At 40.5% G+C, this 144,179-nt stretch overlaps 6 protein-coding genes across 16 annotated transcripts; 1 reads left to right on the top strand and 5 right to left on the bottom strand.

The window, feature by feature from the left end:
* Positions 1–14,957: 14,957 nt before the first annotated feature.
* pabpc1a (poly(A) binding protein, cytoplasmic 1a) lies at positions 14,958–22,988 on the bottom strand. The gene is made up of 15 exons (XM_062398743.1): positions 22,145–22,988; positions 21,676–21,869; positions 21,395–21,510; positions 20,314–20,453; positions 20,128–20,222; positions 19,828–19,965; positions 19,508–19,603; positions 19,124–19,396; positions 17,812–17,902; positions 17,289–17,411; positions 17,036–17,178; positions 16,002–16,086; positions 15,722–15,852; positions 15,389–15,479; positions 14,958–15,305 (listed from the first exon to the last, which is right to left on the bottom strand). Exons 1-14 carry the CDS (start codon positions 22,335–22,337, stop codon positions 15,390–15,392), a joined length of 1,908 nt encoding a protein of 635 aa, XP_062254727.1. The 5' UTR covers positions 22,338–22,988; the 3' UTR covers positions 14,958–15,305; position 15,389.
* A 3,538-nt stretch (positions 22,989–26,526) lies between these two features.
* LOC133964627 (14-3-3 protein zeta-like) lies at positions 26,527–33,901 on the bottom strand. The gene is made up of 6 exons (XM_062398815.1): positions 33,746–33,901; positions 30,402–30,708; positions 29,967–30,090; positions 28,461–28,624; positions 27,693–27,788; positions 26,527–27,509 (listed from the first exon to the last, which is right to left on the bottom strand). The coding sequence occupies exons 2-6, from the start codon at positions 30,690–30,692 to the stop codon at positions 27,465–27,467; spliced, it is 720 nt and encodes a 239-aa protein (XP_062254799.1). The 5' UTR covers positions 30,693–30,708; positions 33,746–33,901; the 3' UTR covers positions 26,527–27,464.
* Positions 33,902–41,332: 7,431 nt separating this feature from the next.
* On the bottom strand, positions 41,333–51,965 carry tbc1d31 (TBC1 domain family, member 31). The gene is given in 23 exon segments (XM_062399103.1): positions 41,333–41,742; positions 42,020–42,081; positions 42,083–42,215; positions 42,305–42,374; positions 42,537–42,731; positions 43,297–43,389; positions 43,924–44,059; positions 44,161–44,240; positions 44,398–44,470; positions 44,606–44,838; positions 44,963–45,142; positions 45,273–45,406; positions 45,583–45,716; positions 46,137–46,283; positions 46,444–46,523; positions 46,720–46,884; positions 47,125–47,325; positions 47,530–47,689; positions 47,826–47,977; positions 48,110–48,288; positions 48,569–48,684; positions 50,713–50,853; positions 51,589–51,965. Coding segments are annotated over 23 exon segments (3,090 nt in total). The 5' UTR covers positions 51,660–51,965; the 3' UTR covers positions 41,333–41,587.
* Positions 51,966–53,972: 2,007 nt separating this feature from the next.
* On the top strand, positions 53,973–66,995 carry LOC133964834 (grainyhead-like protein 2 homolog). Of its 3 annotated transcripts, none has more exons than XM_062399105.1 (15): positions 53,973–54,042; positions 54,491–54,677; positions 54,780–55,217; positions 55,330–55,382; positions 57,397–57,547; positions 57,783–57,894; positions 59,143–59,237; positions 62,553–62,711; positions 62,841–62,898; positions 63,106–63,245; positions 63,351–63,388; positions 64,451–64,536; positions 64,636–64,721; positions 64,869–64,933; positions 65,941–66,995. In XM_062399105.1, the coding sequence occupies exons 1-15, from the start codon at positions 54,029–54,031 to the stop codon at positions 66,053–66,055; spliced, it is 1,797 nt and encodes a 598-aa protein (XP_062255089.1). In that variant the 5' UTR covers positions 53,973–54,028; the 3' UTR covers positions 66,056–66,995. The 3 variants fall into 3 exon arrangements, with proteins under 3 accessions (XP_062255089.1, XP_062255088.1, XP_062255090.1); XM_062399104.1 differs by having other exon boundaries at positions 57,397–57,649; XM_062399106.1 differs by lacking the exons at positions 64,451–64,536; positions 64,636–64,721; positions 64,869–64,933; positions 65,941–66,995 and adding an exon at positions 64,146–64,404 and having other exon boundaries at positions 57,397–57,649.
* A 5,822-nt stretch (positions 66,996–72,817) lies between these two features.
* Positions 72,818–78,969, bottom strand: LOC133964835 (uncharacterized). Its single transcript, XM_062399107.1, has 2 exons — positions 78,502–78,969; positions 72,818–76,436 (listed from the first exon to the last, which is right to left on the bottom strand). Exon 2 carries the CDS (start codon positions 75,604–75,606, stop codon positions 74,185–74,187), a length of 1,422 nt encoding a protein of 473 aa, XP_062255091.1. The 5' UTR covers positions 75,607–76,436; positions 78,502–78,969; the 3' UTR covers positions 72,818–74,184.
* A 454-nt stretch (positions 78,970–79,423) lies between these two features.
* ncalda (neurocalcin delta a) lies at positions 79,424–141,991 on the bottom strand. 9 transcript variants are annotated; one of them, XR_009923823.1, is made up of 9 exons: positions 141,824–141,991; positions 139,583–139,710; positions 98,531–98,941; positions 88,038–88,143; positions 86,605–86,736; positions 84,230–84,724; positions 82,028–82,132; positions 81,723–81,854; positions 79,424–80,231 (listed from the first exon to the last, which is right to left on the bottom strand). XR_009923823.1 is itself a non-coding variant. In XM_062399109.1 (6 exons), exons 3-5 carry the CDS (start codon positions 98,906–98,908, stop codon positions 86,639–86,641), a joined length of 582 nt encoding a protein of 193 aa, XP_062255093.1. In that variant the 5' UTR covers positions 98,909–98,941; positions 139,583–139,710; positions 141,824–141,991; the 3' UTR covers positions 82,597–84,724; positions 86,605–86,638. The 9 variants fall into 9 exon arrangements, 2 of the variants coding, with proteins under 2 accessions (XP_062255093.1, XP_062255094.1); XR_009923821.1 differs by lacking the exon at positions 79,424–80,231 and adding an exon at positions 120,254–120,311 and having other exon boundaries at positions 81,416–81,854; XR_009923820.1 differs by lacking the exon at positions 79,424–80,231 and having other exon boundaries at positions 81,416–81,854.
* Between the last annotated feature and the right edge of the window lie 2,188 nt (positions 141,992–144,179).

The raw sequence follows: 144,179 nt of genomic DNA, 5'->3' as shown, positions 1-144,179 counted from the left end.
CCTCTGTTTGGACCTGTTCCCAGCCCAGCACCATGCAGCTTGATTGATTTGGAATCACCTGCATTTATGCATAACAATTATGGTCAGGTCTTCGTCGAACGGTCATCAATCTAATATATCTCATAATAATTAACAAGGATAATAATAACATATACTTGCCATCCTCAAAGGGAAAATGTATCTCTAATTAATTTATCAATGTGTATCTGTATAAATCTGTACAGCTGTCTGTAAAGTGAAAATCTGTAGAAATTGAGTGAGTGTAACAACCTTAAAAATCCAATTAAATCTGGGACAAAGTTAGGGCTGCATGACATTAGGAAAACATGCGATGATGAATACTGATGATGATATGACAGCTGCTAAAACCTTTATCTTGATTATGTTTCCTCTACACTTGACATCTATTGCACTTATGTCCGTCCTGGGAGAGGGATCCCTCACACATGGCTCTCTCTGAGGTTTCTACGTATTTTAACCCTGTTAAAAGGATTTTTAGTCGTTTTTCCTTACTCTAGTTGAGGGTTAAGGACAGAGGATGTCACACCATGTTAAAGCCCTATGAGACAAATTGTGATTTGTGAATATGGGCTATACAAATAAAATTTGATTGATTGATTTATCTTAAACTTTAATTTAATTACACCATTTCTGAGGTTTCAAGTATAACTAAGGTATGTTCTTGTTTAAAAGTAGTCCTGTGTACTTAAATAGATATCACTCCTATACAGTATAAAGCTGTTCATCTTTCGCGCCTGCAAATATTTCAAAATAAAACTCTTTTAAAAACAAATTAATGAATGCAGTCAATATAAATGCTGGAGTGCTCTTATTCTGAAAATGGTGGAAGTGTTACACCATTTATGTTTGTGACATATTTGACAGCAATATTGAAACTTTTGACGTCACTGTAGCATGAAAACAAACAAGAAAACGCTCAAACTACAATTTTATTGAGCATGAAAATAATGTGTAAATGACTCTGTATGTCTGACATTTCATGTTGATGAAGCTAAAAACCCAGGATTAGCTTGCACACTACTGGTAGTCTCACAAACTAAATAGGCCCTCTACCATGACAAATTTATCACCAAAATCTAGAGCCTGGCCTATTTAAAAGTTGGCTAATTAGAATTGATTAGATGGCTTTCAGAGACATTTAACGTTATTGTAATTTCTGCCGACATGTGATTAGGACTGGGCAATATGGAAAGTTGTATGGATATTTTTTTTCATATCCGTCATTAAATAAATAAAATCCCTATTTGTCATTTCTGCTTCAGATGGTAAAGCAGAAATGACAAATAGGGATTTGTCGTCCCTAAATTCTCTAAAAGTAGAGTAGGAGCCAGAGCTTTTAGCCATCAAGCCCCTCGGCTGTGGAATAATCTACCACTTTCAGTTCGGGAGGCAGTCACCATCTGTTCGTTTAAAAGTAGGCTCAAAACCTTTCTTTTTGATAAATCTTATAGTTAGAGCTAATTAGTGCGCCAGAACGTTACTTGTTCTATTTTATGACACATGACACACGGAGCTTCTCTTTCCAGCTTCTCCTTCCTCTTCTCCATCCCTATCCCCCTTCCCCGGAATCCCTTTGCTTTATCACCCGCAGATCCAGGGCCTCTGTGGCCGCACCATGGATTACGGTTTGTGGATCGCGCACCGGGGGTCGCGGTGTTGGATCCAGTGTGGCGGATTCTGAGTCATGTGGGCTGATCGTGGTGCTGGTGGCGGACCCTGTGTCGCGTTGGCATTGGGCACGGGCGGTGGACCAGGACCGCAGTGGTGGCTTGTGATGGGTCCTCCTGGTGGGCGGCGGTGGACGGTGACTGAGGACTGAAGTGGCGTCTGGTCTGGATGGTGGATCGTGGTCTAGATGGTTGCTGAGCATGGACTGTGCTTCATCAATGCTGCTAGAGACTTTGATTATTGCTGATGTTCTCCTGCACGTGGCATCTATTGCACTTCTGTCCGTCCTGGGAGAGGGATCCCTCACATGTGGCTCTCTCTGAGGTTTCTACATATTTTTACCCTGTTAAAAGGGTTTTTTGTAGTTTTTCCTTACTCTTGCTGAGGGTTAAGGACAGAGGATGTCACACCCTGTTAAAGCCCTATGAGATGAATTGTAATTTGTGAATATGGGCTATACAAATAAAATTTGATTGATTGATTGAAATAAAATTGCGGTTTTACGTGTCTTTGCAGGAACATGCTTGAGACACAATTTGCAGTACACACTACTCTGCTTCTTGTCTGAATTTAAATAGTAGTAATAACACTAGTATGCATTGCAAGGCATTATTCCACAACAAATAATAACTCACAATTTCAGGAATGGCAGCAGGCAGGTGTGAGCGCATCTGCACGCACAGTGAGTGGAAGACTTTTGGAGGATTCTCTCCAGGAAAAACATCAGGGACAGACTGATATTCTGCCAAAGGTACAGGGATTGGACTGCTGAGGACTGGGGTAAAGTAATTTTCTCTGATGAATCCCCTTACAGATTGTTTGGGGCATCTGGACGAAAGCTTATCCGGAGAAGAAAAGGTGAGCCCTGTGTCTCGCAAACAGCAGAGCATCCCGAGACCAATCATGTGTGGGGTTGCTTCTCAGCCAAGGGAGTGGGCTCACTAACAATTTTGCCTAAGAACACCGCCATGAATAAAGAATGGTACCAAAACATTAGGGCTGAACGATTAATTGCATTTGCGATTTAATCGCGATTTGATAAAACGCGATTTTCTAATCGCAGCGTGCGCGATTAATACGTGCGAAAGAGAGTAGGGCACTGGGCTGCTTTCCTCACCCGCAGCAAGAGTGCCGCAGGACCACAAAACTCCTCTGATCAAGACGACAGCGAGGCAAGCCTTCATCACCTACAGGGTCCTAAAGTCTTCCTCACAGAGCGAGCTCATGCCGCTGCTGACCGCGGTGCGGGGCGGCGGACCTGAAAATCGCTACCCGGAAAAGGAAGCCATGCTCCGGGGCGGCGGGGCTCCAGAGCCCCCCGGTCACCTACATGCACATCTGCGAGACTGTGGTGTTCAGCATGGGGGTGTTCCTGCTGAGGCCCGGCGCCTCCATACCGCTGCACGACCACCCGGACATGAAAGGGAATCTACGGAGCTGCTGATCCGCAAGCTGCCCTTCCAGCGCATCCAGCTGGCCCGCCGCATCCGCGGACACATAGCTTAAACTGCTTCTGCTCCACTAACTATAACAACGCCGCTTTCAAACACTTATAAAATTAAATTCAATGTTGAAGTAATCCAAGTATTCAGAATACGTTACTCAAATTGGTTGGGCATGTATTCTGTAACGGAATACGTTTTCAAAGTATCCTTCCCAACACTGGAAATGTTACTGACTTGGGAGCAGTAAGACACCTACAATTAAAAAAAAAATCTCAAGATGGTAAATTTTGCACACAGGTTATAAAAAGTGCATGCCTTGTGTTTATACTTAGAATTACTTTGATTAAATTAATTAAATGCACACTGATTTGTTGTTCTTGTTTCAGTAATGAGCAGTTAAATAAAAATGTGGGAAAGAATATTGTACAGTAAATGTATCTAATATTGTGGATAAAATAAAAAAAATCGCATATTAAATCGCAGTATTTGTGAAAAAAAATCGCAATTAGATTATTTTCCCAAATCGTTCAGCCCTACAAAACATCCTCCGAGAGCAACTTCTCTCAACCATCCAAGAACAGTTTGGTGACGAACAATGCCTTTTCCAGCATGATGGAGCACCTTGCCATACGACAAAAGTGATAATTAAGTGGCTCAGGGAACAAAACATCAACATTTTGGGTCCATGGCCAGGAAACTGCCCAGACCTTTATCACACTGAGAACTTGTGGTCAATCCTCAAGCGGGGGTTGGACAAACAAAAACCCACAAATTCTGACAAACTCCAAGCATCGATTATGCAAGAATGACCTGCCATCAGTCAGGATGCGGCACAGAAGTTAATTGACAGCATGCCAGGTTGAATTGCAGAGGTCTTGAAAAAGAAGGGTCAACACTGCAAATATTGACTCTTTGCATGAACTCAATGTAATTGTCAATACAATATTATGACACTTGCCTGTAATTATATTTCAGAATACCATGCCATCCTACAAAGATCTAGTACACTGAAGCAACACACTTTCTGAAAACCAATACTTGTCACTCAAAACTTTTGGTCACGGCTGTACACAAGTAGTGCAAATAAAGGAAAATGATACAGAAGGTGATATAGATGCACCTAGGAATAAACAAGACACAATAGACCGAAAGACGGACTGACAGATGTAAAGATATACAGACAGGGAGACAACAGTGATGAAAGGCACACAGACAACTGTGACCAGTGAAACATGCAGCAGCTGAGCCAGTGTAGTCAGTCAGTCAGTATCACTTCAGCTGAATTCCTGACCTGCCTCTCTCCTGTGTAATGTTGCCTCTATGCACATTCCTAGGCCTCTATGGGGCTGGGGACAGCCACTGCATCATGTGCAGACAGTGGACATCTGTCTGGCAGGGAAACTGATCAGCTAATGACTGTTATGGGTTGAAACACTCTCCCGTCCTGCTCACCAAAGTGTGAAAGAAAGCAGAAACCTTTGTGCTAGTGTGGTCAGTGAAGACTTTCAAAACATATCAGTATTATTAAATGAATATCTCCTCTTTTTCCTGGAAAAAAAATGTCAGTATTCAAAAAAGAAGAAAAATATATAAAACCTATATTTCAAACAATCAAAAACTTTGCCATGCAGTATGTTTTGCATCTGACCCTTAAACATGCTAAGAATTAAAAACAGTGAAAACATCAGTGCTAGCAGGGAAACAATGCTGTACAAAGAGAGACACGGTAGGCCAATAGTGGGAAGAAAATGAACAGTTTCCAACCCCAACAATGCCAGTACAGTTTCCAAATGCACCCTCCTCCCAGACTTCCCCTCTTTCCTCCCTCGCTTCAATCAAGAAGGGAGGAAATGAGGTAAGTTTCCTGGCATTTCTGCTCAGCTGAGAGAGCCAACAGCTCAGGAAAAGGGTGTGAAAACTAATGAAAGGAACTGATAAATTTAGAGTATGTGATAAATTTCCCCCGGTGACACTGAAAAAAAGAGACAAATAAATTATTTAAGTATGTAACAGAAGGGTCGGTGATAAAATGATGAGCACATGAGCATTGTTAACCAGTAGAAATGTTGTATTATTGTCTCTTTTCAAAAGACCAATTGAACTGTACTATGCTAAAACACAAGTATCTGTCCCTTGAATAGAGTAATCCCAGCTGTGACCACACTGTATTTGGTAGGTTAGGGGGTATGTCAAAAAATATTTTCGCAAAGATGGTGACCAATATCATTTATTAACAGTAAATATTTGATACAACTGAGGCTTAAACATATTTGTTACAACACAAGAGTACATACAATGTGGTATGGTGAGTAAAGATTTGTTTTTAGCATTAACAACTTCTACATGTTACCTATAAATTTAAAGGGTGTAGAATTCCCATAAAATACAATATTTGTTATTGTTCTAAATATTAATTCATATATTTGTATCAATAATTCACCTCTTATTAAATGGGTAAAAGATGTATGGCCATTAGATTCATGTGAGCCTGTGTTGAGCAGTTAGACCACAAGTTGGTAGTGGTGGCAAATTATACCTGCAGTGAACCACTTTCATCGGATGATTCCATGCTTATTAGAATTAGGTTTTATTGCCAATTAGTAGAGATGAGCCGGATACTCGGCTGAAACGAGTATCCGGTACGGATAAAGCACTTTTGCCGAGCACGAGTATTATACGAGTAATACGAGTCAATATCTGTGCTCGGACTGAATGAAAATCCTCACACACAGCGTCACAGCGCTCCTCCCCTTCACACACCGCTCTGCTCACTCACTCACAGAACAGCTCTCTGTCTCTAAGTCACTCAGGTTTGCGGGTCTTTAAGTTTGTTTTTATTTCAGTTCGTACTTACTTATTAACCAGTAGAGGTCTGTTAAACGTGGGTTCGTTCAGACGTGGTGCTGGTAGAAAGTCTCTCTCTCTCTCTCTCTCTCTCTCTCTCTCTCTCTCTCTCTCTCTCTCTCTCTCTCTCTCTCTCTCTCTCTCTCTCTCTCTCTCTCTCTCTCTCTCTCTCTCTCTCTCTCTCTCTCTCTCTCTCTCTCTCTCTCTCTCTCTCTCTCTCTCTCTCTCTCTCTCTCTCTCTCTCTCTCTCTCTCTCTCTCTCTCTCTCTCTCTCTCTCTCTCTCATCACAGCCCAATGGAGCGGTCTCAGACTCACATTCTGACTAGAATTCTAAATTCATTAGAATTTGACATTAGAAATATGTAGTGCTGAGCAAATTATTAAGACTCAGAAGGGTACCTGTAAAAGTTTAAAAAAAACATTAGCTAAGCACATTTTACCGACCAAACTAATATGCAACAAAATATATTGATCTATTGTTAATAATTCATTGAATTCAAATTTGAAATTAAGTCTACGAAACAAAACTCAAGAAATAAGTGTTAAAATTCTACTGAATTTTTTCCCCCTACTATCACCACATTAGAATGTTGAGAACACACTTGATTATGTTTTAACTCGTTTCCCGGATTAATGCAAGACCCTCCCTCCAGCCCCTTTTGACAAATCAGATCATGTCTCAGTTCTGCTGCTGCCTTCCTATAGGAAAAAACTCAAAAATGAATGACCGGTGAGTTATACCATTCAGCGATGGTTCGACCAATCAGAATGGGTCTACGTGACTGCTTCAGCACTACGGAGTGGTGTGTGTTCCAAAGCAACAACATTAACACACACAGACATCTTTTACATAAGCAAATGCATTGATGACGTCAAACTGAGGATTACTGTACGGACATTGCCAAACCAGAAGCCCTGGATTAATGGTAACATCCATGCCAAGCTTAAAGCACAGAACGACGCCTACAACTCAGGTGATCTGGAGGAGTACAGGAAGTCCAGGCATGGGCTATTAGCAGTGGTAAGAGACAGTACAGGGACAAAGCGGAGTCCCACTACCAGGGCTCCAACACGACGAACATGTGGGCTGGACTAAAAACTATCACAGACTACAAATGAAGACCAGCAGTGCTGAGTAGGGTTTGGTACCGAGAACCGGTTCCAATATGGCACCGGTTACAATACAACCTGTACCTACCCGGACTGAAATACAACGCAGATGTCAGTGCTTCATTTCGGTGCCTGAGCCAATTTAAATGAATATCAGCAACAAATCATGCAGCTTAATGAACAAACCTTACGTAAAATGTTGTCTTATAAACAGGACTTATACACCTTCACCCTCTGCCTTTCCAAGCCGACCCAGAACCGGTCGCTGCGCACCGCCACGGAGGAAATGCTCCCGGCGCCTGATCGTGGTATTGGCACCGACTACTGAATTTTGGTATTGTGACACCCCTAATCAGTAAGGACCTGACCTGGTCTCACCACACAGACTCCATCACAGAGACAGCCAGACAGCGGCTCTTCTTCCTCCGCAGGCTGCAAAGGCTCAACACGGAATCCAGGATTCTCTGCAACTTCTTCAGGTGCAGCACCGCCTGGTATGGCAGCTGCACTGCCCTGGGGTCTCATTTATAAAAGAGTGCGTAGGATTCATACTAAAAGAGTACGTACAAAAGCCGAAATGGCGTACGCAAAAGAAAGTTAAGATTTATGCCTGCATCTGGTTCAAAACATTATTACTTGCCTACCATGCTGTGAATGGATCAGGTCCAGTCTACATCCAGGACATGGTCAAACGTTAAACCCCAGCACGTTCCCTCCAATCTGCTTCGGCCAATCGGCTTGCTGCTCCCTCACTACGAGCTAAACATTCATCAAAATCGCGACTGTTTGCTGTCCTGGCTCCTAAATGGTGGAACCAGGACAGCAAATGCAGCTCCAGAAGGGATGTAGAGCAGACCAATCACAGCCTTGCGGGCTGAGTGAGCTTGCGGAGCTTTGCCGTAAATTTTAGAAAAGGGGGTCGACACCCGTCAGCACGTAAGGAGGGATACATAAGCACGTAAGGGACCCGGAAGGGCTCTTGCGCTTACGGGCCCGTGAAAACGCAGAAGCATGTTTCAGGCTTAACGCGGGTAGCGTAGAGACAAGAGTTTGTCCACCGGCAGCCGCGCCCAACTCATGTGGGGGCCCGACGGGAGGCGCCCCTTCCAGTGAAGGAAGGAGTGGAAGTTTGAGGAGGCGGGAGGAACGAAGACCTCAGTCTTTAATTGGCTCAGGCACCGAAATCAGGCACCGAAATCTGCATTGCATCTCGGTCCGGATAGGAACCAGTTGTATTGGAACCGGTTCTTGGTACCCAACACTAGTCTGCTGTATGTAATTGTTGTGCACATGATAAAGATAATGATAAAGTCTTGAATCTTGAAAACAAAGATGTCAGGAGAGTTTTTGGTTTTAAGAGCTGACGACGGTGTCTGGCTGCTAAACACACGTGATTTCGGCAGCAGAGTTAATATGACACTTCCTACCTCTGTCTGCTGCACCTGGCTGCCACTTGCTTGAATAACACAGAGGATTTAATGCAGTAGTGATCGTGCCTGTGCAGAAAACCTACCGGTGTTGTGCATGTGTGAAAGGCAGACTACGGGTGAACTCAGTAGCAAATTCCCTGGATTTTAGGTCATGTCTGAAAACGGATGTAGTCTAACCACACTCAGTGCTGTATACTGACAGACGTGGCTAGTATGGTATATAACATAATTAGGAAAGGTAAATGAGCTTATATTTTTTCTTGATTAGTTCATCTGCATACTGAATGGCCTAACTTAGACTCCAAGACCAAGATTTAGGCATGGTGCTGATAAAAAGCAGCAGAGTGGCAGCTTCATTAATATACATTAGTCCCTGGCATACAAATATCTAAGATATACCATAGGGGAGATCATGTTGACCAAAGGATCATGGCAGTTTTCTACTGCTCTAAGTTATCAGTTGCTAATTCAAAGCAAATGGTGAGGTCTAGTCAAATTCACATATCCATGTGTGTTTTTAATTGTTGAAATTGAGCAGTTGGGTCCATCTAAATCTCAGTCTGGAAGCTTTCACAAGAAGTAAACTCATATCAACTCTGACTTTCTTAAATACAATTATAATTATTCATAATAATAAAAATGAGAAACATTAAGCACTCAGACAAATCTGAGACATGTATCAAGTCTATCTGACATATAGCGCTGGTTTACATGTAAGTTGACAGTGTATGTAAACAACGTAACAAAACCATGTAAAATCCCAGCTTTATTCTTACGGCTGCTTGCTGTTTTATGGTGTCATGGCAGTCATTAGCAAACCAGTCCTGCTGCCCAAGTTGGACACACTGGTGAAATACTTAGTTGGTTTGACGCTAGTTCAAAACTCAGCGTTTATAATTGTCTACATTCTAAAAGTATACCAAGTCAAATACTACCAAGCATTCGATATGATTCATAAGTTGATGATAGTACCACGCGTGCCGTTTTATATTGCGATTTGACTTCATAATAGTTTGGTTAAACCGATAGCTAGGTTAGCTTCATAGTTAATTGTGTTAAATGCCACTTCACGTTACCTCATAATTTACCAAAATTAGAAACACATGACATTATAAAAATGTTACGACGTTGCATTGGTCTAAGCTTGGCTGGTTCAAAGGTATCTAGAATGCCTACAAGCTAACTAACAAAGATCGAGTGTTAGCGGCTGGCTAGCAAAGTTAGCTCCAAACGATGAGAACGTACCGTCTGTTGCTAGTGACACTTGTTCCGAAGACAGCAACAAAGATGAAAGGACTCGTTGTGCTTTCCAAAGGCGAGTTTAACTTCAGTAGTGACTTGTTCCGCTGGAATGCCGTGAATTATGTCCTCTCTGCCAGTCACACTTCTTTTCCTCAGTCTTAGGTTCCACCTATCTGTTCCGTTCCGAGCGACATCTCCGAAGCTTCCTCTGTTGTTCACTGTTCTCGTTGTCGCTCACAAATTCAAATGATATCGCGAGATTTACATCATAGCTGCATGGGCCTGAAGGTCTGGCAGATTTCTTTGGAGCTTACATGTCACCTACAAAGAATAAATACTAATATTATTAGGTCAAAATCAAGGACCTAGCTTCCCAGGGAAGCCTTGAGAAGCTGGTCACCTAATGTAACATTGAACTACTACGGCGTGCATTTCGATGGAACGCCAACAAACAGGGAGTGGTTTTAATGTCATTGCACAGGTTCCAATCTCCCTCAAAATGGGCATGTACAATGACAGTCACAATGTAAACACAAGGACAATATTTGGCAGCTCAGGAAGAATGGCTCAACAGCTCCACTTAGTGGAACCTGCAAGTAGTCCCTGTGGTTCAAACGCTTTTGGAATAACCTCAATTTTTCACAGCCGACTCACGACCCCTGCTGAAGATTAAGATTAAGATTAAGATATGTTTATTCATACCAAACACATGCACAGACATGCACAACACACCCATGCAATGGCAGGCAAATTCAACCTCTGCATTTAACCCATCTGTGTGCAGGACACAGCGACCATGTACGGCGCTCGGGGAGCAGATGTTGGGGGAGTAAGGTGCCTTGCTCAGGGGCACTAGACAGGGTATGGAGACTCTTGGATTTTTGGACAGATCAATCCAGGTTCGTCTTTTGTTGTCTCTCCGTGGAGTTGAACCAGAGATGAACCAGAGACCTGAATCGTGACATTCATGAAATATCTGGTATTGGCGAAGATACCTAAATAATACATATATTTCAGACATTTGTATTCTATTTATATTATAGTTAGCATAAATTATTAAATTATAATATAAAATAAGTATAAAGTAAGATTTCATAAAAGAAGTATTTGACGATAGCTGGTTCTTTGTAAATGTTTCCTTGAATGAATAATGAATCTTGTTCAGATGAACACATCATTGACCATTAGGTTTTCAAAAATATCACAAATTAACAGATTTTTAGCAGGCAATGGTTCTGTCACAGTTTCAGCTTTATTTCTATTTTTTGATGGATGAAAAATATTGTAAAATTCTACAACTTTAAGACTGACCAGGGTATAAATTGTTTTTTTTGGATAGACCTTGTGAACATATTCAAACTACTTTTGACTATAAAATGAATTAAATTTAGAAAAGATGTTGAGAGTACGAAACAAGATTCATGAAGTTTTTTTTTTAAATCATCATTGTCAACATATCTTCAGTAAAAAATTTCTGATCATCAAAATGAAGTGAGGTACCATGACATAATGAATCATAGCATAGGAGAACAACATGAGAGAGGTGTGGGATGGCATGAAAACCATCACAGGCTGCAAGAAGAGCAGCGGCACGGTTGAGGGGGATGTGGTGAGAGCAAACCAGTTAAACCAATTCTACAATAGGTTTGACAATCCGGCTACAGGGGGAAATGACTGTTGTACACCCAGTCCTCACCCCCCCTCCCCGTCAGCCCCATCAGCTGCTGTTACCTGCTCATTGCATGCCTCTACCCCCTTACCCTCATGTCCCAGAGATCCCCCTCTCCCCCCTGCTCGGACTACAGCCAGTGGGGCCCCACTCCCTCCAGCTTCCAGCCCTCTGCCATTCCACACAGCTGCACCCCTCCCTCAGGCGATCACCCAGAGCTCCCCCCCACCATCACTGCGGAGCAGGTCACAGGAGAACTGAGGAGACTGCGCCCTAGGAAAGCAGCCGGCCCTGATGGGGTCTGTCCAAGACTTCTCAAGACATGTGCTATGGAACTGGGTGAGCCGCTGCAGCATATTTTCAATCTGAGCCTCCAACTGGGGAAGGTCCCTGCACTGTGGAAAACATCCTGCCTCATCCCTGTTCCAAAGAAGCCACACCCCAGTGTGCTGAATGACTTCCGGCCAGTCGAATTGACATCACACATCTCAAAGACTATGGAACGACTGCTTCTTCACATCCTCAGACCCCAGGTTCGCCATGCACTCGACCCGCTGCAGTTTGCCTACCAGGAGAAGGTGGGCGTGGAGGATGCCATCATCTACCTCATGCACAGGGCACACTCCTATCTAGGCAAGGGGAAATGTGGTGTGAGAATCATGTTCTTTGATTTCTCCAGTGCTTTCAACACCATCCAGCCCCTTCGACTGAGTGACAAGCTCCTGCAGATGGGTGTGAACGTCCACCTGGTATCCTGGATCACTGACTACCTGACAGAGAGACCACAGTTCGTCAGGCTGAAAGACTGTGTCTCTGAGACTGTGTTGTGCAGCACCGGCGCTCCACAGGGGACTGTGCTCTCACCAGTCCTGTTCACCCTGTACACATCTGACTTTAACTACAACTCGGAGTCATGCCACATCCAGAAGTTCTCTGACGACTCTGCTATTGTGGGATGTATCAGAGATGGCCAGGAGAGGGAGTACAGAAGCCAGGTGGATAACTCTGTGCAGTGGTGTACACTCAACAACCTGCAGCTGAACACCACTAAGACCAAGGAGATGATGGTAGACTTTAGGAGGTCTCAGCCTCGTCTGCTCCCCGTCTCCATCGAGGGGGTCGGTGTGGAGGTGGTCAACACCTTAAAATATTTAGGAGTCCATATGGACAATAAACTGGACTGGTCAGCAAATGTGGACGCAATCTACAAGAAGGGTCAGAGCCGGCTCTACTTCTAGAGGAGGTTGAGGTCGTTCAACATCTGCAACAAACTCCTGCGTATGTTCTACCATTCTGTTGTTGCCAGCGTCCTTTTTTATGCTGTTGTGTGCTGGGGAGGCAGTATAAATAAGAGGGATGCAGGGCGACTGGATAGGCTGGTGAGGAAGGCGGGAGCTGTCGTTGGCTCTGAACTGGACTGCCTCACAACAGTGGCAGAGAGCAGGACCCTGAGTAGGTTGCGGTCTATCTTGAACAATGAGCACCACCCACTTCACAAAACTCTCCCTTTGTCCCCAGAGCCATTCGGCTTCATAACACCACACAGAGGGAGAGTGGGGGGGAGAGATCTTCCCGGCATGAGTCGACCATATTCGTGGCACCTATTGCACTTCTGTCCGTCCTGGGAGAGGGATCCCTCACATCTGGCTCTCTCTGAGGTTTCTATGTATTTTTACCCTGTTAAAGGTTTTTTTTTGTAGTTTTCCTTACTCTTGTTGAGGGTTAAGGACAGAGGGTGTCACGCCATGTTATAGCCCATGAGAAGAATTGTAACTTGTGAATATGGGCTATACAGGTAAAAATTTGATTGATTGATATTCCTATATATTTATATATACATATATATTTCTGCTGTTTTTATAAATATAAATACAGTTTATATTTTGTTGTACTATCCACTCCAGCACAAAATCACTTTAATACTGGACACTGACACAATCACATCATTGCATTCCATACCTGTATCTGTATATATGCTCTCCGTATGTGATATATGTGATGTATGTGATTTATGTATATTTGTCAGTGATGTGTTAAGTGTACAAGCTACTGGATGATCTGAATTTCCCTCGGGATTAATAAAGTATCCATCTATCTATCTGTCTATCTAGCTATCTAGCTTGTAAGGTTCTAAAATAGTCTTCCATGAATTTTATGAAACATGCCTAAAACTAAATGCCTTAAAGATCAAGTTAAATCACAACCAATCATTTTTTAAATTAACAAATAGATTGATGCTATTATCCTCATCTAATTCACATAATTATATTGTAAATGGGCAAGCATGATCCAAAATATGGTTGTCATTAATAAAGAAGACATTATCACAAAAGGTGATGTTTGTGCTGGACATTTTGGGAGGAATTATAGTTGATCACAAACTTTGATTAGAAGTTTCGTGATGGCATTTTTTTTGAATGTGTTATGATATACAACTGCCGCAACGCAATTGACTTCTCAGGTGTCACATGTTGCTGATTCATTCCGGTGATTGGCCTAGTCAAGGGACAGATGAGTTACAAGATGTTTCAAGTTCATAATTCAAGTCTTAGTTTCAGTGTTGCAATACTGTAGAAACAGTACACGAGTAAATACATAGTAACTGTATATACCACAAAGCACAATATTCAAAATATGCTTATAATACATTTTTTGATCGGGGTCTTTAGTCCTCAGCTATATCACGCCCCCCCCAGTAATAATCAAATTTTGTTTGTATAGCCATTATTCACAAATCACAACTTGTCTCATAGGGCTTTAAGATGGTGTGACATCCTCTGTCCTTAACCCTCAACAAGAGTAAGGAAAAACTACTAAATACCCTTTTACAGGGTAAAAATACGTAGAAACCTCAGAGAGCGAGGGTGTAAGGGATCCCTCTCCCAGGACGGACAGAAGTGCAATAGATGCCAGGTGTAGGAAAACATCAAGATTTATTGATGTTACTGCATTTATTAATATAATGCAGTACAACTTAAAATGTCTAATTACACAACCTTAGTCAACGGTGGATTTCTGACAAATAACTTTCCAAAAGTTCCCTTTTATAAATGACTGGCATAAGATAAGATTAGTTAGCCTTCACTGCAATGCACTCAGGATTAAGGAAAGAATACCGCTGGGATCTGGCATCAACATTTATAGATCCTGTGTATACAAGAGGCAGTTAAGTGACACCATGGTATAAGGTCCACAAAAATAATAGAACAGTGGTTTACTGTATTCCTGGATGTTGCCCTAACTTTAGCCCTTTGAAAGATTCATAATTAGTTGGTTGTAATAAGAAAAACCTGTGATCTGGTTGGACGGATTTACCAGCACCAAATGATAGCAACACCTAGTGGAAGACAGCTCTTCCTCTCTGTGAAGAAGTCTTCCACCAGGTGTCGGTGAGAATCATCTTAGTACACCAGACCATCTTGCTTTCAGATATGGCAAATATGACCAACACATGAATTCTATCAACTGGTGTAAATGTGTGCATTACTTTTACGGAGCATAATAATGGATATCATAAAACCGGCACATATTTTGAATGAGAATTTATTACAGCCTGTAGTTTACGATACAAATCACCTTTCAAAATCGCTCAGCTACCACTTTCGTGATAGCTGAGCTATCAGTAAATGACATAAAACAGAGGAATGCATTCAAATTCATAAATTCAATTTTCTCTATTTTGCTTTTTTTCTTCAACAAATTTTATGTATGATCAAGGTCTAGTCAAAACATCCCTAGACCTGGCAAAGTCAATTGTTTTCTTTTTTTATAAGAAATAATTTATCATTTTGCGGATGTTTTCAGAGTTTTAGGTTTTTCAATGTTTAATATTTTTTTCTCTTTTTCCATCGGTGAAGCAGGTTTCAAAATGCTCTCTGTAAGAAAGAATATTGATAATGAAGTTAACACTTTAATTAACTTGTGAATTTATAAAAACAGAATTCATCCTTGCACACACCTTAGACACTGGGAACACCAGCAGGGGTGGTGGACTTCTGAGCAGCCTCCTTGGCCTGGTGGGCCTGAAGCACAGCAACAGCCTCATCCACCTGAAACAAGTAAATATATACAAATACTGCATATGGAGCATTTCACATTTAACTCTTTCAAGTTAAATAATAAGCTCAAACTATATGCTGTCCATTCATGAGAATTGCTTTATGTAGATGCTTAATAGCAACCAGGCTAATGGTAATTCAAAGAAAAATATTTTAAAGATTATCAAAGTCTAATGACAATCGCAGCCAGCCAGCTTCAGGAGATAAATCGGACATATGAGCCATTAACTGACCTTTGAGCGCAGCGACTCGGGTGACTCAAGCATGTGAAGAAGCTCTGAGTTGTCAATTTCCAGTAGCATACCAGTGATCTTGCCCGCCAGACTGGGGTGCATGTTCTGGATCATGGGGAACAGACGCTCACCTGAAAGAACAGTTAGCAACAACTACTATGAATACTATTTAGGTCAATGTAAGCAACCAGACACAAGATGTCAAATAACTTATAATAATTTATTTATATTAGTAAAACCCCCGAAAATCTGTTGAAGTCAGAGCAGGTAAAGTACTAACCAAGCATCTGCTTCTGTTCCTGAGGAGGGGCAGCAGCCAGCATAGAGGCAGTCAGGGGCTCCTGTCCTTGGACATGGACAGCGGGCTATAGACAGAAAAAAAAAATCCAGAAAAAGTTAAAGAAAACTGAGCAGTTATTACAATTTAGTTCTAGACTCTATAAATGAATGAATGAGTAGTGTCGAGTATTGTTTTTCAATTGTTCTGATTCCTGTTTAAATTTAAAATTAGGTTTATTACCTCTGACAAGGAGCTCATGTTTTCGCCCGACCATTTGTTCATTTGTCAGCAGATTTACATAAAAGCTACTTAATATTTCCCAAAACAAAGAAAAATTAAGTGGAAGATCTGGTTAAAGGGGTAAATCCAGGATGGGTTTTTTTAATTCACTTTCTTGAACATGTATCTTGATGAAAAAAAAAAAAAAGAAGCATTTTGAGGGGACTAATATCTATGAATGGGTGAAATTTGGTGCAACTTCATTTGATTTATGGGAACTAGTGGGCTTGGGTGGAAATAGGAATGTTAATCTAGTTGGCACTGTTTGTTGTCAAATCCAGCACATACTAGATTCTTATCAGCCGATTCAGAATTGCAAATTGATAAATTAATTCGTTTTTTTATGTAAAGTAAGTCTAAATATTACATTGCAATACACAAGGCAAATTCTCAGTTTCAGTTCTTAAATTTAGTTGGCTATAACTAAGGCCGGTTCTAGAGTAAAACGACCATATGCAATTAAGTAATGCATCCTACGCCATCCAATATGAAAGCAACTGAATTTCAGCTTTTTATGTCTATTCAGCCCTGAGTAAGCCAGTTCTGATCTGCCACACTAAATACAGACCATGCTTAGCCAGCACCTCAAACAGAAAAAGTTTTTTAAATGTTGCTGTCATTAATCGCCAAGTATAGTAAAGTTTATTTAGTATTCAGAATACATGAAACCGGTGTTATCACCTTGTTTGGAAATGAAACTTTTTTTTCCTTCCGATTCCTCATATTGAGGCAATGAAAGGCATAGAGATTTTTACCTGCTGCATGGGGACCTGTGGCTGGGACGCCATGTGCTGCTGGGGGTTGCGCACACCAGCAGCATATTTGTACTGGGGCATGGCACGCACTGGGGCAGCAGTGGCTGAAGCACCGGCAGGGCGCTGGCTGAGGGCCTGGGTGGCTGAGTTAGGAGAGGAGGAAAAGAGGCAATTAACTATCTAGTGACAAAAACAAAGGGACAGAGGAACAAAATATAGCAGATTCTTGGGTTCCTTAAACTGAAATACTTACGCATGCGCTGAGAAGCCATCATGCGTGGCACCTGGGTGTTGGTGGTGGAGGTGGGACGGATGGTGTTAAAAGTCTGTGGCCTGGGAGCTGATGGGCGCATGGCACCTGGCATATTTTGGAAGTCTGAAGGAACAGAAAACAGAATAGAACCGCAATGTAGTTAGTATAGTTCTTTAGGTGTTAGGAGGTGGCTTCTTAACTATAGTTATCATTAACACATGCATCGAGGTTGAATCATAGTGGATGCTGACCTATCAAGTTTAATTTTCCAAAGTTGATTATCCTGTAAATAAATGCAGCTCTAGGCTAGAGACCTTTTTCTTAACTTAAAGTGATAGTGCTGCATGCATTATTTTGGGGTTATGTTCTCAAGTGGGTTCATAACACTATACAATACTGTACTCATTCATTTAATTGGCAAACAGTTAGTTCAGCAAAATAATAAAGAATAATAGCCAGAGATAGGCCAAACCCTTTGTCATTCTTGGAGTATTTTAAGACCCATTCAAGTGTGGTTACTTACGCTGGGGACGCACTCCCTGAGTGGCCCAACGGGGACTTGGGCGGAGCTGTGCAAGCTGGTTGGCAGAGTAGTAAGCAGCACGGTTCTGGGCCTGCAAGGTTGGAAGCAAAGATTCATCATTGTATGGTATTTTACTGACATGGACTTTTCCCAATTCCCCTACAACCATCTATGATTCATATAATGTACACAAGTACTAGGGCTGCATGATATTAGGAAAACATGCGATATCCGATAACGTTGTTTGATATTGCGATGACGATATCATTTGCAATAAATGAACAAACAGTCCCTTGTTACTGATGCAGAGACCACAGACAGCTCCACGGCCAGGCCGCAGGGCCACAAAGTCGGGCAGACATCCAGGAGTCATGCATAGCTCCACTATATCCACCTACAGAGTTAATATTGGGTGTTTTCATATATTTTTGGATGGTGAAAAATATATTTTCTTCAACAGTTTTTAGTGGCTGTCTGTAATTTACATCCTTGTGTGTCATTCACGCTGTGTGCTGCACCAACATCGACAAACCAAGCTGAGCACACAGCCATCTCCTCCAGCTCTACATACATTTACTAAGATTATAAAATTGTTACAACTAAATTGTTTCTAGTCAGGCTGATTTTACAAATGTTTCAGAGTTTACAGTTTAGAAAGAGCAAGCGAGCGGCGAATGAATGTGCTACTCTGAAGAAAGATTAAACACATTATAAAAGTACCAATCATTACGTGAAGGTCAGTGTTGATATTGTCGTGACAAACAAATCAACTTCAAACTATAGCGAATCATGTTAAACTTGGTAAGTTGAGCTGAGAGAGCGAGAGAGAGACTCAGTGTGTGCTCTCTTACTTTTCCCTTAGGTTCTGGGATCATAAATAAGCCTCATCATTATTTTATATAATAAAACGCACATAATGATGAATTTAACGCTGGACAAAAAGGGATCACTAGAAGTTTCCACAGTAGAGTTTAGTTGGAGGAGGCGAAGTGAGATTGACGTAACCGCGTTACTCAGTCAGAATTCTCTTTTTTCTCTCGATTCTCTTCTTCAGATAATGATTCCATGTCGCAAAACCTGTCATGATATCAATGCCTTTAAATCATCACCTAGGACAGCAGGGCCCCATCTGATTTGCCAAATATATTGACATGCAGAGTGTGAATGCTCGGCACATGACACCCCATTTATCGCAGTTTTTGCTGTCTCTGTTGATATACCCACAAAATGATATCAGGATGGCAATCGATTTACGATACATCATGCAGCTCTAACAAGTACATGATTGTTTTTTGCAAATGGACTGGCTCACCTGAGGTATAGCAGCCATGAAATAGCCTGAGGGTGGGGCAGGCTGGTATGGGTTGAGGACAGGGTTGGGCACAGCACGGACAGTGGCCATCCTCTGCATGTACTGATTGGTTAAATGGGCCTGACGCTCCTCTTTGCGCTGTGCCAGGGCCACATACAGAGGCTTTGTGGCAACAATACGACCATTCATCTCCGTTACAGCTTTAGTAGCCTCTTCTGGAGAAGAGAAGCAAACAAATCCAAAGCCTTTGCTGCGGCCACCTTCCATCATCACCTAGCAAAGGAGGGAATGATTAGCATCTATTCTGAAATATTTCGTCGCCTTGCCAATAAAAAGTTATAATGAAAATCAAAAACTCAATTAAGTAAGTAATGAAATATTTACCTTAGCGCTTGTAATGGTTCCAAATGGAGAGAACTCTTTACGCAGGCGCTCGTCATCCAGACCATCATCAAGGTTTTTTACATACAGATTGACACCCTGGTGTACATTTAATTGACAGTTAGACTCATTTCAAGAAGTCCAATCAACTATTATCTTTATAGCACCAACATTGTAGCACTTATATTTGCCACAAGATTTTTGAATGGCAGCAAAATGTGCCTTTGACATAGCTGTAATTTGGGGATTTGTTCCAATATTAAACCAGACACGTCCATTTAAACCACCTTTTTGATATACTGAATTTGAAAAGTTAAACAAACCTGGTATCTGGTCATGCGATCTTGTTTCATTTGCTCAAATTTGCGCTTGAGTTCGTTCTGGCGCTCCCCTTTCTTCTGTGCGCGGCCCACATACACTTGCCGGCCATTCAGTTCTTTACCATTCATGTCATCGACAGCCTACAATTAAATAAGAAGTTCACTAACAAGCTTTAAGAAGGGCCAAATCTATATTGATTCAAAGCCAAAAGCAGAGGTACAGTGACAGCATAGCTCATTTTATATTTTGCTGAGACAAAATACATAGGCCATGTCTCCAAAGAACATGGAGTAGATCCTAACCTTCTGTGCATCTTCGTGTCTCTCGAAACTAACAAAGCCAAATCCCTTGGATTTGCCACTTTCATCAGTCATAACACGGATACTGAGTGCCGGACCTACAACATACAACAGTGTATCAAAACTCAACACGCCAAATCACACTGGTAACATACTTAATCTGTTAACTTCCAAATGTCTTTGTCTTACCATATAAGCCGAACATCTCCTTTAGCTTCTCATCATTCATTTCCTCCCCAAAGTTCTTGATGTAAACATTGGTGAACTCTCTGGCACGTGCACCAAGCTCAGCCTCCCTTTCTTTACGGGATTTAAAGCGTCCAACAAATCTGTTGGTCAAACGGGAAAGTTAAAAACAAAATCACTCATGCGCTGACAACCTTTAGACTTTTCTTAACTCCTAAGTGATGCTAGTATCCCACTGTTGCTCAAATATCGAGATAGTCCAGTGTTGAAAACAATTATATAGTTTGACAAATCAGAATAGAATGAAAAGAGTGTCCTATTCTGATCATTTCAAATCAGAATAGGACACACTTGGCTTACTCCTGCTTAAAGGGGTTGTTCAAGGAAAAATGAGAATTAACTAGTTATCTACTCACCACTAGGCTGATGGAAGGTTGGATGAAGTGTTTGAGTCCACACCCTAACCCGTCAGTTTCAGGGGTACCACAGCATTGCAGCCTAATCCAATATAATGGAAGTAACTGGTGACCACGTCTTCAAACGTAAAAAGCCGCCTCCATACTGCTCCTGTGGTGTCATCAAGGTGTCCGTAAGCCGCGACACTGCAGAAACAGCGTCATTTACACCATGTTTATAGCCTATTTGAATGTCAGGCCTTACAAGGGTATTTTAAGCTGGGGTTTTTTTTTTAAGTTCGAAGACATGCTCACGTTACTTCCATTGGATTAGGCTGCAATGCCGTTAACCCGAAAACTCCAATTGTTTCACCCACCCCTCCATCGGCATAGAGGTGAGTAGATCACATATCAAAGAGCTTATAAAACAATATTATCCAAATAGATTACTTCGCTCCCAAAAAACTTCTCCCCTTCTGTCTCTCTAATTTATATGGCATGTTTGTCATTCTTAACTGGGTTGTGGTATGAAGACTCGAAAAACTATCTGGCATTAATGGTAGGTGAGTTTTTGGACAAGATGCGGTTCAACACAAAAAACAAACTTTGATTAGATATACAACTCATGTTAATCAGAGGGGCCCCAAAACACACACCTAAACATTGACTTTAAATGTAGTCCCACTTACACTTTTCTGTCATTGAGCAACATGCCATTCATTTTCTCTATGGCCCGCTCGGCTGCCTCGTGGGTCTCAAAGTGTACGAAGCCGTAACCCTTTGAGCCATTTTCATCACAAACCACCTTGGAAAAAGGAAGATTCAAGCATGTCAACAACCCTGAGCATCATGCAGTGTAAAAAATACACAGTCACCTTTCAAACCACAGCAATCTTTAGTCGTGCAATTAGTGGGGTTTTTAAATCTCTAAAAACACACAAGCAGACAAACTTAATCATGTATTGCCTACCTTGCAGGAAAGGATATTTCCAAATGCAGAGAAGGTGTCATAGAGCGCCTTGTTATCAATGGACTTGTCCAGGTTCTTGATGAAGATGTTGCCCACTCCACTCTTCCTCAGGGAGGGGTCACGCTGAGACCACATGATGCGGAGAGGTCTGCCTTTGATCACGTCAAAATTCATAGTGTCCAGGGCTCGCTCAGCTGAAACAGATGACAACACCTGACATTAGCTTCAGGGCTCGTTTATATTTTGCACAATGCAAAGACGTATATACCTCTCAAGTGGATCATTACAGATGCATGTCATTCATAACTTTATCTGACATTACACCACGTCACAACATATTGACAACAATAGTGCTAATAGAAACAAATGCTTTAACATGGCATGCATAGTCTGCTTTCAAAATGGAGTAGGACGTTGCCACATTCATCTCACTAGCTGTCCTTACTTTATTACGTGAAGGTATACCTACCATCTGCAGGCTGCTGGAAGTTGACATAGGCATAGCCGAGGGACCGACGGGTGATCATGTCTCGGCACACTCTGATGGAGAGAATTGGTCCAGCCGGGCTGAATTTCTCGTAAAGCATGGCCTCTGTAACGTCTGCATGCAGGTCGCCCACATAGAGGGAGGCCATTGGGTAGCTAGGCGCACTGGGATTCATATCTGACCACGAGTGCTCTTAACAAGACAAATGTGGGATTGTAATAGTTTGATATGTGTAAAAAAAAAACGTCAATCTTTGCCAACCCTCTATAAGAAGGGACTATTTGCTAAGTCTCTTGATGGCTTCACAAAAATAAATGGGAGTGCCAACACTAATGCTAGCTTTGTAAGAGTTAGCAACGTGGGCTAGTTAGCTTGATTAGCAAATGTTGGTGCGTGGCCTAATCAATGTGGCTCGAACACTTCACAATTCTGAATATGTTCTCCCCCGCAGTTAGTATACGACGCAATAGTCCTCGCTTATAATACTAACAGGGATGACAAAGCCCTAAAAGGGAAAAATAAGTGGTTAACAGTACAACCGGCTAACGTTAATCACACAGGTTTTCAACAATGACGCTAGCTGCTCAACGTGCTAACGTTCCTCTCGTTCCGTCTTTCGTTGTTTTTCGAAGGCAGTGTCTTCTTGGTGTTGCTTGGGTATGGCAAATTAAATCCTGCTTCACCGATTCTTATTTTTCTTATAAAAATATGTCTGCGTGTGCGCTCTAGCCTTTGGTTTGTTTCATAATAATAAAATGTGTGCAGAGACTAGCTCCAGAGCACACCCTTCGCAGACGGATTACGAGAATGAAAGGAAGGTCGGTAGAGGTTGTTTCACCAGTGCCATCGAAAACTGCTGCGCTTTCACCACCGAGAATGACGTCACACATCTCGCGATATTTGCCATTTGAAGGAACGTGTTTAGTTAACGGTCCATGGTCATTTTTCCATTTATATCTAATTCAATTGAACCTTTACACTATAATGTATTCCAATGTGAAGTATTTACTGCCAAATTCAGTGATTATTTTTTGTTACTTTAAGATAAAAAAAAATCTAATCCATAGTTGTCTTTATTATAATCGAGGGTTACATATTTATTGAATTCAGTCACTGTCCACTATGGATAAGGCATTTTCTAAATGTATCAAATGGCCTATTCTTCCAAAGGTTAACATCATTTACAAGGTTTACCCAGTGGCAGAATCCCTTAGAAAAGATTCAAGTTTGAGGTAGACTCTTTGGTAGTGAGTTAACCAAATATGAGAACACATATTTTTTTCTTGCTCTGTGTCTTGTAGATTTTGGGTAGATATTAGAATTTGGTTAAAACCTAAAGTAAACAACAGCTTTTACATTTCTCATATAGTTTTCTAAACTCAATTTTCTTTTTGACAGGGTAAAGGTGATAATCCTAATAATCAAATACCATATTCATTGTAGTAAATGCAGACATTCCACGTTTATGAATGATTTTCTTGTTTTTTCATCACTAAAGAGAATGCAACATGGTAAAGCAGGGAGGTTTTATGAGGATATATCTAAATTCTTGTTTTTATTCACATTGCCCTTTTTGAGGTAAGGTATTCATAAGCAGGCTTTTACAGGTATACACACTGAACCTTTAAGTCTTTATTTCTAGTGTCTTGTACTGTATGTGTCACGTCACCTATTGTTATATATGCTCCCTTTCATATGCTTGACAACATCTAAATTGCCTTAGTCTGTGTGCTCTCTGTGAGTGGTTTGTGCATGTTCAATAAAAAAACATCCGTGGTCCTTGTGTAACAGCTATCGCTGTGGTGTGCTCTCTTTATTTTTTGAACATATTATGTTCTCAATACCTTGTTTATTTGTCGCAGTAAAACTGTAACAATTTTATATTGTCTTAATAACCAGTGTGAACATCCAAGCGACGCTAGGGCGCGGCGCTTCGGCCATGGTCTGCGGAGGCATATCCTGAGGGTCGCACAGACCACCATGTCTCACTGCAGTCACTTTGTTTTCAGTGTGGTTTTGAATCCAGCTCTCAATAGGTTGACGGCTTTGGTTTCCATTGACCATTATGTCAATGCCTGGTTGGTTAAGTCAATCAATATTTCCTGGTTTACAGATGCACCAGGCGCATCTTGTCACATAATTACCTCTTATAGACTACATAATACAATTAAATGAAAAGTTACATTTCTTATCCAAGAGGCTGTTGTGCGATAACAGAATCTTATCTCCTGGCAACAAGTTATTTAACTATCCAACAATTTAATAAATTGTGGCTATAGGATTTAGCGGGGGACTCTGTACTGAAAGGATGTGGGTGGACTGCATGCAGTGACAAAATAGTTTCCCTCTTCACTGTAGGTCGTGCACTTCTTGGCGAACAGCAGGCATGTTGAGATAACAAACACAGGTGTTTACAGAGCCTTCATTTATGTGATAGTTCCATCCAGGCACGTGCACAGTTGGACCCCTAGTGGTGCTCAAGCACTGGCCCTTTTGCCCTTTTTTGGGGGGTTTGAGCACCTGCCCCCCAAAATGTCTGTGCACTTGCCTGGTTCCACCTATGTTAAGCAACTATTTCCAATCAAATGGCTGCCGGGAAAAGGGTCTGTAACTATAGGGGATCACAGGGAACGAAGAATATAACCTGAACGGCCATACTTTCTATGGATACAACCCTCTATCTGAGGACTTTGATATGGCCTAGGAAAATACATCATTCATTTATTAAATGGTAACTATGATCATTTAATTCACAATGGTTTTTTATTTTTATAGCGCTTTGGTAGTTTTGATGACCACTCAAAGCGCTTTACAGTGCAGTAGTTTACAATTTGCCATTCACATACACATTCATAGTGCATCTTTTAGCAGCACTTTTGTTTTCTATAGGGACAAGTGTATCGTATTGCCGACCTTCTGGTTGGAGGACGACCGCTCTACCCCTCAGCCACAGCCGCTCCCGTGCATGGTGTATCAATATGAATTTGAATGTTCATACAATTTTGTGCAGACTTGGTGAGGGCAAGGGCTCCTGGGAGTCCTGTGTTCACCATGTTCATGTCAGTTGTGTGGACACACAGAAATGTATTTTACCCCCTTCCCTACTCATTCAAGCAGATCCAATTAACCAAACTGTCTCATTGTAGAAAAAGACAAGACATACAACTCTCAACTAAGCCCTAGGAATAGTTGAAGTTGAATTAGTTAGCCCAAACCTTTTGGAAGTGAATGATATTTTACCAGGTCCAGTGTATTCAAGGACAAGGCCTGTGCATTTGTATCACCTTTTGTTTACATTACCTTAGTCAACGGAAATCTTTGATTATTCCTTCAAGATAGTGTGTATGTAGTCCGAAGAGGATGCATTACAAAGGAATTAAAGGCTTAATTTATGATGTTTCTGTGGGTCTCCCCTGCCCCTATACTACCAGGACTAATAGGCAACCACTAAAGCCAATCAGAGCATAGGATAGGGTTCTATTTTATTTGAATAGTGCAAAATATAGTGACATCTGGGAAAAAACATTAAGTTGTGACAACGATTATCTCAAAGAACTTTAGATAAGTCCACAACGAACCTGCACTTTAGAGTAGCACGATGGCAGAACTAACACCTGTTTAATTGTAAGAAACCTCAGGCAGAACCAAATACAATGTGGGCAGCCATCTGCCTCAACCATTTTGGGTGAGCAGATAAAAATGTGAATGAAAAGAGATGGGGAACATGAACAGTTACGAAAGCATTTTTTAACTCTGTCAGAATGGTTGTGATAAAAATAAGTGATTTATATAAGTTATCATATTTTTAATGATAGCAGTTTAATAAATGTTTGGATGTTGTGTCCGATTTGGATAGAGAGAACCAACAAAGGAAGAGGAAAATCAAAGTCAGTGAAAAGTAGTTAAATAGGCTCACCTTTTGTGATCAAATGTAGTTTGGAGACCAGACCCGTTGAAAAATTGGTGTGACCCCCTTATAGTGTGTATCTGAGAAAGTAAACGCCCCATTTTGAGCAATTGGACACAATTGTGACACCCCCCAGTAAACAATCTCTTAATACAATTACCAGCCTGCTGTAGTATGCCTCTGCCAACCATTGCTTTTTCTCATTTTACATACATTTATTCTAAAAATCTCAAATCAGTTAATCTTTTAGTCAAAAAGACAACTGTTAAAATCTTGAAAAACTCTATAAAGGCTGACTCAAGATATACTGGTCTACAGGCCAAAAGCATGTTTTGTAACTTTAATAATCAAGCAAGTTTCCAATTCATTAATGCAAATTATAGATTTAGGATCATATACAGTTTACAATCAAAAATCTATCCACTAAGGGCAAACAAAATGGATCAAAACAGACAAATCAACAGAAGTTTGTTTTGTTTATTTCACCTACATGAAATTACACATTTCTCCCAATAAAAATTCTCTAGGGTAATCCCTAAGACAAAAACCCTTCTTGCATCTCGAGAAACTACGTATCAACATGCAGTTTAGGCAAGTTCTGAAAGAAAAATTTGAAAAGGTAGAAACAAGATAAACATGTGGGATTTTCTTACTGCCATATTATACAAAACAGCAACAAGGTTGTGTGCTCTTTAGTTCAACATTTTCTATACCTCAAAAGTGAAAACAAAAATACAAGAGCAGTTCACCCAAAAACAGAACAAAATAAAGAGTATAAAGTTAAGCAACTGAAAATAAATGGAATGTAACCTTTGTATTCCAACAAATCCCTGCCTTCTTTCTACCAATCCCCATCATTTCCTTCACTGCCCTCAACTCATGTCATTTATCTTACAAATGAAACATTAAGTGACACCGTCTGCTCAGATGTGGCAAGTCATCATGTGACTTTGTGTACCCACAAGTTTGACCACCACAAAAATACTATTATTATGAATACATACAATATAACCTTTTGACCCTAAAAACTTCACCTGCATGTTTCATGAGTTGAAAACGTGCCTACTCCCCCACCACCTCAATAATACAATAGCTATGTTGTTACCACACACAAGGGGTCAGCAGACAGGCAATCAACCCATACATTTGAGCCCCGGATGTGGACCCACCCACCAAACAAATTACACTATACCCTTATTTCCAGTGCCCTTTTCGCACAGTTACTACAAAAAGGGAATCGTAAACAGATGAGAGATGAGTGTTGAGACTCCTAAATAGGAAAAAGATGGGAAGAGTTGGACAGTGATAGTGAGGTGGTCTCAGTGTTGAGGATCATGATACAGATGAGCCAGGATGATAGTAGGCAGACAGGGGATCACCTATGCCCCATCTGACTCAATTTTTGGTTTCTTCTTGATCTTCTGCATCAGAGTTCCACAGCTGAGGAAAGACAGAAGAACAAAAAGGAGAATAAGAGAAATTTCATTTAAAAATAATGAATGGATGAATGTGGCTCAGTTAAGCTCTTGGGGTGGTCGTTACAGGTAGAAAAACGAAATTCAATTGAATTTTAAAACTAGACTAACAATGAAAATAATTGGTTGTAGTTGAAATGAAACTTACTGTCAAGTTGTCTCTCAATAACTGCATGATGAGGGTACTGTCTTTGTACGAATCTTCACTCAGTGTATCGAGCTCTGCAATAGCATCATCAAAAGCCTACAGGAATTCAAACAAATTTGTGAGTTTAGCCGGAAACAGATGGTCTAGAACAGTGGTTGCCTGTGTCCGCTACTGGCGGGTGAGCTGCAGGTTTATCTACTGCTATCTATGGTATTTATTTGAGTACACAGGACTTATTTTATACAAGGAAACGTTTTATGGCCATATTCAAGGCAAAGCCTAGGTAAAAATGTTATCCTGCAGTAGCAGCTCCTCTATAGAACATATTGTCGAACTGAAGATAAATATTGTGCATTGAACAGAGGCTGCAAATATAAATTGATATTAATGTGAATATTATGCATCGAACCGATGCTGTAGAAATCGATATTGTGCATTAAATATAGTTGCACAACTACTTTTTTGTGTGTATATTTATGTTCGTACATCCAGCCTTTAACAGAAATGGCAAAGAATAATAAATAAGACCCAAGTGGGGATTTTGGAAGACATCAGGGTGGTAGATCTCGGGTTACACTTGGTATTGAATAGCGGGCTTGGGCTCGAAAAGGTTGGTGACCACTGGACTACAACAAGCTGTGCAGTTATGGATCAGTTGAATGTGTATGTATTTCAGGTTGGTGTTCACAAAATCAATGCAAGGTTTCATAAATGCATTTAAAATACTCCCAAATAAGAAAAGAAAGTTAAGTGGTGTCATGGACTCACTTGTTTGGCCAGACGGCAGGCATCTTGAGGTGACTGCATGATTTCGTAGTAGAAAACAGAGAAATTGAGCGCAAGACCAAGGCGGATTGGATGGGTGGGCTTTATATCGGTTTTGCTGATTTCAAACGCCTTCTCGTAGGCCTCCTTTGAGTTTGTAATGATTTCTGTAGGGAAACAAAGAATATAAGTACTGTGGACTCTAAACATTACAACAAATGGACTTGTAAAATGCTTAAGTGTATAAAAAGAGACCAAGAAGGATAGAAAAGTCTGAAACGGACACACCACACTTAAGGTATATTTGACTGAAAAATGAAAGTTCACTCATCTACTCACCAATATGCAGATTGAGGGATGGGTGAAGTGTTTGAGTCCACAAAACAATTTTGGGGTCGAGGGGAAACAAGGTTATTTACACTGAGTTTAAAGCCTAAATGATATCGTCCTTCAAGGTGCATACACGGATCCTAGGACACACTACATCTGCTAGTTTAGCCACTTCCAGTGGACATTTAGGCTTAAAACAAGGTGTAAACAACCTCGTTTTGAGTCAGATATGAAGATCGGGGCTTGCAGACACTTGGACAACACCACACAATCAGTATGGAAGCGTGTTATGTTTTTTCTGTTGTTTTAATACGTCTGAAGAAGTACTCACCATTCAACTGTATCGGATTCGGCTGCTACACAGTTTATCGCTGAGTCCCCAGAATTGTTTTGTGACCTCAAACATTTATTCTTTTTTCAGTGAACTATTCCTTTTATTTATTTTTAATGATGTACACCCAGCTCTAACCAATGCAATCAGAAATAGGTAAAATAGTAAGTCCTTTGTGAAGGCTGTGTTCAGTTTTTTAATTAAAGTGTTTCAGAGGGTTGTTATTTATACTCAAATGGTAATATTGGAGACTGTACTTGAACTGAATTCTACTCTGGGTTATGAAAATCCTATCCCACCAGATCACTCTCATCTGTAAAGTATACAATCATTTGTAGTTTAATGGGGGTTTATGTGGAGTTCCCTTCTGATGGCCCCTAATGGAGTAACTGCTGATTAGCTTTTTGGTCCTTACCTTTTAAATTAATCTGTAGTAGATTAACCCTAACCTTGGCCTAAGAACCTTTTAATTTTGTCTTTGTCAATCACCACACACAACCTAGCGATCACATGTATTTAGGTATTAATTAATTGTGTCAGTTCATGAATCTCTTCAACACTGATGTCCTGGCTGTGGTCATCTCTAGTTGTGTGTAGCAGGTGAAATGCGTACATATAAAATGTTCAATTTGTCTAATTGTGTGCCCCCTTAGCTTTGGAGCTAATCACACAAACACAAAGTAAACTTCAGTCCTGTTCAGGTCCTAAAAACTTTGGATGAGTGTTGGTGTTTATAGTTAACGTGTAAAGCGAGCGCAGGTCAGCAGGAGTTGGGGACAACAAATTAACAATGATTTTAAGCGTAAATAACCCTATAGTAGCCCACACACTTGGAACTTGGAGCTTACCTTCCCTCTCTTCTTTTGTAGCCACCTCAGCCAAGTAACGGTAGTAATCTCCTTTCATTTTCAGATAAAAGACTTTGCTTTGTGGTTTTGAGGCATTTTTAATGAGATGATTGTCCAAGAGATTCTGTGGCACAAAAAAAACAAAACAGATTGTAAGAAAAGAAAAAACACCACTGCCCTAATTAAAAAAAAAAAATTCTAAAAACAAAAGATGGATTTAAGAGATAAGTTTCAGTTCACTTAAAGGAATAGTTCACAAAAATGATAATTCAATCATTATCTACTCACCTCTATACCGATGAAGCATTGGTCAAAAACATGCTGTAAATGACACCAAAACTTTTTCGTGCTACTCTAAGTTAGAGGCACCTTTGTCGAAATGACAAAAATTACTCTTAGCAGATAGAGCCAATAATCAAATGTAAGCAGTCTCACCAACACGTCCTCGCAGATTTCTTTCAGCTCGCACTCAATCTTTTTCTTGTACTCTTCGACAATGAGCGCCTTCCTTTCGTTTTCTGGGTTTTTATCCTCGATGCTGGACACCACACGCCACGAGGAGCGTCGAGCACCCACCACATTCTTGTAGGCCACTGACAGCAGATTACGGGCATCATCACTCAGCTCTTCTTGACTTTCCACTGCAACCTTCTTCATTATAGCAGCCATATCATCATATCGCTCAGCCTGCTCGGCCAGCTTGGCCTTCGTTGCAAGACAGGTCATGACTGCACAGTGCTTACTGAAAGAAATAAAGGGGAAAAGATTCACAGATTTCATATTTGTGAGAAGCAAGGGGGTACTTTTTTATTTTTGACTGATTTAAATGAACACCCAAAATAAATCTGTGTTTCCCCTACCATTATATTAGGGGGGCACCCCCCAGATCTCAACGAAAGTAATTTAAGGTTACCTTTCCTATAAAACAGGTCTATACCTTGCTCTTTTTATCAATCAAACTAAATGGCCTTATGTTATTTTGTCATTTATACACTTTATACAGCATATTAAACGGCATGTCATTCCGTTTCCACATGGTTTGCGCGTTTAGATTTCCCCTCTGCTTTCTGTATCGCGCAGGGCGGAGTTCCATCCCAATGCGCACACATGAACACAGACATGTGCGCGCGCGCACACTCCCACCAGCGGACAGAGAGCATCCGCCGCTGCCGTTTGGACTACGAAAGATATGTTTGACAGTTTTTAGCAGCTCTGTCAGTGATTTACCGCTCCCATCTGTGATTATCAGGCCAAACCGAGCGCTGAAGAAAGATGTTATCAAGAAAATTATGAATCACTATGTGAGGATCAGTGTGATATTGTGGCATCATTCAAACAAATCAATATTTAAACTGTAGCGAGTAAGAGATGTCAGATGAGAGCGAGAAGCAGAGTCAGTGTGTGTGGCACTATCATAAATTAATAAAAAAGTCTGATAAACATGACATTATGTCAAAGATACGTGCCTGTCAGCGGTGCGTTTTTCAGAGGCTTTCAGTTCTATAAAAGCCTTTATTTTTTAAATGCAGATTATTTTGACATATCCTATTTGAGAGTTAATTTTTATTATTTCAATTATTTTGAAGGAGAAATTTCCAGCCTCCACCTAAAGTAGTTTGAAGGTTTCCGATGTACTTCAGCAAAAAACTAAACGAACACTCAGATCTGAGTCTTAATTATTTTTTCTGTGTTAACAATGAAAATTATTCATCCAAATTGTTTACTAAATTTTGCAATTTTACCCTCAGGTGTGCATAAACTACAGGCTATGAACTTCTTTGAGAAACGTGAAATTATTATTGTATCGGTCATGTAAAACATGTAATTATAAGGTATAGGACTGAAAAATCCTTACTGTGAATCCCTAGAAGATAGTGAGTGAATTGTAATAGTGTTTTCTGTTAACTATAGCTTTAATCTTTGAGTCTTAGTGAACCCTTAGTGACAACCTGAACACAAATACATATAAAACTGACAGAGAAAAAGTGTGTGGTGGCTTTAGTGTGAATAACAATAAATGCTTATACTTACTCCTAAGAGTAAGCACATGACGTAACTACTGTCTCTGAGGCTTGCTGCCCTCTCCAGGATGTACTTGTACAAGGAAATGTGATGTATACCAAGGCAGTTCAAGGATATTGGTGAAAACATAGCTAGCACAAAAGCAACACAGCACTATATTCAAAATATAAACGTTTTTTATTTTAAAAGTAGAAGGTGAAGTAGGTAAACATACAGTGGTATTCTAATTAAATCATGTCTCTAAGACCTATAAGCATAGGAATTGTAGAAAATGTGCTCTGGCTGTGCTATTTAGCAATGTTCAGTGCCACAGGGTTGTAAGAGGAGAAGTAATATACCAGCGGATATAATGCTCACCTCTAAACCATGACCTACATTCTTTTGACTTATCCAAAACAGCCAACAGGCTTCAACAAAATCAATCTCATTAGTTTCCAGAGAGCATGCAGTTTGACATGTTCAAGATCTGTCCCGAGATAAGGAAAAGAAAGCCAATTCTAACATAGTTGCAAACCTCTCACAAGCTGGGCAACCAGGTAAACTGAAAAAATAGCCAGGAAATGACCTAATGACAACCTGACAAATACCAGATGATTTGCTGTTTACACTGATCAAATATGGGATGATTCAGAAACTGCTTAAGGTACATTTATGGCTTTCACACATAAGGACTTATGTTAAAATACATTGCAGTTAACAAGTTCTGTTGAATAGTAACCCTAAAGACAAATGCTTTGTGTGTATTAAGTATTCCATTTATAATGCAGCATTGCTATGACCCCTGCTTTACAATTAGCTTTTGATGATAATTATAAGTCAAAATGATTTGGTAAATCAATAAAATATGTAACATTTTCGACAACGTGACACGTGAACAGGATTGAAGACTCACGGTTGTATTTCCATCAGTAAATAACTTGTGCAGAAAAAAGGATTCATAAGTAGTCACGTATTTGGAATACACTCGACAAAAGAATGTAGAAAACGACATTTTCTCCAAGGCAAACGTCCCCTTTCTTTCGCCAACGCACACACCACACCCAACCCTCTACCTGCGACTCGCCCAACAGGGAAGTGAGGAATTTATGAGCCTCAGACTTAGCCTGCTGTGACTATTAGCACTAAGCCTTACTAATATTTATATATCCAGAAAGCCCCATTACTTAAACAAATTTGGTTGTAACGAGGAGTACCATATATTACATTAAAATCAACCTAAACTGCTTTCCCATAGGCCCGCGTGACCACTTTCAAATATGGCGTTGACTATTTCCTGAAACGTAAGCATTCCTAGCCAAAAATCTTTTGTACATGTGTTCGGCGTTAGATTCCACAATGAGTCACCAATATATTGTTTCTCAACCGAAGAGTGTTACCTTGGTTTGATAGCGAGACACACAACCCATAAAAGGGTTGCAACTTCGCCTGTTAGGTAGCAGTATAACTCGTCTTTCTATATCTTTTTTAATAGACTGATAGACAGACACCATTAGCAAATACAGCCGATACCGTCTGCGAATTTGTAATATTAGAGACTCTAAACCTGATTAACTTTTGTCGTTAGTCGCAAAATGACACATTTAGCCAGAGCTGTCCGTTCGAATCCAGCCATTAGACATATCCCAAACTATAGCAAAGCTAGCCATTGTCCATTGAGCGGATATCTGTCGGGTCAAAGGCACATCAAATATTGCTATATTTTTTAAAAGGTCTTTCATAACTAATACAAACAAAAGAAATAATTTCAAAGCCCATACCGGAGTGCTAGCAGATAGCAGCGATGTCGGCGTAGCCAGCAACAGCTGATTCTCTCAGTTAGTCTGCGTGTGAGTGCTCAGTGTGGTCCACGGGGTCTCCCTCCAACCACTCCAGGCCAAGGCAAGGCCCGAGGGGAGGGGTTAGTGGTGACGTCAAACGTTACCGGAGCAACCGCGCATGAGCGCCTCTGGAAGTTGGAGTTAACCTGCGTGTCAGAGGCGAATGGCTGACAAGGGATTGCAAATAATGTAATTAATGTGAAGACATTTAGATTTTCATGATGCAATAATTGTTTGATAACAATTATGACATGGTGATATGGTGTTGCCTTCCAACAAGTAGAGATGCAAATGTATGAAAATCATGCATACCTTTCAACATCACAGCAATTTTAATATGGAAGTCATCACTGACAGATTCAAACATTTTTTTACTGCAGATCACCCATATCTTTCAAGACAGTCTTCTCACTGTAAAAAGTCTAAGACAGAAAGTAATTCTTGAATCTCGAATAGAGCCCGCTATATTGATCCTATGACAGAGATCATGGCTGTCTGCAGATAATATTTTATTCAGTTCTTAAAAAATGACTTTAACATGGACAGGTTAACTCAAAACGGCATAAATATATATTACAATTTATCACACATTTGTGGAATTGTCTAGAACAGCATTCGAATCACATCACAAAGTAGAACAAAGGTTATTTTTTTCTGAAGGGGAGAGAGAGCGTTATTTTTGCCTTGTCATGTTTACCTTATAGGGCCAAGAAGAATCCCAGCTTGAAACCACTTGAAACCTATTAAAGTTCAGATCAGATATAATTGACAACAAAAATGCAGTTAAAAAACAGTGTTCTTTGATTTGTCAAGATGTTGATGTGCCTATGGACGCCCATTTACGACACTGTGCTGAAGAAAATAAAAATCCTGTATTTCATAATTAGGAGATATTATCTCATAATACTTTGATCCTAAGTCATAATTATGAGATACAGGATTTGTATTTTCTTCATCACAGTAGCTACGAGAACGATTTCAAGTAAAGAGAAAAGTAAAGAAAAAAAGGGGATCTCCTAAAGATGTGTAACCGATTAGTCCTCTTCTTAAAAACCTTAACACACACAGAAATGTTTCTCACCAACATTCTTCTGCAATATTATTCACAGTAGTCATACTTCAATCAATCAATCAAATTTTATTTGTATAGCCCATATTCACAAATTACAATTCATCTCATAGGGCTTTAACAGGGTGTGACATCCTCTGTCCTTAACCCTCAGCAAGAGTAAGGAAAAACTACAAAAAACCCTTTTTAACAGGGTAAAAATATGTAGAAACCTCAGAGAGAGCCACATGTGAGGGATCCCTCTCCCATGACGGACAGAAGTGCAATAGATGCCACGTGCAGGAGAACATCATCAATAATCAAAGTCTCTAGCAGCATTGATGAAGCACAGTCCATGCTCAGCAACCATCTAGACCACGATCCACCATCCAGACCAGACGCCACTTCAGTCCTCAGTCACCGTCCACCGCCGCCCACCAGGAGGACCCATCACAAGCCACCACTGCGGTCCTGGTCCACCGCCCGTGCCCAATGCCAACGCGACACAGGGTCCGCCACCAGCACCACGATCAGCCCACATGACTCAGAATCCGCCACACTGGATCCAACACCGCGACCCCCGGTGCGCGATCCACAAACCGTAATCCATGGTGCGGCCACAGAGGCCCTGGATCTGCGGGTGATAAAGCAAAGGGATTCCGGGGAAGGGGGATAGGGATGGAGAAGAGGAAGGAGAAGCTGGAAAGAGAAGCTCTGTGTGTCATGTGTCATAAAATAGAACAAGTAACGTTCTGGCGCACTAATTAGCTCTAACTATAAGCTTTATCAAAAAGGAAGGTTTTGAGCCTACTTTTAAACGAACAGATGGTGACTGCCTCCCGAACTGAAAGTGGTAGATTATTCCACAGCCGAGGGGCTTGATGGCTAAAAGCTCTGGCTCCTACTCTACTTTTAGAGAATTTAGGGACGACAAGTAGGCTTGAATTCTGGGAGCGGAGTGCTCTAGTGGGTTTATAAGGTATTAACAGCTCTTTAAGGTATAAAGGCGCTATATTATTAAGGGCCTTGAAGGTGAGGAGGAGAATTTTAAATTCTATTCTAGATTTAACTGGAAGCCAGTGTAGCGATGCTAATATTGGAGAAATGTGCTCTCTTCTCTTTGTTCTCGTCAGGACACGTGCTGCAGCATTTTGGACAAGCTGTAGAGTCTTTAACGACTTCCTGCTGGAGCCTGATAATAATGAATTACAATAGTCCAGTCTCGATGTAACAAAGGCGTGGACTAGTTTTTCTGCATCTTTTTGTGAAAGGACATGTCTAATTTTTGAAATATTACGCAAGTGGAAAAAAGCGGTCGTAGAAATTTGTTTTAAGTGACTATTAAAGGATAAATCAGGATCGAAGATCACTCCCAAGTTCCTGACTGTTTCATTGGAAGCAAGGGCAATGTCGTCTAGCGCAGCTATATCATTAGATAATGCATCTCTAAGGTGTTTGGGGCCAAGTATTATAACCTCTGTTTTGTCTGAGTTTAATAAGAGAAAATTGCGGGTCATCCAGGTTTTTATGTCCTTGAGACATGTTCGAAGTTTAGTTAATTGATTACTTTGTTCAGGTTTTATTGACAAATATAACTGGGCGTCATCCGCATAGCAGTGGAAATTTACCGAGTGTGTCCTGATAATGTTTCCTAGTGGAAGCATATATAATGAGAATAAAATTGGGCCGAGCACAGAGCCCTGTGGAACACCATGATTAACTTTGGTGCGCACAGATGACTCATCATTAATTTGCACAAATTGGGAGCGATCAGAAAAATACGATTTAAACCAGTTAAGGGCGGTTCCATTAATGTTAATTAACTGTTTTAGTCTTTGTAATAAAATTTGATGGTCAATTGTGTCGAATGCTGCACTGAGATCTAACAGAACGAGGACAGACACAAGTCCCTGATCTGAGGATATTAAAAGGTCATTAGTGACTTTTGCCAAGGCTGTCTCTGTACTGTGATTGGCTCTAAACCCCGATTGAAAGTAAATACTTAAGCCTGTAAGATCCATTCAGTTTCTGTATGTTGTAATAGTCAAATAAACAGTGAACTAATTTAAATAAGCAGTACTTTAGTAGATTTCTAATGTAAAAACTCTAAATGGTCTGCGGATGTAACATATTGTCAAGTTTAACTTTTATAATAAAGATTCACTATGCTCCCAAAATGAATGCTAATATGCAACCATTCAATGGTTAGTAAGTGCACCTTATTATTATTTTATAAAACCTATATGGGATGAATTGGATGAACTCGGGAATGTGCTAAAATAAGTTTTGATATTATGCCTGTCGTTATAGTCACAGACTACTATTTTAGGGCATATATTTTTTGTATTTTGCCACGCTAACACTTATTCCCACCAACCTCATTCAAGCAACATCTCCCACCACTGTGCTAGCAAACACACATGTAATAGATGCTACATAGGCATTTACATCATATTCAAACAGATTCAGGATGATCTAAACAACTTCACTTCAACTGAAGTATCGGCTGGTCTCATTACTTCCATTCTTATCTAAAGCTATTGAAAGGGTAGTTTTCAAACATAGTTCAGAGTTCTTCTGAGAGAACATTGTCATTTCATCCAAATCAGTTGAGCTTTAGTTGCAGTGGAGTCCTCAGCTCTTAGTTTGGTATATATCAGCAGCCTTTGATACAGTAAACCTCCACATCTTCCTGCTAAACCCCCACATCTTCCTGCTATCTGTGCTCTCCATATTTAAAAATGAACCTACAAGCACATGAGTGCCACAAATTGGATATTTATCAGCCATGTCAAAAGATACCAGCCTTTAAAAGTTGCCTTTAACGATGAAAACTAGGCTCCAAGAGTCAGTGTTGTTTTTCTGTCCAGAAATTCTCTGATCGGAGTGAAGATCTGACAAACTCAGGAAGTTCCTGCAGAACAGGTACCTGTTTAGCAGGAGGTTGAAATAGTCTGCTTACAAATCTTTTAAAAGGGTAAAACACCTAATTAATTTCATAGCACTTTCATCCAATTGTAATGTTTTGTATTTATATTGTACTTTTCTAGTCTTGATTACCACCCAAAGCTCTTTACAGTACAGTTTTACATTCACCCATTCACAAACACATCCATTAAGTGCCTCTATTAGCAGCACTTTGTTCTTCTATTGGGGGCAATTCGGGGTTCAGCATTTTGCCCAAGGACAGTTCGGCATGCAGATGGATAAGATTGGGGATCGAACTGCCGACTGTCAGGTTGGAGGACAGCCGCCCCTTGTACTATAGACTATGCCTTTCATTCGCCTGGACACACACACACACAAATGCACACAAACAAAAACACACACACACACACACTCTCTCACACACACTCTCATACACACACACACACCGACGAGATGAATGGTTCTCCAGTACAGTCAAGTAATTTGCTCAGATTCCGCAGCATCGCAGAGGCTTGCTGTCTAGGCAAATGACTAGAGAGAATATCGTGTCATGGAAACTTACACTATGCCAAGGAATGGTCACAGTATAACAGCTTTGCTAGGTGACGGCTCTGCTCATGTGGATGATAAAAGGTAATGACACACAGATAATTAGAAGAGGGACTACATAATGATAAAACAAGCTTACAGAAGCTTACAAAATCATTATTTAGAACAGGTATTGTTAAAACCTGTTAGACCAGGGTTACTTTTCAAGGAGTTCCCTGAACAGAAAGTGGAACGACCTGTAGTTCTATACTCAGCTTATCAAAAGGTTGTCAGAGCCTGCTACCTGGCAAGGCTGTCTGAGGCCTTAGTAGCATCTTCCCCTAGGTCCTATTTGCACATATCTGGAGCTAGATTGTTCCTTTGTTATCTTGAGGTCTGTTAAAACTAGCTATCATATTAGTGCTTTTCAAAAATATGGTTGAAAACACAAACATATAGAAGATAGTGACAGTCAATATATAACCTTTATTAAAGGGCTATACATTACATTGTATTGTTAAAGGTATGGAAAATAAACATATAAGAACCAAAACTAACTCATTGTAATGTAGTTCAGAATTTAAATATAATGACAGAAGAAAATTAGACTGCATGCTCACATTTTGATCAGGAACAAGGTTCGTTCAAATGTTTTATGCAGTGCAACATTAGTCTATTAAGACAGGAGTTGAAGAAAGTGTCATGGAAGGGTTTACTAGGAGCAGACTTGCAGTTTCGTAATTCTCATCTTAGTGATACAACTTAGTTCAACTGAGTTGGTGAAAATTCATATTTTCTCTTGAACTCAAAGCTTGTCATGCAGCCGTTGGAACCCTGAGGTGGAGTAAAGGTGGTAGAGCCTGTGGATTTGGAAACATAATATTTTTTAAATTATCCGATAGAAATATTGCGTGCATGGGCAATATAATATAATGATATATGGTCTTTCACAACAAGATTAGTCAGCAGGTCAAAAGTATACATCCATGATGAAAAAAAGGCCAGAGTCTTAATACTCGGCCAGAGTAGCTTCAACAGCAAAAAAGGGTCTTTTCTCGAAGTGTACAAGGGGAATACAGGTTTGAAGATTTGGTTTTAGATCAGCTATGGTTTATCTTTCCATTTTATTACAATATTACTGTGAAGAGAGGATCTGCAGGAGCCCTATTTAAAAATGGATAAATATCAAAGTCAATGGAGCTTTTTAAATCAGTTGCTCTAGGCAGTGTAGCTATCTGCTAAAGGGCCAAAGCAAAACATTACATGAAGTGATCTGGTACAGGTGTTACATACATCATGCTTACACATAATATAAACTTTTTAATACATGCTTTCATTGAAAAGTCAAAAGCTTAAGAACAATTTCATGTTTCATGAGGACCCTTTACAGAGTGCAATCCTAAGGTCATGGGTAAATGACACCAAGGTCATTGGAGAAAAAATATTTCTTCACCTATGCACATCCCAACATGTATTCTAGCCATCGCTGCTGTTTTCTGGTCATGCCCTTTGATCTTCTTGATCTCTGACTGCTTTTTGGCATTCTTCTGCTGGGACTTGAACTTCTGGTGCCCGCGGGTCATATTTGATGCTACACCTGAAGAACTTGGACAGGAATTTGATCTTCACAATACCTCAAAGAAGGTGATGAATAATCAGCTGTGAGTGACTTAAAAAAACGTTGCCTGGAAAGAATGACTTCCAGGAAAATGGAATGCACCAAGGGACTGAAGGTTGCTCTTATATGAAATGCGACGCTTCTGCAGCAGATAAGGCTTCAGATAAAATAACCTTTATGATGATAGTTTAAAGAAAGCTGTGTCAAATACCACTTAGAGCTCTTAACATGTCTGAGACCGCAGTGGCCGAAAACAATCTTTTAAAACTAGGCTAAATGTCACATTTTGGGGTTAGAAGTAAAAGGCAATTAACTTTGATTTCCTAAAAGATATGGACAAAACACTAGAATTACGCCAGGGCTGTGGCTCTATAAACTATATTTCTGACTGATGGTGACTATAGGGGGACATTTTTTATCAGGCTCATAGTTCAAACCAAACTTAACACTACCTGGAAATGCTGGTTGTCAGGTACGTTAGGAACTTTACCGATAGTTTAGTTTAAGAGACAGACGGACTTACTGAGGAACAGAGCAGTCTTACACTCTGTTAGCCGGTGGCTATTATGGAAGCTAGCAAGGTAGAATACAGGTACACAGATTGTGATGGATAGTAACAGTCACAATACACTTTGTAAATGGCTATTGGTGGAGGCATCCGGCAAATTACTTTGAAGAATAGACCCGTTAACTTCTCTGGACCTTCCACCACTTGCTGTGATCGACTTCTTGTTAGTTGTCGTAGGTTTAAAGCGTTATACCGCCACCAAGCGTACTGTCATGACATAAGTTCATCTGAATTGATTGGTCTGGAAAAAGCACACACAGCAGCGATGGGATATAACATAACATTTACTATGTTACTGTACTTATGTACTCATTTTTCATGAGTCTGTTCTTTAACTAATTATATATTTTCCAGGTATTTTTTACTATAATTTCACTACATATATCAGCCAATATCTGCAATCCCTTCTCCACTACATTTTCACAATGCATTACTTTATACATATGTCAACATCGTATTTAATTAATAATTATTGAGAGGGGACTTCGCAGTGGGCAGGTAACAATAGACCCTGCCTCCTTTAATGAGCGCAAAGCTGCAGCACTCGCATTATTTGTCAAGAAACAGCTCAAATGGATTTGGAAGAGGCCACTGCTGAGACTTGGCCATTAATTAGTATGACAATGTAGTTCTTTTCACTAGGGACAGTTAAGAGCAAAGGCAGAACTGTCAGGTTATTAAGAGCTGCATTACAAATCGTCAGGGCTACACTCTACTGTTGATTACTAACAATTAAGGACAAAACTAAAGAAGCAATGAATGCATTACTTTAAAATTTACAACGAGACAGAGATAAAAAATACAATATTTGATCCACAACAGGTTTTAAGTAAGACAAATGATATGAAAACGTTTTATTAAAATCCAAAATGGATTACCAGCACATATAAAAATGTAATAGACAAAACTTTGTGAGTCAATATCCATGTAAATCAATGCTTAAATGAAAACCCTGAATATATGTAATATAACATTAAATAGAAGGCGGTGTGATAATAAAGTCAGAGCTTGATTCACTGTTTCTGTGTTGCCAGTTCGCTTGAAATGAGAATATGTTTTTCAGGCATAATACAGATGCAGAGCATTTTGCAGTCACTGGGAGACAGAGGACAGTGTGTGGACAGACTGTGAAGCGGCAGAGCTGCCATCTCTGACTCTGGCCGCTAGCTTCTCTATCAGGTCTCTGATTTCCTTTAGCAGTTCTCTCTCACTGCTGTCCAATTGGGCCTGGCCTCTGTCCAAGGAGACTTACAGAATAGAGAGAGAAATAAGGAAAAAAATATGTAAAATAATAACAGTCATGTTTTTCACATTTTGAATGAAACAAGCATTTTTTTTATGTGTTTGCTGTTTTAATCTATGGTGACTGATTAACATATCTTGCTACATTTATTTTATGGTCTCTGAAACTGACCATTATCTTGCTGTGATTGCACCAGGAAAACACAATAATATGACAAAAATCACAATTATAAAATACATTACCGTAGCATTAAAAACAAGAACATATATATAGTTACTTACAGTTGGTAGAAGTGCTCTCTGAAGGTGAGTTGCTGTTCAGACACACCATGTCAGTTCCTTGAAGTAGTGGTGGTGTTGAGTTTGAGGGCCTGACCAGCTCCGTTGATTTCAACATGAAGAGCAGTGGTGTTGCTGGTTCTAAGTGGAAGTCCTCTGATAAAACCTGGTGACCTCGTCCTCGTATGTCTCTGGTCATCTGATACAAAGCAAACACTGTCATACTACATCGAATTTCCACTACTCACTAGCCACAATCAACACGTGTGTGCACATATGTGTAAATACCTGCGTCTGCTGAAGACCAGGCCTTTCGCTGCTCCTGTAACTGGGCTCTTGCACTCGTCACTTCCTCCCACTGCAAATGAGTAAATGACACGCAGGGTGTTGCACAAAGCTACCAGGTCTGGTCTCAGGGTGGTACTGACAATATGTGATGGGACTGTAAGCTGCTGGCCAACATCATCCAATCTTTCCGTCTCATGTCTGTAAACCGCTAAACATACTCTTGTGTTCTCACCTTCCTTCCTGCCACATCTCTCATGGTGTCAGCCAGTCTCTCCTCCTCTGCCAGGGTTTGCCTGTGACGCTCTGCCAGCCTCTCCCTCTTCCTCTCCTTCTCAGCATTGACCTGCTGCAGACGGTCCACTATGTCTCTCTGCCAGTCTGACTCCAGGCCCAGCTGGCAAGCCTCCGGTAGGCATTCCTTCAGGATCTGCAAGCATAGAGGAGGAGATCAGGGATACTACAATATCATTGTGAGGCTTTTTGTAAAACCAGATATGGTATTGAGATCTATATTATATATATATTTTCAACTGATTTCACAGTGTCCATACTGGACAGTGTCATTAACCTGCATGTTTGTCTCTGGGCAATGCAGCAGCTCTGCGAGGCTCTCCACCTCTCTGACTACCTTCCTCATTCTTATCTGCACCTGATTTTCCACTTCCCGCCCCATGCGCCCCTACTCCTTCAGCGGGCAAATGATAATTTTTTGTTAAAACACGTCAAAATTTTCAAATAAAAGTCATTGCAATAATCTCAAAGTGCCTATTACATCAAGTCAACAGCTGCCACTTAACATCCTAAGCCTTACTGGTTGACGGCTACTACTGTTACACTATTTAATTTCTTCTATATCTAGTAGGAAAACGTATTACATTTCATGGTATTACAATTGCAAATAGGTTTCTTGGTTGATAAAAGATATTATTGAGGAGCAAAAGTAAATACAAGCTACGAAATAGAGAAGAGGTTACAAATGAGGCATTCATCACCTGTTCAAGTCTTTTCCTCTGAGCCTCTAGCTCCATCTGTTTTATCTCCAGATCCTGGACTGCTGCAGCTGATTCTTGCTCGCGGAGATCCATCTGTGGCAGAACATGGACGCTAGTGTTTGAATCTTTAGTAGGAAACAGCTGATTATTAGCTGACATTAATTTGTAATGTTATCACTTATTTATAGATAATTAAGGTTGAAATGAGGTAGCATCAAGTCACAGAGGGCGATCATAGATACACGGATTGGTAACAGTGTCCAACTTGGATTTCCAGTAAATAGCAGGATCCAGTGAATAGTTTTTAGCAGAAACTTCCAAACTACAAAAACTATGTTGAGGATAAAGAATACACTCTTATTACAGTTATGATTTGCTGGTGAATTTGGGAGCTCATATAATGAAATGCTGTCAATGTTAAACCCTACAATTTTGGTATGGTCACGGTGACCTTGACCTATGACCACCAAATTCCCAAAAGAAATAACTCAAGATATTCTTGAGATATTGTGTTCACGACAACCAGGGGACATATGGGCACACATATGTTGGTGCAGAGCCACATAAATATATAAACTACATGTTATTTCTACATGTTATTTTTTGACCACAGAACACTGTATTTACCTTTCTTCTGATCTCCTGGTCTAATTTTTGTATCTGTGAGGCTCTCAGGTCCTGCTGGTGTTTGAGGAAGCGTCTTCTGGACGTGTCCAGCAGCTGTAACTCCTTCACCTTCAGCTCTCTCTTCATGGCTGCCAACCTACAGAGGACAGAGCAGTTTCAACAACCAATTTCTAAACATCAACATCGTTTTGTTGCTCATAACTTAAGAATAGAATTGTCTGTGTCTTGTGCTTTTACTTTGCCTTCTGCTGTGTTAGTTTTTCCTCTTCTTGTGCAAGGTTGTTTCTGCGCTGTTCCTCCGCCTTTTGTAGCAGCTCCTGTGTTTAAACCAATGACGTACACTGATTCAGATTACCTCCTTTAGGTGCAAAGCCTGTGTTTCTTATACAGACACACTGTATGAGCAAGCCAACAACCTACACTACAGTAAAATCTACTTTTAGTGAATTTTGAAATGTTGCACAACCAATCAACCTGCTGCGTGTAATATGCCTCCTCTTCAGCTTGAAGACAAACGAAATCTGTCCGAAGCGCTGATACCTCCTGCCTGTTTAAACCACACATATGCACAACCATGTGATGCATCTTTGCACAGCATTCACTTTAAATGTTATTATCAAACATGAGCTTTAGTTAAATAAATAAAAATCATAAATGATCACCTCATCATCATTTATCTCACCTTTCACAGAGATACTCCATCTCCTGCAATCGCATCTTCTCCCTCTCCTGGCTCTGATATTCCACTATGAATTCTGGGTAGTGGTTGAATACGGGGTACTGGCCTTTGGTCAGTGGTGCGAAATAGGACAGCAGAGTCTTAGGATGGATGTCTGCAGGCGTGCTACTCAGCAGCCGGTAGGCTTCCCTTATCATGGCTCCCACATCAAGATTGTTTCGATGGTGAAAAAAATACTGATAAAGAGGTAAACAGGAGAGATGAGGGAAACTTTAATGCAGGAGGAGAAACCAAATATTTTGTTGAGTGACCTTAGGAAAAGAAGAAAGAAGTAGAAAAGAGAAGTGGGAGAGTTGTTACCGAAAAATCCTGTTTCTGTGAGCAGAGAAGCAGTGGCTCACGGCAGCGGGTGATGTAGGCCACACAGGCCATGATCAGGAATGACGGATGGTTTGAGAAAACGTTGTCAAAGAGTCTGAGCCACTCCTCTCGAGTCAAAACCTCTGAGAACAGGGTCTCCAGCAGGGGCCACACATAAAGCTGGGGGAGACACAAAATGCAAAATAATGTGTTTAAAATTAACCACTCAGAGATGTAGTCACAAAGATGTTCATCTGACCTCTCCTCCACGTTTCTATTCAACCCGCATGTAGCTGTCTGTTTAAGATACCTGGGAAGTAATGCCACAGTCAACCAGGTGTTGTAGCAGCTCCTTGTCATGATGAGCCAGTACGTTCTCCGCCATGTTCAGGATGTTCAGAGGAGGGTTAGGCAAGTACTCGAACCAGTGTTGGCACCAGTTCACTGCAAAACATCGCTGAGTGAACAAAACTCCAACTAGCATGTTTAATAAACTGACATAACTTGTCATTGCCACATTACATTCGTGGATCTCATAGACAACGATGAAAACTGTAGTTCAGAATTTCAAAAAGCTCTAAAAATTAGTTTAAAGCAACAGAATCTAAAATGACAAGTACCAATGACAGTTGCCACCACCTCGAAGCAGAGCATTGGGTTGTTCTCAAAGAGCTTCACAAAGGGGAATGCCACCAGGGGAAGGTACTCCACCTCTCCAAAGATGGCTGCCCAGTGACCTAAGGCAGACAAAACCCTGCGAAGTAGAGGCAAATTAGGTCAAAAAAATATTGGAAAATCTATATAGTGACCAACTTCTACAATAAAAAGGTTCAACTCTCTTTCTCTCTATATATAGCAGGTTTAGGTAAGAGTTAGGCATTCAGGCATTTGGAAGTGATTTTTAAAATAAGTTTAATCTTTACTGTTCCACTCTCCCTCTTTTACTGTGTGTTCCTGTACTTTGAGAGGACCATTTGAAGCATAGATCCTAGTTCTTTTTTTGGAAAGTGAGGTTATTCTGACCAGACTGTACTTTGGTTTTAGGGTTAGGCATTAAGTTGTGATATTTAAGGTTAGGGTAAGGGGCTGGGGAAAATATTATGTCAATGAGTGTCCTCACTAAGATAGAGATACAAACATGTATCTGTGTCTGAAGGAGAGAGAGAGAGCGTACCTCTCAAGTCCTCTCTGTAACTTGTGACCTTTGATGGGGTATTTATCGTGCAGGGTGATGTAGGCTGGATGCAGGCCTTTATCCGTCAGACTGCTGTATGCTGCATGGTTCTCTGGGAGACACAGCAAAGCCCGCCAAACAAACATCCTGCAACACACATGCACAAACACACACAACAGACACAAACAGACACAGATGCATCATAGAAATCTTTAATCTTTAAAATACATAAAGTATAAGAACAACTCTTAAAAAGGGAATGGTTTGCATTTTATGGTCATCAGACACAAGTAAATCCTACATTTACCTGTATTTAGCAGGATATTCTCCAAAGGCCTTGAGCAAAGGCACCAGTCTCCTCTTATTCAGACCAGCTGGTGGTTCATTCTGTTCAAAGAATGATACAGTCACTACACCTGGTCAGAGAGGGGTTGCTTTGTTTGTTAAGTGGAGATCATAATGTTGAAACAAAACATTGCCTTCCATAAAGAAAAATTGGAAAATATGAAAAAACACAAACAACACTTACAAAAGAAACCCAATGTGTCGGGACACCTAAGTACATATCTGTATGATCTCCTACCTCTTTATCATCAGTTGTAGGCACAGCAGGAGGTCTAAGTATCTTCACCCGTGTCCTACCTGAGCTCATGAATGGTCTTTGAACAACCTCTGACCTGACCGTGACCTTTGACAATTCCTGGTGAGCATCACCATCTGAAACTACTGCCACCCTGGAGGGAGGAGGCTGGTTGAGGGCCAGAGAAAAACGCACACACACACACACACACACACACACACACACACACACACACACACACACACACACACACACACACACACACACACACACACACACACACACACACACACACACACACACACACACACACACACACACACACACACACACACACACACTTAATTATCAGCAACATATCAGAAATCTCTTATAGATCATTCCACTGTTGTCACAACTGCCTCTCACCTTGTTTAATTTCTGTGTGAGACTCTGGACATTATAGATATTGATGCTGCCATTATCCATGATAGCCGCAACATGTCTTCCGTTGGGGCTGACTGCCGCTGTGGTAATGGCATTATCATGGGAACCAATGTGGAAGAGCAGCTTGCAGGTGTGAATGTTGATGAAACGCATTACACCATACTGGCTCAATACACCTATTGTCTACACAGACGGGGGGGGAAAGCAACAAAAGCATTACACATATAAACAGACTACAGGCTCACCCACAGACACACAAACAGAATCTCTTAATGGAGAATAATGTAAAATATTTGTGAAACTGATACAAATGTTAGAGACCCCATAGCAGAAGAATAGAGGAGATGAGAGAGGAAGTGAAGTTTACTGGTTGTGCTTTCTGTGTACCTGGCTGGCTCCTATGTCAAAGCTGTCTGGTAGAAATTCCAGCTGTCTGACTGTTCGGACCTGCGTGGGCATCTGTATCACCCTGACCAGCTGTTTACTGTCCAGACACCACAGGTGCAATAGGTTGGAGCGCCCACCTGCTACAAGTCTCTTTCCATCACTGTCAAAAAAGTCATTGTTAGGTGATCCCTTCTGATCCCTATTCACGCTAACTTTTAGTTTGCTTATGAAATGTGGTGTTATGTAGTCCGAAAAATACAGCAAAGAGCTCACTGGTTGTGAGCTTAGAGACCCACCGAGTGACAGCAAAAGCCTTGTAGGAGATTTGGGGGCAACAGTCAGGAACAGGGAGCTGGTATTTGCACAACAGTGTGTCACTCTCCCAAGCAAAGATGGAGTCATCACTGAAACAGCTGAGTATGGTGTTACTGTCAGGCAGAAAAAACACCTACAACACAAAGAACAGCGTACCATTACCATATAAAAAATGAAAAGAAATATTCCTTTAAACCATCAATGTTAAAAACTGCCTCTGACTATTCGTAATTATTGTTTTCACTTAGTATGTCTGAACATTCACCTTCTTTATGCAAAAAGACTGTCTGATGTTCAGCTTCCTCTTCCTCTGGAAGGTGTCCAGGTCCCAGAGCTGTGCCGTGTCTGAGGATGTGGTGATGGCATATCGGCCTGAGCTGTGGACAGAGATGGATGAAACTGCTCCCTCGTGACCTCCCATCCAACTGACCAGCTGCTTTGTGTCTGTGCAAACATACAGAGGTAAATTGTATTGAACACGTTTATTTTCAGTTAATTGTGTTGGTGTGGAATGGATGAAGTGAATGCATCGTGAATGCTGATTCCAAATATAATTAGATGGGGGGGGGGGGGGGAGAGAGAGAGCAGCAGAGAACAAAGAATAGAAACTTGGAGTTAATATGAACCATAAAAGTTGTGACTTGAAAACCTTAAAGCAGAAAATATCCCTTATATCAAAATAAAAATAAAGAAACAACGTGTTAGGTGTATGTGTCAATCATACCCTTGTCAAAGCACTTGATAGTGTAGTCAGCCAACGCCACAAGTAGCTCTGTGGTCCTGTGGAGGCTGAAAGCCAGAGCAGTGCAGGCCTGTCCTGTCTTCTGCACCAGACGAAATCTACCCACAGCAATAGAAGAACAAAACAAAGGAGTAGATAAATTGGAAAGCATGCTGGGTTTTAGGGTAATGGCTGCCCACGGATTGTGTCCTCTAAGTCAAAAGAAAAACTATTTATACTGACATTTAATTATTTGGCTGATACGTGAATCCACAGTTATTTACTACTGATGGACAACACTAAAACACAGTTTAGGATGCAAGAGGAGTTGCTGTCAGAGGAGATGAGTCCTTAAGTGGTTCTTGACGAAAAACAAAAATGTCCCTGTTCTGATTGCAATAAGTACAATAGTTTGTTTCCACCATTGCGGAACCACCAACCAGAATAGTCTGGACTGTGATTGACTTGAGTGCAAGGATGGCAAAAGCAAACAACGTTCTTTGAAGAAAGGCAGTGACTTTAATTTGGGTAGCCAGTGGAGGTCAATGAGCAGCTTAGCGATGTGCAGCTGTTTTTGGCTGATTGAAGACCAGCCACTACACTGCATTCTGGACAATGAGGTTGCATTATGAATGAGGCAAGGCTGGATTTTTCTTATGTTGTATAATGCAAAGTTGCATTATTGGGAGAAAAATAAAAAATGTTCAGAAAAGGAAAGCTGATCATCAAATATCGCACCAAGATTTCTCACAACCTTAGTAAGGGTGAGAGATGAATAGTTTAATGTTGAAATGGTGCTGGAGAGAGCAAGTAGAAGGGGCCTCTGCACTGAGCCTTGGGGGATCCCTGTGGCCATGACACATTAAGGGAATATCTGGTGATATGCAGTGTTGTGCATGAACGAACGCAAAAGAACGCGTTCATTGAACACGTTCACTTTTGCGAGAACGATGAACTGAACACACCTCAATTACAAATAATGAATTTGAACGGTGAACACGTTCATATTTCAGCGTCCTTGCTTATATATGACAGGAAACTTCTCTCTTTATGTGTAACTTTATTAAAGTCCAGCGAACATGACACACTTCTTGTTGTAACTCCGACACTCCTATCCTCCACCACTGTATTCTTCACTCCCCTTCCTCATTCACCCTTGACATGCCAAGTCATCAGCCAATGAGAGCCTGTCATGCCAGGTAACTCTCCAGCCAATGGTCTAGAACTGTCACTTGCCCCACCCCGATTGGTTCACTGACCCTCTGGAAATCCCAATACTTATTGACATGTTGTAGTTAGCTGAACATAAGTCATAACAAACACATAGCAGTCAAACAGAACATAAACCAAAATACCAGTTCGTTATAATATTATCTGAGGTCTAGCTAAAACGTTACGGAATGTTTTCCTTCTCCTGAGGAGAGACGCTGTCTAAATCGAATGCTTGCACCATGTCGTTGCTCAGTGCCCGTGAAATGTCCACGATGGAGCCTAACCTGAACCAAGTAACGCGACTTCGCACTACGTTACCCATGATTCATCGCACACACACATGCAGACCAAACAAGCAACGTATTCCAAGTGTTTTCTTCTCTGGCCAGTGTCTCGGAGTCCTTAGTCTGGAGTTCGGCTAACTGGTTATCTTTGCTCGCTGTCTGGCCGGTAACCAGCCATCCGGACCGCTCCGTGAATAAGGAGGAGGAGATGTTTCTTTACTTGGAATGCAGCCATTTTATTTCTCTGATATACAGCAGGAGCAACACTCGCATCACCTCCAGGTGGTCCGCCACTTCTCGTTATAAACCCACATTTAACGTCTCTTTCCACAATACCCAGGTGCACTACGTCACACACTACAAACTTTCCTTAAAGGGGCAGGCCATACCTGCAACACAACAGCTCTGGTCTCTTACAAAAATGGCTCACTTTCCACCTTAAACTATGAAATGAACTGAACTATGAACTAGTTCAGAATTTAAATGGTGAACTATGAACGTGAACTATTCATATTTACTTGTGTGAACTGAACTTTGAACTAGTTCATGAGAGGTGTGAACTTGCACAACACTGGTGATATGAATCATTGTCATGTTCATATAGATGAAATGAAAGTTTTTTTTGGTGGCATTAGCATGATTGTCAATCACCTGTTTCTGCTGATGTCAAAGACATAGATGTTTCCGTGGTGATCTCCAGCCAGAAAGGAATCTCCTTTGGAGTCAAAGGTCACATGGAGGAAACGCACAGTCTTGCCCCTCTGAGTTGTGCGAGCAACTGTCACTAAAACACTGAGGAAGACAAACAGCACATGCTAAAAACAGAAAGTGAGATTCAGACATCACTGAAAATTGAACTCAGTGCTTTTCAATTAATTGTTTGCTCTTTGTAGTTATAATTTAACCTGAAAAAAAGAAGCAGAAACGCTTAAGCAGCTTGTCTCATGAATAAACTTACTTTGAGTGCAACTCATCAGCATTTTGTAATTAAATATGGCCAAGACAATTCCTCCAATTATCAGTTATCATTTTTTACTATAAAATGTTCTCTTGCTATTGATTAACCAATACCAGTATAACTTGACAGTTACAGAATGGTTACAGCAAAACAATAACTATCTGAATACGTACCCATGCAATTTTGAGACACAGAAAAGGGTAATTTGATATTAGACCATACAACAGATGGGATCTGATTTAATCAGGATTCTATCTACACTCCACTATTTAGATTGGACTGCGTAACTGAAGACCTGTAGTTTTTAATGTGTTGTATACATAAATCGGACTTGACTATATGACATTATAGCATAGTAGTCTATTTTACCTTTTTATATCCGTATTACAATGTCCCCATGAATGCACAAGCAGTGCAACAAGTGTGAGTGAACAAACTCTCCACACAGTGATCATATGAATTCCCAACACGGTCCAGACAGAGCTGTTCCCATAGATATGGCTGTTCCCCCCTCGGCATCAGATAAAACAAGAGACCCATCTTGTGTCGTTCAGACATTTCAAACCCACCTCTTTCCTGCTGTTGGTTTCCGATGCCACACGTTCCCCTCTTCTTTGTTTCCTATGTCCGTCACCTCCATTTTACAACGCTTTGTAGCTACCCAGTGCAAACTTTTGGAAAGCAGAACAATTGGCACCTTGCTTTGTGTTTCCGCGACAGCCAAGAGCGGTGGGCTATCCGGCGAATCTCTGTTCTCGCGGAGTAAACAGCGGTAAATTTGAAAGAGCAGTATTTGCCGATAAATGATGACGAGAGAAGCCGCAGCGGTTATCGATTAAAAGCGTACCGATTACATCATATAATATGATTCAGAGTTCTACATCAACCCACAACTTCAGGGGACATTGTACTGACAATTTTCTTCAAACTACAGTTTCGTGTTTTTTTTTTTATGTTGATGGCGGTTATTGTGTCGCTTAAAGATGACGTAAGAGGTAAACAGAGCTGGGCATTATAGGAAACGAGGTTTTAAATCTTTCATTATAACTATAATTAATTGTCCAACCTTTAGGCATTTCTTAACGTAGCGAGATGTTTCATTTCAATATTTTGTTTTATTATTACATTATTCTTATGATTTTATCATTAGATGTAAACATGCTTAAAATGTGCTGATGGCTATGGTTTAATAGGAAAATGACAGCTGTCCCTTAAATATACCAGTGGATCAAACTATGATTTTTTTAAATCATAATTTAGCTTTCAGATAACTAATAAAGTGAATGTTGTGTGAGTATAGTATGTTATAAGAGTATAAGTTTCTTCAGATCACATATATACACAACAAATTCTATCATGTTGATGTTAAAAAGATAAAAGAGTGTGCTGTAGGTTTTTTGCTGCTCATTGAACTCCAGCAGCGTGGTGACTCCTCTTCTACATGAACATTTTAGATGTTGGTATGTGCAGAGCATCATCAGGTCAGATATCAAGAAAGTGGACACATACACACCTCTCATCAAGTACAAGGCCATGTTAAATTTGATGATTCCTTTATTAAGACTGACTATGTTTATAACTAATGTTAAAACATGCATTACTTATTTTATTGAAATAATGAGAATTTGCATCAACTCATTCATCCATCACTGTTTTTTGTTCAAAGTACAAACAATACTAGCAATCAAACTTTGATTTGATTTGGAATTGATACCAAAACAAAAATGAGCCTCACTTCCATCGAGAAGCCTCGAGGCCATTGACCAAACAAGCCTCAGAAAAAACATCTTTCCAAAACACAAAGCAGTCACAGTCGTGTCCTTTAAACATTCAAGAAAGCCTGCCGTGTGTGTAGTCCATTTATTAAAATATTGAGCCTATATTTTTGCAACCTGCATGGTGCAAAATGAAATGAAATATCTACCACAAGGTGTCAGTGTGGAGACAACGATGCAGAAACGCTGGCTAAGAACAGTTACTTTTGACCTAACAAATATGATAAAGAAATGAGATTTAGCCTGTGATATAAAAACTAATCATAGACACAGTCTCATCATCAAATGAGATGAATGGAATGTAGCTATTCATATCAGTAAACGTCACTTTGTCTCTGATAAATGCACCACTTTCAGTCAAAGTAAGTTACATTGCTGTTCTTGTAAAACCTGATTATAGATGTATTCTTTCTATACTTTCCTGCTTCCTTGACATGTTATATAAACTCAGTTGGTAAAGACAGAAACTAAATTGTAGCATTTTCTTTTCAACATTTCCCTCGTTTTATCTGCTGATTTTTAAAGTTTCATCAGATTAATACCAGTACTCAAAGTTATGGTTTTGTTTATGAACATTGTATATCTGAGTGCTTCAGAACACCTCTAATATTTGCCTAATTTGTATTAATTTACAACATCTATCTGAATTTTTTTCAATAATAACCATAAACTTAAAATGTATCTATATCCCCTCAGAATTTGGGGGAAATACTTGATAAAGTACAATACACACAATAAATGATTATCATCTCCCTTATAATGTTTTGTTTTAACTTTTTCTTTCGTATAAGAAATGAGTAATTTTCACAAAATGACAATGATATGTTTTCAGGAGGATGCCGTATGTGTTCGTAAGTGTGTTTACGTCAATAAACAAGAAAAACCCTGTCAGGTCACGCCTCCTCCTGTCAATGCCATCTGTGTAGAAACATTAAACCAATCAGCAAGGACACTTTTATTTTGTTGTTCGCGCCGCTTTTTCAGGTTCCGGTGTTCCCTTCTCTTTAATTTAACAACTTTTTTGACAACACATTCATCCATGGTACTCGACTATATTTAGTTGCGTAATGATTTCACTGAATGATTTCATTGGCTGTTTGAACCGAGACGTTAAATACGACCCGCCTCCTTTGGGCCCTGTTTCCTGAGTGTCCCACACGAACTCACCTGCTCCAACTAGAAAGTCCAGTTTCTCCAGTGAGTCTCAGACAACAGTGGAGCGTGGGGAGGCAGCATGGACATGGACAGGTAAGACACAAACACTCAACAGTTGCTCCGTGAGAGATAAAATGCCCTAAATGCATCATAAAAACAGAGTTTACTTGATTAATATAATGGTGATGCTACAGGTACTAAGCTTTGACTTCACTCTGCATATTAAAAACAGTGCCTTTCTGGGACTGAGAGCTTGTCTTATCTGTGCCGACGAATAACTTATAAATGACTTATTTACTTATTGATCTTATTTATTTATTGTGACTCACTTTCATTTTTCTGTTATTTAAATGTGATTAATGCAAGCAGTTGTTATTCAGTGACCTTATATAAACACACTTCACATGCAGCAGACAATTAGATGGAGGTTTGGTGAGAAACAGCCTGGGGCAGACTGCATGGCTTGGCAGAAGAGGCTTCGGGGAATGAGTAGTGACAACATGTCTTATTGTCTCTTCCCTTTGTTCTGCTGTCCTCTCAGTAAACGGCTGGTGCTGGTAGTACCAAACGAAGCGTCAACGACCTCGGGCAGGGTGTTTAGCGGTGATGATGAGGTATGGAGGGGCTACCTGGAGAACCCTCTGTCTGCTGCCACTAAGGCAATGATGAGCATCAACGGAGACGAGGACAGCACAGCTGCTCTGGGACTGCTCTATGACTACTACAAGGTGAGAAAAAAGTTACGTTACATAAAATAACAGCATAATGCACATAGTGCATAATGATTTGTTTATGATCCTATTTTTTTGTATCTGCTATAACCTTGTCAGGTTCCTAGGGAGAGGAGACTTGCAGCCAGTTGTGTAAAACCTGCAGACCCCTCTGCTCTTGGGCCCAATAACTGTGGTAACTTGGAAATACTAGATCAGCGTCTTCAGGCTCTTAGATGCATGCCTGTCAACCTCTCTCTAAACAACAGCACCACTATAGAACACCAGGGCTCCAAGTACGACTCTACTGGGCTTACAGGAGGCATTACAGGAGGAGATGGTAAAAGTGAAGGTGGGGTATATTTTGCTCTTGTCAAGACAGAGGGACAGAAGCCTATGGGAGAGTCCTCCTGTGGAGGTTCCTATCCAGCAGAGACCGGAGAGCAGAGAGAGATGGTTTACAAACAGAGCTGCTATGATTTTTCCTCGTCTGGATACTTGAAAGATGAACAGAGAAGCACTCCAGATAGCACATATGAGGAAGCTGTGGAAGGAGAGGTGAGTGGAGGTGATATTATGTCTTGCTTTACATTATTTGTACTTTTTGCTTGATGTGTCGTCGTTTACTGTTTTCCTCATGAAACGTAGTGTATATCTTCTTCTCTTACAGATGTACCAGAGAAGTCCCTCAGGACCTGATGAATTCCACTGTAGTGGATCTGGGTAAGTTAAATTTCAACATGAAGAAACTGGAAGTCCAAATTATTAACATTTTGTCTGTAGGCTCACAGAACACTCTGATACGTAAATATTAAAAGATAAGAAGGTAATCCACTATAATCACTATTTTTGTCAAGTTCCGTGAAAATAATACAATGCGATAAATACGGCTTCCTCTGCCTTCCTCTATGCATAACACAGGAGCACTGGCTGGGGGGGGGGGGACTCCCCCAGAACACCACTGTGTATTTCGCACACTCATTCAAAGACCCCTGTCAGACTTGTTGTCAACATTTGACCTGCATGTTCCAATCACAAGTGATAAGTTCAGGTCTCAAATCCCCCAAATAAGTCCTGAGATCCGATCACTCAGATGCCATTCGAACGTGGTCTAGGACACATGTGTCCACATTTTTTTTACTGTGTGAATACAAATAGCCTTTTTGGCCACATATGGACAGGCCAGTCAGCAGGTATCCTCTGACCCACTACAGTTTCATCTGCTCGTTGTCTGCAACTTATCATCAAACTAATATGGAAGACCTTTAAATGTCAATGGGATATTCACCATCTTGTCCTTTGCTTTAAAACATTGAATAAGAATAAAAAGTCCTTTGGGGACTAATAATGGACATGGATAGAACATGGACATGAATCAAACATATTTTTACTATCTCAGTGCCCATACATTATCAGTATCTACACTGACAGTGACATAATGATTTCAATTTTTTTGAAATGGGTGAAATCTTTTCATAGTAGCTGTCACAAAGCATTAATTATCCGACTCCCTCATGAATCTGCTCACTCTATTTCTCTCTTGCACTGACACACACCCAAACATTGTCATCAGACAAATCTGTAAACTCATACTGGGTAAAAAAACATAATTTGGTCTTTGCTGAAATGACGTATATGAAATGTAACCTCTTCCTCCTGTTCAACACAGCCATCATGAAAGCATACTCGTACATACAATCACAACTGTCCATGTAGATTTTTAGCAGTTTTTTCAGGCCTCCACACTGGACACAGCCACTGACCCGGACACATTATGTTTTGGGATTGTCTATCCGTACGTACATATACTGCACCACTCTCGAGGTAATCTCCTTTCATTTTGGTGCAAACATTCACTTGGGATGGATTTGGGTGCTTGGGGGTCGAAAGGTCAAGGTCACGACTACGTCACGTTCCTGTGAATGTGCGATATCAGCATGGCCTATAGGGAATTTCATTTTATTTCATCTGGCTAAATTTATTTGAACTCATTGATGATTTGATTAGATATTCGTAGTTAAAGATCACTGTCACTGGTACATGTGTTTTGCCTTTTGAAAGTGATATCTCAGGAATTTCTCAAATTTTGGATTAACTGAGTAGATTTTGGTAGGCAAAGGTCATGTTGGCCTCACCAAACACGTTTTTGGCCTCTTGAATGTGATATCTCAAGACCGCCTTGAGGAAGTTTCCATATTGATCAGTTGTGACTTGAATTTAAACATTAACTAATTAGATGTCAAAGGTAAAGGTCACAGTGACCTTTATTTGAATCTGGACTTTTTTTTTAAATGTAGCTGGTAACTGCACTGTTTGGGTAACGTATCCAACCGCAGTGCAATATTTCTACTTATGTTAATGAGCTGTTCCAGGCTTTGTCAAAAAACAGTTCTACCAGCTTGATTGTGTAGTCATTGATAAATTATTCTGATATGAATATATACATATATGGTTAACCTGACATTATCCTGTCCACTGGTGATAAAATGTCAGATCTGTGTTTTAAGACGTATTAATTGTTTGATAATTAGATAAATATAGAACCGTACTTGGGCTAAATCTTAAAAAATGTATTTGTGTACTTTTTATTTCTTATTAAAGGTGATAACGTTTATTCCCAATTTTAATTGCATTCTTGTCAATTATTTTATTTATTATTTTATCTGTGGAGATGTTCCAGATGTGCATCTTAATGATGGGTTGTCATATGGTTCCACACATGCTTGTGTTCTTACAGTGACAGTTTCCAGTACAGTCTCGAGGCCAGCATGTCGCTGCGGCAGGGAGAGGGACCCATGGCTTACCTGAATCGGGGACAGTTCTATGCTCTGACCCTGTCTGAGATCGCCTTCAGTTCAACCCAACGCCAGCACAGAGGCAAAGTGCGGGTGAGTCGACCTTCACCCTCACAGGGGCCTGATGGGAGCCCATGCAGTAGTGAGCAATGCACCATGGGAGGCTCTGAGCAACAGTGGGACAGTATTGTACAGGTGAGGGAGGGGAGACAGTGTAGAGGTATATTTCTGTTAGCTTCTTTATGGTTAGCGTGAAACCATGTCCTGCTTAGAAATGTTATATTTCTTTTAGATTTTTGGCCTAATGATCCTTTATCCTGCACCGCAGAGTGTTATCATGGTTGTCTTTGGGGAAGACAAGTGCAGAGACGATCAGCTGAAGAATTGGAAATACTGGCATTCCCGTCAGCACACTGCCAAACAGAGGGTCCTGGACATTGGTAAGATGATTGCTGTCGTGCTGACAGGATAGTCTCCCACAGACCGATCTGTACAGCACTGTGTCTTTGCTGGAGAATGGTCTGGCTGCAGACATATCATTTTGTTAAAGGAAAACAAATATTTTTTAGTTTCTTCAGACAAATCTCTGTCTTTGGTGGTGATAAGCTCAGGGTGCAGCCACAATGCCCCTGCAAAATTGTGTTTTTGGTGAGAGGGACTTGTTTCGGTATAACATTTGTACTTGGAGAGGCGAGGACAAATATGTGCCCAGATATAGATTACTCAGATATAGATATTTTGACACCTAAACTGCACAGAACCAGGTGTGAAAATAGACTATGCAGGTGGAAACTCCACAGGAAGGCTGCATATCCTGAAGTGTAACCCTACATAATTTGAATAACTGTCACTACTCAATCCTCCTAGCTCAGTGTCAAGGGAGTCAGTAGGTCTGCATTTGCATAGCTTTTAACTGGAGTAGTAGGCTGGGGCCTGGAGGAAGGCCATGTCCTCTCAGCAAGAGACAGGCCTCAACCTGTGGTTTCATACTCTAAGGAATGAACCACAGATTTCACATTGGTGACTTTGTCTGTGGCAAGTTAATTTCAACATGAACAGAGGTTGAGAGGAAATGGCAAAGGCATTATGGGAATCTGTATCTAGCGTTAGAATGTCAATTTGTTGGCATAGTTATTCTGGGAGAAAATGCCAGATTATTATCTGAAATCAGTATTTCAAATTTATACTACTTTACACCTCCATCCCAGTACATTTTGGAAGGAAATACTGCACCACAACATACATTTTAGAGCCATAGTTTCCTCACATATCATTTGTAAGCTTGACCCTGTGATACTTAAAAAAGCACGTTTCAGATTCCTCTCTTGGAAAGTAATTTGGACTAAACTAGTCAACTGTATCCAAAGTAGCCTGTATTAATATAGATGAATGTGTGTACTACTATATTTGTATGTAGTACTATATTATGGAAAACCTTCACATTCAGTAAAACTGCATTGATAAAGCAGTATTACAATCATATATATTCTCAGCAGAATCAAAATGATTATTTTTGACAATTGAAGTATAGTTGCTTCAATATTTGAATACTTTTAGTTAAGTGGGATTTTGAATAATGTCCTTATATATTGTTTTTATCATTGCTTGTGTCCTGCCATGTCATAAGGTTTGACACCAAACTTCCCTGAACCCAAAAGTGTTTCCTCTAATCTTCACTTCTCATGCAGCTGACTACATGGAGAGTTTCAGTACAATTGGGAATGTGGAGGAAATTGCCTACAATGCTGTCTCTTTCACATGGGACGTCAGTGACGAAGCCAAGGTAAATAACAAGCAAAAGAAGAATTGTGAGATTGTACTGTTATTAAAAAAACATGTTTTAATCTTCACTGGATAACCCATAATGACTAAGTTAAATGTATACAAAAAAAACTGAAATATATGATTTATCTATCTCTTGCTTATTTGCTGTGGCGCTCCAAATTATGGCGAGGTGCATCCCAAGCAATGAAGTCCAAGGATATCTCTGTCGAAATTTGCGATTAAAATAATGGCAAGCTATGAAGTATAAATCATTTCTAAGGCTCTGAGCGTTCTCAAAAGAACAATTATCATAATAATTAGTAAATTGAAGAAGTTTGGAAACACCAGAACTCTTCCTTGAGTTGATCATCCAGCCTAAGTGAGGACAAGAAGGACCCAATCGTTTTTCGACCCAATTTATCAGAGCAGAGATGGAAGAACATGCTGAATGGATGAGCACCAAAGCCACACCTCTTCAGTCACACATTGTATGCGGGAGTTAAAGAACTCGGAGAATGTATGGAAAATAAATATGTCTGGTGAACACCACGTACTGTTCATCACCTGGCTTATAGCCTCCCTGTGGTGAAGCATGCTGGTGGCAGTGTCAGACAGAGAGACTGGTCAGTATTGACTCTAACATGGGGTCAAATCCAAAAAACACATCTAGCACTTCCAATTAGAAATTCAATTTCATTTTTTCAACTGACCCTCTATATGGTTATCATCTTTGATATTAAGGTTTTGTATTTAGTTTCTGCACTACTAAACAATTTAGTACAGCCCTTCAATTCCCCCATAGTATGAATATTAGTGACTTTCCATTACTTTTTACCAGTACTAGAATACCTGCAAGATGTGTGTACCAATATCTGTAAAACATTCTCATTCTCATTAGCCTCTTTCTTGTTAACAAGTGACCGCATACTCACACTCTAAGGTTTGGATGTAAACATATAAACTTATGATTTGGTCTGTAAGTGTACCAAATTAGAGTCTTTATCACAGTATTTACCACTGATAGTCAAGATGATCTCTATCAGGCCTCTCTTAGCCATACAGACTAACACAGAACTAGGGCTCAATGTTAACATGTTTGTTATTGTGAGGAGGTGTGCAGGCTCACATGTCTGCACTGTCACTTCCCTTCTCTCTCTGTGCCACAGAGACATTTTGATTTCCATTATTATTAAATCAGAATCCAATTGGTTGACATATTCATTTTTTATCCCAATCATTTGTTTTGGCATGGCTTTGCTGTTGCCAGGCAACAGTCATCACCCTCACTGTAAATTAGTGTGAGATGTATTGATGGAGGAGATGAGCCACTTCCTGCAGGACCTCTCTGTTTTTGTTTTTTTGTTTGTGCCTGGTTGAGCGGAGAACATAAAACAGTCACCTCCCTCTGCCCTCATGAACATGAACACACACACACACACAGTTACACACACACACACACACATACCCACACACTGACTTGTAGCAATGCTTTTACCACTTGCTGAGATTTTTAAATGGCTTGGGTCTGTGGAGGTGTGGATTTGAGGAGGTGTGTTTGAGGCTTGATTGTGCTCTAGGCCTTCCCAGCGATCAGCCCTCTTCACTGCAGGTTCCAACATGATGATGTCGGTGCTTGCGTAGTGGGAAAATCGCTATTGTGCCAAGGCGAGGAATCTCTACCGTTATCTGTCTTCACCGACCTGTTGCTCAGGCGGTTGATCCTGTTTAACTGGAGGATTAATTTAGGTTTACATGAACTTAAAATAAAAAAAAAACATTGTCATCACTCTTTTGTATCCATTATGTAATTTAAAATGTGAGAATAACCATATGTGCTCGTGAAAGGTTTCAAGGTTCATTCATTAAAATGATCTTGATACATTAATAATTGGTGTTGACATGGTTGAAGTATTTTTAATACATGTCTATCATGTTTCAAATATATTTAAACCGTGTTCTTTGGGCTTTGTCATGTTATTTCAAGGGTTGTTTTTCCCTGAAAAACAGAACACATCTGCTTCAATGTGTAAACTTTACAGTGTGAAGTGGTTAAATACTTGTTTGTGATTTTGAAATTCAATTTCTCAGCAGCTCCACTCTGCTTCATTAGGTCAGGAAGAATATTAAACCACTGGCATTTCAGTTGGTTCAGTAACACAGTTACACTTTCCTCTCAGTCCATATTTCCATATTTCCAAATTTCAAGCTTGTATGTCGGCATGTAAAACATTTTCCAGAAGTAATGTGTTGAGAATTGGTGGAGTTCTCTCAGCTTAGAGTTAATTCTGGGGCTGCTGCTGTTGTGACTCAAGAGTCTATGACCCTTTAACTTGTCACTGCACATTTTATGAGTCAGGTCAAGTTTCACAACAACGGGTTTTAAAATTGTACATCAGCTGATATGAGGTGAATAATTGGTTTTAGTTGTTAGAAAAAAGAGTGATACCTTTTCAATATCAACTGTAATACACCAACTGCTATTGGGAGAAGATCAGAGCTCCCACAATACATCTCATTCAGACAATGACATCACTTTTTTATTCTTTACTTGTGATGAACTTGTAATGTAATTTAAGGTTTCAGATAATATAGACAGAAGTGTAATGCAATAATATTTTGTATCCTACCATCATGGGTAACTTTGAGAAACCTTTGTAAATGAATGTATTTAAAAAAAAAAAAAGTTGTCAGATGTACCCAGACAGATGATCTCATGTATGTTCATGTTCCATTGTTTATTTGTTTATTTAAACTATTTAAAAATGTATATGCTTCTCAATTTATGTTAAACACTGTCGTTTCTCATGAGTGTTTTATATATTCTTACCTTGTTGATGTGCTCTGTTAAACGCAACATCTATTGCCCTTCTGTCCATCCATAGACAGGGATCCCTCACTTGTGACCCACTCAGCGGTTTCTGTTATTCTCCTCCATGTTAAAAGGATTTTTGTTTTTGGTAGTTTTCCATACTCTAGTTGAGTGTTAAGGGCAGAGGAAATCCCACCTTATACAGATTGTTAAACCCTATGAGGCAAATTGTGATTTGTGAATATGGCCTTTACAAAGATTGTATGTGATATGCGTTCATTGCTATAAGCTATATATTAACTTACTGTGCAATTTACTAGGAGCATGTGTCCACTCATGCATTCATGCAATTATCCAATAGGCCAATTGTGTGCCAACAGTGCAATCCATCCAATTATGCAGATATGAGAGGTGCATTGATTCCCAACACCAATACATGATCACTGTGTGATACACATCTCTTCCACTGCTTGTAATCAAAGGCCCTCCAGAAATGAAGCCCTCTGTCTTATATTTGTTTCTCAGGTCTTTGTCTCTGTGAACTGTCTGAGCACAGACTTCTCCTCGCAGAAGGGCGTGAAGGGGATGCCTCTGATCATCCAGATCGACACCTACAGCTACAACAGCTGCAGCAGCAGACCCATCCACAGGGCCTTCTCCGAGATCAAGGTTTTCTGTGACAAGGTGTGGAAGGCTGCCGGCACAGTCCACTGCCTGGTCTGGTCAATGATTAGAGAATGGTTCAATTCTTTACTTTAACTCTTTGTAAGCAGTCTGCACTTTATGTAATTGTAAGCCGCTGTTGTTTTGCAGGGTGCTGAGAGGAAGCTTCGTGATGAGGAGAAGAAACATCTGAGAAAGAGGGTGAAAGGTAAAAAAAAAATTTCATTATGTTTATTGATGATTAGTCACCCAGCTTGATTTGAATTTTGACTAAATGAGGTTGTAAAGCCCTTTCTGGGAAATCATGAAATTGAATGGAGTAGAGAGGACAGTCAGTGAAATCAAACCTGATGGTGCCTTTACTTGGACTTGTTGCCCGGCAACAGTTGCTGAATTCACACTCTCTGGGCTTTAGGGAAAAATGGCAGCTCGGGGCCAACCTCTAACATTAAGAGGACTGACTGCACACTATTCAAAGCTATGACCGACCTGGAGGCCCAGCCTGTCCTCTTCATTCCTGACCTCCACTTTGGAAACCTGCAAAGAGCAGGGCAGGTGAGGTAACCCTTTATGTGTCTCTTTCTCTCACACACATACACACACACCACAGGAAATGTTCTGGTGCAGTGTGATTCATAATGGGTTTTCCGCTATTTGCAGGTATTTGCTTTTAACACAGAGGAGGTTGACAGAGATGGGTGAGTATCATCAGTGCTGTTATTTACACTGGTTTTCTCTAAATGTTCCTGTGTTGCACTTCACTGACCCATGAGAAACCTGTATAACAATGTTTTATTTTTATGATCCTTCTCCGCAGTCTCTGTATGCTTTGCATGGTTTAAAAAATTGTGATAGGGGACAATTACTTTTCTCTATTTCACATCTGATGAACAGAGGAGGAGATCAGCTAATTTACCTTTAAAATAACAGGTTCAGAATAATACAGATACACGTTGACTTGTAATGGGGCGAAAAGGCCATCTCTCCTTTCCACTGTCCGCAAAACACCTGTTCTTACACCATGTAACTTGTGAGAAGTGAATCACACTTTACAACACTGTCACACACAAGCACCTATGGCTCTTCAGACAGTTATCAGAAGAAGGTAGCTGTAGGGCCATCAAGATTATTTAGCATCACTTTTGGGGAGTTGTCATGTCGTCCATCTTTATCGATCGAATAAATCAATCAAATTTGATTTGTATAGCTCATACTCACAAATACTCTGCCGTTAACCCTCAACAAGAGTAAGGAAAAACGACTAAGAAAAACCCTTTTAACAGGGTAAAAATGCCACATGTACATCCCTCTACCAGGACGGACAGAAGTGTAATAGATGTAAAGTGTAGAGGAGAACATCAGAAAGATAAGGGTATTTGCAGCATTGAAAATTGATGGATTATTGTCAGTAATGGTCGAGTATCTGAGGAGAAATATTGTATCCACCACGATCAGGATCAACCATCACGATCAGATGCCACTATAGACAACATCATGATCCCCTACCGCCATCAGGATCCACCATCCGCTGCCACCTTGATCTTGGTCCACCATCACTATCACATGCCAACACGATACAGGATCCACCATCTGCTGCCACCTTGATCTTGGTCCACCATCACTATCACATGCCAACACGATACAGGATCCACCATTACTATCACCATCAGCCAGATTTATATCCACTTAATGATGCTGCTCAACAAACGTGAAATAGTGTGACTTTAAATGGTATGTGTATGTTTATGTACACATCTCAGGAGTGTTGTGGTGAAGAGGATTTCCTGTGTTGCTGAGGAGGCCGTCTGTCCCCCTAAGAAGTGCAGAGTAGACCATGGAAGGAAAGGTTTGTCTTTTGCGTTCTCAAAGTTTTTGATGCATTTTAGTAAAAAATATAACTCCTACTAAAATATTTTTTTGTCTTGTTTACCCTATACCCTATTAGTCCTCCTGTATGTGAGGAAGGAGTGTGATGAAGTGTTTGATGCCTTAATGCTGCACACCCCAACCCTCAATGCACTGATTGAGGCAGTGAGTATTAAAAGTTGTACTGTCATGAGGTTTTAACTGCAGCATAGAATGTTGTAAACATTAGATCTATTGTGTTTATTGTAGGATTATCTTATTTTTGGAAAACTAATATATTTTATTAAATAGTTCAACTTTGTTACTTCACAGATTTCAGAGAAATATGCACTGCCTGTTGACAAGAGGGCCAAAGTTTACCAAAAAAGCAAGAAAGGGTGAGTAAAACTGCCCAGAAACACCACGAACAGTCTGCAGTGCTAACTCAGCCTGCTAACATGGTCACTATGAATGCTCACACGCTGATGCTAAGTAGTAGTCTTGTTCATCCTCTTCGTTATCCTCTCAGACGATATAATGTTTGAACGATGAGGACTTTCACATTTCTTGTAGCAATACCATGATGAAGTCACAGGGGCAATGTAATTAAAGTAATTCATTTGATCCATTCAAACACAAAACAAATTCAATTTCCAGGTACTTAATTAAAAAACGTTAGCAAATATAATGATCAAATTGACAACAAGCCAATGTAAGACAAATGCCTGTCTGCAAAGCAATCCAAGTGTAGGTAGGCGCAGCCCAACTAGGTTATTATGTATTTATGTATGTCATAATAACTTCGCAACGTTAAACCAAAACTTGCTGCATGGGATGTGATCGATGTCACAGAGACATGGTCCTTGGTTTGGAATTTCATGTGTGTAATGCCCTGGTAACTGGTATAAATATCAATCATTGTTGAGACATTTCATTTTAAGCCACTAACTAGAGGGGGCGCAAGAAAATATTCAAAGGATCCCCAAAATGTCTCCGGTACATCATCTAAGAACCATGAATGTGGAAATTTTGGTGTCGATCCATCCAGTTGGTCTTTATTTATACAGCACTTTTCTAGTTATGGTGACCACTCAAATCACTTTACATTACAGTTTGCCATTCACACACACATTTCTACAGTGCATCCATGTTCAACACTTTCTCTATCACTAACACACTGCTTGCACAGCCATCAGGGCCAGTTTGAGTCATACTATGGTTCAGTTTCTCCTGTATAATGGGGGGGTATTGGATGACATGCTCTACCTCCTTAGCCACAGCCGATATTCTTGATTTTAATAGATAATTAGAATATCTGACAGCATCAACCCTGGAGTCACCTTATCAATATGACTGACTCTAAGAATCAACCAAGATATGTTAATGTGTGTGCTGTCTTCCTCAGGGTCCTAGTGAACATGGATGACAACATCATCCAACATTATTCCAACGAGGACACCTTTACCCTGGCCATCGAAAGCTCAGCAGACTCTTTGCGGGTGACTCTGTCTGAGATCTGACGGTTGCTTGTCACAGCTCTGTACTCATCAGTCAGAAAGAGGGTATCAGTGTTCGGTGAAGCCATGCCATGTGTAATAATTGTGAATAGTGATAAAAGTGTTAGATGACAGCGCTGTCATCATGGTAACAAACGTTTCTGCACTCTTCACCTGCTGGAGTGCGTGTCGACAACCTGCAGTAAAAAGACAGGTTGACTATTAAAAACTCATGGATCTGTTTTTAGGTGGGAAGAATCTTTTGATCTTTCCTTTACACGTGTTCACTATCTACACTTCCTGACACTTCTTGTCGGTCTGTGACTGAGATGAGATCACCATAAATCATCCATCCAGCCAATTTGCTGTAGTTTCACAGGAAGAGGACAGTTGTTTTTAAATTAACAACAGGGAGCTTTTTAATGACTTGACCCAAGCAGGTTTATTATTTGCTGAAAGTCAGCTGTTTAAGGTAACAGCTTATTGTTTTATATGTTCATAATTATTTCTCAACTTGTCCTGAAAGTGAAATATAATCTTTATTGGTTGTCCGTCTTTCTAATAATCCTTTTTTTATTCTTATATATGTTGATTAGTTTTCTTTCCATTTGCTGCCAGTGAAAAGAGGGTTTTCCCAGGTTGTGATTACATGCTGATCTCTCACAGTCCTTAAATTACATCAGGTATCATAAGGGAACGAGGTTGTAGGATGCTGTAAAATTGTTTAAATCCCACTGTGTGTTATGTTCATTGCTTTTTCTCTCACCGAAGAGGGTGCACACATGTTTATGAGATCTTGTAGCTATACACAACCTTGTCCAAGACGACTGTGAGACATCAGAGCTTCAGTCTTAATGGCTCTGTCCCTGTTTCCATCTGATCCACCCACAGTTTTTCCATCCTCCACATGCGTCATGCACTGTCTTGTATTTTATATGAACCAATAAATAGTTTTATATGTCAACTTTTTCTCTATTTTCTAACTATTATTTGCAGTTTTATTAAAAAGATTCAGCATCTAAGTTCCATTTTGCAGCTAATGTTATCTAATACGACGCCATCTATCAAGGCTTTTTAAGTGGCATTGAATGGCTTTTATAGATAAACTAGAAATACTGCACCGAGGTTCTATGCCTCTACCAAGGTTGTTAACCTTTCCCTTCAGTCTGGCTGTGTCCCACCTACTCTCAAGGTTGCTGTCATCCGTCCCCTTCTCAAGAAACCCACCCTGGACCCGGAGGTTCTAGCAAATTACAGGCCTATTTCCAACCTTGCCTTCCTGTCCAAGGTGTTAGAGAAGGTGGTCGCTTCTCAACTTCAGGACCACCTCAATCATAACAACTTGTTTGAAAAGTTTCAGTCAGGATTTCGTTCAGCCCACAGCACTGAAACGGCTTTGCTCAGGGTTACAAATTACCTGCTGATGACAGCCGATGCAGGATCACCCTCACTCCTCATCCTCCTGGACCTGACTGCTGCATTTGACACAGTGGATCACACTCTCCTCCTACAGCGCCTCTACAACGCTGTTGGACTATCAGACTCTGCACTCAAGTGGTTTCAGTCCTACCTCTCTGGCAGAACTGAATATGTCTCACTGGGAAGATGCAAGTCCAGACTGCTCCCTGTCTCCTGTGGTGTTCCGCAAGGGTCGGTCCTCGGCCCCATCCTCTTCATTATTTACATGCTTCCCCTCGGTCGTGTCATCAGCAAACATAGGATGTCCTTCCACTGTTATGCTGACGACACACAGCTTTACATCAAAACTGCCCCTAACCCCTCTGTAGCCATTTCATGTCTCACCGCCTGTCTTGGGGAGATAAAGACATGGATGAGCAGCAACTTTCTCCAGTTAAACAGTAGCAAAACTGAAGCCCTTCTTGTTGGCACTCCACACCAGGTTCAGTCATCCTCCATAAATCAGCTCACCTTCGACGGTCAGGTCATACCCCTCTCCTCCACAGTCACTAATCTGGGAGTTAGGTTTGATCCTCACCTGACCTTTAATGACCATATAAAACACCTGTGCAAAACCTCCTTTTACCATCTCAAAAACATCTCCAAACTCCGCCCCACTTTAACCCTGTCAGATGCAGAGACGCACGTCCACGCATTCATCTCCTCTAGACTGGACTACTGCAATTCACTTTTCACTGGGATCACTGGCAAGAACATCAAAAAACTGCAATACATCCAAAACAGCGCTGCCAGGATCCTGATGAGAGTCCGTTGTGGTGTCCTGTCATTCTAGTTTGTTAATTTCAGTCTGTGTGTTTTCTATTTCCTGTTTTATTTTGTAGCCTTGCTCTCACTGTCTTGTTTCAGCTTCTCGGTGTCTCACTTCCTGTCTTTGATTGTGCTCTCCAATCCTCATGTGTTTCACCTGGTGTAATTGCCCCGGCCTTCCTGCTCTGTATTTAAGCCTCTGTTTCCCTTTGTCTGGTGTCGGGTTGTACTCGTTGTTTTCTCCACACGTCGAGAGAGATGGTTTGTTTGTTCCTGCGGTTTCGACCAGCTCCTTCTGCTTCCTCATTCCTTGTTCTCAGTGTGCCTTGGCGCCAGTGTTACTTTTGTTAGTGTTCTTGTTTTGTTTTTGTCTTGTTAAAAACGTTTTTGTATATTAAATCCCCTTTTTGTTATAACCTTTGCATCCTGGGTCCATCTCCTCCCTCAAACCGTAACAGAACAACCCGACCAAACCATGGACCCAGCAGAGGTTAATTTATTTTTTGAAAAAGTTTATTATTTTGAGTTTCTGGTGTACGAGCTGGAGGAAGGATCCCCAGACCCTGCGGAGACCCTGAGGGAGATCTTGGTGGTGGAGGCCTGGCTGAAGGATCGGCCGTGGGTGAGCCACACCGTGCCATACCTCCCGGAGGTGCAGGAGAGATTGAGGAAGCTGCGCAGCCATGCTGTCCCATCCGCTAACCCGTTTTATGGAACTCGCCTGGCTTTTGGTGGACCCCGCAGCCTGCAGCAGAGGTCTGCGGTTGGTGGCAGAGGTCGGATCAGTGCCCCTGCATCTTTAAAGCCAGCTCGCAGGCACCACCCTCCAGCCCCAGCCGTAGTCCTTTACGCTGGAAGCGACGGGGTTTTTTGGGGACCCCGCAACCTCAAGGGGTTTCCTCTGGCGGGTTGCGGACGTGAGAGAGGGGGGACCCACAGCAGAAGCCAATCCCTCAAGCAGCATGCCCACAGGGACCAGCCACCTCCAGTCCCGACTGGGTCGCAGTCCCCTGCTCCGCGCCGAAGGCTCGCAGCTGATGTCACTCGTTCTCCGACTTCAGTGGTCCTCACAGCGGCGCCTGCTCCAGCACCTGCTCGGGTCCCAGCTCCACGTCGGAGGTTCCCAGCTGATGTCTCTCGCTCACCGACGTCAGTGGTCCTCACAGCGGCGTCTGCTGCAGCACCGGCTCCAGTCCCTGCTCCGTGCCGGAGGCTCCCAGCTGATGTCTCTCGTTCACCGACGTCAGTGGTCCTCACAGCGGTGTCTGCTGCAGCACCGGCTCCGGTCCCAGCTCCACGGCGGAGGCTCTCAGCTGATGTCTCGCGTTCTCCGACGTCGGTGGTCCTCACAGCGGCGTCTGCTCCAGCACCTGCTCCGGTCCCAGCTCCATGCCGGAGGCTCCCAGCTGATGTCTCTCGTTCTTCGACGTCACTGGTCCTCACAGCGGCGTCTGCTCCAGCATCGGCTCCAGTCCCTGCTCCCGTGCCTGCTCCGCGCCGGAGGCTCTCGGCTGACGTCCTCTGTGTTTCGGCATCGGAGATCCTCGCGGTGCCAGCTCCGCACCCAGCTCCAGTGCCTGCTCCGCGCCGGAGGTTCTCGGCTGACGTCCTCTGTTTTTCGGCGTCGGAGATCCTCGCGGTGCCAGCTCCGCACTCAGCTCCTGTGCCTGCTCCGCGCCGGAGGCTCTCGGCTGACGTCCTCTGTGTTTCGGCGTCGGAGATCCTCGCGGTGCCAGCTCTGCACCCAGCTCCGGTCCCTGCTCCAGTGCCTGCTCCGCGCCGGAGGTTCTCGGCTGACGTCCTCTGTTTTTCGGCGTCGGAGATCCTCGCGGTGCCAGCTCCGCACTCAGCTCCTGTGCCTGCTCTGCGCCGGAGGCTCTCGGCTGACGTCCTCTGTGTTTCGGCGTCGGAGATCCTCGCGGTGCCAGCTCCGCATCCGGCTCCGGTCCCGGCTCCGCGCCGGAGGCTCTCGGCTGACGTCCTCTGTGTTTCGGCGTCGGAGATCCTCGCGGTGCCAGCTCCGCACCCAGCAACAGTCCCTGCTCCGGTGCCAGCTCCGCACCCAGCTCCAGTCCCTGCTCCGCGGCGAAGGTTCCCGTCTGATGTCTCTCTTTCTCCGATGTCAGGGGTCCTCACAGCGGCGTCTACTCCAGCCCCTGCTACGCTCCGGAGGCTCTCCTCTGACGTCTCTTCTCTTCTGACGTCAGAGGTTCTCACAGCGTCGGCGTTCCCGGTCCCTGCTCCGCGCCGGCGGTTCCAACCTGACGTCTCCTGTGTTTCGGCGTCAGAGGTCTCCGCTGCACCTGCTCCGGTCCCTGCCCAGCGCCGGAGGCTTCCGGCTGGCGTCTCTCCTCTTCAGGCGTTGGAGGTCCTCGCTGCTCCTGTCCCTGTCCCGCGCCGGAGGGTCCCGACAGACGCCACTCTGGTTCCGGTGTCTGAGGTCCTCACGGTGCCAGCTCCAGTTCCTGCCCCACGCCCGGGGCTGAGGTCGGAGCTCTTGCCCTCTGCCCCTGACTGGTCTTCGGGCCACCTGCTCGAGGAGCTCCCGTGTTGGGCTCCTGACCGCCCTTCCGAGCCTCAGAACTCTGTCATTGAGCGGCCACGGCGCTGCCCTCCCGAGCTTCAGAACTCTGTCCCTGAGCGGCCACGGCGCCGCCCTCCCGTGCTTCATAACTCTCTCCCTGAGCGGCCACGGTGCTGCCCTCCCGTGCCTACAAACTCGGCCGTTGATCGGCCACGGCGCCGTCCTCCCGAGCTTCTGTGCTCAGCCACGGAGCCGTTGGCCTGAGACCCTGGGCACCTCCCGGATTCCCTCCTCCGGTTCCCCCCTCCTCCCACCCGTCTCGGTTATGGACCGTCTGGAATCCGGTCCTTGAGGGGGGGGTACCGTGGTGTCCTGTCATTCTAGTTTGTTAATTTCAGTCTGTGTGTTTTCTATTTCCTGTTTTATTTTGTAGCCTTGCTCTCACTGTCTTGTTTCAGCTTCTCGGTGTCTCACTTCCTGTCTTTGATTGTGCTCTCCAATCCTCATGTGTTTCACCTGGTGTAATTGCCCCGGCCTTCCTGCTCTGTATTTAAGCCTCTGTTTCCCTTTGTCTGGTGTCGGGTTGTACTCGTTGTTTTCTCCACACGTCGAGAGAGATGGTTTGTTTGTTCCTGCGGTTTCGACCAGCTCCTTCTGCTTCCTCATTCCTTGTTCTCAGTGTGCCTTGGCGCCAGTGTTACTTTTGTTAGTGTTCTTGTTTTGTTTTTGTCTTGTTAAAAACGTTTTTGTATATTAAATCCCCTTTTTGTTATAACCTTTGCATCCTGGGTCCATCTCCTCCCTCAAACCGTAACATCCGTAAATATAAGCACATAACACCAATTCTACACTCACTCCACTGGCTCCCTGTCTCAACCCGGATTGACTACAAAGTCCTACTCCTCACCCATAAATGCATAAATGGACATGCCCCTCCCTACCTACAAGAACTCATCACTCCCCAAACCTCCACCCGCACCCTCAGATCTACAAGTAGCTCGCTCCTTCGGGTTCCCAACACCAAGCTCTGCACCATGGGCGACCGGGCCTTTTGCTCAGCAGCGCCCGCCTATGGAACGGTCTCCCTGACCACCTGAGGGCAACACAGACCCTGGACTCTTTTAAGACTGGTCTAAAAACCTTTTTATTCAAAAAGGCGTTTTTTACTTTGAGTTTGAGTTTTTAGGACTTTCTTAAAGTGTTTTTGAGCAGATGCATTTGTTACAGTGACCTTGACCTCCAAGATGCTTCAAGACATTGGCTGTCGCTGGCCTTGAGGCATGAAAATATATCAGTTATAATCCAGTAAAAACACATAATATTGCAGTTATATTGGTATCCAATTATATTTAAATAATTATAAATATATATATATATATATATATATATTTATAATCTATTCCCATTAGTAAAAATAAGGTTTTCGTGCCCAGGCCCCATAAATGTTAGGGGTTAGTGGTTTAAATGGAACTGGTGCTGTGTGTGCATCGAGCTGTACACAGACAAATTTAGTTCTGAAATGCTGAAAAACAAAATTTTGTACTTTTCCCTCACAATTGGCACCATGTTTGGCATTCCTAAAAGCCAGTCTTTGTCTTGTCATCTTCCAAATTATCTGAGAAGTGCACAGCAACTACAGACAATCCTGGAAATGTGTATTTGGTAAAGTGACAGTCTGTCCCAAAACACAAACTCCTACAACATGAAAAAGTTCATGACCTGATGCGTTCAGAATAAATACATCCACATTTGTGTTTGTGTGACCCATCCTGATGTTCACATTTACCTTCAGTTTACTTACTGGAGCCTGCAGCTCATAGAAAGTAAGTGGTAGAACAGACTGTTTCCTGTGCCTTCTTGTATTAGAGGAACAAAATCATAGTATCAGTCTGACAGAGCACAGTGATCTTAGCAAAGTTTTCATCTGAGAAAAATGGGTCTGAATGTTATCGTATATTTGATGCGAGGTCAATGATGTTGTAGAAGTTGATGATGAAGGAAGGATTCCGAGGACCCAGTAGTTTCAGTGTAACAAGGTTTATTACAAGAAATTACAGGTCGGGACGGGCATCTAGATACCCAGAGACACACAGCCAATAGTGAAAGTCTGACTTGCAGGGGATGAAAGGACACATATATAGGGAGTTTGGTTCCACCCATGACTTCAGATATAACGCATCCCACATGGGATTTCTGACTAGATAAGGGCACATCTTTGTGTCCGAACATGAAGGCACACTGGTCAAGAACCTTCCTTCTGAGCCCATCTATTAACTGTTAAGAGATGGTTCCCTAGGTCAAAGGTCATCCCCCATAGGGTAAAGTAAATAAGACAAACATCTGGTGGGCTCTCTGAGAATGTCTTTGTGTTTTTAAGCATATATCCACATGTTTTACTCTAACGAATATACGACATTAACCCCCCTTCGAGACTAAACAAAGTCTCGAAACAATAAAAAGAATAAAACATACAGGTACATGATCATTACAAAAATAACAAACCGTCTACAGCATAATTTTAACAACATTGCAACAGCTATGGAGTTTTTAAGAGTAAGAGTGAAAAACCTGTCAGGCAGCTATCTTTTCTATAATATCCATCAAACAAACTAGACAGGGAAATTCTCTCACAACCCCTCTGCCCAGGCGGCCATACGTCATACTCCATGCTACTGAAATTAGAAATTTAGCAAATTACATAAGAAAAAGACTTTAAGCAAATACATATGAACTCTCAGCAAATAAAAACAAAATAATGTCCAAAGTCAGCCTGGCTGCCCCATTGGAGCTTTCAATGGACCTTTCCCTGCCTAACACCACTATCCTTAAAGATCACGAAAAATAAAACATCTGAGGTCCCAGTATATTTGCACAATACCAAAAACATCATTTTCTAAGTAATTAACACACAAAGTAAATATAGTTCACTTTTAATATCACTTCTACATCTACGGAGAAAACATAAAAATAAAGAACACTGCACGTTTCTCAGCAGTATTGACTCTCAGTTGTAGTATTGATGACATGTTGAATCTGGATATTTTTATCTTTGTCCAGAGTCCTTCAGTCAATCCGTATTTTCCATCTTTGAAGTGTCTGAGTCCCTGAACATCAATCACCCTCTCAGTGATCTTCCCACAATATGTTCTAGAATGAAAGAAAAGAAAACCAGTATCTTTGCACAACAAAACAGATACAAATTAAAACATAAAATACAGATTAACATTCTATAAGTAAATGTGAAATTATAAGTCCCATTTTCCATTTCCCCCCTGGAAACACATCACTAATATGAAAGGAACTGCTCCTATTGGTCCTAATTTCTCTTGCAACCAAGCATTTGCAGACCGTCCAGCATTTTCCGGCTGGGTCATGTAGCCCCCTTTCTTGTGAACTACTTTCTTCAGTATTCTCCTCCTCCATATTCTCTCCAGCTGTTACACTCACAGGCAAACTGTCCACAATCATAACATTCTTCTGAATGCTGTTCAAAATTTGGATCGAACCTTCCTCTCCAGTTCTGTGCTTGATCAAATGCTGACTCTTGGTAGGAGATGACTGGAACCACTGATGATGGCTGGAACAATTGGAGCTGAACCTGGTTCAGCTGTGATTGTAGTAGTGATTGTTCTAGTGGAGCCTGATTCTGTGTAACCAGAGCTTGCTTATTAATTTTCTTATTATCCACCAGTTGTATTTGATTGAGTTTTCTAAGAACATCCTTGTCATGTTCCTTCTGGTCATGTTCCTTCTGGTCATGTTCCTTTTTCCTGTACAGCACCACTTGATGGGCTATATGATCTGTATAAACACCTTTTTCCATGCTTCCCAGACCAACCACCTCTGCCAGTTTGCTCCTCACTGGCAGGGGCAACCCCTTCTGTATTTTGGCTCTCAAAATTGACTGTTCCATTTGATTCAAATCAGGGTCATTTCCTGTGACATTTCTCCACACTTGATGAGCTCTTGAAACATAGGCTCTCGGGTTTTCTTCCTGTCCCAGCGGTTCAATAAGAATGTTGTCAGGATGTACATTTGTCAGAAACGTCTCTTTCAGCGCTCTACACACTCGACCTCTATTTGCACAAAACAGCTCAGAATCATTCACAGCAGTTCCCACATATTGATTAAGTCCTGCTTTCTGTAGAATATCTCCCATAGCATGAACTCCAAGGAGATTAGCCAAGAGTCTCTTAATATCTCCCATGGCAAGTTGTTCTCCCACCATAATCTCTTCCAACTTTGAAATCCAAGAATGTGCTCCATCTTGAAGAATCGGTAACTTCTCAATTATGTTTGACATATCTGTAGTCTGCCAAGGCCTATACTCCAAATTCTGCCCTCGGACGACCACAGGAAGTATTTTATTGAGTGTCAACTGTTTTCTTGAGCGCAAAGCATTTTTCATGCATAATAGTTGATAGCCTTCTTTCTGCAACTCCTCTACCTGGTTCTTCAGTGTTATTTGTCTTTCTGTTTGTCTGGTATTTTCTATGTCCCTATCTTTCTTATCGTTTGCAGCTTTGATCAGTTTCTGTCCCTCAATTTCAAACAACTGGAGAATGCCAAGCTCCACTTGTTTCTTTTCTCTGCGTCCCTTTTTGCCAATCTTTTGCGCTGCCTTGTATGTGGATACAAGTACTCGCATTATTCTGATTACATCTGGGTTCATAGTTCCCTCTACCGGCCATGGTCGTTCAATATTAGCCCAGCGTTCATGCCATTTTTCCGATATTTTTGCAATGCCTTTAACTAAAGGATTATTCTTCTGTACTACATCAACAGGAGTAATTACTTTTGGACTTTTATTCTCCTTTTTCCCCATAGTAGCAGCTACCTTTTGCTCCCTTTTTGTAAATTTAAAAAGTAATTGCTAAGATTTAAAGCTACTTAAAGCTTTTTAGATTACTCCTCCCCCCTTTTAGGAATTGATTAATCAACAAATCAATCAAGCACTCAACAGCTCAACAAATTAATCAATTCATAAATCATGTAGTAAAACCACTAATTTACTGCAGCCAATAGAAATAAAGTTGACTTCCCAACTCCAAAGGAATCAAAAAGTTCATCAATGTAACATTACAACTCAAAATCTGCTTATAATGTTTGACAAAAAGATCCTGCGCTCCCACAAGTGACTGACTGTCACCAAATGTGCTCTTAATTGCAACAACAATCACCTATTTTATCTCAGATCATCAAAAAGTAACAATAGTGTATCACCAACATAGCTCAGATCAGAATAAACCAAACACAAACAGTGAAACTCACATTTGCAACTCTCAGCAGAGTTTAAACCAAATAATCCTATTCCATTACTTAATTAAATGTATTAACTGGTCAGTGCGTTGTCAATCCTCATATTTGACTGACTAAAGCATGTAGCTTTTCATGTGCTTGTAAGCAGATGAATGTGCTCTATCAATCTCCTATAATAGCTTATAAATGAAAGCAGGTTGAAATGGTTATCAGCAATAATAACTATAAATGAGAACAAATACAAATATGTAAGATGCAGGTTTTTGTTAAAGAGTTTGTGTATAGACTCTACCCGCCTTGATCAAAGTGGAGATAGAAGCAGCACACGCAGTGGTCAGCAAGCCTCAGGCCGTGACCTGTAACGGCCAGCTGTCTTTTCGGCTCTCCACCTCAATTCTCACCCATCGTAAGGGAAAGAAAAAGACAATGATTTAGTATCTTTACATCCTTTTAACAACAACACAAGCGATTCAGTATGATTTGCACACATTTGCACCCTTTATTTGTCAGCATTTAGGTCAACAGACTTTTTTTTTCCTTTAAACACCCATCATAATCTCATACCATGCATCATATGATTTAGCTTATTTCGGTCTAATAATATCTTTAAAGTTCTCAATAGTTAATTATTTATTCACGGCTGTATTCAAAAACTCAACAGTCCTTTCGTAAACAAATAATTTATTAATGGTTCTCCGTCTGTGCATTGCACATTTGTCACACCCAGTGAGGAAAAACAGATATGTTATTCTTATTTTATATCAGCCCATAGTGGAGATGTTAATACTCTTAATAAAAGCATATTTGCATTCTCTAGTCAATGCAAACAATCTCCTCACGTCATCACCTTAAAACAAATTCTGACTATCTCTCCTTCTATCAAAATTATCATTATCCAGCATTTAAAGCCCAAAATGTCAAATTAAACCCAATTTGTTCCCAAAGGTCACCCTTAACTAAGTATTGTCGAATTTATGAACCAAATGAAACAAGAAAGTTCAAACAGTGAAAGATTTTGTTTAGAACTACAGATGTATCAAATCTAGCTGAATCAAACAAACAACTTTATTTCCTAATATTGTCTGCACAATTTCGCTTTCCCACAAACAAACAAAGAAACAAATTGTCCTTTTTAGCTTTGTCTAAAAACCCCATTAAAGAATTGGTTTTAAACCACGTTGTGACTCTTTCCCTGTGTCTCACAGAAGGCTGTTATTACAATGAAAATCCCCCTCACGTTTCTACACGCAGAGTCATGTTCATGCACGAGAGACACACAGACACACACACACACACACACACTAGAAAGATGGGGGCTGTGAAGACAAGGGAAGACAGACTAATGCAATAGTTCCCTGAAAGGGGCTATTTGCTTTCTCTAATACAGAGAACAAAATATCTGTCCTTATAAGTTATCAAATTTCCCGTTTGTAACCATAACGTATATATATATTTAATCAATCATAAAACCTTTTGTTATTAACTTTAGATCACACAAACACCAGCACCTGCTGCATTTCTTACAAAGCTGAAACACAGCGATGTCCACAGTCATCACACACACACCAGCACATGGAAAAAATGTGCATCAGTTGGAAGGAATCAAAGGTGTGGTTATATTAATTAAGTCCTCCTAAGAAGATTCATTATTTCATTACGTCTGTTTTATAAGAACAGCTCATAGTTTCAAGTTCCCTTAAATAGAGGCTCATTGTGATATTACAAGGCTCATATTTTATCAGTCCTCTCATATATTTATCTCAGGTATATTGATTCAATCCCATCCAGGAAACAACACACACATCCAAAAACACTGCATATTCAAACTTACTACAAACTTTTCTTTTCTTATTCAAACTTACTACAAACTTTTCTTTTCTTCTTTCTCACACAGCTCAAACACTGTAATGATCCCATTCTTCACACACATACACAGACCACCTACAAAAACATCTCCAAAGCCCCCTGTACACAGACGCACACATTTTCTCTTAGCCAAGGCTCTCATTCACACCCCTAGCATGCTTTATGCCGCTATTTCTCTATTTCCATTAAAATTTGTGCTACCTTTATGAGATGTAAATCATCCAATGAGAGGCTGCATCAGACACTGTTCGTCAACAAATGTCAGAGTGGAAGGCCCGGTTCCAGAACAGAATGCCTTGGGGTGCATCTGAGATTACAGGGGGTGCACCAGTACTATACAAACCAGCTACCCAGCTTCAGTTCAGACTTCGCTTTTTTACACACAGGCCTTTCTACCATGGCGCCAGTTGTTGTAGCCAGCCATGGTGAAAGCATCGGTGCTGTTTTTATTTGACCCAAAGTTTCTGCAGGCATAGCAGAAAATTGAATCTTTCTCACACGAATACTCTAGCCATTCTCTAGCAGCAAACCACGAGCTGCAAAAGGACCGCTTTACCCCACTGTACAGGCGAGTCGGATATGTTTTAAGAAATACCTGGGTAGGCTGTGTTGATCCGAGATCCCCTGGCACTTGCGGGCCGCCAACGGGTGGCAGTGTCGAAGCCGAAGGCTGCTTGTCCGGGAGTGAGGGCGGCGCAGGCAAAGGCAGCGAGTCGGGCAGGATTGAGCTGGCGTTGCTAGTGCTAGCCTCCACAACGGTTATAGAGCTGACGTTGACAGAAGCCAAAGTAACGTCAACTGTTCCGGCTGCCGCGTGACCCACATTGTCTCCATCCTCCTCCCTTCTCCGGTTAATGTCTTCTGCTGTGTTCTTTTTTAACCATTTTCGGATATCCATTCCTAAATGGATATCCAACGGATATATAACTGTTGCTGCCGAAGAAGTTCAACGTCACTACCGTGCGCGCTATAGATATACTATGGGTGCGTGCATTTTGCAAACGACGCCGGCATGACACACGATGCCGGCCGGCGGCCAATCATATAGAGCGACAACATTGCGCCCTCGAGTGTGATATTGCTTTATACAACAGTATAAAGCAAAATATATACTAGTAAAATGTACTGTTAATAATAATAATTGACAATAGATTGTGATTTGTTTGTTTATTTAATCATATAAACGAATGAAATTGCTTCCGGCAACAAAAATAAATTCCCACTGAGCGGACTGTTGCCAAGCAACATATAAACAAAACACCATACATAAATGCGGAGTGATTTTGTCAGTTTGTTGAACAGTCAGAGTGATGTCGGATGCTCATATCTCAACGGTATTTAATGGAAATAGTCACAAGTTTCATTACAATTTGTTTTGTGAGCAAGTATTTTATTATTTTTATCATATTTATAAAAAAAAAAAATCTTTATTTTTTTTCAATTGAGGGTGCAAACAATTTTTTTGGGGGTGCAATGCATGCTTATGCACCCCCGTAGAACCGGACCTGCAGAGTGGGAACAGTCAATTGGATTTTTATTTTACAATCTCCAGTTATTAAACTGACCTGTGGTGAGGTTTTTACGGCCCATACTAATGCTCCTTCACTGAGGGCTTCCACTATCCAAATTTGCGGCTCTTCCTATGATCATTTCCTTACTCTTATTTTTCTCTTATTACTCTTTCTCTTATCACTTTACACTTATTTATTAATTCAAATTCCCTGGATCCAGGTTTATCCCAATTTTTCTCTTTAACTCAATTTCTGGCTATGCCTTAGCCAATTGAAACGCAGTGAGTTATACACACATGTCTTACCGTTAAAAAGTTGAGGTACCGTCTTTTATAATCTTGCACAATGTCATTTAACCACCTTATCATTACAATTAAGCTATTCTAAACTATGTCCTGTACCTTAAGTACTTTTCTTCCTTTTTTCACACTTATATCTGTTCTATATTACTCCCCCCTTTAATTGCGATGGCCACTTCGCAAATAAAATCCAATTTAGCACGGAGATTCCCTTCAAACCCCAACACAACAAGACATTTCCTTAAAAACAGGTTCTTTTAACGGTGCGACCTAGCAGCAGCCACTGAACAGCCTAGGGAGAAATGCTCACCCTGGTTGAAGTCATCTGGAGATGCAGCAGGCCTCAAATCGTCTCAGTTCGTGACGTCAAGTTATATCGTATATTTGATGCAGCCGAGAGGTCAATGATGTTGTAGAAGTTGTTGATGATGAAGGAAGGATTCCGAGGACCCAGTAGTTTCAGTGTAACAAGGTTTATTACAAGAAATTACAGGTCGGGAAGGGCATCTAGATACCTGGAGACACAGCCAATAGTGAAAGTCTGACTTGCAGGGGATGAAAGGACACATATATAGGGAGTTTGGTTCCACCCATGACTTCAGATATAACGCATCCCACATGGGATTTCTGACTAGATAAGGGCACATCTTTGTGTCCGAACATGAAGGCACACTGGTCAAGAACCTTCCTTCTGAGCCCATCTGTTAACTGTTAAGAGATGGTTCCCTAGGTCAAAGGTCATCCCCCAAAGGGTAAAGTAAATAAGACAAACATCTGGTGGACTCTCTGAGAATGTCTTTGTGTTTTTAAGCATATATCCACATGTTTTACTCTAACGAATATACGACAATGTAAAGGAGGGTTTGGCTTGATCAGGGCTGATGATAAGCCAAAATGCAGCAGCGTTGGCCAATCCACCACGTTGGTCCAGACATCTCAACAACTTTTGAATGGATTATATATTTGTATGATTTTTGTTTATGCTCCTACCAATTTGGTGATCCCATGACATAACCTCTAATGCCACAATTAGTATGACAGATATATTAATTAAACCTTTCTTAATGTGAAAGCTTTGATTTTCCCGACCTTCCAAACTCCAGTTCCTTTTTCATTTACAGATGTTGTCATTTTTGTTCCACAGTGAAAAACTGTCATAAGAATAGAAGTTTGTTAAGATTTTATTTTTGCCTTGTGCTATTCTCAGGTCAGAATCTAATCCAGAATTTTTGATTTTAGACAAATACCTAAAAAGCTTAAGATATTCCCATTAATTTGTTCTTGCAAAATGATGTGTTCATAGCAATCGAATGAATTTGTGGTATGTTTTCCTAATGTTAGCAAGCTCACATGGATTATGATGGTGGATCGCGAATCAGAGATCGGGATCATAATTGCGGATCCTGTATCCTGTTGGTTGATCATGATAATAATGAAAGATCCTGTATCGTGTTGGTATCTGATAGTGTTGGTGAACCATGATCAAGGTGGCAGCTGATGGTGGATCCTGATGGCTGATCCTGATGGCGGCAGTGGATCATAATTATAGACTGTCGAGGCATCCGATCTTGATAATGGATCCTGATCGTGGTGTCTACTGACCATGGACTATGATTAAACAAGACTGCTTGATATACAATATTTCCTCCTCAGATACTCGACCATTACTGACAATAATCCATCAATTCATTGACCTTCCATTATGCAAAAAAGTGTTTATTCTAATCAATGCTGTAAATACTTTTATATTTCTGATGTTCTCCATTACACGTGGCATCTTTTGCATTTAACTATAGGCTATAACCTCGGTTCACCAAACTGGGGTTCAGGGGGTACGCAGGGAGAAAATGTTAAAATTTTACAGTTAAAAACATGAAAAAAAAACGGGGAGGTACGTAGCTGGAGATTGAATGTCTGAAGGTGTACAAGACTGTAAAAAGTTTGGGAAACACTGGGCTATACATATACAACTGATTGATTAAAATTAGCATTCAGCTAATGCTTACACTCATTTGCAGCTTCGAAAAAGCTGCTAGCATGGCTGTAGCAAAGAGCTGTGAAATTAGGTTGCTGCCATGTGTAATCCAAGATTGCCCCCACCCTGGGTTAAATGAAGCCATCCAGGTATTAAAAAGAGACTGTAGGAGAAAGGAAAGAAAATTAAGAAAAACTGGTTTACATGTATCCTACGACATTTTATAAATCTGCAATGATAACCCGCCATGTGAAAGTTAAAGACGCAAAAGCATCCTTCTTTTTTTAACTTGTTCAATTAATCTAATTCCAAACTTTTATTTAAAGAATTACTGACCCCTTATGTGTCTGCGCGCAGCCTTAGATCCTCAGGTGGAGCCCTGCTCGCTGTTCCAAAGTTGAGGTTGTCCCATCAGGGCCCCTCGGCTTTGGAACGGCCTACCTGAGGAGATAAGGCTCGCAGATTCAGTGACTTCTTTTAAATCACTTCTTAAACCCACTTTTATAGACTTGCTTTAATGTGATAGTGATTTTATCATTTCTTTTTCTTTTTCACTTATTTTTAAGGTCAGTTTACTGCTTTTACGTTTTCAAGTTTGTTTTAAGTTTTTTTGCTTTGTTGTAAAAGCACTCTGTAAACTCTGTTTCAAAAAGTGCTATATAAATAATGTTTATTATTGATGCTATATAATGTATCGTACTGTATAAACTTTGACTGTATATAATATACAATTTAATACAATTCATATACATCCATGTTATCAAATGATAGCGTTTTTCTTCTGTTTTGATGTGATGCTCTAACACAAAAGCCTCTTCAACAGGAGTAATATGAAAAAATGTAACTACACTGCAGCTTGACCTGTGGTGGAAAGGAACTGAGAGCACATATGACAGTACAAATCGTAGGTACGATATCTGAATAATAACACTGGCCATGATTTATTTATCATGTTGGAAATGAAAACCACAATTGCACAACTAAACAAACATCATTTGAATAGTTGCACACAATCATTTGTAAATTTAATTCTAGCCTTTTAAAGTTGACAAAAAACAGAATCCTTATCAAAAAACTGCAGTCACTAAATACTGAATACCATACAAAACCTAAAAAATGTGACAATTACAAACATTTTGTTCAACAGATAACATTTGTACAGTATATATTTATACAATACTGATTTTTGTTTTTATTTGGCACAAGATGCTATTTTGTGTTTTTAAGTGGAAAAGCTTTTCCTGACACTGCTTACAAAGGAAGAAAATCATAAAAATACAGTAAAAGCAACACATTGTGACAGTGTCATTGCAGTAGTTGTGATCTCCGTGTGTTTATCTGCATCTTTTTTATTCTTTACAAAAAACAGCAGTTATTGAATAAAACATTCAAAGCTTTTCTAATCGGGAACCAATGTAAAAACTGAAACAACTTTGCTCAGGTACGTCCCCTGCTCCTGGCTGAAATTCCAAAAAGTATCTGAGGGGGGGAGTAAGGGAGCTTGCTCCTCTTTTTATATGTTTCTAGTTGCAGCTGAGCTAAGAAGGACGGCGTGAGGAAGTGAGAATACCTAAAATCAATGAGTTGTTGTAAGTGTTTTGTTAAGTGGGACACCAGCACTTAAGTTACCATTAATTTGATGTAATACTACAAATTGTGTAGATGCCATTTAGTTGATAATATATGCTTAGAATTGGGCAATTTTACAGATAATTACTGAGCTCCCTGCAGCACAAAACATATAATTTTGCTGAATAACCAGCATCTCTGCTGAACAGAGTGTAGTCTGGTGTGCATGGCCTTTGTCCTCTTTGCTTCCTTCCATAAAGTTATGAACCTTCAGATGTGTCATCTTTGGCAGTCCATTCACCAACAACACTGACTACTGGTCGTACTAATGATGACAATACCAACATACAGAAGTGACTACAGATCTGGGTGAACGAATGGTCGCCAATTACCATAAACACACATTAGAAACACACGCATGCGCACAAGCCACATGCATATGTTATTGAGTCTATGCACTGCTGTACCCAACTGTTCCAACCACTGATTCAACATGCAGCATTTACAGGCACCTGAACGTGACTGTGAAGAAATGTGTGTCTGTTCTTCACATAGTACATATCGAAAATAAAGATAATGAATAATGGTTTGCATGCTTGATATCCTGCAACAGCTTAAATACAGAGATCGATTTTTTCAAATTATCATTTCACAACATTTGTTATGAACAAGCATTCTGGACTATGTAAATTTGCTTTACAAATGTAGCTACACTATATCTACACTACTCTTTACTAATACTTTAATAACTAGTTTTCTATTTGCCTGAAGATAGAGCACAGTGCGACTGTAGCTCTATAATTGTCAAATTCTAACTGTCTCACAACAAAATATGAAACAAAATCTATCAAGTTTGCAAAAATACTCAAACAAGCATACACATTCTCACGGTAAAAAAGAGGAAACTAAAAGCAGTACTCATTCTGGGTGAAGGACAAATCGTCCCCTCTGTGGATTCAATCATCTCACCTACGTTAGGTGCTGTTGTTCAACACCATCATCTCTCTTCTGTTGTCATATGCACACAATCCATCTATGATACATGTTTGAGTGATGGAGGCTCTGTGTCACTCTGGCTGGAAGCTCAAGGGGCACAGAGAGCAAAGCAAAGTCACTGATACATATGCTCCAGTTTACACTGTATATATACAACCTACTGTAGACCTTCTTCACACTCTGACATGCCTAAAGGACAACTGAGGATTCCTGGTCAAATACAATCAACGGGTTTAGACAACCTGATAAGGGTGTGGGGAAGTCTTCAGGTTCTTTGTTGGAGTTTGGAAGTTTTAGAAAAAAAGATCTTTAGATGAAAAAACTTGAGGATGTGGCTCCTGTTTCTGTCTTTGAAGTCCTCAGTGCAAATTGATGGCCTCTCTGCATCATCATCATCATCACCATCAGCTCATCTTCCTTCATCATCAGTCTGCTCCATGGTGGAGAGTTAAGGACATTTCGAGTCACCTAAAGAAGCATTGCGAGGAGACAAGGTGAAAATGAACAGTCATACCAGCACTGAGACAACAGGTCAGTGGCTGCAAGGTCAACTAATGCTGTAGCCTGGCTCCGCCAAAAGTTAATAATAGTGCATCAATCAGCATCTCCATTAATTACAAGAAAAAAAAGCTGTGGATTTATGGAACAACATGCATCCGATAATGTTCTGTTACTGTTCCTTTAAATTATGAAATCAGTGTCTGGTTCCTTAAAATGTCTCTTTCCTTCTAGATCAGGGGTGTCTAAACTTTTTGTCCAGAGGGCCACATACAAAAAAAATTCAACCAATCAACCTTGTCGCTCTGGGTGGGGGGGCGTGGCGGCGTTCTGAGGGACCTGGCGGCATTCTGAGGGACAGCTGGCAAGACAGTGGGCCATAATCCATTATATTACATTACATTTAATTTAGCTGACGCTTTTATCCAAAGCATCTTACAATAAAGACCGCGCAGTTGTGTCGACGGACTCCAAGGGTTGCATCTGTTGCAAAGCAATTCACCGCCAGAACACTAGGTGGAGTAAAGATTTTTTGTCAATGACGACCTTAGAGAAGCCATCTTTATGTGTGGCAGTCGTCGTCGACTGTTTATTACTTTTTAAACCGGAAATGTGACTCCGGAAAAGATGTAGTTAGCGGACCAATCACAGCCTTGCGGGCGTGTAGCTTTGTCGTACAAAAATTGGGCAACGCACGCAAGCACGCAAGGGGCATGCAAGGGACTCTTGAGCGTACCCCTTCTTGCATGTCTCTAAAAACGCAGAAGCATGCGCCGGCCTTAAGTGCATCAACCCCGATGGTACAAACCCAGAACAACAAGAATCAAGAAAGTACAATTTCTTCAACAATAAAGCAAAACAAAGTGCTATAAGTAAGTGCCATTTAAGTGCTACTAAATTGTTAGTTACCAAAAGTTTTTTTATATATATTATATTTTAAGACATTGATGCCGGGCAATTCAAAATGGATGGCGGGCTGTGGTTTGGACACCCCTGTTCTCCATCATGTGTAAAAAGGCTACACAGGCACGCATAGATACAAACATACACACACACAGGACAAAATCATCATCTACTATAAAAAAAACACATGAACTAAAAATACTTAAATAAATCATTTCACAAGATTGATTTATACCTTTACAACATGGACATTTTACATCTCAGGTCGGTCTATAGTTTATCATTACTGGGGAAAATGTGGTAGTTCGAAGAAGAAAAAGTCCAAGTAAACTCTAAAAGACCTACTGGATTCTCCCCCAGGAGAGCAAGGGCTCTCACTGCTTCTCGTAGAAATAATAATCATAATTTTCATCATCGTCATCTTCATCATCTTGTTATTGAAACTCAGGATAAAGTAATCTCTCACTCATCAGAGCTCAGGGTTTCGGGAATACTGAGTTTTTTTTTTCTTTTTACCAGAGGTGCTCACAAAGACTGTTATTCAAAAATCCTACTCATGGCGGCTTTACAAAGAAGAACCTTCTCAAGCCTCTTCGATGTATTTTCAAAATACCAGGCCGCTTCCTATAAAGTCTCTCATATCGGACCATGAGCTACAAATAGTCACACAACCAGTGACACTGTGGATGACCCATCCCACAACCGGCACAGTGCACGCAACCTCTGAATAGCTTCCCTCCAGCAAGCCTCTTCACTGCCTGGGAGGCACAAGTTTTCAGGCACAAGTGCTGAACTTGAGCTTTCCAGTGGGCATGTCCTGTTACAACACCAGTGCACTTTAAGTAACCATCACCTCTCTGAAACTGCTGAGTGGAATTTTTTACATATCATTTTAAGTTCAGGTGAAAGTGACATATGGTCTATAATTTTGAGAGTGAGTTGCTTACTGTGAAACCTACAGGTTATGTCCGTGCCTCACGTTTAGAACTGTCCTGCACTGCTAGGGTCACACTGCAACAGGCGGACGATAGAGGGGTCGCTCTTAGCTCCTTTGATGAACTCCTCCAAAGACAGTTTACCTACAACACAGACAAGACCAGTGTGCAATAATCATTTTGTTATTTTTGTCATTAAATATATCAATAAAACTGATGGACAGTAAGGAGAAAAGTCTGCATTGATAACATGTAGGACTTCATGAGCTACACGTTTTTCAACAAAGATTCTGACAGTATGATGGTACCTTTGACGTCTTCATTAAAGCTAGGGCTGGATCCTGGAAAAGCTGCCTACACATTGCAGGCTACACTGACTGACAACTGCTAGAAGCCGACCTTATCATGTCTTGCTCTATATATTTTGGCTTTCATCTCTGCTTCAACGTTGAATGTCTCTCCACCTTCCCAGCTGAAGACTACGGTCATGTGCATTGAGAGCACTGGCAGGATGTGCACAGACCGGCAGATCTGTTGGTGACAGGCGAATACACCAGCCAATAATTTAATTCAATCCAAATGTAATGACTGGTCATGTTTATCACGGTCCTTCGAAGGCCTTCCTCAATGATACCTCATGCAGTGAGGAAGTACATGTCCATGTCAGTGCAATTCTCTGGACCGTGGAGGAGAAAGACCTTAACAACTTAAGACCCGTTTTCTGGATAATTGAAAATTTATTTAAATGTGAATCTTCTCTGTTCTCACTTGAGATTTTCTCACCAAAAGGTGGCAGTGTTGATGATGTTCTTCTTTCTCTTGACCACCCACCATTGTAACAGAGACACTCGAGCTTCCTCTCCCTGCATTTTGAGAGAGAGCGAGAGCGAGCTCCTTGCTAATGTTTTTATCAGAAAGAAAGATAAGACATTTCCATGTCCAGACCAACAATGTCTTTCTCACTGTTGCACTTCTGCTTCCTCCCATTTCCTCTTTTTCTCTCTCCACTCTCCTCCACTATGTCTCCTCCTCTTATTGTCCTTCGCTCTTGTGTGACTCAAATTTGTTGTATATATATTTGTAATGTCTGTAATGACTTAATTCACTCTATCACTCAATCACTCAATCACTCAAAGATTTCTTCCAGAATAAGGGATTTTCCACATCCTGATAGATAAACAATAGCAATATATAAGGAAAATATGTGCATGTCAATCCAGTTCACACGTTACAGAAATTCTCTAATACCTGATGATTTTTTTCAGCAGCAGAGTCAGTTTTAACTTGATGCAGAATGTTTTGGCTTTAAGCAGAGTGGTGACGCCAGTGGGTATTTTTATGATCTTAATACAACATAGTCTCGTCTTCAAAATGTTGTTTTACAATTATCAATGTGAAACTACCTCACTTAAAATTAGATAATTAGTAGATGGAGGTCAGCCTACCATCCCTGTTGGTGTCCATCTGCCTGAAGATCTTCTCTGTCCTCTTCTCAGGTGTAGACTCATCCTCAGGCATCTTCATCACTGAGGAAACCATCTTATAGATTGCCTACATGGAGACACAAGTGAGATAATTTAATCAAAAGAACTTTAGAAGGATATAAAGTGTACATGTATATCTGTGTATTTCCATCTGACTATATCTGACAAGATTTGTCAATTTAGGAATGCATTTACACCACAATACAACACAAGTTTTCCATAATGTTTTGAAATAGAAGAAAATAACATTAATAAAAGGTAAAAAGTATGTTCCTTATGTCCTCATGGACAGGACAGGTGACTTTCCAGTTTGGAACACTTTTGAAGAGTTCTTTCATGACATTAACTCTCTTTGTCTCTTAAATATTATCAATAAAAACAATGCTAACCATGGTTCTTTGTCAATTCAATCCCTACATCTGCACAGTTAAAAGATCTCACTCCTTAAAATTAGAAAATGTAAAATCTGTCTCTGTAATCAGTCATTCATATCCACTTGACATTTTAAGTTTAGTAAACTTAAGATTAACTCATGTTTAGTTAACTCTAGTTTTACATTTTCAAAGCTCATAAAGTAACATAAACTCAATTAATGCATACCTTTAACCTTTCAGTTTACTCACATTTTTAAGGCATCAAGGGAACTTGAAACTATTGTTTGGGTTTTTCTGTAAAGATATTTAGTATAAAAGATGCTCAACCACAACATGAATATTAACTTATTTTCTTCTGTGCTGAATAGGAAACCTTCCCCATACTTTCCTTTTCAGATCGCACAGTTGCTGCTGGGCTACAGTTTGTTGAACTGACGATTAATTCACTCTCACAAAAGGGGAGCAACACCGTTTTCATTTGTTTTTGAAAGAATTAAGAGAACGTATAACAAAGTGTGTAAAACAAACAGATGATAATTAATTTACTAAAACGAGTGACATTTATTATGCTCTTTCACAAAGACAAACACAGGTGCGTCATAAATAGATTCTCAGAGTTGCACCCACTGAGCACAGACAGGAATGTTTTCGTATATGTCAGCTCATAGCAGAGTTCACCGCTCTGTGATTACATTTTCTCAGTTTAGGTGGAGCGGTGGAGACAAACATGTGCACATACACAATCCCACACAGACTATTCATCAGTGTTGGGACTCCTCTGCTCTCTGTTGCATAACAGGCTGTTTGGCAGTAAACAGTGAAATCACAACCCTCTCTGTGTCTCTGATAAATAGGCAGGCTTAAGGGGAATGGGAGCTGACATGTGAACAGAGGATGTTTGATTGTAATTACAGTACGGTGGGAGCTGTAAATAGGTGCTGGCTATGCCTCCTATTAGAGACAGGGCGGCTAACCTTCTGGGTCAAAGTGGAGCCGAGAGACAAGCAGCATCCATGGTTAATATCAGCCTTCATTTCTATTTGGAGCTCGGTCAGTCATTATTCAAAATTCTTCAACCTGCTGATGAGTGTTTAGTACATTTAGCCAATACATCATCATGGGGATTTAGCTGCTTATCTAAAGCTATGCAGTGGAATGAGCTAAAAACTTAAAAATCCCAAAATTACAAGCAACAGATAAAAATGTTAATGATCTGCAGCTTATTGACACAATATTTCTGACTTTTTGGTCTCAACGCTCTGTATTCTACACTGACATCTAATGAATGATTCAAATACACAACAAACAAAGAAAGCTTGATTTAAAGTAAAAGTCTGTTGCTGCCTTTATCTAATCATTTATTTTGTGTGTATCCTACACTTCTGGGTAATGAGAGTGTAGAAAGAGAGAGCAAAATTAATGGAGACAAAATGGAGATCTAAAGTTATCAAAGAAACAACTTTTTGACACATCGTCTGACCGTGGCGTGGCGTCAAAGTGTGCAAAAAAACGCCATCAAAACACAAGCTTCTATATCTCAGACATATTTGGTCCCATCGACTCCAAAGTAGACATGTAAGACAAGAGTTGCTATCTGAAGACATCAACACAGTAATCTTGACTTAAAATCACAGCGCCCCCTGGTGGCAACAGGAAATGTCTTGTTTTTGGTACGTCTTACACTTGGATGTATTTCTCCTCATCCACTTTGCGAAACCATGTCAAACTGTGTCAAATGGATCTCAAGACATTGATAATGTAGCCACAAGATTACTTTGACTTTTCATCATGCAGATTATTAATGGCGTGCCATCAAAGTTCATCAACACGCCATGACACACAGAATCGCTATAACTTCGGTGTTCAAGGTTCATACTCCGTCAAAGTACATGTGTGTATAAACAGCCCCCCCTTGAAGATATTCAGATGATTTTTAGGAATGTGCGTGGCAAAATAACTGACTAGCACCCCCTAAAGGGCAGCCCCGGCACTTCCATTGGTCTACATCTACAAAAATCTATAGGGACATGTGTCTTGTCATAACGAAGAAATAAGTCTCTTGGACAGATATGCTAAACCACACAGGAAGCCCGCCATTTTGGAATTGGTGGCCATTTTTGCCATATTTCACACTTTTACTTTGAAGTTCTTGTCGTAGGGCTTTCATCAGATCGACTTAAAATTTAGCTGAGTGTCATCACAACAAGATGGAGATCTAAAGTTATTAAAAGATCGATTTCTACTCACATGGTGTGGCCGTGGCATGGCGCAAAAGTTTGATCATTAAATGAAGATAATTGAGCTGTACCTGCACTATTGCAATATTAAGTCACTAGAGGGCAGTGTAAGACCATGGTTTAAATCACTGTTTTCCGTCCTGGCTTCTAAATGGTGGACTGAGCTCCCCATTGACATCCGGACATCAGAAAGTCTACACATCTTCCGCCGAAAACTAAAAACATACCTCTTCCGACTTTACCTTGAATAAAAAAAAAAAAAAAAAAAAAAACACTAACAACTTTTTGAAACTAACACTTTAGTAGCACTTAAATGGCACTTACTTATAGCACTTTGTAGTTTTGCTTTATTTGAAGAAATTGTACTTTCTTGATTCTTGTCGTCCTTGGTATGTACCCTTGGGTTTGAATGCACTTATTGTAAGTCGCTTTGGATAAAAGCGTCAGCTAAATGAAATGTAATGTAATAATAAAATCAAGATGATTGAGCTGTACCTGCACTATTGCAAATTTAAGTCACTAGTTGGCAGTGCAAGACAATGGTTTGCCCAAGGACCAAATCTTCATTCCCAGGGCTTAAGAATTTCGTTCAGTTAGTTTTAATGTGTTTGAAACTAAATTACACTTATGGATGTTTGACAATTATTGTTGACAGATAACTTTAGTGTATGTTTGAGGGTAAAAGGAGAGTTTTTAACGTGAACGTTACACGGTGTGACCGTAGCTTGGTGTCAAAGTTTGATAACACGCCATCAAAACACAAGCTTCTGTATCTCAGACATATTTGGTCCGATCGAGTGCAAACTTGACATGTAAGACAAGAGTCGCGACCTGTGTTTATCCTTCCCGCAGAGCTTAAAATGCTCGCAACACGGAGACGTGCGCTTTGTCATCGATCGCTCACTCTTCACCGACCGCAACAGACTAAAAACCGCCTGTGCTCGGGCCCGTTAGTGCTACAACGTGAACCTATTTTTTTATTGATATTATATATTTTATTGACAGTTACAAAAATAGAAATAAATGCTGCAATATCATTTAGAGTCAGTTTTTAGATTGCATATTTAAGGCCGTTAAATTATCGTGCAGATTCATTTTCTTATATCTAAAGTAAAAACAGTGTTATTCCGGCTTCTTCTGGATCCACAGAACAGAATCTGTATTGAAACTGTTTGAAGCTTCCAATAAGGGGAAATTCCAAGGGACCAGCAAAGTCAGGGGCCCTCAGAGAACACTAGCTTTGTTATTTTTATTAGTAAGTTAATACAATCAAAATTATATATATATATATCAACTTTATACATGAAATAAATGTATGCTTTTTCTCTCCATATTTGTCAAAACAGGACAGGCTTCATATTTCACTCTGTTCACTGCATGGTTCACTCTTGTTTGCTATCCAGTGGGTGCTAGAAGTAGAACAGAAGGGGAACTGTCAGGCCCTACCTCCCTAAATACCCTTTTCTAATTTGTATGCATCATTCAGGCAGCATGTTATGACAAATTTGTTGATTTGTGTTAAAAAATACTTTTTTTTATATTTAGATATAATACCCATCTCTATCGCACAATAAAGTCCATAACTCACTTTTAAAATCTATTGAGTGGTTATCTAGCTCATTTGGGGAAGAGTGTTGCTCTAGTGCACTGTTTTCTGTCTTTCTTTATTTTTTTCTTTAGATAGTTGTGAGTAGATAATGAGGGAATTTTCATTTTACGTTGAACTATTGCTTTAAACTACGGGTCATCAAATGGGTTTTCCAGGCTGGTGGGTGGTTTAGGTTTGCTGGGGGTGGGTTGGGTTGGGGAAGGAGTGTCCAGTATTATATTCTTTAATTGGGCCCAACATTTCCAACAACTATGCCTCACTGACCATTATGAATGCTGTCTTTCTTTATTACCAATAGACTATAGATTGTTTGCTCTGCTGATATTTGTGTTTGTAGGAATAGAAGGTTAGAAGTGAAAACTATTGAGGATCGGATGAGACGGATTTATCTTTCTCCCTGCTTTCACATTTGGTCATTATCTGAATAGGATGTGCCAGGCTGGCTGTGAATCATGTCATTCAATTAATCCCACAGCAAGGCTAATAATGAGCATCAACAGCATTTGCACACACTCTGCAGGAGAAGATTTGTTTACCCCCAAGTCACTACAGCAAATGGAGGTGAGTGAGAATAGAGAACATGGAGAGCACCGTGGGAGGCATGACCGGGCCCTTTCGGTAAAGCATTGGAAAACTACTGCCCACAAATACTGTTGTGACAGAGAGAATAAACAAACAAAAAACTGGGCTACCTGCGGTCATTTGAGGATTCAAATAGTTATTTCTGTAATGGCCAACAATGCCAAAGGCTGCACAAACAAGATTCAGTACAGGAATAACAGTCTACTCTACACTATCAAATGAACTGTATGTGCAAAGAATGCTCCTAATCCCAGAATAACATTGAAATAGCCCATATAGCTTCATCAGAAAATGCTACACATTTTGATGTTTATTTGTCTGTTAGTTATCAGGATTAGGCAAAAATTACTGAATGGATTACCATGAAATTTGATGGTAGGAGGTGGTAAGATCAGGAAACAACCCATTAAATATTGTTACGGATGCGGATCCAGGAATCTTTCACTTACTTTAACATTGCAGGAATAAGCATTTTTCCACCATCAGGCATATTTAGAGGGATACAATCTATGAGTATGTACGTATGTATGTAAGAAGCACTAATGAAAGAAACTAAAATATTGGACAAATAAAAACTTTTATCTAAGTTCACACATTAACACTTGTTGGCTTTTAAGAACTGAAAAACTGTTGTTTTTGCTTCAAACATCGTTTTCCAGAATTAGCTGGTTAGCATGGATGTAGCTAACAAACCTGCTAACAAAATCGCTAGCATTTGCTCTCAGTAAATACCTGTCCCTTGAGAGTACTAAAAACTGAAGAAGGTTATCCATTGTCAGCAGAAAGAGTTCATGAATAAAATGATGACAACTGATGGTCGAACATATTTAAATTAAACTTTTCAAGAGAGCAACTGTCCGGATGCTCCACTACACCAACATTCTTGTCTGAACCAACTTGGTTGATATTTGGAATGACATTGTCATCCGTGGCTTAAATTATTCCCACTGACAGAAACTAGTATAAAAGTATGTCGAGCAGGAAAGTTCATTCAAAACGTAACAAAGTAACAACACTGAGCGCATGTGTTGCATCGAGACGGGTTGGTGTGGCTTACTTTGGTCATTCTGCTTCAACCCAGACCTCTGCGAGTGGCAGTAAATGGCTGGAATCAACTTTATCAGACCTGATAATGTGCTCTCTACTTTAACTATAGCAATGGTTAAAAGAAAAGCTTCTAAAAATATAAACCAATGCTCTGTGAGATTATAATGGGAGTGACATAAGAAGACTATTTATTCAAAACTATAACGCAGCTTTAACACAATGGAAAAGGTATAAAACGATGGATAACATGATGGATGGCTCACGATTGCCCTCTTGTGGCTGACTGTATATAGGTCATGAACCCTGTCTCCTCCACGTTAGTTGATGGGAGTATGGGTGAAACATTGAATACTGAGACTGACTCATGATTCGTTGATTGTGAAATTGCTACTACGGCTTCATCCTCCACCGATCGCTACTGCTCCAAATGCACAACATGGCAGCATTTATATTCTAAATATATTTGGCTGGATTAATTTCTGGATATTGGTAGGATATGGAAAAACAGTGTCCATCTTCTGTATAGTCTATGGTTTACAGTTACTTCTTGCTGCAAGGTTAAAGACATTTAGCATGTTTATCATCCGAAGAACTGAGGAGCCGTGTCTCCCAACTTATAACACCAATAAAGTCAGAGTGTCAACCCAGTGTGGCACTGTGCAATAACCCTGGATCTTTATAATAACCACTGTACAACTAGTCCCGACATTATATTATAATTAAATTAAATTATATTTATTTATTTCACCCTCACTGTATAACCGTAATATTCATACCATTTCATATTTATGCCTGCACTTCTTTTCATTCTTTTCTTAGACCGTATCACTGTTTGTACTGTTAGACAGTTGCACAAGCAGTTATTGGTGGAAGTAGTCTTTTGATAAAAAAAGTAAGCAGGGGCCAACAGTGTAAAATCGACTTATTTCTATGAATTCAACAATCTGTGTACAACAGGGCTCTTCAATTAGTTTGGAGCTGGGGCCGGTTCTTGAAACTGAGGCAAAATCAGGGGCCGGAGGATATGAGTGATCACGGTAACAAGAAATTACAACAACATACCGAAGGATTCAATATATTTTATTTTGTAAAAGCTTTACAACATATGCCCATGAGGACGCATAGGCCCAAGGATTCAAAAATCAAACCAAGTGAGCAATAACCAAGCCATATTAACAGACAATTGGAGAAATGCAATTAACTAACAAAAACATGCACTTCATTGTACATAGCTGTACCAAAACAACTTTACTGGTCATTATCCTCAATACTTAAGATTAAACCGATTTGAGTGACAGGCAGAATCAAATGTATCTCCACCAAACAACGTGCATTGCATGGAACTGAATAGAATTGCAACAACTTAAAAGTGCATGGTAGTCTATCAAGGAAATGTGTTTCAAAATTAATCACTCAGTTCAGGTGAACTGTATCAGTTGTTTAGAATTTACTAAGAACAACTTCCAAGTGCACCAACAAATACAAAATAAAACTGCATAGTAAGCCTCTGAATTGAATTACATGACAATGCATGACAATTAATGAGGTGAATAACATCATAATTAAATCATACTGTTACAAAAATGAACCTTAATTGCTTGCTTGACTAACATGCCTATTAACTTGCATGTAATTTGCCTACATTTGCCATAAAAAAAATTCAACCGATGTCACTAGAAGGGCTCCGTATGTGGCAGATAAATACGACAAAATATAATGATATACGACTAGCATAACAACTGGGGTATTTCCTAAATATAATAATAATAAATGTTAAACTGAGGTGTATTCTTATGCAACTTTATTAGCAGCGTCCTCGTAACATTGCACCAACAACACAACAGTGAGTAACAATGATTTAATCACAAATAAAAAACAACTATAAAGTGCATGAAAAATATAACTAAACACAACGCTGAATCAGTGGAAGCCCTGAGCCTGTTTCTCTGCAACAAGGCGGTCCCATCTAGGACTAATAGTGACAATAACATCCTAAGTGTGTTGCTGATGTCCACACATCAGCAACACACTTGCTGATAGTCCTCAAACTATGTGGGCGCGCCACATAGTTCTCAAACTATGTGGCGCGCCAAACGCGGCATAAACTAATATTATAGCCAAACCAATGTTTTAACGTCTGCATCTCTTTAACGGCAGAGCAGTAAACAAATCGCTCTTTCGCCGTAGCCGGCCACCCGAGGATCTGAAGCCGCGGGCGGCTCTTCAGCTCCTCTGCAGCGGACCCCTGAACAGTGTTGTGCCTGTCGCGCATATTTTTCGCGGACGGACAGCACACACACAGGCCCCAGGGCTCCGCCCCCGCCCTGCTAACTCTCTCAGAGACACACACAGGAGATCAGAGCTCGTTCACGTCAAGCAGCCAGTGACAGTCAGGGACAAACAAGAGACGGTGTTCAAAAACCAAGTTGAAAGAAAGTACGATGACGCCTGGTTCACAGTCAATGTGGTAGGACATGAGGAGAGACCAGTCTGTTATTTATGTCTGAAAACTCTATGAAACCCAACAAATTAAGAAGACTCTTAGAAACAAAAAATAATAATTAAGAACTTCAAATTAAAAACCATGGCCCGGGGAGCAATTCCATGTAGAATCGCCACTGCCAGTCTACTCCGTAATTTCGTTTTGGTTGCCGTCACAGCAGAAAACTCCGCTTCGCACAGATATGATGTCGGAAATGGCAACAGAGTTTTTAGTGCTCTTGTGGCGATCTCAGGGTATTCTGCCGTGACTTTAATCCAGAACACCGGTAGAGTTGTTTTCTCGAACATACTTTTAAGGCCGCCATCATTTGCGATCTCCAGCAGCTGATTTTCTCCTTGCACAGACATGCTGGATTCACCTGGTTTGTTGACAAATGGGTCCGACAAATACCGTCTGGGTTTGTGTTCGGCGAAAACGTGACCGAGACAAGCGTCTTGACATGCGTAAAGCATGAGTCATAACGGAGAGGATCCGGTCATTTTTCAAAATAAAACACCGTTCAGAATCAGATTATGAATAAAAACGGAAATAATGTAAGTTGTTTATTCTTTCTGGGCGGCCTGGTACCATATGACCCACGGCCCGGTTTAAAATAAAGCAAAACTACAAAGTCATCTGAGTAAGTGCTACTAAATTGTTCGTTTAAAAAATATATATATATAAAAAAAAAAAAAATTATATATATTTTTTTTATTCAAGCACTTTTCAAGCACACTCCGGGGGCCAGTCCAAAGCAGCTCGGGGGCCGGATTTGGCGCGCGGGCCACCAATTGAAGAGCCCTGGTGTACATGTCTATGTTGTATACATTTTTAGTTTGAGATATTTGTTTCTTTACTATTAAAACCAATTGGCCAGCTCTATGACTTGTCTTCAATAAGTAAGTATTCAATCAATTTCTTCACTTAGGCAAACACCATGTTTATAAAAGGACTCCCAGCACAAAGACAAGGTGAGAAGAACTGAAAGCGAGGTGAATTTGGGTGATACTGAGGCGAGAGAAACCGCCTGCTGTTACACAAATGTCCAGGGAAAAAAAGAAACTCACTCACACACATACACGCACACACTTAGACTAGACTAGATAAACTGAATTTGGGTGTGCGCAAATGGTGTGTTTACTTGAGGAGCTCTTGTACAGGAAGCGCCACCCTAACCAACCCCCCTTTTCCCTTGCTGTATTTTTTTTTTTTTTTTAGATGTCAGCTTACACACAAAAAGTATTTTTGTTAAATGCTCCAAGATGTTTAAATCTTGGGTGATGTGTTTGACTCCTTTGGAGTTTCAGGGGTAAACAGCGTTGCAGCCAAATCCAATACAATTCAATTAAATGGTGACCTCTTCCTGAAATGTATAAAAAAAAAGATAAAATGCATACTGCTCCTGCAGAGTCATCCAACTGTCTCTAAGCCCCGGCATTCGAATTTGATAGTCATTTACACAATTTTTTAAGCTTACATGTGATATCTATGATATCCTCAGCCCAGAGCCGTGATCACAGAGGACATTTAGGCTAAAAACACAGTTTAGATGACACCATTTCGAAATCGAATTTGAATGACTGGGCTTACAGACACTTGGATGACACCACTGGAGCAGTATGGAGGCATTAATATATGCACATTAATATGTGTTGAAAGAATTGCTCACCATTTACATGAATTGAATTGGATTTGGCTGCAACGCTGTTTATCTCTGAAACTCCTAAGTGACTTGTGGCCTTAAACACTCCAAACACAGAGTGGCGATTAGATAATGAGTGAATTTTCATTTTTGGTTGGGCTATCCATTTAATGTAGACAATAAGCCATCCTTAGAAATGTTCAAATGGAGGAATGTAAACAAGGGCCGTACTGTTAATACAACGGTGGTTAAGAGTGGATGTTTGAATATCTGTGATTCACGTGACTGCAATTTTTTTTCAGAATTTAATGATTCGCAGTCAAAGGCCACCTGAGGCCTTTATGACATCAACACTTTCTTCTTGGTGCTACAATTTTCTTTTTTGCTTTTGCACATTTCATTATGTTTCACTGAGAACTTTGGTTACTCATTATCTGTTTAATATGTACTATTTCTGTACACAGATAGCATGCACACTCACCTGTACTATCTCCAGCATCTCAGCTTTACTGATGTACCCGTTCCCGTCCAGGTCATACATACTGAATGCCCATTTCAGCTTCTGCTCCAGCTTGCCGCGCGATGTCACACTTAGTGCAATGATAAACTCCCGGAAGTCTATTGTCCCATCACCGTTAGCATCAAATGTGCGAAACACATGCTCGGCGAACTTTGAAGCGTCTCCATAGGGGAAGAAGTTACCATAGATCTTCTTGAACTCCTCCATGGACAAGTTCCCACTGGGGCAGTCCCTTAGGAACCCCTTGTACCACTCCTGGATCTCATGCTCGGTGAAGTCGGTGCTCTCAAGCAGGTCCTGCATCACCTCGGGACGGAGCTTGCTGTTCTGCTTTCCCATGTCTGTCAGTCCTTCTGATCTATCAGCTCACAGCTGGAGGGGACAGACAACAGAGAAATCGATACTTTTAGGATGAGATACATGCAGATATCAGTTCATATCCTGAGCAGCACGATGGCCTTTTGATTCTCTATAGGTGACAACATCACAAAGGGAGGAAAATAAACTTGAATGACTGAGACCTTACGAGCATATCCACATGAGAGTTATTTTTGTGACCTACACATGAATTTCAAAAAGTAGTGGTTGGAAGTCTTCAATATTCCAATAGGTGCAAACTTTGCTGTCAGCATCTATTTGCTAAAAAAATAAATAAGCTGGTTGATGGTTTCACATGCCCAGGTAGGGGAAAGTGGGGTAATGTGAGACATCGGGTAATGTGAGACACCCCCTGTATCTAGTCAACGGAACACATTTGTGGTTAATTGACCATTATGTTTTCAAGCACCTCCCATTCCCCCCTTGCCATGAAGGAGAAGTTGGTGCTGGTGCTGTGGAAAGTATGTTTTTTCAGAAAAATGTATTTTTTGCATGTAAAAGTAAATTGTCTTGCTTTGAACTTAATTAACTGTGTCAAAACATATTGAATCAGGTAGAAAAACTTTTATCATACATGTTGGTAAACTTCCAACATATAAAACCATGTGATTGATGCTAGCTGAAGTTTAGCCTGAATTGCTAAGAGATGTTGTTTTTTCTAAAACGGTGGCTGTGGGGTACAGTGTTAATTTTTGCAGCTATTTTTGATTTAGTCTTAGTCTTTTGACGAAAATGCATATTAGTTTTAGTCACCTTTTAGTCATTTTTATCCTTCTTAGTTTTAGTCTAGTTTTAGTCGACGAAAACAAATTACATTTTAGTCTAGTTTTAGTCCACGAAAACTAATTACATTTTAGTCTAGTTTTAGTCACATTTAATAGCCACCTTAAACTCCTTTTCTTCCCTTCTCAGGTCCAGGGACCCTGTGTTGTGTCTAAAACTGCATAATAGTCTAGCTTGCAGTACTTAGGTTGTCCATTAGATATCCCTACCAGCATAGGTCTACAGCAGGGGTCTGCAACCTTTACTTACTTATTTTGCCCCTTCTTCCCCCAAATAAAATGTTTCTGGAGCCGTAAAACATATTTGATAACAAAGCTAAAAAAGTTTAATATAAAGTTATAATATACTAAACTATAGTTTGTTGCATTTACAAAATTATAGAACGACAATAAAGAAAACTCTTGACATTTTATTGCTATTGTTACAACAAAGGAAAATACCGAACACTTATGAAGAGAAGAAAATACACAGGCAAGTGTAGGCCTACTTTGAAATAAATTAAACACAGAACTTTGTAGGGTTATTTGAGTCCTCCCAATATTTGTGGGAAATGTATGAAATAACAAGAACCCTATTTTGAAAAAAATAAAAACATATAGCTGCAGCCTAATAGCTTAAAAATATATATTTAGTTTTAAATGTGAAAACAAAAAGTGAGAGCAGGTCAGACTGGAGGCGGACACAGAAACTGAAGCTCGGCAGAAACCACCTGCAGCTTCTGCTCTGATGAAGAAGATGCTGCGCTTATCTCTGAGCAGCTGAGACCAGAGAAACTGGTTTTCACTGTTTCCACTGTTAAGAAGCAGCCGGTGAGTCAGTGAGCGGCTTCTTCACGTGAACGAGCTCTGATCTTGTGTCTCTGAGCGAGGCGGGGGCAGAGCCTCGGGACCGGTGCGCTATCTGGGGCGCGCACGCGCACACGCACACACACACACACACACACACACACACACACACACACACACACACACACACACACACACACACACACACACACACACACACACACACACACACACACACTCGCCCGCTCCTGATACTTCATGACGGCCTGATACGATGATGTTTATAAAAAAATTATGTTACTTAGTCAACCACCCAAATTTTTGTCTCGTCTCGTCAACGAAAGTTAAAATAGTTTTAGTCATCGTTTTTATTTTCAAAGATCCGTTTTCGTTACGTCTTCGTCTCGGTCATGGAAAAAAGATCGTTAAGGAATATTTTTCGTCATAGTTTTCGTCAACGAAATTAACACTGGTGGGGTAAAGTGGGACAAATGCCAAAACACCATGAAGCTCAAGTTAAGTTTAGTCTTAAACATATTTTAGTGTTATATTATATTATATATGTTTTATTTTTTATGTCATAAACATTGCAGAAAAGCCATCATGCCAAGAAACTATACCAGGAAGACAACCTGGGGCCAAACACCCCTCCCAGAGATGGAGACTGCAGCCGCTGAGGTCATGCAAGGAAAGAAGCCCTTAAGAAAAGCTGGAAGGGATAGAAATATTGATAAGACAACCCTCAAAAGATTCATAAAGAAGGAGTTGCCAAACACTTGAAACAACTAGCTGACCAGTTCCATGGCCTTGATCCAGTTAAGTGCCGTGAACTGGCATTTGAATAAGCAGAGAAAAACAATATCCCTGTCCCTGCCAATTGGACCGAGAAACAATGTGCAGGTAAGTAAGGGTGTGCAAGAGATCACATGAATCATTATAATCATAATTGTGCTTAATTGACCAATCCCCATGATTCTGTTAGTAGTCCGATATTAGTTTTGGAATGTGTGGTTGTCAATCTAGCGGTCAGGATTTTAACATTACAACATGTGTTGTAATGGTAGTTTTAAAGTGGAAAATTAAGTGGATCACTTTACCCCCTTGATTTTTACCCCGTAGCTGGGGTAAAGTTAGACACAAGACCACTTTTTTAAAAACAATCATATTTTCACTGCCTTTGTCCTGAAGACATTCTGATCATTTCCATTGCTAGAAAACATCCTGAATTAATGGGAAATGTTTAAATTTGACTGATATATAATTTTAGCTCGCCTAGAGGGGAGGAAATATAAAAAATTTCTCACATTAACCAGCTCTCCCCTACCCCCTTCTATTGCAGCCGCAGAATTCTGCCCGACTGGTCTCGATGGGATAAAGATGGCGCTCCCCTCCAAGGTTAGGAGAAGGCCCTGCTTTGCCCTGGTCCAGGTGAAATGACACAAACAATACAACCTCCAACAGTTTTGTATGAATTGCTTTGAGTTTGACCCCTCCACAAGGACACATTTTCTTGGAAGACTCTACCAGGGGCTGTTTACCCGACAGTGCAGCTCCTAGAATCAAGAGAACACTACATTATTATTCAGATTTTCAGATGAGAGTCAGCACCTCTAAGTCTGAGAACCTGGTTCATGGTTGGAAAATAGTTAGCTGCCTTTTGGTTGAGTCAGTTGATGCCTCAGGTGGGAAGTTTAAGTATTTCAGGGACTTGTTCATAAGTGACTTTTGTGTAGTGACCGAAAGAACATAGCAAATACATGCGAATTTAGTAAATTGATGGGAGAAAAGTTCCCTCCTTGGATGGCTGGGTTCACCCTTGTAGATATAGGAGCTCAGATATTCTAGTTTTCCAGTTTCTTTTGGCACGGTGAACTGGTAGGAGGGCCCTGGGAACACCTTGGGGTCCACCAGCAGAAACTAGAAAACACTGCAAAGAAAAAGACATCTGGACTACTCAACATGCTGCCACTGTGACCAGTCGCAAGCTAGACAGAACATGGAGGCATAACATTTGGCGTGTGTGGTTTTATCACACATCTAACTGGTATAATTCTGTACACTGTGAGCCCCGAAAACAAATAATTTTACCATGTGTCCTTCTTTTCTGTGAGTCATTCAATCATAAACTACATCCCTGTTAAATTCTACTTTACTTCAAAAGTATAATTTAGCAATTGGTTCTACTGTAGGGTGTTGGTTTTGAGGTCTGATTCTGATCCATGCATCAGCTACATAACCACCAGACTAGGCTGAGGAAGCAGCTGCTGCGTATTGTGGTTTTGTTGAAGTGGTTTTGTTGAAGTATAAACCAAATTGTAAGCAACCGTTCTTACAAAGCTAAAAACTTCACAGTGCCCTATGCCTAACATGGATTCAATTAGTCTATAAAATCTCTAAACACACATTAAAGTTGTCTTTAACACACAGGGAGGCAAAACATGTGTTGTCAAATGACATTTAACCTGAGCTGCTCGACAAACACAATTTAGATTCTCTTCCTGGAATTGGAGTATAAGAGTTGGTAGTGCCAATCTTTATGAACAGGATAAAGATTATAATCCCTCTTCAGAGTCAATTCAAATGTTCATTTAAAATGAGAAATAATACATGGACTCTGAATATTAACAATGATAAGTCATCATCTATATGCAGTTGATCCAGCCACATTACGTTACTTACTAACATTAAACTATTAAGTGATTACTATGAGTACACACTATTCTGGTAAGATACTACCATTCCATATTGATATTATATATCATATTCATATTATATGTCTGTACCTCTTATATGGTGTGTATATGATACTAGTCATAAATACATATTTTATCACTAAGTTACTGCTACTGTTTTATTACTATAATTTAACTATTATGCTGTTCCGTTATAATTATAATTTGTATAAAATATGGAGCATGTATACTATTAATATTGTCATTACTATTGTTAGTATTATTATTGCTATGATATTACTGTACATTATGCAACATGTACACTATCATAATTTCATCAGCATGCTATCACCACTATTTTTGCACAGCAGTATCAAAACTTCCTTTGCACCTTATTTATCTCTCTTTCTGTCAAATTTTAAGTGTGCTGGACTTTCAGAGCACCTTGTGTATTTTCTTTTCCTTTTTGAGTATTCTTTACCAGGTATCTTATTGAATTTTATATACGTGGCTACTGCTGTGAAAATCTAAATTAAAAAATCAAATCCATCGATGGATGAATGGATCTATCTTTTTCTTCAATATGAGACTATTTCTTATGTATCAATACTTTAAACATTGACACACCTTTCCATTATGCTAAAATCTGTTTATTCTAATCAATGTTGTAAATATTGTCTTTTTGTTAATGTATTAAGCAACATGTGAAATTATTGCACTTCTGTTCATCCTTGGAGAGGGATCCCTCACATGTGGTTCTCTCTGAGGGATAGAAGGGAGTTTTGGAGTAAGTGACAGCGAGAAGAGACACAGAGTTAGAGTTCTGAGTCTGCTATCTATCTGCCATTTAACAAAAACAGGAAGTGCCTGCTCCATGGTCTCAGTGATAATGGGTTCTAAAGTAACCACCCTCTATATTTTATGGAATATTACATTCTTATGTTTTATTGTGTGTTATATAATAGTGTTTATGTAAATACAAGAATCATAAACATGTTTGAAATGACACATGCAGTAGATTTACTAACATTATTTTGTGTTTCTTGTGTGTGTTCGGGATGTATGGACCTATACAGTATTGATGAATGAGTTCAGTTCTGTGCAGTGCCCTGTACATTGCCCTGTTTCCTTGCTCTGGCCTACAACTCTCAGAAGATGAGTCACTTGTGTACTGAAATGTAGCAAGATCTTTTAATACTACTGCACTTCATGAAACCATAGGAAGCTTTACTGCTATAATCTCATATTGGGAGAAAGGAGAAAATTGAGCTGTTCAATGTATCATCAGCTCAAGTTCAATTATGACAAAAACTTAAAACACTATTCTGCCCCCAAAGTTCAATCAAGGCTACGACTGAGTAGAAATCCCATACAGTAAGCAAGGATATTTGAGAAGTGATAACGTATCATAGACTCTCAAAGTAAAACTCAGTAACAAATACCCAGTGAGGTGTTCGACCAGCTTCTTTCTGTTTTTGACAAGCAGGATTATGATGAACACAGATCTTATGTAAGGGGTCTCATCATAATGAGAGGGATAAATCACTTGAGTGGCTCATGAATGATTTTCACAGAGCATTCTTTTTTGACACATGCCTTTGTTTACCTCTATCACTGACTTATTTGTACAGTCACACTGAGCTCTGTAAAATCAACTGATTAAAATTTAAACAGCAGTATATGGAAAATGTGTGAAGGGAGATAACATGGAAATAGATAACATTTCACAGTTTATACAGTATATAAAAGAAAAAACAAGATAACATGGAGACTGAAATTAACACTCTAAATGCCATGTTGGCGTTAGAAGCTAGAGCCCGGATACTAATATACATGGCAAAGCATATTTGAGTAAATGTTGAAATATAATAAGACTTACAGTCAGCCATATCAGCAGGTCTGCGAGCATTTGCTTAGTTGTACACTGGTGCTTGAAGCTATAGCTAACAAAAGCATGCTCACAAAGACACTATGTTTAGCAGCTATGCTTATCATAGTCGGCCACCCGCGGCTCTGGAGCCTGGATGCGGATCTTCAGCCCCTCTGCAGTGGCTGTACAGTACAGAGTTGTGCATATGTTTCATGAACACTGAACTTAACGAATCAGTTTTCATATTATTAACGTGATCGTAACGATCAACGTAAGTGAACGTCACGTTAATATTTTTTAAATCATCATCGTATCAGGTCATCATGAAATATCAGGAGCGGGAGAGTGTGCGTGTGTGTGTGTGTGTGTAGCGAGAGCTCCGGTCTCGGCTCCCGGGGCTCCAACCCCGCCCCCTCGCTCAGAGAGACCCACAGTGAGCCCCAAGCATGAAAGATGTGGAATAATCTACCACTTTCAATTCGGGAGGCAGACACCATCTGTTCGTTTAAGATTAGGCTCAAAACCTTCCTTTTTGATAAAGCTTATAGTTAGAGCAATTAGTGCGGCAGAACGTTACTTTTCCTATGTTCTAAAATAGGAAGCGTTTAGTTTAAAAAGGCATAGAGCAGGGGTGTCCAAACTACGGCCCGCGGCCATCCGCGGCCTGCCATCCATTTTAAATTGGCTCGCCTCAAAAACTAAATTAAAAAAGAAAAAGAAAAGGAATTGTACTTTCTTGATTCTTATTGATCGGGGTTTGTACCCTCGGGTACCCTTGAATGCATTGATTGTAAATCGCTTTGGATTAAAGCGTCAGCCAAATGAATTGTAATATAATGGACTCTGGCCCACTGTATTGTACTTCTCAGATAAGACACTAGGTGGCGCCCAACCCACCCCTGACCTGCCAGCTGTCCCTCAGAACGCCGCCACGCCCCCCGCCCTGAGCGACGCAATTGAAGTCCAATGTATGCTTCTCTGAGTACGTTACGTATGGACGGAAACTTTTTGATTCATAGTTCTCCGTTGCTGAAAACAATTGTGCGCCAGAACAGTAGGTGGCACAACGAAGCTTAGAGAAGCCTACCTCATGAGTTCTCAGAAGAAGTCCACGTTCATTATTTACCTACTCCCGGCTTTTCACACACACAGTGTACGATGGCAACTCAATAAAATAAAGTGACACCCAGCGGGTCATAATGCTTATGTTATTGTTTCTTACACAAATGCCGTCAGGGCTCTAACCAGCCACCGTCAGCCGGACAACTCCGCTGGCTTAACACACATTAATCGTAGAATCGTAGTTGTGTTTGGGTTTATTGTAATATAGGAAATGAAACATGAAGTTTGAGGTCCGGAAACGATGTCGTTCCGAAATACTGTCGTTAGCGGACCAATAACAGCCAATGGCTATCCATAGGCTGTACGCCATGCCGACGTGTCGTTAGAAAAATCTGAGCTGCACGAAAAGCTCTCCGTGGAGCCCGGAGAGGAGGTTATACGGCAAAGAAGGCGGTCCTATCTGTCCGTGTCCGTCAAAACGGAAAAGCATAAATTGGCGCACTGTCAACGGTCCGCTCCAGGTCAGGGGGGCGTGGCGGTGTGAGTGGTACCAGACCTTTGAATTTCTTTTCTGTATGTGGCTCTCAGGATAAAAAGTTTGGACACCCCTGGCATAGAGGTAATGATGGCTGATCTGAGTCCCTTTGCTTTATCGCCCGCAGATTAGGGCCCGCTGTGGCCGCACCATGGATTACGATTGTGGATCGCACATCAGAGGTCGCAATGGTGGATCCAGTACGGCGGATTCTATATCTTGCGGGCTGATCGTAGTGGTAATGGTGCGTTGGCATCATATAATGGTGGTGGACCATGACGATCTTGATGATGTTTTCCTACACATGGCATCTGTAGCCATAATTTCTAGGATTGGCTCCTTCATGCTTCCTTTCACTTATGTAATAAGACTGGCCGTTGTGTAGGCTCTTTCCAATTAAATCACCTCTGAACCTGATACAGGAGACAAACAGTGTGTGACTCGAGTCAGAGTGATTGGTGGCTGCTACCTGGTGAGTGTGATTCTATCGTCTTTAGCCCTTATACTTTTAAATGGCCCTCTTATCCTTCATTAAGTTGCTATGGTAACAGACCTGAGAGGATGTTGTGGAGGAGGCAACCACAAATTGTGAGTACTGATTCTGGAGAAGAAGACTGTACCAGTGAGAGGCAGATGACACACTTCCTGAAGTCTATGTCATAATCAACTTTAAGGGTTATGCAATAAAATGTGTGAAGCCCCAGTGCAAAGGTTCGTAGTCACAGCTATGTGTAATTGTTCTGGTATTAAATAAGGATTATATAACAATGTTATTATTTATACTGGCGTCCATTAGATATACAAATGTGTAAAGCTTTACAATAACCACGGACTAAACATTTACTCAGCTGAGTCACATTTAAAAGTATTCTGGTGGACTGTTGTAAGAGACACATCTGTTTGGGTCTCTAGGTCCAGCAGAAAATGAGTCCCCTGTCTTATACACAGAGGTCATAACTACTTTCTTTCGCTCTTTGTCTGCAGTGCCTTGGTGGGAGCTCCCTGCCTGCCAGGCAATGGATGACTGGACCTGGTTAATTGGATGTCTAACTGCTGGGTCCCAACATGGGGGAGACAGTATATATCCGCGTGTCTTATAAATGATATTACAATTCTCTGCCGCCAACATCAAACGCTTCAACATTAAGCCTGACTCCTCTGATTCACGTCACTAAACATTTGCAAAGTCCAGCCAGATTAGTCAATTTCACACAGTACAAACAGCAATGTAGTTCACACTAATGTTGACAGATTTCTAACTTTGTTTTACAAATGATTTTACTTCCTGCTCACACATATTAAACTGCAGGTGTTTTGATGTCATGCATATAGTTCAGAAATGCATTATTTTGAGGTATCCCTGCTTGTTATAGGATTACAGCCATGACCTTTAGCTGAGAGAACAAGAATGTATTTCTGATCATTTGATAGGAATGATGCTGTCATGATATAACCATGAAGTCAGAAAGTAACGTCAAATAGTTAGGGCAGTAATGTTTGCAACAAATAAGTTAAAATAGTTCATAATTTGTTATCATACAGAATAGAGATATCATGATGACATTATTATGAAATGTTGTTATTACAGCATAAAAAGTTAGCAGTGCCTGATTTAGGTTTAGATGCTGCCCATGCAGTAAATGCTTTTCATTAGTCTTAATATTCAAATGCAAAATGTAAACAAAGAATGTTAAATTCATTTCACTCACTTCTCCCTTTGTAGTTTGGTTTTGGAGAGGGTAAACAATAACAATAACCAGCATGAAAGCTGTGTATAAGCTAGCCATAACTAGCTAAACTTTGTAAGATAGGACTTGTCAGGGAACGGTCGGACAGTTAACCTTACATTTGCTCAGTTACATAACCATCTTTGTATTAAACACATCTGAATAAATGCTCCTGACAGACTAAAGATGACGGATAATTTTCTTTAAAAACTTTCAAAAAAACTGATGGACAACAAAAGAACTGCCTCACACCTGCAGGACACACATCCATAAGTATTGTTTAAGTGGAAGTGAGTTGGCTGTAAAAGGAGAAAAATAACCTATACAGATAAGAGATGTTTGCACAACAAGTATGAGAGCGGCTGGAGAATGAATGGCTGTTACAGGATGAGAGCAAGGTCTATCATGTCTTTTAGTGTATGCTTAATGACAGAGTGTAAAAAGAGCGTGGGACAGTAAAAAAGAAAGGGAAGGAGATAACATGACTCAGGCAGGGCCGGGAGCATGGACATGGTTCTGATTGAAGACTGCCTCAGGGGATGCAACAAAGCCTGCTGTGTTTCCTGTGGTCAAAGAAAAATATAGAAACAGGATAAAACATCATGGAAAATAACAGAACAGAAGTTACATCACAGCAGAGGTCATGGGTCACGATGAACATGGGGAACTGAGATATGCTGAGCAGTGAACATGTATTAAAACCTAAAGGTTACTGATAATTCAAATTAGGCTTCTAAGATTTTGTTGAGTCTGTGTGGTAATAACTTAATGGATGTTAGCGTGTGGAAAATAGTCAGCACAGCTATACAATGCAGTGGCGGATCAAAACAAAAAGTTCAAAATCTTTTATGTTATTATAAGAAGTGTAAAAAAATGTTAAGGTTCATTATTAAACTTTAGTGTAAAAAAAGAATATAGCAGGCAGACAGAGTCTAGAACAGGGGTGTCCAAACTTTTTATCCCTAAGGCCACATACAGAAAAGAATACTCATGCCGCCACGCCCCCCTGTCCTGGATCGGATTGTGGACTTCTAAAATGTTCTCATTGTAGGCTACAGTCACCTACCTGACTAAAGCAAACCTAACCCTTTTTATGACTGTTGTAGGACTGCATTCATTGATTCGTTTTTGTTAACAGATATTCTGCTGATTAAAGAAACTGCAAAAACATGCCACCCACAATTTCTTTACTTGATGTCTTCATATTGCTTGTAAATTTGAAAGATGAATACTCTAAAACCAAAAAATACTCAGTTAACTATAATATGAAAAAAGCTAGTGTTCTGTTAAATTTCTGAAATCATTCAATGCTTATCAAAATTAATCCAAACCATTACTGAAAACATACATTATTTGTTGATGGACCAATTATGACTCTGTGGACTCAATAACCAAAAAGCAACCTTTAATAAGTACTATCAGATATGAAGATACCAGTGCATTTGTTTTTATTCTGAACATTGATGAAGTTTTAGGAAAAAAATAAAAATTACAAATTCAAAATGATGACACTGAAATCAGATGTCGTCTCCCCATGCTTCCTTTTCAACATTTTGCTAATTTTCATTCCCACAACACATTATCTTTCCATCACAACAAGCAGATACATACACACATTCTTTTTATCTGTGTAGCATAGTACATTATTGCTTGTAAAAAGTCACTGCAGCACCAACTACCATAACCAAATACCTCATAACTAAACCTAATAGGGAATGTCCTACAACATTATGACAGGGGACTGAAGGAACACATTTATCAAATGCCTGGCTGTAGTGGCCGTTCCACTCAGTTCCATACGATGGCCACTTGGTGTGTCTGAGGAGTATTTCTTTACAGCTGACTCGTGTCCAAACAACAGAACCTGTCCCGTAGTGATAACCCACTGTTACACAAATCCAGTAGGCGGGTTACAATTGAAGTGAGGTATTTTATTCTCCTTTCCAGCACAGTTCAGACACATTGTTTAAACGATCCATTATCAAAAATTGCCATGCCTTAACTCCAAGCTGGTCACAATGTCACTTTTTCTCTTATCACTGATATCAACCATCACTTTCCCGTCATCTTCACGTAAATGTCACTCACATTTCACGCACAATTCACATAAATGTCACAGCCAAAACTTGTTTGGGTCTACTCCACAGACTCACTCACCACTCTTCTTGCGCTTCACTAACCAACCACGCTGGCTCCACCACGCACCTATATGAAGAACCGCCTTACAGCCTCTTCAAACTGTTGCAAAAAAGACGCAAACAGCGCTCAAAACAGAATATACGTGAGTATAGAAAACACACTATACAAAATATAATTCAACTGTACAAAACTTAAACTACAAAACCTGGACAATATAAGAACATATCAAAACAACATAAATATTTAACTATACACACACACTTGCTGCATTGTGGCTCTTACACTGGCCGTCGCCTCAGTTGCTGCACTGTGGCTTCAAAGATTAAACAACAGTTTAGTTTGTGGCAAATCTTTTCTTTTTTCGATGGTGAACTTTGAGTAATAATTTCCAGTGTAGTGAAACTGAGACAAATTACTTCCCTTACTAGAGGGTGTATTCTCAGTTATGGCAGCCAATACGATCTTGTTTGAGCATCAAGTACAACCAAGGAACACAGTGACAGGCCACAGGAAAATAACTTGTTTTTTTGTCTGTGTGAATTCCTCTCTGTAACTAAAAATAGAACATCTGTTTCCAATAGTTTGCCTTAACCAATGCCAGGCAGCCTATAGACCTAGACTTTCCCTTACAAGTGATATATGTCAGCAAGTGTCTGTCTGTGTGGAACCTTTTAACTGCAGGCAGCCTGAGAGAGCATTCTACAGCCTACTCAGGCTGGATTTGGGCTAAACGACCTATGACCTCTTCAAATAAAAACCCATGGGAGAATGACAAAGAGCACGGATGACCAGCTGTCCCTTGAAACTAGCGCTAACATGTCTGTCCATAAGAAATTGCTTTTGCAAATCAGAGATCACGACATTCGCAGAAGACAGAGAGTGCAATTATTTCTACATGGCTGCTCTGAAGGAATTTTTTTTATTTACTACTATTCCACTAATAAACTGATCTTGAGGTCATAACAGCCCAGCAAAACTCAACTGAGAAAAACTATACTTCCAAGATCCAGGCTAACAATGACCAGCAATACAGATTATTGCTGTTTGTCCCACGTGCAGTGAACACATGAATATTTCCATAAGTGTTGCTGATGATATATTTCTAAATGTGTTTTTTCCTCTCCTTACAATCACTGATGAGTCCCAGGCCACATCTGCTCACACAGGCAGATTAAAACATCACAATACCTTGGCAAAGAAATGTAATTGTACCCCAACTGTCCTGGTTGCCTTGTCCTTCTTGTTTTGTACTGCATGAGGAGTGCATTCAAAGGAGTGAAATATGTCACAGCCAACTCAGTGATGTGACCCTGATGTCTGACATTTCCACAATTGTCAGCATTGAATGCCCTTTTATTCACTCAGGTACACACAGCGACAACTATGAGTGTTGTTGTAAAGCAGTGTCTTGATGAGTAGGTTTGTATTTCTGTCATGTAAGTGCAAATGCATGACTCAATAAATAATTTGTTTAACCATTTTATGTGATGAAATAAATTATTTCATCAGACAGAAACAGAAACATTTCCTTTTATAACAAAGTAAATTTAATAATTTACTCACCGCGATTGAGGTAAATTGGACCCCTTCTTCGGACGTAATATAACAACGGAAAAAAACAGAACATCTCCATACTGCTTGTGTGGTTTCATCCAAGTGTCCATAAGCTTCGACTCAAAACTGTGTAATTTACACCATGTTTTAAAGAGTTAGAAAAAGAGTGTCCTCACATTCACAGAGACTAATTCACTCGCTGTCTGACTAATCATCTAAAAGACAATCTCCCCTCTGCACAAGTATGTGACTCAGAGGCAGGAGCTACAGCTCTTCTGGAAGAAACCACTGGTTTCTAAAGCACACAGACAGAGAAAACACAGGAAGCTTACCTCGCGTTGTAGCAATGTAGCTGCTCAGCAGTCCATCACTGAGCACTTTCTCCCTATATTAAGTTTGTGTCAGCAGCAGCTGCAGAACAAGCAACAGGCAAGGAAGCAGAATTGCACAAAAGAGAAACAAAGATGAGAGGAAAAGAAAGGGAGATTGAACAACAGAGAAGGTCGGAAAAGAGCAATGAATGAATTACTGAGACAGAGCTAAAAGATCCACACAGAGACTCCTAGCTTGGGCAAGAGGTTTGTTAAAAGCCCACAAACTGACTAGCTCTTCTGCCTGCCTGCCTGCCTGCCTGCCCAGCTTGACGTCGGAGTGGTCACATGACCTCAGTCTATTGCGGAGGGGAAATGAAAATGGAGGAGAGACAGAGAAGGACTGAGAGACTGAGAAGCCTGCGTTGCTGTGGTAACAGGCATACTGCGCTGCAATGATTTCAATAGGTCATCTGACACACACGCAGGCACGCACACACATAGATTGTAACACAGAGGAGCGGGTAAAAGCCAAACTGCGTGCTGCACAAACAGACTGACCTAGACAAGATGAACAGTGTGATACAACTTGAGAGAAATAAAGAAGAAATTTAGAAACGGAGACAAAATGTTTCAAGTTTCATATATATTGTTTTCAAATTTCTCAGAAACGCATGCAATCAAAAAAGGAATGTACACAAGACAAGCTGCACTTTTTAACCCGTGCTTAGGCTCCTTGACCAAAATATGTTTCTCGCACCAAGATTGTTTTTATGATGATTATTGTATCTGTGCAGATTTTTAGCAGATATTAGTAGTTAATGAAATTCAGTATGTTTTTCTCTGATTTGTTGTATAAGATAAAAGGGCTGATGCGTACGTGACAAAATAAAAAAAAAAATGGCTTTCTTTATTGGAAATTTAACTAACCTATATATGTTACCACTCTAATCCAAAGAATCCTTTACTCAATAGGATTCAAATCATTCATTCAGCACATGACTAACAAACCAACTATATATACACAAAAGAGTATGGAGAAAAGTAAATAAAGAACTAAATAAGTTGCATTACTTTAGGTAAGAGGGAAAAAAAGTAGCTCCAGTTAAAAAAAAAACAATCATTTCAAACACACAAATATATACACAACACAAATAGCTAGGTTTAACACTACTATGACTTACAGCTTATCTGCAATAATAATTAAATCAATGGTGACAATTAAGACTGGGGTATTGGTATATTTAAAATGTATTGTCTCATTAGAAGAGTGGAAGTTATGTTGTCACTAAGGCACTTGCACTATACAAATTGACAAAAACTTGCACATTAAATCCTATTCACTGTGAAGACATCCAAAATCAATAATTGTTTGAAATTTGAAATGTCCAATTACAATTTGTCAAGTATTAAACTTTACAGATAACTGAAAAAATATGTATAGTTCCATGGGTTCCCAAATGTGACACCGATCGGACTAAACTGGACTTGAATTGATTTAAAAGATTGTATAATCTGACAAAAAAAATACTCGCCTGCAAAACTATATCAACCAAATCATTTTCTGATGTTTCACAGTTTGAAAATATTTTCTGTTGAATCAATAATTCAAACAATTGTTGGTCCCAGCCACAGTAGTGTGTACTTAAAAAGAGCTCTATTCTGAGTATTTTAAGATTTTTAAATGCTGGTTTAAGTATGTATCAGCCCCGCTCTAGTTCAAAACTTCCCGAAATGTACTGTTCATTCAGTCAATTTGATCTGAGTGTGTGTGTGTGTGTGTGTGTGTGTGTGTGTGTGGAGACTAGACAAAGACCAGTTAGAAGAGAACAACATTTCTAGGCCAACCAAAGACCCTCCTTATTCCACCCTCCACCATGCTGTGAGTATGAACAGCTTTGGTCTGATTACATTCATTTGGATAGCATCTGCCAGTTGAATGAAGTGCTGTGGGGCCCAGAGCAGGGTGGGGTCATGTGAAGGGTGGGGCTAAGGTCAGCCGAGTGAAAACCACCTCCTCTGGACAACTGTGAGTAAGGGTACGTATGACTGACTCAGAGCCACGTGGACAGGGACACAAGATGAAATGCCACAAAGGGTAGAGAGAATTTGCAGGACTGGGAAAAGTAATTTAATGAAGCTTGCTGCCTGGATAAATAACCTGAGGAGAATAAAGAGGCAGGACTGAAAAGCCAAAGCATAGAGGCTTAGATGATGTAAGAAAGTGAAATAAGAGTCTGTGGCACAATTGACAGAGGGATGAATTATAGTTAGATTAAAGCCTTGGATTAAATGGTCTTTCAGAATAAGTTTTAAAGAAGCATTATCTACTATGTTAAACAGCAAAACTGTGTAAACTGTTTTATAAGAAGTGCCTATGAAGGCAGACCCTGCTCCTTATAATGAAGGGAGAGGGAATGATAAAGGCAAAGTATTAATTGGTATAGGAACAGTCTTTGGAAAATGGCAGCAACATTCAGTTACTGCACTGCACAACATTTTCACCTCCCATTGATAACTGAACCCATCATTGTGGAAAGTGGGAACAATTTATAGATTTGTATAATCTGTAGACCACCTTTGTGACTGTGGATCTGGAACAACCACCTCATGTGACTTTTTGAAAGGTGCTTCACTGCTTTCAGTCTCTTTTGGACAAGCAATTCTGTAAAAGAATGCTAACAGCTTTCTCTATGTGTGAGTTTGTGTGTGTGTTTATGTAGGGTGGGTTAAACGGCGCTAGAGGGAATTCCTTCCTCCAGAAGCTCAGGAAGCAACAGCATGAGAGGAAGTGAAAATAACTTCTCTTTCCAAGGCAAACCCTTCAGAAGTTTTTTCTTTGGAAAAGGAAACGCTCCCTGCGATGTAACAGTGTTCTCACTTCTAAAGACCTCCAACATTGTCTGCAGCATGTAACTATAATCAGTAATTACATAATAGTTAGACAGGTATGTAACACCAGGCTCAAACTCACACATTTCTAGTATCTTAAATGAGCCAAAACAAGCAGTTGTTTTTGTAAATGTATGTTTCAAATTGTAAAGTGATTTTGTAACAGCTAATTGTTATGCCATGTTGAGACCTTGGAGCTGAGGGTTAGACCTGTATCAGATAACCGTCATGTTAATCTCAGTGGATTGGGGGTATTACAGATTATAAAATAGATTAGATAAATAGAATAGAATCCCATCACTACCCCTCTCGACTGGATTATGATGGATATTCTGATGCGCATCGGCCCGTCATCCTAATCCTGTTTGGAACTGATGCAGATAGTCTGGCTGGAATACTATCTTGTCCCAAGAACTAACTGTACTTGCATCCCTATACTGGCCACTGGTCAAGTATTGTATTGAGTGTCAGTGTTCTTTCTTTGTTTCTAAAGTTTAACATTGTCTGTTGCCCCATAACACCTCTGTCCCCTTTCTATCCCCAGAACTCCTTAGTTGAGTCGAAGGGGTAAGGGCAATTGTGCGTTGGTTGTAGCTGCCCTCAACCTTTTGATTTGTTAACAATTAAGTGTTCCTCCACCATAGACATGTTTAAGACCAAACTGAAGGCCCCACATTATTTCTTTTTTATATTCTCTTCTCTGCTTTTCATCCATTTGTGCTTTAAATTTTTAAACTGTTCCTTACTTGTGTGTTTTCTATTATGGGACTTAGCAATAAAAAGTTATCAATAATTACCGCTACATAATTTCCATCAATAACATATTACTAACAATTGGCTGTTATATGTCTATGAATTATCAGCTGCCAGGGAGGGACGGCCCAGAGATGTTAACAAGGTTTTAGTGCTTAATGTAGCGAACCAACTAATGGATACAAGGACAAAGTGATTCCTTAACAGGTTTGAGATGATGTAGAAGGAGATGTTGGTGTTTCACCATTTCGCTCATCGGATTAAGAGCAACATGTGGAAAGCATGTTTGAGAATGCATCTACATCAGTCAATCAATCAATAAAATTATATTTGTCTAGCCCATATTCACAAATCACAATTTGCCTCATAGGGCTGAACAAGGTGCAAACTGAGTCTCAGGAATTGTTGATTTAAATTAACGCTCTTAAATCAATTCTGGAGTTTTACACCTGCAGCACCATGTACAGTGAGAAAATGTAGCCATAGTCCAGTTTTATTTGATATAGGCCCTTTCATACGGTGGCCCTGAGAGCTCAATCGAACAGCAACTTAAGAAAACACATCCAAGTTGACAAAACACAAGCAAAGTAAGGAAACATCTTCATCAATTTCACAACACAACACAACACATTACAGAAATGCGCAGCAAATACAAAAAGTGCGCAGCAAATACAATAGTGCGCAGCAAATACATAAACGTGCAGCACTGCGCTGCAAATAGAGAAACGCACTGCAAATAGAGAAACGCGCTGCAAATAGAGGAGAAACGACAACGGAACCGTTCCAGAGGACAACTAAAAGTGATGGACACTGCTGCCTCAGGAGACACAAAAATGTCCAATACTTCATACAAATTCGGTTCCACACAGCGGTCGGCAACCCGCGGCTCTGGAGCTGCATGCGGCTCTCCAGCCCCTCTGTGTGTTTGTGTGTGTGTGTGAGTGTGAGTGTGAGTGTGAGTGTGAGTGTGTATGTGTGTGTGTGTGTGTGTGTGTGTGTGTGTGTGTGTGTGTAGCGAGCCCAGCGGCCCCGGCTCCGACCCCGCCCACTCGCTCGGAGCCACAGTGAGCTCTGAGCTCTGAAGATGGTCCGATCTAGAGACAGGCCGTCTTTTTTCTCAAATAAGATGAGAAAAAAGATTGTAAAAAAAAACTTATGCAATGCCAGAGATATAAATAGTAGGCCAAACAATTGGAATCGTCTTTAAAAATATTTTACAGTTGATGGATAAATTAATAGAAATAGGCTAGATGAACAATCAGCAATCAGCATGCTAATATATTTTCCCCAGTAATATTATCGAAACTTACCTGATTAGTCCTGCACACTACAGCAGGCCTCAATAGCCCTGCTGTAGTGTGCAGGATGCTGGGAATTATCTGTGCACAGTGGAGGGTTGCGCTTCAACTAGCAGCATGTGTTGCATTCCATACATCTTTAAAGTAGAGTTTTGAATGATGTTATTGCTCAGCGTTTATTTTGTGTATTTTTCAAAATTCCCAAAATTCCAGAGCTTAATATTCCCATGGAAAGTTTTCGGAAAGTTTCTGAAAATTTACCAGACATTTTTCGCCCCTTTGCAACCCTACTCATCAGGCTAATCTAATGTACGAGGTTTACCAAAAAAGAAAGAAAGAAAGTATTTTTCTTGTTTTGGAAAAGCTGTAAACAATTACTCTCAGTTGAAAGGGTTGGGCGATAGTTGAGCCCACACCGTGATGCCCAAGCCCTCTCATTCGACACTGACAGAGGGCTACAGCCTGCCACACGAAATTGCTTCATTTTTTTTAAGGGTACAGGAAGTGTTGCAAACAAGCATGTTTGTGAAACATTCAACAGATAAATACAGAAACTGTGCTGAAAGATCTATTTCACAGCCAACTCTGCTGTGAACCTTGCATGGTAAGCAGAGAAAATCTGCGAGACCTCAAATCTCTAGAAGAGCAGCGTTGCTTCTGTGGCTGAACCACAGCTGAACCGTGGCAGAACCGCAAGCAGTGTAGTCACTCTGCTAATATTGGCAGGAAATGAAAAGCAATGTCATTGTGGCCTGGGTGTGAGAGCTAGGTTATGAGAGATCCGTAAATTCTAATTATTGGTAAAATGGTCTCCTAATCGTTGTTGTAATATATTGTTGTTATTAACCCTTTTGCACGATGTCTACCCCCCTCCTTGGCATCATCGTTGTTTGACGGCATACATTGTCAAATGCCAATTTAAATGACATTGCCCAAGCCAAGTGGAAAGTAGCTAAAGCTGCTTGATAAGTCACTATGCCATAATGTGCATTTTTATAATATGATTTTATTGTATTGTCTTGCAGTTGGTTTTTGCCCTTTATCTGTTTGTTTCTCCGCTGTCTATGCTCATTCATACAGTTGTATTAATAATGGAACTGCTCTCAGGTACATGTATATGTGTAACAGAGGGAAACACAGCCCTTTATGATAGGATGTAACTACCTATTACTTCCATCCAAGCTTCTGATTGGGCCAGATACAATTTCTGAGATAATAACAATGGTGTGATCTGAGACAATCAGAATAGCTGTTGTTTGTGCTACATGTATGTCTACAATGTTCAACCAGAGAGAAAGTCAGAGGCTCATTTAGGTCTATTTGCTCTGTTACAAACAATGGTGTCTTTGCGCACTGCGTCAATTTGCCAAAAATGCACCTCTCATGCACCTGCCCACTTATTGATCTTGCTGCAGGCGCTGCTAACATAGATGAGCTGGAGGCAACAGTTTGCCAACAGGTTTGTCTCTACAGAGATCTGTCTGCTCTTATGCTCCCTCCAGATGGCTCTTGGAGGGAGATGGCAGAGAATGTTGGTAAAGACTAGGCATTCTGCAGGAAATACCTGTGTGAGTATAAGTAAAAAAAAAAGCACACACAAGCCCAAATCAATGAGACTGTGGTTGTCCATAAAAAGTAGTTCTGAGGTTTCACTGACAGCAAGCGACCTGACACATGCAATCGGCCCTTGTTGAAAAGCAGTGGGCCTCTTAACTGGAAAAGCTGCAGCTTTCCCTTGGTCTGAGAGCCCCCTCAGGCCAGTGTGTGTGTGTGTATGTTTGTGGTTGGCAAGTTAAAGTTAGCATATCAGACCAAAAGTGTGTGTGTGTATGTGTGACTCTGTGTAATGGCCTGTGTTTGGAGGCATTTGAGGGCCTGGGAACTGTGTGGAAATCACACTGGGCTAGGTCTGGCTCATCTCAGAGTCATGGGAAACAACAGCACCAGAAACAAGAGGATCTATGCATGATGTAGCTACACCATCAAATATTTAGCTGTTTAGCCTAAACAAAATACACAAGGACTATGACAGGGGAGAGCAGTTTTGATTATGATTATGATACTATAATTTCATCATTAACATGTTACTGAAATATTTTCAACAGGCCACATTTAAACTTGGTCAATGTGGCCCGGGAAAGGGAAGTCTGGGGCCCCCTGCTTGAGCTGCTCCCCCCGCGACCCGACCCCGGATAAGCGGATGAAAATGAGATGAGATGAGACATTTAAACTTATGGGATACTTATCATTCTGAAATTTAAAAGAGATAGAAAACTGTGTTTTGAATACTTGCAAAATGTTATAAAAGATTGACAAAAAAAATCTCTGAAAACATTGTTTTATAATTTATTTTTTCCTTTACAATTTTTTTTATGTAATTTGTCCCTGTTCACCTATGGTGCTAGTAACTTAGTGGACTTATGACATATTTACCCCTATGAATTCATGCTTTTCCCCATTTAGTAAATTTTTTCCCCTTACCAGAACAAAATCTCATTATCTAAAAATATGTATTTATACATGTATTAACATATTTGATCTTGTTTAAACTTTGAAAAGCCCTTTTTTGAATTTGTTTGGAAAACTGCAAAGTTTATTATTATGTCTGTGGTCTCCAACTTTTTGAAATATCTATGTGCAGCAGCCCTAAGCAGATCCACATAGTGATCTGGGGTAAGAAAAAAAAGTCTCACTTTAATTCAATATACTCTTCTCATGCTTTCGTATGTCAAAATGTCCTTCATATCATACATAAGTCTTTGAACCAACACAACCAATGAGCAGTGTGTCCCTCCTTACTGCCCCTATGATTTCTGCATTCACAAAATTAAAAAAAAACAATAATGCTGTCTATCCAGGATGATTCCCTGAAGATCAAATGACAGAATAATGTTAAAATCTGATTTAAATCTTTTTTGTGCAAACCTTTAGCGTCTTGGTCTCTCACAGTATAATTTCTGCCAATCAGACAGCACAGTCGGATCTATGGAAGACAAGGGAAAATATTTCAAATAGTTAAACAAGAGCTTACAGCCATGCTAATAATATGGCATCTAGGGATAAAGTCTGATGAAAGCATACTCTCTTTCTGTCTTTCATTGTTTTTCCAAGGAAGTGTCTTCTTGGCGTTGCTTGGGGTTTGGTAAATTAAATCTTGCTTCACAGATTTGTATTTTCTTATTAACTAAAAATTGCCATTCCTGCAGCCATGCTACTGATATGGCTAAAAATAATCCATCACAAGTTTTTCTCAGTCTCAACACTCAACTTTTTGTGATGTGTTTAAACTAAATGCAGCCACACCATCAAATCTTTGACTCCTAACAACCAGTAGACGTAAAATAAGTTAGACTTCGCAGTCTCCATTGGGTTGGGTGACTTCAAAGATGTAAAGTCTGGTTTTTACAGGTAGTCTGTCCTTCCTGCTTCAAAAATACTGGACAGATTCTGGAATGTTACTGATTTAGTGCTTTTCTATTAAGCAGAGTAACATTGGTGATTGAAGAATGAACATTTATAATAATACCAATTAATATTGACCAATGAAATGAGCAGTAAACTAGGTAGAATGTGAGGAGTATATGAAGCTGTTTTTATGGCATGTCCTGCGAAGGAAGTCCAGAGAATTGTGTCAAGACTTTTACCACAGTTTGCCTATCAACACACGCAAAACGCTGCAGGGGTTTCTATGCTAACAGCAACAAATTCTCCACAGGATTCAGGTGAGTGGTGGTGTAGCAGGAGATATTGTTCAGAACACATGGACGTATGTGTCGGTTTTTATAACCACAAACATCTTTGTTGGTGTTTTCTACATGTGTGACACCACTTCTAAGTTATTTAGATTTTCTCTATTTTTCACATTTGTGTATGTCATATGAATCAAGTGGAGATCCCCTGCTGTGCACTCACATGGAATTCTGCAGACTTTATACTGGGGGTGTACGACAGGAATTCTGCAAGCTCCAACTCAGGAGTATCGGAAGATCTGCAGAGTTCAGTACATGTCTGACAATGGCTCATCTTGTCCAGAATGGAGGACTTCAGTTTATTATAGTGCTTTTGAGTCATTTCATAATAATTAACATACCAAGCTAAAAGTGTTTCTCTCAGCTATGACAATACGATGCCATTTAAGCCATTTCCTGTTGGTTGCCTGAGAAAAATGTAAGGAAAACTAGCTTCCGTGTTGCAGCGGATGGGGAACACAACCCCCAGGGTCCTGTCCATTAACATCCCCCAAGCTCTCTCTAATAACACCACACATTATTACTGGGAGCAGAATTATCCACAGAGTTCTTCACCCCTCCAGAACAAACAAACCATCAAAACTGGTACAAACACTGAATAAGACATGTTTAATGTACATGTTTTATGTATTACTGGCTGCAACACAAACCCAAAAGCATGATTGAACCAGCCCTGTGCATAACAGGCGGAGAGGTTTTCTTTAATTAAATGCAACCTTTTTTCTCCAAGCACACTTATAGCCAAAAATCTTTCACTTCATCTGTGCCAAGGAAAGCCAAATGCATCAAACTAGTTTTGATGTTACTTTGCAAACTTACCACAGTACAACACGAGACGTGACGCACACTCAGGACTGTGTTAAAGTGAGCGGAGTGACACGCAGACATGATCTGACACCATTGACTAATTCCAGCTTTTTGGAACGTTTTATCCACCACTTAGTGTTTTTTATCAGATAGCTTGTCAGCCTTTGGGCTATGACACTAAAGAAGAACATTGAGAAGACTGATGGGTCAAAATTGGCTGATGTTTGAGGATTCCCCTTCTGGTATCAGTACTCCTCCAGCTCTGCGCTAAGGTTTGGGTATGATTTATTTCACCCATGCCACTCTCATTCATTTCCAAAAGAAGCATAGAAGATCAGGAGCATTCGTATGTTCCCTAATACGGGACACTTATGAATGACCAAACCCCACAGCTCAACAAGCTAATTATGAAATCCAAAAGATTAGACATGATTTAGAAATTGTCAGCTACCATCAAGCTATGCTCGTGGTCAGTGTGAGAATGTATTATTGACACAGAGATTTTCCATGTGCTATTCATATTGAATAGAATACCATTTGTCATTCCACCATCATATTATGGTGCGGTACCAACTTTATGAAAATTATGAATAATTGAAAATTGCTATGAAAATGTTCAGCCCAAAAGCAAATCACCAGTGCAGCTTATAAGGGCACTCATTGTTGACTAGGGCTGCACCTATTATTTTAGTTTTTTATCAATTAAAATATCAATAATTTGTATTAATCCAACGATTTGTATTTTATTACTTGATTAATATATTGTAAGGGAAAATTCAACTGACCAGGTGTCTCTGAGCAGGTAGAAACAGAGGAGGATTTCATATCTTTTTCATATTAAGTTTTATGAAGCACCTCTTTGTATTAGTTCTGGCATGTCTTCTTTTTTTTTTCATATTGTCTTGTGAAACGCCTCTTGGCATAAGTCCTGGCTTTTTTTTAACTTGCAGCCAGTGGTTCCATTCTGATCATCCTTGCCTGTTGTGTAACTCTGCAGAGCTTACTATTATAAAGACTCAATGGCAACTCCAGTCTGAGAATTTAATTCTTATCAAAAATAATATTTTTATAAAACTCATTTATATTTATTTAAGGATCTTCCCTTAAATATAGATATACACAAATATATTTTTAAGAGAATTTTACTTTCTTGATTTTTGTTGTTCTGGGTTTTTACCCTCATGGTTGAATGCATTTATTATAAGTCGCTTTGGATAACAGCGTCAGTTAAATGAAATGTAATGTGATCTAAATACAAATAAATATGCCCTGCATGGCATTATTCCACAGCAAAATAAAGCCCAGTCTGAACTGCTAATCAGCCTTTCACAGTCCCATACAAAATCTCTCCAAATTAAAATTAGTGCAATTGCTTGCTCTGATCAAATCTGATCTGATCAATGCTCTGTACATTTTTAGGGGTATGTGAAAACATTGTGCAAATTCAACAATAATATGTATAAATAAAAAGATTTATAAATAAGTATAAATAAAAAGATTTGGTTTTGGTTTGAGTTTGAGTCTCTCCTTTTCTTCTTTCACATATAAACAATCTTAACAAACATTAAACTAAAAAAAACTTTCTCTGTGTTCAATGAGATAAGTGAACTCTACTGTGTGCATCAGCATTTACTACCATAAAGACGGAAAAAGCTGCGCAGGTTAAAATAAATCGTAAATGCGAGAAATAAAAACGCTCCATCTTAATCTGATAACAGTGTCTGGGTCCGAAGAGAACGGCTCCTGCGTCCGGTCCGGACTATTGGTGATCTATGCCAGATGATCGTGGGTTTTTTTTTTTTCCGCTTCAGCTTGCTCTTCAGGTAAGTCCATGCTTTGACTGTGCGCAGCCAGCTTTCATACAACACCTAGACGCACATTTCGCAAATATACGTATTTACATAATCGACCTCGACGTGTCGCCCCAGCCCTACTGTTAATGCTGTTATTGACAGATATTTCAAATCATTATATGAGACAGCCTGACCCACATATTCTAAAATTCTTGAGGTGTTGCATTTATTGCTATTCTTGTCAACAGCTTAACTTTTGTATTTGTTTTCTTAAAAAATAATGACTGACTTTACAGAATTTAAATGCAAGATTTCAAATTCAGGGTTCATACACATTTTGACCAATGGATTTCCATGACTTTTCCATGACTTTCAATAACTTTAAACCAAATTTCCATGATCTACACTTCCCTGGCAGAGTGCATTGTCCCGACTGCTTCGCCACCGAAGACCGGGAATGGTCTTCTTGTCACTTAGCAATGGCCGGTAAAGTCTCTCACTGCTCAAATATAAAAACCTCAGGGATGGATACAGAAATGGAACTAGGTATTAAAACCAAAATAACACAGGAAGAAAAACAGAGAAAGACATAACAATGCATTGCCAATCTCCAAGGACGGCAGCCCAGGCAGTGTAGGTGTCTGGGCGAGACACGCTTCATCACTGATTCGCTCATCTGCTCAATAAAACTGGGCTGCGGCTCCAACGAGCTGTTGTCCTACCATGTTCGCGTAGGAATACTCCCATCTGTAACCCCTCCTCTCTTTTACAGCTTCTCTTGCGCTCCCCTACTTGATGCAGACCAGCTGTCACAGTTTCCACCCCACTCATTACCATTACTCTCTCATGTAACTGTCGCTCTGCAAAGCTTTCATCCCACCTCTCCTCTACTGTGCACTGGATGGCAAACTGGAACATTATATAAAGAGAATGTGGGCTCAAATTGTGTGTGCATGTGTGTGAAGGTGTGCATTTACATATGTATATTCACCTGCATTGACAGGTTTATGGATGTAATATGTTAATAATGGTCATGACTATGGCTTAAAAACGGTGGCCCTGAGAGCTCAACGAACAGTAACTTAAGAAAACACATGCAAGTTGACAAAACACAAGCAAAGTAAGAAAACGTCTTCATCAATTTCACAAAACAACAAATTACAGAAACACGCTGCAAATAGACAAACGGAGGCGACAACACAACGGAAGTGTTTCCAGAGAACTGCTAAAAGGGATGGACACCGCTGCCACATGAGACGCAAAAACATCCAATACATCATACAAATTCGGTTCCGCACAGGGGTCGGCAAGTTGAAAACAGGAGCTCACACACATCAAAAGCTTTATTCCTATCAACTGTGGAGCCGAACGCGGCTGTGTTGTGCATATGTTACTCGACCGCTGAACTTAACGAATCAGTTTTCAGATTATTAACGTGTACGTAACGATGAACGTGAGTGAACGTCACGTTCATTTTTTAAATCATCATCGTATCAGGCCCTCATGAAATACCAGGATCGGACGTGGGTATGTGTGTGGGGGGTGTGTGTGTGGCCAGCGCACCGGGGCTCCGACCCCGCCCACTTGCTCGGAGAGACCAACAGTGAGCTCTGAGCTCTGAAGATGGTCCGATCTAGAGACATCCCGTCTTCTCCTGTTAAACTGAATAAACAGCGCTAACAAGCAAGCCCCTGTTTTTGAGGCAATGTATTCTCCATAGTGAGCAGGGGGAGTCAAAAGAGACCTTTTGCCCCCTCTTCTGAGCGAGTTGGCGCGGTCGGTGCCCCGAGACCGGTCAGCCCGCTACACCCACACACACGCACGCACGCACGCACACGCTCCTGGTATTTCATGAGGGCCTGATACTATGATGATTAAAAAAATTAACGTGACGTTCACTCACGTTCATTGTTACGTACACGTTAATAATATGAAAACTGATTCGTTAAGTTCAGCGATTGCGAAACATATGCACAACACTGTACTGTACAGCCACTGCAGAGGGGCTGAAGAGCCGCGCTCGGCTCCAGAGCCGCGGGTTGCCAACCGCTGTGCGGAACCGAATTTGTATGATGTGGTGGATGTTTTAGTGTCTCCTGTGGCAGCGGTGTCCATCCCTTTTAGCTGTCCTCTGGAAACACTTCTGTTGTGTCGCCTCTATTTGCAGCGCGTTTGTCTATTTGCAGCGCGTGTGTCTATTTGCAGCGCGAGTGATGTTTTCTTACTTTGCTTGTGTTTTGTCAACTTGCATGTGTTTTGTCAACTTGTATGTGTTTTCTTAAGTTGCTGTTCGTTGAGCTCTCAGGGCCACCATACTTTAATATAACAAACTGTACAAACGTAAGTAAAAACAGAAAAGACTTATTCTGTAGAGGGAGATTAAAATCCATGATATTGTGTTCTGGCAGATTTCGTTAGTTCTGTGCTATGACAGAGGGCAGAAAATTGTGTTTTCTATATTTTGCTATAAAAGTGTTATTATAGCAAACTCTGTGAAATAAACCCCACTTCCAAATAAGAAGTCTGTCAAAGGGTTTAGAACAAAAGTAATTCATTTATATGAGTGAATGCAGTCTGCACAAGCTTTTTTTCGTATTAATATTTGATTATTTTATTGTGTTAAATTAGCATTGACATATGCACATTTCCTGACCCACAATTTATTTAGACATTTTAACCATTACAATCAAATTCACAAATTTATTCACAAATGATCATTCATACCAGTTATTCTAGTTTTCATTTGCAGATCACAAAACACACACTTCTGAGAGCATTTTGTTACATTTAATGCTCACATTTTACACTTGAAAATGTTGTATTGCTATTGCAAGAAACAAAAAATCCCATTTAAATAAATGTTACTAGGAATTCATGCTATAGAATTGAAATAAAAATCATTCAAATCATTAAAAATCCCTGTATTGTCAACTGAATACCCAGGGTTTCATGCTTGTCTGAGAGAGACAAGCGTTTCAGCCACCATAGAATTCTCACACAGTGGGAAAGCCTTGTGCTACTCAGGGCATCCCCGTTGACTCATGGCCTTGTAGTCAAGCTCAACTCCTCTTAGCTCTCCCAACATAACCGAGTAGCCACCACTTCTGACAATCTGTCTGGCCTTGGTGTCAATGTGAGGCTGGTGAGGTAATGAGTGTGTGGTTTAAGGGTGTCATAGTTCATACAACTTTTAGAACATGAGATTAAAAATGCACGTCTGTCAGGAACTGTTTTGTAATGAGCTCTACAAAAGAAGTCTCCATTCTGTTTTTTCTTCAGTCTGTATTAATAAATCAATGTGTGCCTTTGAGCCAACAGATTGAGGTTTAAGCAGCTGGACAAGCCTAAAGACGCAAGTAAAAAGTAAAAAAAGACTAACGTTGTGCTAAGCTGCTGTGCGATTTCTCTCTCCTTCACATTCAAGTTCCAAAGCTGCCTTTACAAAGACAAATACAGAATGTGCATATTCATGTGCTTGTTCCCAGGCTTCATTAAACCTGCAATAGCAGATTTGGGGCAGCAAAAACAAGCTGTACTGGCCGATTTATGGTTTCTCAGAGCTAGCACATAAGATATGTACCCCTATCCTGTTTAAGATCCGGATAGTACATTGCAAAACTGGAAAGCTGAGTTAAAGCCAGCCACCATATGATATAATAATATTGAGTAAAGATGAGGATAGCACTGCACGTTTTCACAGTGTTTCCAGGAAGACATTCATGGTGGTGCAGTTAGTCAGAAATACTGTACTTTTACGGAGAAAAAAATAGAGCTAGAAAGGCTGGTACAAAATCTGGCTTTTAACTCATCTCTGCACAGCTGCCCAATCTGGGCATGAAGCGGGTTTCAATGACAGATTGATGGTTTTAGAAAGTTACTGAAAGATCTACTGCAACTCCCTTCTGGCTGGTCTGCCTACTAGTGCCATCTGACCTCTGCAGCTTATCCAGAATGCAGCAGCTCGAATGGTCTTCAACCAACCTCACTCACACTACTGTGCTCCTCCGCTCCCTTCACTGGTTACCAGTAGCAACCCACATCCGCTTCAAGACACTAGTAGTTGTGTACCATGCTGCGAACAGAACGTGCCCAGTCTACATCCAGGACATGGTTAAACCTTTTACACCAGCCCGTCCACCCCGCTCTGCTAGACTGTTTGCTGTCCTGGCTCCTAAATGGTGGAACGAGCTGCCCATTGACATCAGGATACAGAAAGTCTACACCACTTCTGCCGCAGACTAAAAAACACATCTCTTCCAACTACACCTTGGTTAAGAAGATGAAGTCTTATAACCACCATCAATCCTGGTGTTTATATGAAAGATATATCAAGTTTAGTTTTAATAGCACTTATATATGACACTTACATGTAGCACTTGTGGTTTGGCTTTTTTGAAGTAATTGTAGTTACATGATTTTTGCTGTTCTGGGTATGTCCCCTCATGGTTGAATGCACTTGTGAGTTACAATGGATAAAAGCTATCAGCTAAATGAGTAATGTAATGTACTGTACTGTAATGGGTGAACACAGACCTCCCTCGATCCAATATTGGGATTGAGGCTATTAAACATTGACAAATCAGACAAATAACACATCCTACTTCATTCTGACAATGATATTGAGAATTAAAAAAAATATGGAAGCAAATTATAGGAGGATTTTTTCATGTCAAGTTACTGGGAACAAATCCACGTAACATTACAACAACTCAGACAGGGAGATGAGTAGGGTTCTTACTCCCAGTGAGGATACAAACAACTGTAACTGTACATAATGTTGAGTTTTTAATGTGCCCACACTGCGCTGTGCTGGAGGTGAGTTTGAAGCCACATAAAGAGCAGGCAGAATGACATACAAAAAGAGATGAGTGTGAAATACCACAGCTGCAACCCATTATGACAGTTCGTATGGCTGCACTGATATGATACTGTTACAGGCTCAAATGCAGCACTGACTCCTCTCAAATAATTGTCTGCACTTATATGATGAGAAATATCCTCCTTTGGAAGGACTTCCGGTGGCGCTGAACCTGATGGCTGCTTGAAAATCTAGCTCCCACCCGGTGTGATATAATCCCCTTAGAAAAACCCTACTGATAAAAAAAAAGTACTGATATTAACCATGGAAGGGGAGAAGCAAAGAAAGACTAAACTTAAACCAAGCTCAAAACATGATAAATCGGCGACATCCGACGAAACATATGAAGACGAAGACGGCAATGAGGACAATGGCGGCGCTGATAAAGAAGTAGCTAACCCGAACATGCAGGCTATCTACAACGAGATTCAGGCACTCAGGTCAGATCTAAAAAGTGAAATGAGTGATTTCCGACGCTCTCTTTGCAACGACATGAAGAAGGAACTGAACGATTTTAAAGGAGAAATCAACCAGAAACTTGAAGAAGCTACTAGCGAGCTAAATGCTACTGTAGCCAAAGTTGCGGAGGTAGAACAACGTATATCTGATATCGAAGACAGGGATGAAGCTGCGAGGGAGGCTCTCATCCAGGCATTAGAGACCCAAGAGACTTTGCAGGCTAAATTAACCGAATTAGAAGCACGCTCACGCCGAAACAACCTCCGTATACACGGTATACCGGAAGAGTCTGAGGGGCCCGATCTGTCGGCGTTTGTGACCAAGCTAATAAAATCAGAAGTCGGCATGCCGGTAGCAGGACATGGACCTCGGCATACAGCGCTGCCACCGGACACTGGCTCCAAAACCTCCCCAAGGCGCTCCGCCAAGATCACTGGTGATTTGCTTCCTCGAGTTCAGAGTGAAAGAGCAGGTGCTGCACACAGCATGGAAGAAAAAAGTCGTTCGATATGAGGGGAAAAGGATCTATTTCTATTTCTCAGCCTCCCTGGTAAAGTCTACTCCAAGGTGCTGGAAAGGAGGGTTCGGTCGAACCTCAGATTGAAGAGGAACAATGCGGTTTTCGCCCCGGACGTGGAACTACGGACCAGCTCTTCACTCTCGCAAGGATCCTGGAGGGGGCCTGGGAGTATGCCCATCCGGTCTACATGTGTTTTGTGGATCTGGAGAAGGCGTATGACCGGGTCCCCCGGGAGAAACTGTGGGAGGTGCTGCGGGAGTATGGGGTAAGGGGGTCTATCCTCAGGGCCATCCAATCCCTGTACTCCCAAAGCGAGAGCTGTGTTCGCGTCCTCGGCAGCCAGTCAGTTTCGTTCTCAGTGGATGCTGGTCTCCGCCAGGGCTGCGCCTTGTCACCAATCCTGTTTGTGATATACATGGACAGGATATCGAGGCGTAGTCGTGGTGGGGAGGGGTTGCAGTTCGGTGGTCTGAGGATCTCGTCACTGCTTTTTGCAGATGACGTGGTCCTCATTGGATCATCGGCTTGTGACCTTCAGCACTCACTGGATCGGCTGGCGGCCGAGTGTGAAGCGGCTGGGATGAGGATCAGCACCGCTAAATCTGAGGCCATGACTCTTAGCAGGAAACCGATGGATTGCTTACTCCGGGTAGGAAATGAGTCCTTAGCCCAAGTGAAGGAGTTCAAGTACCTTGGGGTCTTGTTCGCGAGTGAGGGTACTATGGAGCGTGAGATTGGCCGGAGAATCGGAGCAGCGGGGGCGGTATTGCGTTCGCTTTACCGCACCGTTGTAACGAAAAGAGAGCTGAGCCGCAAGGCAAAGCTCTCGATCTACCAGTCGATCTTCGTTCCTATCCTCACCTATGGTCATGAGGGCTGGGTGATGAACGAAAGGACGAGATCACGGGTACAAGCGGCCGAGATGAGTTTTCTTAGAAGGGTGGCTGGCGTCTCCCTTAGGGATAGGGTGAGAAGCTCAGCCATCCGTGAGGAACTCGGATTAGAGCCGCTGCTCCTTTACTTAGAAAGGAGTCAGCTGAGGTGGTTCGGGCATCTGGTAAGGATGCCCACTGGGCGCCTTCCTTGGGAGGTGTTTCAGGCACGTCCAGTGGGGAGGAGACCTCGGGGAAGACCCAGGACTAGGTGGAGAGATTATATCTCAACACTGGCCTGGGAACGCCTCGGGATCCCCCCGTCAGAGTTGGTCAATGTGGCCCGGGAAAGGGAAGTCTGGGGCCCCCTGCTTGAGCTGCTCCCCCCGCGACCCGACCCCGGATAAGCGGATGAAAATGAGATGAGATGAGATGAGAGGATCTATTTCGACCAAGATTACCCTCCCGATATCTTGAAAAAGAGAAAGGCATACGCGGGAATGCTGAGAGAGCTCAAAGCCAAGGGTATCCGCTTCCAGACGCCACATCCAGCTAAATTTAAGGTGTTTTTTGACAGCGGCACCCGGATCTACGAGAGCGCGGCGGAGGCTGCAAAGGACCTGAAGAAGAGGGGAATCACTCTGGAAAATGAGATAGAGCCAGACCCTACCGGGGAGAAACAACGGAGATTATCGACGTGGGAGAAAGCGGGTGCAAATCGATCCGGACGGGCGGTGGATCGCGGACGGATAAGGGAGAAACTACGGAGCTTTCAGCGCGCCACTCCGGGAATATCTGACGCTACAGAGTGAAGCGTCTGTGGGTGAACTACTAAGACACTGACTATCGTTTCTCACAGAGCTGGACAGGTTTGAACTTTTTACCGATTGTTGGGAGCTGTTCTAAATGTTACCGGTGCAGAGTACCATCTCTGACACAGAGAGGCCCTCGATGGACGCGAGGATTTCCTCTCATTTTTAAGCTTTATTGGAACTTCGGACTTGGAAGTCTTTTTTTTCTGTTTTTCAAGTTCATTGTTCACTGTTCGTTGTTCTTGTTATCATGGGTAATGTCACACAAGTTAACACAGTTTGGAAAAAGATATGCATCGTCAGGAGTACAAAGTAGTCACACTGAACGTCAATGGGCTGCATAATCCGATAAAAAGGAGTAAAATTATTGCAAAAATGAAGCGAGAAAAGCAGCAGATAATATATTGGCAGGAGACAGAACTCTCTTCTTCTGAACATGAAAAATTAAAAAAGCTTGGGTTTCAAAATACCTATTATTCATTTCATAAATCAGGCCGGAGGAGAGGTGTGGCCATACTGATCCCCAATGCAGTAAATTTTGGATTTATTTCTCAGGTGAAAGATAATGAAGGGAGATTTGTCTTAGTAAAAGGCAAATTAGATAATGAAGCAGTAACTTTATTTAATGTGTATGCTCCCCCAGGGAGTAACAAATCTTTTTTAAAGAAAATATTCGAATTGATGGTAAAGGAAACACAGGAAACCCTGATTCTTGGTGGTGACTTTAACATCCAACTTCAACCAAAATTAGATACATCTAACCAACGCCAAAAGAAAAGCCCAAATGCCATCTTGATTCAGCGAATGCTTACACAACTGGACCTGATTGATGTGTGGAGAGAGTCCCATCCCATAGAAAAACTATTTACATATTACTCCCCTTGTCACTCTGTTTACTCACGGATTGATTACTTATATATGTATAAATCAGACTGGCATAGGGTCGGGGATTGTGAGATAGGGATTAGAGACGTATCTGATCATTCAGGCGTATATTTAACCTTATATTTAAACAACCAACGGAAAAATACACTTTGGAGGCTTAACACAAGCATTTTAAATGACAAAGCAGTACAGAAACAGATCCAGCAGGAATTTGAAACATACCTACAGTATAATGATAATGGAGAAGTGTCTCCTAATACTTTGTGGGATGCAGCAAAGGCTGTAATTCGAGGTAAAATAATTGCCCTTACGGCCTCAAGGAAAAAAGAAAAACAGAAAAAGACTTAACGAATTACAAGAGGAACTTAAGTCACTAGAGATTAGACATACAGAACAAAAAGATCCTCAAATATTAATTAAAATAAATAAAATCAAACAAGATATAAATGGTATATATGATGAGGAAATTGAAAAACAACTTAAATTTACCAAACAAAAGTACTATGAGACAGGATCGAGGTCTATGAAACTCCTTTCTTGGAGGATACGAAAACAACAGGAAAAGAATACAATATATAAAATTAGGAACCCTATGACAACAAATATGAGCGGTAATCTAGAAGACATCCAACGCTCTTTTGAACTATATTATAAGGACTTGTACACTCAACCAACCAGAGCCGATACCACAATAATAGAGACGTTTCTAAGTTCGCTGGACCTACCATCCATAGGAGAAAAACAGAATAAAGAAATTATGGCTGAGATAAAGCTAGAAGAACTGAATAAAGCCATCTCAAGATTGAAAACTAATAAAGCTCCTGGTGCAGATGGATATTCGTCTGAATGGTACAAAACATTTAGAACACAAATAACCCCTATGCTGCTTAACTGCCTTAACCACACTTTGAGAACAGGAGAAGCCCCGCAGTCATGGAAGGAAGCAGTCATTTCTGTCATCCCAAAAGAAGGTAAAGATAAAAAGGAATGCAGCTCATATAGACCAATATCAGTACTCAATGTAGACTATAAACTATTTGCCTCAGTCCTATCTAAAAGGCTGGAAGCTATTATCCCGGAGCTAATAGATTTGGACCAAACAGGCTTTGTTCTAAATAGACAGACACAGGATAATTTAAGGAGAACATTACAGGTGATGAGTCATGTTACTTCGGCCAAAATTGGTGCAATGTTGGTTAGTCTAGATGCCGAAAAGGCTTTTGACTCAGTAGGTTGGGAATATTTGTATAGGGTACTTGCAAGATTTGGCTTTAAGGACTGCTTCATCACATGTATTAAATCGTTATACTCCTCTCCAACAGCCAGGATTAGGATAAATGGAAACCTGTCACAAACTATTCGCCTAGAAAGAGGGACACGCCAGGGATGTCCCCTGAGCCCGACCTTGTCTGCCTTCTTTATTGAACCTTTGGCCCAAGCAATTAGAGAGGACCCTGAGATAAAGGGGATAACTATTAGAGGAGAGGAACATAAAATTTGTATGTTTGCGGATGATGTCCTGCTCTTTATCACAACCCCTGACTCGAGCATCCCCCGATTGATGTGTCTATTAAAGACTTACAACTCGTACTCTGGATATAAGCTAAATACTTCAAAAACTCAAACCCTTACATTTAATTATACTCCCCATCCAGATATAAAAAAGAAGTACAACTTTAAATGGGACTCTTCCACAATAAAATATCTAGGAATAAATCTACCAAAGGATATGTCGAAGCTTTCTGAAATTAATTATGGCCCCATCAACAAAGCGGTAAAATCAGACATCTCTAGATGGACGATGCTCCCGCTGGATATGAGCAATAGAATAGAAATAATCAAAATGAATGTGTTGCCACAATTTCTTTATCTCTTCCAGTCCTTACCCCTGGAGATACCACCCAAACAATTTGATGAATGGGACGGGTGGATTTCAAGGTTTATTTGGAACGGTAAAAGACCGAGGGTACAGTTCAAGACACTGCAGCTGAAGAAGGAGAGGGGAGGGAGAGCTCTATCATGCTTACAGGCCTATTATCATGCTGCACAATTGAAACCCTTAGTATACTGGTGTACACCAAAGTATGAATCTAAATGAAAGTCTTTGGAAATTACACAGACAGATATTCCAATACAATCAATATTAGGAAACAAAAGCCAAGCAGAAAATAATTATAACAGCTTGAATCAATGGACCCTATCCACGGTTAAACTGTGGTTTAGGGTGTTTAGGAAATTGCAGCTAGAGAAACAGGCCAGGGTCTTGAATTGGGTAGCATATGATCCAGAGTTTGAACCTGCGAGACTGGACGGGAGCTTTAAACAGTGGATTAGGAGAGGCATCACATCCTTTTGTTCACTCACTTCTAACGGTAAATTTCAGAGTTATAAGGCAGTTTCTGACTCATTTGGATTGGAAAAATGCAATTTTTTTAGATACCTACAAGCCAGAGACTACTTTAATAAAATATCACAAATCAAAACGGGGAAAGAATATAACCTGATCTCTATATTCCATGAAGCATATGAAAAAAACAACATTAAAAAACTGATCTCACGAATATATGAAAGTATACAAACCTCCAAAAATCACTCTACGTTATACATCAAACAAAAATGGGAAAAGGAGTCTGGTACAGAAATATCAGATGAGTCCTGGACGGAGATATGTGAGACACAAACAACCACTGCAAACTCAAGATCATTAAGAGAGTTTGGTTGGAAGAATGTTGTGAGGTTTTTTATCACTCCTAAAATAATGGCTTTGCAATCAGGCTCTCAGAGTCCGGGGCTTTGTTGGAGACAATGTGGAGCCATTATGGCCAATCATTTTCATATCTTTTGGGCTTGTCAAAGAATTCAACCATATTGGAGGGAAGTAACTAATGAAATATGTAAGATGATGGGAATTAAATTAGACTACTCTTTTACTACTTTGTATCTAGGTAAAATACCAGAATTTATCCCTCACAAATACAAATACCTGCTAAAGATTCTCTTGGCATGTGGTAGAAAGGCTATAACCCGAAAATGGCTCCAAACTGACCCCCCAACATTGCACCAGTGGAGGGGGATAGTGAAAGAAGTTTACTGTATGGAGAGACTGACTTATATTTTAAGATTGGAATTGGAGAAATGTGTTGAACGTTGGGAAAAATGGATTATGTCTGCACTGTGCCTGGAATAGTGTGACACTGTACTTCGATGTATTGAGAAGAATGTGACCATATACTGTTACACCCATGAGTATGTTGTATGTTTTTTTCCCTTTATTTCTTTCTGTTCAAAATTCAAAATCCAAAATAAAAAGTTTAAAAAAAAAAGAAATATCCTGCTTTATGTAGCATCAGGCCATGAAGCCCATAACCAGATTGTTAGACATCGGAAGTTGGTCTCTACATATCCATCTGATCCTAATGAAGGAAAGAGATGCCAGAAAAACAGAGACAGAAAGACATGTACAGACACACATACAGAGTTGAGTCTAACTGCCAGCTGGTGTGTACAGCTGACATTTGAATTGGAGGCTGCAGAGAGATGTAGTTTTCTGGGCATATCAACATGTAAGGAAATGTGATCAAGAGCAAATAAATATGTTCGCATAAAGAAGAAGTAAAGAAGTGTAAAACTTAAAGATCTACAACCACTGGGAACCACAGGAGAGCCTTCTACACTGGTGTACCGCCCATAATGCCATAGGTAAAAAATTATAATAAACCTACAAAACGTCTGAGGTCTGATGTAAACCTTGGACAGAAGTAGGCAGGCACAGATAACAAAAACAACATTTGGATTGTCAGCTAGTGTGGGAGCAGCAATAGATCCAACATGAGTTGTGGGGAAAAAAAACGACTCACCAAGTGTGGTGTATGGATATATATCATATCATCAGGAAGAACTAATAGCCACAAACCAGTATGCAATGGTGCCACAGAGAATTTCAAACAAAAAGAGGAAATACATGCAAGCCTATCCTGAAAGGGTAACGTTACAGTGGCAGATGGTGGCTGTTGTAGCGACGCTCAACAAAGTGTTTATAAAGGCAAACTTCACCTTGTTTCGGCTAATGAAGTGACAGCACATGATGATATCTGGCTGCTCACAATGATAGGTTACTGTCATCATGGTTCAATCAGTTCCTTTATTATCCCTGTGGCATAATGATATTTTAAATGAATATATTCACACCATTTGTCAGTTTAAACTACCGCTTGTACACAAACTGGAGGAGTGGGGATGTGTGTGCACGCTTGCACATTTGTCTGCAGAACCCTCTGCTTTCTATTTTTTGCTGTGGTTTTGAATTTGGTATAGATAATTGTGGAATTGATACTGAATATTAAATCTCTGGAAAAATAACAATTTATGGGTGGCTGTGGCTGAGGAGGTAGAGCCAGTTGTCATCTAAACAGAATGTCGGTTCTTTATATTTACTCATATTCATGAGTTGTCTTGTAGTTTGTAAATGGCTCGGAGGGAAAGGTTTGTCACCCCTGGTATATTTAGTCCATTAAAACTGTAATACAATTTAATTTCCCAGGCATATGATGTACAATATTGTTATTTCTCACTCACACTGGTTGAGACCTAAGACAAGTACTGAAAGGGTTGAATTTTAGAAAGAAAGTTTCGAAACACCAGTCGTTACTCCCACAATGCATGACAGACTAAAGAGCGAGCCATATTTTCATTGAGATAATTCAGCCAACTTTTCTTATTTCTACACCATAGTTTGGTTTGTAGTGTTTTTATATTTCACTGCAATGTTAACTATAGTGCTCAGGTGACATATTTAAACTTTAATTTGGATTGATGATACCGGCCATATCTGTGAGTTACCACAGCAAAAAATCTTAATTTGAAGAAAAATTGGTGTTGTTTCAATAATATGAAACTTATTGGCATGGAATCATGATTGAACCAGAAACTACTATATTCAAAAATGATCTGTCTTGAATGGATGGAATGAGGGGGTGTAGTTTGAAAACTCTGGAGTAGTGTTTTAGCCTGGATGGGCAGAGACTATCGCCGGAGACTATGGCTGTTCACACGTGATTCCGATTTCTCCGCGCCTGTCAGCCTTGTTGTATGTAACATGTTCAATGTAGGGGTTCGGGGGTAAATGATGATGGTCTTCATAGCCCCTCCCCCCCAACCCAACCCCTGCCCCTCTTTTTATCTCTGTCTATCTGCTTGTGTTCTTGTAGTGGATGGGCAAAGGGACACATTAATTATGTGATTGGGAAAACTGGGAAAATTACAACTCCAGGACAACAGAAGGGGAATATAAAGTATGGGATGCATATTTGATATCATCCCATACGTTATCATATAAAATATGTCATTAATATCATTTTTCAGAGTGTGTCCTGGTGCGATAGGCTCACGGCAAGCGAAAAAAATAGACTCGACGAAACCATCGGGGCAGGGCGCAAGGCGCCCTTGGCACTGCGCAAACCCATGTGAACAGCACAATTGTGTAACAAGGGCGCAGAAAGGAGGTGCCTGGCTTTCCTTGGTGTTGCGCGCCCAGCATAAGACTAAGACTTAATCCCAAAATATACTTGGTGATAACTACACGTACATGTACAGTGCTGTGAAAAAGTATTTGCCCCCTTCCTGATTTTTTAATTTTTTGCATATTTGTCACACTAAAATGATTCAGATCATCAAACAATTGTAATATTAGACAAAGATAACCCAAGTAAATACAAAATGCAGTTTTAAAATGTTGATATCATTTATTAAAGAAAAAAGCTATCCAAACCTACTTGGCCCTATGTGAAAAAATAATTGCCCCTAAACCTAATAACTCGTTGTGCCGCCCTTGGCAGCAACAACTGCAATCAAGCGTTTGCGATAAATCTCTTTGCAGAATAGTTTTAATTCAGCCATATTAGATGGTTTTCAATCATGAATGGCTTGTTTGAGGCCGTGCCACAGCATGGCTGGTGTGTTTCGGATCATTGTCCTGCTGCCTAACCCAAGTGCGCTTGAGCTTGAGGTCACAAACTGAGGGCCAGACATTGTCCTTCAGGATTTTCTGGTAGAGAGCAGAATACATGATTCCATCTTTTATGAGCTCCTGGATGAGTCGTCGATGTGCTCTTGGAGTAATTTTGGTAGGCCGGCCACTCTTGGGAAGGTTCACCACTGTTCCAAGTCTTCTCACTTTTGTGGATAATGGCTCTAACCGTGGTTCACTGAAGTCCCAAAGCCTTAGAGGTGGCTTTGTAACCCTTTCCAGAGGGATATATGTCAATTACTTTGTTTCTCATCTGTTCTTGAATTTATTTAGCTCGCGGCATGATGTGCTGCTTTTGGAGATCTTTTAGCCTACTTCACTTTGTCAGACAGGTTCTATTTAAGGCATTTCTTGAATCCACAGGTCTGGCAGTAATCAGGCCTGGGTGTGGCTAGTGAAATTGAATTCAGCTTTCCAAAGAATGTGGTTAATCACAGTTCATTCATGATTTATCAAGGGGGGGCAATTACTTTTTCACATAGGGCCAGGTAGGTTTGGATAGCTTTTTTCCGTTAATAAATAAAATTATCATTTAAAAACTGCATTTTGTATTAACTTGGGTTATCTTTGTCTAATATTACAATTTGTTTGATGATCTGAAACACATAAGTGTGACAATTATGCCAAAAATTAAGAAACCAGGAAGGGGGCAAATACTTTTTCACAGCACTGTATGTAAGATGGTTGCTTCACTTATCCTGCATCCATTTGGTGCGTAGGTTGTCCACATCCTCAGAAATGAATGCAACATGTTAAAACCATATAAAAGGTCAGGACAGTAATGAGTACTTGACAGGGTAAATGGGCACATCATTAGGGACCTGTCATCAGCATCAGAAAACGCAGAGTTTTTAATACAAGCTGTGTGACCAGTTCTGGAATTAGGCACATTTCGACATTTATGTTTTGATCTTAACATTAGCCAAATGTTAATCTCCTTGACTGCTGTCATCTTAGTTTATGTTTAGATCTTCAGAAGAGAGCGGTGCACTCTACAAAACAGTCTGAGTTCTGTGGTTTGCCCTCTACTGGTCACCTATGCATGCACATGGTTTAACAGCGAGTATATCACACCCACATGTTTTCCTGATTGGGTCTTATCAGTCCTGACTTGACTAACGGCTGGATGCAAAATGTTGCTAACAATTACGGTCAGTAGCAATTCCACCTAATCTTAGTTCCGAGAAAATAAATCCCTGTTCTTATTTTTTATCATTGCTATTTCTCATTTGAAGTATTTTAAGTAACTAAGCAACCAACTGCAGAGTAGACGGTCGGCTTCCTGTTTACACTGGCACACCCATGACCAATGTTAGTGAATGGCCTGGATGTATTTTCAAGTATTTTGGTACAGACAGAGATTTCTTCCAACACAGACCCAAAATGTTTGTCTAGACAGAGATTGTATTTGTGTGGATGTAGCCTTCATGTAGTCCTTAACAATTAATTTGGTTTCTGTAGTTGTGTCACTCACCAGATGGAATGTGTAGATTCCTTCCGCCCAGGGAAGAGGTGTCACACTGCTGGTTCGCTCCCTCTGCTATCTCGGTTTACAGTGTCCTTCCTTATTCCCCACTGACCTTCACTGCAAATTAACAGCACCTGAGGAGGGATGTAAAGAAAGTAACTTTCCAGTGTTTAATCCTGTTAATTTACTAACAGACAGACAAACAAACAAATGCATATGAAAACATAACGTCCTTGGCAGAGGAAATAAAGAAAAAGAGACACAAGTAGGCATCATTCACCTGCAGCTCTGTTAAATAAACCGGTTAACACTAGCAGTGAAACTCCTTCCTTTTCAGCCAGTTGATGTCGACTGCAGCTGTAAGGGGGGGGATATCACAGGCTGCAGATGTGCGACGTGCCCCAGATGTTGGCTCATCTGTCTTTCCATTCATGTTATGAACACACAAGATGAGGTGACAAATCTACTTTGAACATCCAGACACTTTCCACACTCTGACACTGCTGTAATATGTTTTACTCTCCTGCCACATCACAAGACAAAAACAAATCCTAATCACACTGACTGAGAGACAAGTGGAGTTGTTCTTTTAGTGCAATGTCATACCAGAAGTTATATCAAGGGACATTTCCTAAAGAGATGTGCTCAATACATGCTTTTCACTATGAAGGGAGTGATCTTGGACTTGCTCCAACTTTAAATTGGAATAAACAGCTGATTAAATGATAGTTGATTTTACAGCTAAATTAATCTGTAATGCTTTTAAAAATGTATTTATCTTTTATGTCGCTTTTCTAAGTAAGAATATTTCCAACAAAAATTTCTGGTTCAAGCTTCTCAAGTTTGAAGGATTACTGCTCTGCATTTTCTTTCACTACAGTGCTTAGAATAGTTTTGTCATTAATGGGCTCAAGGTAACAGACACTGATCACAGTGCATGTGCAAAGAAGAGCATAGGGATTACAACACTAAGTTAGCATGCAAAATAGCAGGACCCTGAAACTGAAGCAGCAAATAGAATTCAGCCATCACTCATTTTTGTATTATTGTGAGTCAGCTGGGAAAAGTGAAAACTGTGATGAACATTTTTCGGATGGTTTATAGCCAAATAATTCATCAATAATTTGAGTTATTAGTCGTAAGATTGATCGATGTAAAAAAAAAGATCTGAAAAGATCTGAAAACAACAACACATATTTGTTTTTTAAAGAATTGTGACCAAGATGCACAATGTGGGCTGGACATTTTTCTATGTAAAATAAATAGGCCTATGACAAATCTCTGTTGAACGAACTATATAATAAAGATAATATTTCTGACTTAGTTAAGCATTTCTGTATTTCACATTATTCTGGCCAACAAATATATATGTCTGCAAAAAGTTAATATGGCTTGATCAATGATTTAGCTCAAGCTTCTCACTCATCTTAACGCGATTTAGGTCTGGGCGATAAAACAATATCTATCTATCTATCTATCTATTTATCTTACCCTTTTCTGCTCAAAAAGAATAGTTTTAAACCACAACCTTCGTTCAGGATTATTAATCCATCCTAAATCATAATGTGATATTTAAAGTGACTGTGTAAAGTGATTATGTAATGACCTGATGTTATTTTCCACCCCGTCTTTAGATGGTTTCAGCCATATTACCCATGCTTTGGTTCACATAATATATTCAATGAGGAAAAGTCGTGGATATTTGTGAAATATCTATTTTGCAGTGAAATGGGAGTGTGTAAAGAGAGACTACATACATGGTTAAAGACTGCTGCCCCCCCCCCCCCCCCCCCCCCCCCACACACACACACACCTACCCCTTCACTTGAGCATCTACAACCCAATCTGAGGAAACCTAGTGGCTCAGGTCATACACAACAGTGAGATACAACACCGAGGACACTACAGATGTAAGTTTGGGAGAAAAGCCGGCGGAGCATTGAAACCCTGCAGGGTTGGTTTGTATCCTACGCAGCTCTCTCTAGCATAACAAACGATAAATGCTACTGTAGATGCTTCCACAGCTACACACGCTTCAACACAGCACAAACCCTTGGAATAGCAGCTAGCTACACATCGGATAAACCACGGTGCAGGGACGGAAATGTTTACCGGACTGTTTACTTGTGAGAGGAGGACACGATGCTGAGTTTACCACAGTAACTGTGTGTTGAGTCTCCATGGAGGTCTCCAGAGGAATGAAAGTGAAACAGGCTGTAGACAGCTGAGATCAAACTAAAGACTCACCGCCCAGGTTCAATGTGTCACCAGTCGTAGCTTCTTCATCTGCCGTGAAATCTGTACACAGCAGCACAAAGCAACACGAACACATGAAACCGCAACAAGTGTCAGTGTGGCTACATTAAAGATCGCATTCAATGAAGACTGATGGGAGGCAGATCTGGCTCATCTTCCGGTCTGGGTCCGGCATGACGCATGCGCCCTCTGGAAAGCACTGATGTTTTGTTTCTATGAAACGACGGTGTGGTTATTTTACTATATATTTCTATGCATATATATATATATGTATATTTATATATATATATATATAGTTATATATATATATATATCTGTGTTTGCATTTTCTGTATTTGGTCAAAGAGTAGAGTAAGACTTCTGTCTTCTCCATTCCATCTATTCACCCCCACAACTAGAGCGCGACGCAATCATTTAAAATCAAACTGAGGCGTCATCTAGTGGGCAACAAGGGAAGCTAGACATTTTCCTCGGGATTTACTAAGGCACCATACCAGAATTTCATCATATAACCATTTTTAATCAATTGCACCAGAGTTAGCTGATTTGCACCTCTCGTCCATGGGTAGGCAATCAGGATAATAATAATAATAATAATAATAATAATAAAAGGTATTATTATTAATAATAATAATGTATTAAAAATAATAATAATTAATACTAATAATATTGTATTATTATTATCATCATTGTCATGATTATTGTTCTTCTTATTATTTTTATTTTTTTTAGTGTTATTATACCAAAAACATTGTACGGTATTAATAGTACATACAGATCATCATTTTACTTTGGTCTTAAATAATTGTCCAGTAAATTCAAGGCTGTTATTGGTGGTGACAATTTGTGTTGATTTTAGCAGCAATTGATTTTTGATTAAGGAACACTTTCTAAATCCCTGATGATTGCTGGTATAGAAATCCACTTCCTCACTACTTAAATTAGGAGAGCAGATTTACGCAAGGTTGACTTGTGAACTGTGGCATCCAGTCACAGTGGATGCTTTACACCTACCAGCATTACCACTGCTCTGATAAACATCTTGCAGGAAGAAAAATAAGCAGTTATTAAAACCGATGAAAATATATTTGATCCAGTATGTAAGACTGATAACAACAAAAATATATATATATTTTGTATATATATATATATGTATATATATAAATTAAATTAAATCGCAACAATCCTACATGGCCTCAAAATATAAATTCTGAATTCAAATGCAGGAGGTGAATTGATTAAGAGAGCTCCTTGTCATCCTTTTTGTCTGCCTGCGTGTTAACTGATCCTCGTGATCTAAAGACATCCTCAAGAGTATATATGATATACACTATATATATATATATATATATATATGTGAGGCGTGCAGGTAAGATTGTGGCTGATCCTTCCCACCCAGGTCACAAACTCTTTGAAGTTCTTCCCTCCGGCAGGAGGCTGCGGGCCATCAGGACCAAAACCTCCTGCCACAAGACCATTTTCTTCCCGGCTTATCAATAAGGCCTGGGAACCCCACCTGTCTTTGACTCTTATCCCGCCCCCACGCCTCAATTCTGTGTTACATTAACACACACTACAGTATATTGCACATTGCACATCCTCATTCTCTCCTGTTTTGCATTTATATCTTGTATTTATTTTTGTTTTGTTTGTTTTATTTATAGTTATTTCTTTCTTATGTGAAGTACTTATTGTGTTTTTGTAGTACTTATTGTGTTTTTATGTTTTATTTTCAATGTATGCACCTTTTTTACCAAAGAAAATTCCAGGTAAGTGTAAACCTACTTGGCAATAAATCCTTTCTGATTCTGATTAGTATAGTGGGTTGAGGGTTTTCCTTTCTTCAGTCTCTTTTGACACTAAAGCATTTGCCATTGTTTTACAGAGACTTTGTATTCTAGAAAAAAAGCCTGTTTTAATAAGCTTTGGATTAACCGCAAGCACTGGTAAGACCCCTGCTCTCTTTGGTTCCTATGCTGGTGCCTGTCTGGGTTTAGTTATCCATCCGGTGCTTAACGGATTACAGTATTTTCAAGATCACATATATCATATCACAACTGAGAAGAATGGCACCCACATCTCTGAGTTTACATCATTTTATATTTATTATAGTATGCTGCAGGACTTATTATGATATCTGTGCAGAGAAGTAAGTGTGAATGAATGAATTAATCAATCAATCAATGTTAAAGGCAGGGAGTTGTGTGTAGAGAATACCAGCAGGTGGTGATCAAGTCCTGTGCTCCACAGTTAATTCCCATCTATGATCTCAATTCATCTCATACATGTTCGGGTGCAAAAAAAACAACTTCTTACAGTTTTTTTCGATTGCATAAACACTAACAAC

Source organism: Platichthys flesus, chromosome 11, assembly GCF_949316205.1.
Source record: "Platichthys flesus chromosome 11, fPlaFle2.1, whole genome shotgun sequence".
Taxonomy (NCBI): Eukaryota; Metazoa; Chordata; class Actinopteri; order Pleuronectiformes; family Pleuronectidae; genus Platichthys; species Platichthys flesus.
This window is presented reverse-complemented; position numbering and strand designations above follow the sequence as displayed.

Excerpts from the sequence above, each read along its gene's own strand:
- pabpc1a (XM_062398743.1), bottom strand. The coding sequence starts at position 22,337 with ATGAATCCCAGTGCGCCTAGCTACCCAATGGCCTCCCTCTATGTGGGC. Across the intron at positions 17,903-19,123 it reads TCATGGCTGCTATACCTCAG|GCCCAGAACCGTGCTGCTTA; the intron begins GTGAGCCAGTCC and ends CCAACCTTGCAG. Across the intron at positions 16,087-17,035 it reads CACAGGTCCCCATGCAGCAG|CCCGCTGTCCATGTCCAAGG; the intron begins GTAAAAATCTCT and ends TTCTGTCTATAG.
- LOC133964627 (XM_062398815.1), bottom strand. The coding sequence starts at position 30,692 with ATGACCTGTCTTGCAACGAAGGCCAAGCTGGCCGAGCAGGCTGAGCGA. Across the intron at positions 27,789-28,460 it reads CCTGCCGTCTGGCCAAACAA|GCTTTTGATGATGCTATTGC; the intron begins GTGAGTCCATGA and ends GAATTCCTGTAG. Across the intron at positions 27,510-27,692 it reads TATTGAGAGACAACTTGACA|CTGTGGAACTCTGATGCAGA; the intron begins GTAAGTTTCATT and ends GTCTTTCCTCAG.
- LOC133964834 (XM_062399104.1), top strand. Across the intron at positions 54,678-54,779 it reads TGCTCTATGACTACTACAAG|GTTCCTAGGGAGAGGAGACT; the intron begins GTGAGAAAAAAG and ends TAACCTTGTCAG. Across the intron at positions 62,712-62,840 it reads TCAAGGTTTTCTGTGACAAG|GGTGCTGAGAGGAAGCTTCG; the intron begins GTGTGGAAGGCT and ends GTTGTTTTGCAG.
- LOC133964835 (XM_062399107.1), bottom strand. The coding sequence starts at position 75,606 with ATGGGGAAAAAGGAGAATAAAAGTCCAAAAGTAATTACTCCTGTTGAT.
- ncalda (XM_062399109.1), bottom strand. The coding sequence starts at position 98,908 with ATGGGAAAGCAGAACAGCAAGCTCCGTCCCGAGGTGATGCAGGACCTG. Across the intron at positions 88,144-98,530 it reads AGATGCTGGAGATAGTACAG|GCAATCTATAAGATGGTTTC; the intron begins GTGAGTGTGCAT and ends GTCTCCATGTAG. Across the intron at positions 86,737-88,037 it reads GATGGACACCAACAGGGATG|GTAAACTGTCTTTGGAGGAG; the intron begins GTAGGCTGACCT and ends TCTGTGTTGTAG.